The sequence below is a fragment of the Globicephala melas genome, chromosome 6 (genome assembly GCF_963455315.2).
Source record: "Globicephala melas chromosome 6, mGloMel1.2, whole genome shotgun sequence".
In the NCBI taxonomy this organism is placed as follows: Eukaryota; Metazoa; Chordata; class Mammalia; order Artiodactyla; family Delphinidae; genus Globicephala; species Globicephala melas.
This window is the reverse complement of record NC_083319.1, coordinates 113822885-113960037: the sequence shown is the minus strand read 5'-3', so window position 1 is coordinate 113960037 and position 137153 is coordinate 113822885. Positions and strand designations below refer to the sequence as shown.

General features: G+C 42.1%; 3 protein-coding genes across 3 annotated transcripts; all 3 read right to left on the bottom strand.

Moving 5' to 3' along the window:
* Window positions 1-19262: 19262 nt before the first annotated feature.
* Window positions 19263-71386, bottom strand: LOC115846471 (probable ATP-dependent RNA helicase DDX60). The gene is made up of 25 exons (XM_030845211.3): window positions 71154-71386; window positions 68929-69095; window positions 68224-68382; window positions 66464-66613; window positions 64077-64196; window positions 62630-62725; window positions 59474-59589; window positions 58495-58637; window positions 58286-58395; window positions 53249-53353; window positions 52573-52701; window positions 51394-51518; window positions 49301-49459; window positions 45178-45325; window positions 43677-43829; window positions 41538-41642; window positions 39774-39974; window positions 34952-35056; window positions 34021-34162; window positions 32249-32370; window positions 26751-26898; window positions 25302-25444; window positions 23034-23185; window positions 21812-21874; window positions 19263-19959 (listed from the first exon to the last, which is right to left on the bottom strand). Exons 1-25 carry the CDS (start codon window positions 71293-71295, stop codon window positions 19860-19862), a joined length of 3303 nt encoding a protein of 1100 aa, XP_030701071.2. The 5' UTR covers window positions 71296-71386; the 3' UTR covers window positions 19263-19859.
* Window positions 71387-73208: 1822 nt separating this feature from the next.
* LOC138842738 (probable ATP-dependent RNA helicase DDX60) lies at window positions 73209-92830 on the bottom strand. Its single transcript, XM_070045842.1, has 9 exons — window positions 92718-92830; window positions 91649-91810; window positions 90165-90323; window positions 81472-81613; window positions 80355-80510; window positions 77477-77582; window positions 76910-77025; window positions 75150-75310; window positions 73209-73271 (listed from the first exon to the last, which is right to left on the bottom strand). The coding sequence occupies exons 1-9, from the start codon at window positions 92727-92729 to the stop codon at window positions 73209-73211; spliced, it is 1077 nt and encodes a 358-aa protein (XP_069901943.1). The 5' UTR covers window positions 92730-92830.
* A 1797-nt stretch (window positions 92831-94627) lies between these two features.
* LOC138842737 (probable ATP-dependent RNA helicase DDX60) lies at window positions 94628-99133 on the bottom strand. Its single transcript, XM_070045841.1, has 4 exons — window positions 99130-99133; window positions 98885-98954; window positions 96873-97062; window positions 94628-94985 (listed from the first exon to the last, which is right to left on the bottom strand). Exons 1-4 carry the CDS (start codon window positions 99131-99133, stop codon window positions 94629-94631), a joined length of 621 nt encoding a protein of 206 aa, XP_069901942.1. The 3' UTR covers window position 94628.
* Window positions 99134-137153: the final 38020 nt, after the last annotated feature.

Here is a 137153-nt window from a genome sequence, read left to right as displayed (position 1 = left end):
CGGAACGGAACTCGTTCATACGTAGGGGACTTATTGTACCTCAATCGTTGTCTAAAACCAGTCAGTCTGGAATTTCCTGGTCAGCAGTGGTGAGGCAATCCATCTGATAGACCCCTTCCATCGCCCAAAGAAAGATAAGGTCATCTGCTCTTCTCTTATCTTGCCCCTTTACGTCTATAAAAACCTTCCATTTTGCACAGCTCCTTGGAGCTCCTTTCTACTTGCTGGATGGGATGGTACCTGACTCATGAGTCTTTGAATACAGCCAATTAGACCTTCAAATCTACTCAGTTGAATTTTGTTTTTTAACATCATCAAAATGCATCACTGTGATACTGCCAATGCAGTAAGTGGGCAATCATTTGCTCTCTCTGGGCTGCAGTTTCCTTTTCTTTAAAATAGCAGTAAAAATATATTTCCCCCACAAAGCATGAAAGCATAAATATACTGTGAGAAGAAGTAGAAGTGTTGACCACTCTGCTGCATTTCCAACCCTTCCTGTTTCTGGCTTTTTTCAGCAAATGCAATTGCCCATAAATATAATTTCACTCTGATGAATGTTCATTCATTCATTCATTCATCCACTCAATCATCTTTTATTGGGCATTTAATATAATATTAGATATTATTCTAGGCAATATTCTCAAGGCCGCTAGCGTCTAGAAGAACCCAGTCTAGAGAAAGTGAGAGACAAGTTCGCAGACTAAGAAATGACATGATGAGGGCTGCACTGCAGCTGGTAAATGAAGTATTTAGAGCAGAACACCAGAGGGTAGTGCCCGGGAGAAGTGAATAAGGCTTCTCAGGGGAGAGGATGCTTCAGCTTGAGCTCGAAGGGGTTTGTCAGATAAAGACCGGGTAGGAGCATTCTGGAGAAACAGGGCGGCAGCAGTTCTGAGGAATGTAGCCCCACCCTGGACTCGCCCCAGGTGTGCTGCTCAGAGAGCATCAGGGTCTTCCCTGGTCCCCAGACAGAATACGTGTCAACGTTATTTGATTAAGCCCACCGGCCAATTGTACCAAGAAACAGTTGCAAGCACATCCTCCTAGACAATCATGCTTGTCTTAATGATGAGCACAAATGACATTTTTTTTCTCACATGCTTCCCCTGAAATACCCAACAGCACAGGATCTGGGGAAACCTCTAACTTTACCTTTTTTAGTAAAAATACATATAAATGTTACATTCTACCATACAATAGATCAGTATTTTTAATATAAAAGGAGTTTCTTTGAAAAGTCTTTTCCAGACATTCTCCCATAGCCCTCTGAATAATTTCATATTGTTGGAGTTATTATCTCTCATTTTAGAGACGAGTCATCAGAGGATCGGAGAGGTTTTGTAAAAGCTTGCGAGTAAGCTGAAGCAGTGAGTCTGTCTGAAGCCACGCCCCGTCTTTCCCAGGAGGCTAACAGCGCTGCTGAGGTCACAGGCAGCTACGCAGCTGCTCCAGGGAACCGCACAGTTGGACTTGGAGAACAACTACAGACAAGAACTGACTTTGCCCTTGATTTCCAGTTTCACTGAAATGTTGCAAGTACACTTCGCTGTGCAGAGAACCCCAATTTAGCTGAGTCACAAGTCACCCCTACCCTAAAGTAAAAGGCAATTCTTAGCTATTAAACATAGAAATACAGTCAAGAAAACTATGCTGACAGTATTTTTAAATCCAAGTTTACAAACCACCATTTAAGGTAGACTTCTCACTTGTTAATGCCATTATTTCTCTATCAGTCCTGCCAAGCTCCTCATTGATACAAACACACACACGCACAGATACACACACATATACACACACGTACACACACACTCACACAAACACGTGTGTCTTTCCCATGTCTGTCAGTTACATTAAGCTATAAACTTAATGCAAAATTGTGTATCACGTTTTTTAAAATAATCAAGCTGGTACCAAGTCTTACTATGTTTAAAAAATATGAATTCAATCCAAAGGGGACATTTGGACTTAATTTATTTTCAAATAAGTGACTTAGTCTTGGGACCGAAAGCAGCACCATTCTGCCACCCCGAGTCTAACCTTCAAGTTTATCTCCGCTATTAGCAGTCACTTCTTTCCTTAAACAATCCCCAAACACATGCGCTCACTTTTCTCACCGCCTCATCTGTAAACGAGGCACCAAACCCCCTCCTACCTGTGATCTGTGGTTCCCTCCTCACACCCAACAGCCGGCAGCTGCTGCAGGATGGGGTCAGGTGTCCTGGGAGGCCCTGGGAAGACCTGGAACAGAGCGCACTGCTGCTCCGACCGAGGCCCTGGCAGTGCCCTCTCTACACCAGCCAAGGCTCCTGCCTTAGGAAGAGCAAGCAGGGTATCACAGCTTCTCTGCTTCTTCCCATTTCCTCGGCCACACCCTCTGTGAAAGTGCATTTATAGGACACCGAAGGCAAAGGTCAAGTGTGTGCACACACCTGCCTCGGGCCAGGTGCAGTCTGCACACGCCCCTACCAGCCTCTCCCAGGACTCTCCCAGCCACCCCGCACACTACACGTACCTTCCTCCACCTCCTTCTGCTCTCCACCTTGTAAAGTCTACAAGAATTACAGCAAGGACACCTGACATCTTGGGACAATTAACTGGAGCCTTGAGATCCACTGAGAATTCTTCATCAACTCAAAAGTCCTGATCAGTGTGGACTAGAACTGAAAACGTCGTATGTGCTCAAAAATAACCTGCCGGTCCGATGGAGCATAAAACCTCACAGTGGAGAGTTTCTGTTCAGTAACAAAATGCAGAGAACAAGTCCAACGAACCTCCCTCAAGGTTTTAATGGGACAGAGAAATACTACACCACTGACCTAAGCATATTTCCTCCTATTTTTCATGTTACAGGTATCAAGGAGGTCAGGGAAAATTTGAACAATGAGGATATTAATTGAAAACCTTTCTCTTACTCTATATAAAATAGATAACTAATATGGACCTGCTGTACAGCACAGGGAACTCTACTCAATACTCTGTAATGACCGATACGGGAAAAGAATCTAAAAAAGAGTGGATATACGTATATGTATAACTCATTCACTTTGCTGTACACCTGACACTAACACGACATTGTAAATCAACTATATTCCAATAAAAATTTTTAAAAAAGCCTTTCTCTGATTGCTATGACTCCTAATATAGAATACATTCTGCTCAAGTAAATAAGGAACATGTTGGAAATATCTTAAATAACAAAGTAAGTCTACAAAATTCAGAGTGTCTTAGACACTATGTTCCCTAACCACATAATCAATAATGGAAGATAAATAAGAAAAATAAAACAAAATGTCTTACATGTGCAAGTTAATAAGAGCACTTCTAATTAATTTTGCAGGGCAAAAAGAATTAATGGAAATTTTTTTAATACTTGAATTTAAATAACACCAAAAATATTCATAAAAATGTACTGAATGCCTCTAAAATTGTGAATAGACAGAAATTTATATCATTAAGTGCTTATATTAGAAAAGAAGTTAGAATAAAAGTTAGTGAGCTAAGCATGAAACTTAGCTAAAGAAGTTAAAAGGAGAACATTTTTAAAGAAAGTGATAGGGCTTCCCTGGTGGCGCTAGTGGTTGAGAGTCCGCCTGCCGATGCAGGGGACACGGGTTCGTGCCCTGGTCCGGGAAGATCCCACATGCCGCGGAGCGGCTGGGCCCGTGAGCCATGGCCGCTGGGCCTGCGCGTCCAGAGCCTGTGCTCCGCAGTGGGAGAGGCCACAACAGTGAGAGGCCCCGCGTACCACCAAAAAAAAAAAAGAAAGTGACAGAAAGAAATTATCAAGATTAACATTTTAGTGACATGTAAAAACGAAGGATTGATAAAGCCAAAACTAATTATTTGAAAATAATAAAATCAACACAGTTTGTCATCATTTCTCAGGAAAAAAAAGATAACAAAAATAAATAATTTTAGGAATAAAAGGGGGATCAGAACTACAAAAATGGCAGCAATTTTACAAATTAGAAAAAGTACTATCAACAGGTATATCATAAGAAATTTGAATATTTAGATAAAGTGGAAATTTTCGTATGATATGCCAAGCTAAATAAGAAATAGAAAACTTTAGGGTAATTTTACAAATTAGAAAAAGTACTATCAACAGGTATATCATAAGAAATTTGAACATTTAGATAAAGTGGAAATTTTCGTATGATATGCCAAGCTAAATAAGAAATAGAAAACTTTAGGGTTTCCCTGGTGGTGCAGTGGTTAAGAATCCACCTGCCAATGCAGGGGACACGGGTTCAAGCCCTGGTCCAGGAAGATCCCACACGCCATGGAGCAACAAAGCCTGTGAGCCAGAACTACTGAGCCTGCACTCTAGAGCCTGTGCGCCACAACTACTGAGCCCACGTGCCACAACTACTGAAGCCCGCGCATGTACAGCCCATGCTCCACAACAAGAGAAGCCACTGCAATGAGAAGCCCACGTACTGAAATGAAGAGTAGCCCCGACTCGCCACAGCTAGAGAAAGCCCACGCACAGCAACAAAGACCCAATGCAGCCAAAAATAAATAAAATAAATAAATTTATTAAGAAAAGAAAACTTTAACAGACCGATAAACGAACATTTAAAATTTACCCCAATACTCTTCTCCAATTAAAAAAATAAAAAGCATCATTCAAGGAACATATTATTCCAATCCCATCAAACAGTTCATAAATAGAAGATAAATAAAAAAGAAAGAATGTTCCCCAATTTATTTTGAGTCTAAAATAAACTTTTCAATCAAAAAAAATCAAACATAGGAAAGGAAAATTTCAGGTCTGTGTCATTAGTTTATACAGAAATAAAAATCCTAAACAAAATATCTGAAAGAAAAATCCTAAACAAAATCCTAAATAAAATAATAGCAAACCTTATCCAGCAAGGTATAAAGAAAAAAATAGTTTATAAAACCCTTCCAAAATAAGTTCACATCTTTTCTTGGCAATTTCCTAACTCTGTGAAGACCTCAAATGTCTCTAACTTGCTTCTTCAGCCCCCAAATTGGAAAAATGTCTTTCCCTTTGCAGGAATTCAATAACAAAATAATACCCTGTATGTGAGTCAGTGTTTTGTAATCAAAGAAAAAGGAGATTTGGAGCCAGACAGATCTATGTTCACACCACGGCTTGTGAGTTCTTCTCAGCCTCAGTTTTCTCATCTTAAAACAAAGCTGGTAAGAATAACTACTTTTCAGGGCTTCCCTGGTGGCGCAGTGGTTGAGAATCCGCCTGCCAATGCAGGGGTCACAGGTTCCATCCCTGCTCCGGGAAGATCCCACATGCCGCGGAGCAACTAAGCCTGTGCACCACAACTACTGAGCCTGTGCTCTACAGTCCTCAAGCCACAACTACTGAGCCTGCGCGCCTAGAGCCCGTGCTCTGCAACAAGAGAAGCCACCGCAATGAGAAGCCCGCGCACCGCAACGAAGAGTAGCCCCCGCTCGCTGCAACTAGAGAAAGCCTGCACACAGCAGCAAAGACCCAAAGCAGCCAAAAAGAAATAAATAAAATAAATTAAAAAAAAAAGAATAACTACTTTTCAAAGTTGTTTATAGAATTAAAAAATAACTTATTAGAGACTAGAGTCCAGATCAGGAGAGCAGAGTTGGAAGACCCTGAGCCCCACTCCCCCAACGGGCACACCAAAACCACAAGTACCCGTAGAACAACTCTCTGAGGACAACCTGAAAACCAGCAGGACAGGTTTTCTAAGACTGAGGATATGAAGAAGGGCCACACGGAGACGGGAAGGAGGGGCAGAGATGCAGTCCAGTCAGAACCCACAGCCCCAAGTAAGTGACCCACAAGCAGGAGGGTATCACAACCGCAACGTTCCCCTGAGGAGCAACGGGTCTGACCAGCTCCAGGAGGACAAGCCCCCAGAGCGTCTGGCTTGGAAAATCAGTGGGGCTTCTATCCGGGAAGGCTGGGGGGCTGTGGGGAACTGAGACTCCACTCTTGAAGTAGATTCATTGACTAATATTAGGGTGGATGCGAGGCAGGCAAGGACCTGGGGAAACTTTCTCCAAGGACAGAAGTACTGGCTGGAGACCTTTTTTTTACTCTCCTTCTAACTAGCAGGCCCGGTGCTGGTGGGGCCGTTTCTATCACTCTCAATCAACCTACCTAACACCATGCGCCCTGCCCTGGTGTTCCCCTGAGGACCCGCCCCACCCAACCCACCTCTCCAAAGCAGCTCCTACCCCACTCAACTGACAGGCAGCCCTGGCCAGCACCAATGCCCCCCAAAGCAGATCCCACCAGAGAGGGCTGGCCCCGCACACCGGCACACCCACAGCAGTCATGGTCGGGACAACCAGCCAGATGAGCTAGGGGCCAGCCCTGCCCACTGGTGCATCCACAACCACAATGGGAGGGCACACACAGCCCACAAAGAAGGTACCTCAGGAGCACCTGGCTTTGGGGACCAGGGGGCATTGAGCCAAAGGACCCCATAGGACACCTTCTATACAAGGCAACTCTCTCAGGAGTGAGAGATGTAGCTGATATGCCTAATCACTGAAATTAACACAGAGAGTTACGCAAAATGAGGAGACAAGGAATACCTTCCAAATGAGAGAACAAGACAAAACCCCAGGAAAATCACTAAATGAAATGGATATAAGCAATTTACCAGATGAAGAGTTCAAAGTAATAGTCACAAAAAATGCTCACTGAACTTGGGAGAATAATAAATAAAATCAGTAAGAAATTAAACAAAGAGATAGAAAATATAAAAGAGAAAACAAGGAACTGAAGAATACAGTTACTGGAATGAAAAATACACTAGAAGGAATCAACAGCAGATTAGAGGATGCAGAAGAATATATCAGCAATCTGGAAGATACGGTAGCAGACATCCAAGTCCAAGAAGCACAGAGTCCCAAACAAAAAGAACCCAAAGAGATCTACACCAAGACATACTGTAATTAAAATATCAAAAGTTAAAGCAAAGGAGAGAATATTAAAAGCAGAAAGAGAGAGACAACTTGTTACAAGGGAACCCCCATAAGATTATCAACAGATTTTTCAGCTGATAAAAATCAGAAACAAAAGAGAAGTTAGCAATACCACAGAAATACAAAGGATCACAAGCGATTACTGTGAACAATTATATGCCAATAAAATGGATAACCTAGACGAAAAGAATAAATTCCTAGAAACATACAATCTCCCAAGACTGAATCAGGAAGAAGTAGAAAACATGAACAGACTGATTATCAGTTATGAAATTGAATTGGTAATAAAAATACTCCCAACAAACAAAAGTTCAGGACCAGATAGCTTCACAGGTAAATGCTACCAAACACCCCAAAATGTATTAACACCTATCATTCTCAAACTTTTCCAAAACAACTGAAGAGGAAGGAATACCTGAACACATTCCACAAAGCCACCACCATCCAGTTACCAAAACCAGACAAAGAAACCACAAGAAAATTTCAGACCAATATCCTTGATGAACAGAGATAAAAAATCCTCAACAAAATGCTAGCAAACTAAATACAATTCAATAAAAGGACTGCACACCAAGATCAAGTGGAATTTATCCCACGGATGCAAGGATGGTTCAATATCCACACGTCAATCAATGTGATAAACCACATTAACAGAACAAGGACAGAAACCATATGATCATCTCAAGCGAAAGTAACTACATAACGTTCTGACTGAACAAATCACACTGCCTATTTTCAAAGTGCATTTTACTTTCAAATTAAAGGTAAAGAGTTCCTGGCTAACTCAGTCTTCAGAAGAGCACCAATATGATGAAAGATGCCCATTTTTAGCCAAGCTGTCAGCTGTGGTCAATGCTTTATATTAGTGAATTTTAACGGCAGTTGTGAGAGCTTGAAGAATGCAAAGGATTAAATATCACTCTAGATTGGGTTGGGGGAGGTGGAGAAATCATACAAATGTTAAAAAATGTTTGAAGCTGCAATGATTAAATCAAGGAACACATCAATTTGGAGCCACTGGGGAAAAAATCATATGATCAGCTCAATAGATGCAGAAAAAGCATCTGGCAAAATTCAAAATCCATTGTGACATAAACTCCCACAAAGTGGGTAAAGAGGGGATATACCACAACATAATAAAGGCCACATATGACAAACCTACAGCTAACATCGTAAGAGTGACAAGCTAAAAGCTTTTCCTCTGAGATCAGGAACAAGACAAAGAGGCTCACGCTTGTCACTTTTATTTAACACAGTCTAGGAGATAAAAGTCATTCAAATTGGAAAGTAACAAGTACAACTCACTAATTGCAGATGACATAATACTATATAGAAAACCCTAAAGACCCCACCAAAAACCATTACAACTAGTAAATGAATTCAGTAAAGTTGCAGGGTACAAAATTAATATACAGAACCAAACCAAAGTCATTAGAACTAGTAAATGAATTCCTTGAAGTTGCACAGTACAAAGTTAATATACAGAAATCTGTTGATTTTTATATACCAATAATGAATTTCCAGAAAACGAAATGAAGAAAACAATCCCATTTATAATTGCAAAAAGAATAAAATACCTAGGAGTAAACTGAACCAAGGGGGTGAATGACTTGTATCCTGAAAACTATGACACTAATGAAAGAAACTGAAGACTACACAAATAAATAGAAAGATATACCATGCTCAAAGATTGGAAGAATTAATATTGTTAAAATGTCCATGCTATTGAAAGTAATCTAGAGATTCAATCTACAAAACAAAACAAAAAAACGTCAAAGGCATTTTTCACAGAACTACAAAAGACAATTCTAAAATTTGTATGGAACCACAGAAGACCCCAAATAGCCAAAACAATCTAAATAAAGGAAAATTAAGCTTCGCTTGGTCATGATCCCTGATTTCAAACTATACTACAAAGTTATAGTAACCAAAACTGTATGCTACAGGTGCAAAAGTATACACATAGATCAATGGCACAGAATGGAGAGCCCAGAAATAAACCCGTACTCATATGGTCAGTCTTTGACAAACAAACCAAGAATATGCAATGGGGCAAAGTCAATCTCTCCAATAAATGGCGTTGGGAAAACTGGACAGCTACATGCAAAAGAATGAAAATGGACTACTTTCTCACACCAAATACAAAAATACATTCAAAATGGATTAAAGACTTAAATGTAAGACTTGAAACCAGAAAACTCCTAGAAGAAAATACAGGCAGTACACTCTCTGACATCAGTCTTAGCAATATTTTCTTTGGGTCTCTCTCCTCAGGCAAGGGAAACAAAGGCAAAAGTAAACAAACGGGACTTCATCAAACTACAAGCTTTTGCACAGTGAAGGAAACCATCAACAAGACAGAAAACCCAGCCTACTGAATAGGAGAAGATACAGGTAGACCCTGTTTTATTGCACTTTGCTTTGTTGCACTTTGAAGATCTCGCATTTTTTACAAATTTGTGGCAACCAGCAAGTCTATAGCCATTTTTCCTGCATTTGCTCATTTTATGACTCTGTGTCACATTTTCTTAATTCTCAAAATATTTTAACTCTTCTACCAGCAGAAAGAGTGTGACTCACTGAAGGCTCAGATCATGGCTAGAATTTTTTTAGCAATAAAGTATTTTTAACTGAGGTATTTACATTGTTATTTTAGACATAATGTTATTTCAAACTTAAGAGACTACAGCATAGTGTAAACATAACTTTTTACTCATTATGAAATCAAAAAAATATGTGACTTGCTTTACTTTGATATTCACTTTATTGCATTGGTCTGGAACTGAACCTTCAATAGCTCAGAGGTATGCCTGTATTTGCAAATGATATATCCCATAAGGGATACGTAAAATACATACATCCCAAAACACATAAAAAAAAAAAACCTCACACAACACAAAATTAAAAGAACAAACAATCTGATTTAAAAAGGGGACAGAGGATCTGAATAGACATTTTTCCAAAGAAGACATACAGATGGCCAACAGACACATGAAAAGATGCTCAACATCACTAATCATCAGGGAAATGCAAATCAAAACCACAATGAGATATCACCTCACACCTGTCAGAATGGCTATCATAAAAAGACAAGAAATAACTTGGCAAAGATGTGGAGAAGAGGGAGGCGTTACACACTGTCTGTGGGGAAGTAAATCAGTGCAGACACTATGGAAAACAGTATTGCAAGACGTACTTTTGTGTTTTCCCCTTCCTAATAGGTCCATAAAGGGAAAAGATCATCTGGTGGGATGCTACACAGAAAAGTGCTATTTGACGTGGGCTTTAAAGCATGGCTAAGATATAGATAAAGAGGAGGGAAACTAAGAGCTAAATAATTGGTCTTAAAAAGAGGAAAATACAAACCGTATACTGGAGGACCTTTTGTGAACTCGTTTAGTTCGGCCAGATCATGAAAGATATAACATGTTGACAAAGCGTAGACAATATGGCTCCAAAGATAGTTTGATGCCAGACTGTAGAGGAAGGAGATAAAAGCAGAGCTCTGATTCGCTCCACCTCAGACTGCCTTGTTCATGCCCACTGATGCCAGGTTGGGGGAGGCTGGATGCCCTGATGACACAGTGGGGAAGCACAGCGGCGATGAGGCCCCCCTCACGCTGCTTGGACGTATGGGAGGCATGAGGAAACCCAGAGAATCCACTGCCGTGTCATCCCTCACGTCTCAACGTCCCTATTCTTGCTTTTGAGATACGGCCAGGGCTTGCTGTTGCCAAGAAGAAAGACCTAGGAGACACGGGGCTGCTCTGTCTTGAATTTTTATTAAAAGAATGAAATGTTTGGACGTGTTGGGAAAAGTTAGATTTTGTATTTTTCACGTGAATCCATAACTGGGAAAAGAGAAAGCTTCACTTCTTCAACTGACTGCTATGATTTCATAATTTCTGCCCTGTTTAGGAAGTCTCCTGGCAGGTGGGCAAGGCTTCCATAGCCCGGGAGTTTTCTGAAAGCCAGCTTTTGCTTCTCTCAATAGCCTTCCTTGATCCTGTTTTATGTCTTCCTGTCGAATGAAGGCTCACTCTATCATCTTTATGGATATCACACATGGTAAAAGTCCCTAGTAGGTTGAGTGCTTATTAGGAAAAGTGCTGTCTAATCAACATAGTTGATGTAAAACCAAATTAGTTCTTTTTACTTACATGGGTATGCCAAGATGAACCCTACTCTAACTTCGTACTTGATAGATCGATCGATCGTGCTTGCACCACACATCCCTGTGAGGCTGAGTTGATAACAAGCCTTTATCGTAGCTTAGAAACCTGGAAACCAAAGAATGCAGACCTGCCCTCTTGATACAGCTCTACATAGCTGCTTCGTACCCTAGGAAGGAATGCACGCTCACTCCCTGGCCCTGGCTGGTTTTGTGCAAGTCGGATGTGCATTTAGTGAACACTGACGTTGAAATAAAAGTCAGTTTAACAAACGATATATTTAGCTGGCATCGTTCTGTATTTTGCTAGATTCCTATAATAAATACTTCATACGTTTTCTCCTCGTAGCTTCTGAGTCACAAGTTGCCACAGTCTTCAAGTCTGGCTTCTCTCCTTAGTCTTCACCACTTCCAATATTTTTCCATCAAAGAAAATGCCACGCTACTTTTAGGGCTTGTTGTGGAATGAAATGGAGAATATAAAGCTTAAGGAAAATAGAAGACTTGTGGGAGCTGCAAGGTACACTGCAAGGGAGTGTGTGTGTGTGTGTGTGTGTGTGTGTGTGTGTGTGAACCTGAGGACAGGTCAATAGCCTTCACCAATCTGAATAAGAGAAAGTGGACTGAAAAGAAAATGAAGAGTGTCAGGGACCTGTGAGACTACACAGAAAAGCTAACACTCACACCATTGGAGTCTCAGAAGGAGAGGGAAAAAGAGTGGGGCTGAAAAGATATTTAAAGAAATAACGGTGACATATGATCCAGCAATCCCACTCCTGGGCCTATATCCAGACAAAATTCTAATTCAAAAAGATACATACACCCTTATGTTTACAGCAGCACTATTCACAACAGCCAAGACATGGAAAAAACCTAAATGTTCATCAACAGATAAATGCATAAAGATGTGGTACATATATACAATGGAATATTACTCAGCCATGAAAAAGAATGAAATAACGCCATTCGCAGCAACAGGGATGGACCTAGAGATTATCATACTAAGTGAAATAAGTCAGAAAGAGAAAGACGAATGATATCACATATGTGGAATCTAAAATACAACACAAATGAACTTCTCTATGAAACAGAAACGGACTCACAGACATAGAGAACAGACTTGTGGTTGCCAAGGGGGAGAGGGTGGGGGAGGGATGGAGTGGGAGTGTGGGATTAGCAGATGCAAATTATTACACATAGGATGGATAAGCAACAAGGTCCTACTGTAGAGCACAGGGAACGATATTCAGTATCCTGTGATAAAGCATAATAGAAAAGAATATGAAAAAGAATGTATGTACATGTATAACTGAATCACTTTGCTGTACAGCAGAAATTAACACAACATTGTAAATCAACTATGCTTCAATTAAAAAATTTTTTAAAGAAATAATGGCTGAAAACTTCCCAAATTTAGGAAAAGACATGAACCTACAGAGTAAAAAAGCTAAATAAACCCCAAATAAAGACCATACAACGAAAACATCTTAACTAAATTTGTGAAAACTAAAGACAAAGAAAAAATCCTGAAAGCAGACAGAGAAACACCACATAACCCACAGCGCACACCAACTCAAGTGCCCGTGGATTTCTCATCTGAAGCCGTGCTGGCCAGAAGTGGCCCAATGTTTTTCAAGAACTGAAAATTTTTAAAACCTGTCAAATAAATTTTATAACCAGTGAAAATATTCTTTAGGATTGAAGAGGAAGTAAAAACTGTCCATTCAAGGAAAATGACCAGAATTCATCACTAGCAAACCTACCCTCCAAGAATGGGTAAAGGAAGTTCTCTAACAGAAAGGAAAGGATTACAAAAGGAAGCTTGAGCCTTCAGAAAAGAAAAAAAATCAAAATGGGTAAAAGAGAGAAAAATATCATAGAATATTCTTCTCATGGGCTGCTTAACTCATATTTGATGGCTGAAGTAAAAATGTTAATGTCATCTGATGTGATGCTCAATGTACGTCGAAAGAATACTTATATACAATTATATTTTAAAAGCGGGAAGGGTAAAGGGAACTACGTAGCAGTAAGGTGGTAAGATCTCCGTACCAGCAGACTGTGACCAGTTACAGATGCACGTTGCCACCACTAAGAAAACTGTACAAAGTGACATACTCAAAAACACTGTAAATAAATCAACAGGGAATCCAAAAATTTTCAGGGAATTCACGGGAAGGCAAGAAAAGAGAAACAGAAGAACAAGAAACAGAGGAAGCATAAACATTAATAGCAGCTTTATTTCCAAGAGCCCAGACCTGGAACCAAGCCAGTGTCCTTTAATGGGTTGAAAGGGGTTAACCAACTGTGGTACATCCAGACTGTAGAACCATACTCGGCAATAAGAAATAGCACAATATGGATAACATGCAGCAACTTGGATCTGTCTCAAGCGAATTACGCTGCATGAAAAAAGGCCAATCTCAAAGGTTCCATACTGTATGATTCTATTTATATGAGGCTTGAAATGACAACAGGACAGAAATAGAGAGTAATTAGTGGTTGGCAGAGGTTAGGGACGGGAAGGTGGGTAGCAGTGGGAGGGATGTGATGTCGGGTGGGAAGGGGAGAGGGGGAGGGGGGTTACAGTGGGGAGCTGGCTGTAGTTATAAAGGGGCAGGAGGAGGGTTCTTTGTGGGGATGGACTGTTCTGTATCCTGCCTGTGGTAGTGGATGCACAAACCTACACATGCAGTAACACTGCACAGAACCAGATGCTCACACACAAATGCATGCACGTAAAACTGATGAAATAAGAATAATGGATTATATTTGTATCAATTTCCTGGTTCTGATACTGTACCAATCAGAACTGTACCTGGTTCTGATACTATACCGATGCAAGCATCTACCATTTAGGAAACTGGGTCAAGTCTATATGGGATCACCCTGTATTATTTTGTTTCATTATCATTTGTATTTGATACATAATTTACATATAACATTATGTTAGCTTCAGGTACACAACATAATGATTCAATACTTGTATATATTGTGAAATGATCACCGCATTGTCTAGGTAACATCCATCACCAAACATCATTACACATTGTTTTGGTGATAGAAACTTTTCAGATTAACTCTCAGCAACTTTCAAATACAGTTGATCCTTGAACAACACGGGTTTGAAATGCACAGGTCCACTTATACTTAGATTTTTTTTCAATAAATACAGAGTCGGCCCTCTGAATTCTCATCGCTGTGTCCACAGGTTCAACCAACCATGGATCGTGCGCCATGATTACTATCCACACGTGGCTGAATCTGCTGACGCAGAGTCTGTGGATACAAAGGACCCACTATGGGACTTGAGCATCGAGGATTTTGGTATCTGCAGAGGGTCCTGGAACCAGTCCTCCACAGATGCCATGGGACAACGGTAGACAATACAGTATTATTACCTAGATTCACCATGCCATACATTACACCACATAACTTATTTTATAACTGCAAGTTTGTTCTTTGGACCCCCTTCACCTGTTTTGCTCACTCCTCACCTCCCACCTCTGACAACTACCAATCTCTTCTCTACATCTATGAGTTCAGTTTTTTTGTTTTATTAGATTCCACATAAGAGATCATACAGTCTTTGTCTTTCTCTGTCTGATTTAGGTCACTTAGCATAATGCCCTCAAGGTCCATCTATGTTGTCATAGATGGCAAGGTTTCACTCTTTTTTTTGGCTTTTATATATATACATATTTATACATATATATAATGTATATATATATATATAAAATTTTTAGTCTATTCGGCCATCAATGTACACTAGTTGTTTTATGTCTTGGCTATCATCAATAATGCTTCATTGAAGATGGGGGTGCATACATCTTTGAGTTAGCATTTTCATGTCTTTCAGATAAACACTCACAAGTGGGATTGCTGGATCATATGGTAGCTGTAATTTTAATTTTTTGAGGAATCTTCGTACTGTTTTCCACAGTGGCAGCACCAATTTCCAATCCCACTAACAACAGTGCATAAGGGTTCCCTTTTCTCCACATTCTCACCAATACTTCTTATCTCTTGTCTTTTTGATGATGGCCATTCTGACAGGTGTGAGATGATATCTCATTGAGGTTTTGATTCAGATTTCCCTAATGATTAGGGATGTTAAGCATGCTTTCATGTGTTTTTTGGCTGTTTGTCTGTCTTCTTTGTGAAAATGTCTATTCAGACCCTCTGCCCATTTTTCAATCAAGTACTTGGGGGTTTTTGTGTGAGTTCTTTACATATTTTTGATATTAACCTCTTATCAGATATATGATCTGCAAATATTTACTCCCATTCAGTAAGTTGCCTTTTAATTCTGTTGATGGCTGCCTTTGCTGTGCAGAAGCTTTTTAGTTTGACATAATCCCACTTGTTGATTTTCCTTTTGTTGCTTTTGCTTTTAATGTCAGATTCAACATATCATTACCAAAACCTGTGTCACGGAGCTTACCCCAATGTTTTCTTCAAGGGGTTTTATGGTTTCAGGATTTATGTTCAAGTCTTTAATCCATTTTAATTTTTATGTGTAGTGCAGGATAGTGGTCCAGTTTTCCAAGCACCATTTATTGAAGAGACTGTCCTTCCATGTTGCATATTCTTGCCTCCTCTGTTGTAAATTAGTTGACCATACATGCATAGGTTTATTATTTCTTATAATACCATAAACATCTACAATTTTCTCAAAATAAAAATTTTTGATAAATGGCTCTTCCAGAAAACCCTTTATAGGCCCATTGCAAATATGATTTTCCCTCTCTTGGGAAGAAGATGGGAATAAATTATGGTGGGAATGATGATTTTCCAGTAATCTCACCAAGGTCTTTATACACGTTTCTCAGAAAAATTTCACATCAGTACAACAAATGGAACATAAAGCATTTTGTTTTCAGAGTTCCTATGTAAATTCATTCTTCATAAGTTGTTCCAAGTTACTCTTTAAGGTTGTTGCTAAAAATCAAAAAGGAAGCTGCCCATTAGACCCACCTGGAAGAGGTTAGGTGTAACTCCTTCTTGCAAGAGAATACCACGTTACAAGAAATAATTTTATTCTCCTCCTAAAAATTAGGAAGTCAGATTGGCTCAGTCATATGGAAAAAATCTTCATGTCTCCATCAGACTTTCGAAACTACAAATAAGGGGTGGAAACCCATGTAACAATATATTAATACAGTGTACGATTGTTTTAGTTTTGTTTTGCTTTTTTATTGGAATATAATTGCTTTACAATGTTGTGTTACTTTCTGCTGTACAATGAAGTGAATCAGCTATATGTATACCTATATCCCCTCCCTCCTGGACTTCCCTCCCATCCTCACCTATGTCATCAGAGAACCGAGCTGAGCTCCCTGTGCTATACTGCAGGTTCCTACTGGCTACCTATTTTACACATGGTAGTGTATTTATGTCAAACCTAATCTCCCAATTCATCCCATCCTCCCCTTACCTCCGTGTCCACATGTCCATTCTCTACATATACGTCTCTATTCCTGCCCTACAAATAGGTTCATCTGTACCATTTTTCTAGGTTCCACATATATGCATTAATATACAATATTTGTTTTTCTCTTTCTGGCTTACTTCACTCTGCATGACAGACTGTAGGGTCCATCCACATCTCTACAAATAACCCTATTTCATTCCTTTTTATGGCTGAGTAATATTCCATTGTATCTTCTTTACCCATTCATCTATTGATGGACATTTAGGTTGTTTCCATATGCTGGCTATTGTAAATAGTGCTGCAATGAACATTTACAATGTGCATGTGTCTTTTAGAATTATGATTTTCTCATGATATATGCCCAGTATGGGATTGCTGGGTCATATGGTAGTTCTATTTTTAGTTTTTTAAGGAACCTCCATACTGTTCTCCATAGTGGCTGCATCAATTTACATTCCCACCAACAGTATAAAAGGGTTCCCTTTTCTCCAGACCTTCTGTAGTATTTATTGTTTGTAGATTTTTTTGATGATGGCCATTCTGACGAATGTGAGGTGATACCTCCTTGTAGTTTTGATTTGCATTTCTCTAATTAGTGATGTTGAGCATCTTTTCATGTGCCTCTTGGCCATCTGTATGTCTTCTCTGGAGAAATGTCTACTTAGGTCTTTTGCCTATTTTTTAATTGGGTTGTATTTTTGATATTGAGCTCCATGAGCTGTTTGTATATTTTGCAGATTAACCCTTTGTCCGACGCTTCATTTGCAAATATTTTCTCCCATTCTGAGGATAGTCTTTTTGTCTTGTTTATGGTTTCCTTTGCTGTGTGAAAGCTTTTAAGTTTAACTTGGTCCCATTTGTTTATTTTTGTTTTTATTTTCATTATTCTAGGAGGTGGGTCAAAAAAGATCTTGCTGTGGTTTATGTCAAAGTGTGTTTTCCTCTAAGAGTTTTAGAGTGTCCAGTCTTAGGTTTTTAATCCATTTTGAGTTTAGTTTTGTGTATGGTATTAGGTAGTGTTATAATTTCATTCTTTTACATGTAGCTGTCCAATTTTCGCAGCACCACTTATTGAAGAGGCTGTCTTTTCTCCATTGTATGTTTTTGCCTTTGTTGTCATAAATTAGGTGACCACAGGTGTGTGGGTTTATCTCTGGGCTTTCTACCTTGTACCATTGATCTATATTTGCTTTTGCGTTGGTACCATACTGTCTTCATTACTGTAGCTTTGTAGTACAGTTTGAAGGTGGGGAGTCTGATTCCTCCAGCTCCATTTTTCTTTCTCAAGATTGCTTTGGGTATTCAGGGTCTTTCGTGTTTCCATACAAATTGTAAAATTTTTTGCTCTCATTCTGTGAAGAATGCCATTGGTAGTTTGATAGGGATTGCACTGAATCTGTAGATTTGCTTTGGGTAGTACAGTCATTTTCACAATATTGATTCTTCCAAACCAAGAACATGGTACATTTCTCCATTTGTTTATGTCATCTTTGATTTCTTTCATCAGTGTTTTATAGTTTCCTGAGTCTTTTGCCTCCTTAGGTAGGTTTATTCCTAGGTATTTTATTCTTTTTGTTGTGGTGGTAAATGGGATTGTTTCCTTAATTTCTCATTCTGAATTTTCATTGTTAGTGTATAGGAATGCCAAAGATTTCTGTGCATCAATTTTGTATCCTACAAGATTATCAAATTCATTGATTAGTTCTAGTAGTTTTCTGGTGGCATCTTTACGATTTTCATGTCATCTGCAAACAGTGGTAGTTTTACTTCTTCTTTTCCAATTTGTATTCCTTTTATTCCTTTTTTTTCTCTGATTGCCGTGGTTAGAACTTGCAAAACTATATTGAATTAAGAGTGGCGAGAGTGGACATCCGTGTCTTGTTCCTGATCTTAGTGGAAATGCTTTCAGTTTTTCTCCATTGAGAATGATGTTTGCTGTGGGTTTGTCATATCTGGTCTTTATTATGTTGACGTAGGTTCCCTCTATGCCCATTTTCTGGAGAGTTTTCATAATAAATGGGTGTTGTATTTTGTCAAAAGTTTTTTTTTGCATCTATTGAGATGATCATATGGCTTTTATTCCTTAATTTGTTTATATGGTGTATCACACTGATTGATTTGCATATATTGAAGAACCCTTATATTCCTGGGATAAATCCCACTCAATCATGGTGTGTGATCCTTTCACTGTTGTTGGGTTCTGTTTGGTAGAGATTAAGGGGCAGTAAAAACACTGCTTTGGTTTCTAAATGTCTGGGTGTTCAGAAATTGTTGTATTGCATGTTTTAAAATAATGAAAATCGGTTTCACCAAAGAAAGGAGGGACCCTTAACACGGCACATGCAAGGATGGGTCAGTTCCAGGGAAAAGAGTATTCTTCTATCTCCAGACAAAATGAACCACAGGGGTTTTCTAAGCCGATGTAATCTGTGTATAAATAATGTCATACAATGGATCATCTTTCAGTAAGACGTCTTGATAGTAGGAGACAGCAGACCTTGCCCTGAGGAAAAAATGCTCTGTTCAAGTTTAGGGTCTAAAATAGGTTCTAGAATGATAATCTGAGGTTAGGCTGGGGCAGGAAAGTGACTATATATGAACTATGTTCTATAAAATGCAAGAGGATGGAAAGACGTGTGAATTTAACACAAAGAGACCAACGACAAATAGATTAAACCCATTTTATTTGTTCGTGGTTTTTCAGTTACTTATGTAGAATTAAAATCAAGCCAAATCATCAGGTATGTTTTATTTAAAGCACCATGGAATTTATACCAAACTCCCATCATGTTTTATAAAAAGTGGTTTAAGTTCACTAAAAGGTACTCTTCCAACAGCCATATCTAAGTCATGGAATCACATTTAAATTAAATAGAGAGAATATATTTCAATGTCAGGATACTGTAATCATTTATTCTAGCCTTAATAGACTTTTTACAAATTATAACATTGAGGAGAAAATTGTTGAGAATGTAATATTTGTTTAGGCCTCACAGAGCAAACATCGTACTTCAATCTCATATAAAATCCTTGCATTTCTCAATCAATCTACAGACTAGCTGAGACATAACCATTGTTACTAAACGATACAAAGAAGCCAAGGTTTAGAGATACTAAGTGATTCATCCAAGGATGCTTACAGGAGAGCAGGGCAAGTTTGATCAGAACCCTGACTCCAAACTGCTTCCCTTTCTACTTCATCATATATGTATTCCCAACAAAAAGCATGAGAATCATAAAATATGACTTTTAAAATGCCCAAGGCAATCTTTTAATTAGTTTGGATAGACTTCATTTTCAAATATTCTTAAATTTTTCATTAAAGGTTTCACTCAGTTGTTCAAATGCTAAGACCACGTTGTCCTCTTCATTTCCACATAGTTCACGCAAAGAAACACTGTAAATGGAAATATAGATACACATAAAACTCACCCATTCTACTGAGAGTCAGTATCATAAGAAGGGCTTTCCCCAGGGAGGTAGAACTAAGTAAATCCCACTAGATGATGAAATGTGAGCAAACTGAGGAAAAGAATCATAAGGAACATATTTATCTAAAAAACAAAAAAAATCTTGTCAACGAATCAATCAATCAACACAATCACCATGCAGCTCCCCTCCCTGTATTTTACCAAGAGGATTTTTGTTGTTTTTTTTTTTTTTGCGGTACACGGGCCTCTCACCACTGTGGCCTCTCCCGTCGCGGAGCACAGGCTCCGGACGCGCAGGCTCAGCGGTCATGGCTCATGGGCCCAGCCGCTCCATGGCATGTGGGAGCTTCCCAGACCAGGGTGCGAACCCGTGTCCCCTGCATCGGCAGGCGGACTCTCAACCACTGCGCCACCAGGGAAGCCCCCAAGAGGATTTTAATGGCCACCAAGTCCCATGTAACCAGATCCCTCCTCCCTTCAATAATAGCAACACAAATCTCCTTCTTTTTTCCCACATTTTTTTTTTACGGAGTCATTTTGTGGGTTTTTTTTTTTTCAGTATATACTTAAACCCACAGGCAACTACCTCTACAAAAAGCAAAACAATCCTCCCTTTACCTAGATGTATGAGAAAATTAAGAAAACAGGGTGTGATAAACAAAATAATGGCCCACAAAGATATCCATGTCCTAATCCCTAGAAATTTATAAATCCTTAGGTTACATGGCAAAGGAGAATTAAGGCTGTAAATGGAATTGAAGTTGCTAATTGGCTGACCTTGAGGTGGGGAAATTAACCTGGATTATCTGGGTGGCCCACTGTTGTCACAAAGGTCATTCTAAGTGGAAGACAGGGGGCAGGAGAGAGTGAATGTCAGAGTGACCTGATGTAAGAATCTGCCTTCCAATGCTGGCTTTGAAGACAGAAGGGGCCAAAATCAAAGCATCTATTAGCTGGAAAGGACAATCAAATAGATTGTCCCAGAGGCTCCAGAAAGGAATGCAGCCTTGACAACACCTTGATTTCAGCCCAGTGAGACCCATTTTGAACCTCTGACCTCCAGAACTGTAAGACACTAAAGATGTGTTGGTTTAAACATTATGTTTGTGGTCATTTGTTACAGCAGCAATAAGGAACTGATACACAGGTGACGAGAATGGAGAGAGGAAATCCAAGAATGGACAGTGCAGCTGGGCTCATCAAGGAATGGGAACAGTCAGGACCTGACCTTTCATCAGCCTTTTGTAATCTGTACCTGCCTTGATTCCACTAGAGATCCAGTTTTCCCCTGGTGTTTTCATTGACCTACCGCAAAGAATGACCAGCTCTGTACCCACAATACTGAATTTCCTCCTAGTTACAGACTCACAATTGTGACTCCTGGACATTTCTCCTGAACAATATTCAAGAGATATAATGAGACGCATACCATCTAACTCACTGGTTTTTGTTCTCAGTCCCCAGATCTCATCCTCCCGCTTATGTTTTTACGTATCATTAACTAAAATGGAAACCTTGGTTGTGGAAACTGAGAACATGAGTGTCTAGGGATTCTTGAAGCTTTGGGATACTGCTGCCTGTTCGTCTAAAGTGCCTGGGCTGAGGCTCTGGTCTAGGTGAAAGTTCATGGATTTTGGAATTAGTTCTATTATACAAACAATGCAACAGTTGAGGAGAAGGTCTGCAAAGTCTCTGGGGAGTTGAAATGCTTCGCACCTAAGAGGCTCAGGGGCACCTTTAAGTATGAGCTCAACATTTTTCAAATTACCATTAAATTATTAGAAAATCTGAAATCACTATTTAAAATGTATAACATACCTGATAGATTTAATGGTGAGGGAAAAATCTTTCAACAACTGATAAGCAGCTCCTTCATTTATCCTAAACAAAACAACATTTTGAAAATTAATGGTATAAAAACATTGAAGAATTTATTTCATATTGAAATGTTGGATTGGTCATTAATGGATTGCTTTTGTCTGTCAAGATGTATTTACTAAAATCATTTCTACCAAAGACTCCCAGATGATTTAATCTGTGAGAATGACAATTATGAACTCCAGTCACAAGTTCACAACCAGAGATAATCAGTGAACATGGGAGGCTGACCTTCTAGGAGAAACCCAAGTCACAAAGTCAAGATCAGGAGCGTGGATGGGGCCAGAGAGTCAAAGAGAAGAACTAAGTGAATTACTCACTGGTATCACAACTACTTTATTCACAATAATGAGTCCTACTGTCAAAAATGATCAGTGTTTCTCAAGAGGGTCAGAAGTTTTAAATACTTGAATTCACTAAATATTGTTCAAAATGTATTTAAAATGCACACTGAATTCCCGATGGTGTGACAGAATTCTCCTCCCCCAACACACCCACACACACGTCCATGTGCTCAGTGACTGGGCCAATTTCTCCATTCCCAGTAAATCTCTGCACACTGTTTTGGAAAATGGTTTCCCTGCCAAGGAGTTAAAACAACTGTCATAGTCTCAGTCCTCAGATGTGTGAATTATATTCTTTTCATATACTTCTGTCAGATGATGCAGAGCATGGCATTATTTGTTATTGTTATCCATTTTTAAATATATAATAATCAATAAATAGTACTAAATAAAAAACATCTGTGAACATGTGCAAATATTGGTAACTGTAGTGTAAATAAATCTTTATGTCAAGTGAGTCAGCCTAAGTCTCAAGATTTTGCTGGTCAAACACGAACAACAATACCACCAAATGTATTTTCTCTTGCCCTTAGTCTGTAAGAAAAAATTTCAGTATGTTTTGCATGATTAACCTATACTTGAAATTATAAGAAGTTGTTTGCCTAATATTCATTACATTCATTTATTAGATGTAAAGATGCAGATGAAGACGGATATAGAAATAGAACTAGAGGTAGAGGCAGAGGTGGAAATGACAGAGAGAGGTAGAGGTGAAAAGGATAGAGAAGAGGTAGAGGTAGAGATGGGGATGCTGGGGATGACAGGGATGCTGGGGATGGCTGGGGAGGGAGATGGAGACGGAGACAGATAAAACACACCTGTTGTCCTGGACCAATCCTGTCAAGGAACCGTGTTTATAGAAATCGAGCGCATAAGCATTGAGCTGCATTTTTCTTCCTTGGTGATCAAATTCCTGTGGCCACAGCACAGGAGCCCGAGTGCTATCAATGCCAATGGTGCGCAGAGTGACCTGAAGAAATAGAGCTCTCCTTAATTTACTATTTATGTGTAAAGAAAGTTTATGATTTCTTACATTGTGCTTCATAGTTCCTTCCTAGAATCAACATGTTGAAAGCACACTCTTCACAGTGAAGAAGAGGGTGTCTCTCATCCACACTGAGGTAGTGCTGTCCCAAGTAGGACAGTAGGATGGCCTGGCTCCACCGATGAACATCACTGCCTCACAACGTACAATAAAAACTTTAACTACCCGTCCACTAGAATATAGCAAGGCTCACTAGGAAAGAAAAGCTAACTTAAAATTTTATCAGTATCCTAATTGGTGCAGGAAATACCTTTGTACACAGTGTCAGGGAGCTGGTGCCTTGCATGTCTGGAAAGAAGGCTTAAACTGAGTAACTCTGACAATCTTTGGATCCCAATTACTGGAACAAAAGGGAAGGTGAGGAAGATGGAGGGGAAAGAAAAAGGAAAATAAGAAAAGGAAGAACGCACATCAGTAGTTTTTCATGTCTGCTGATTTTCTGAAAACTCTATGGGGTCAACAGGAACTCTAGTGCAGGGCCAGTGAGAGTGCACACTGGTACAGCTACTTTCTAAAATGACTGGGGAGTAGCTCAGAAAGTTATTATTATTCAAAGTCCTTAGAATATTCTTATTCCGTTATGATCCAGAAAATCGTTTTGACCCCGAAAGTCTGGAAGATTTGCAATCAAGGGGAATTGGTGGATAAGTAAGGTAAAATTATGTGGGGGGAGGCAGAGTCTAAACACAAGAGGAAAAGAACTGCATCAAAATTTAAAGCATTAAAAATGTTATTCTTGACTGTTTTTAACTTGACAGTTATGGGTGTTAAAACACTTTAGTATTTATATTCCATTTTATACATTTAAAAGGATGATGCAACGGTTCTATTTTAACATATCAACACTTATCTGAAAATGCAATCTATATCATTAGAAACTATTTAAATATATGATAAAAATATATGCGTCCATTTAAAATGCACAAGGGTCTATACAGTTTTTCAAAATTCTTTGAAAACAGGGTGGAGGTTTCTCAAAAAACTAAAAATAGAGGTACCATATGATCCAGTGATCCCACTCCTGGGCATATATCCAGAAAAGACAAAAACCATGATTCGAAAAGATACATGCACCCCAGCGTTCACAGCAGCACTATTTACAATAGCGAAGGCATGGAAGCAACTTCAATGTCCATCAACAGATGACTGGATAAAGCAAATGTGGTACATATATACAATGGAATACTACTCAGCCATAAAAAAAGAATAAAATAATGTAATTTGCAGCTACACAGATGGACCTAGAGATTATCATATTAAGCAAAGTCAGAAAGAGAAAGACAAATACCAGATGATATCACTTATATGTGGAATCTAAAATATGACACAAATGAATCTCTCTGTGAAACAGAAACAGACACACAGTCATAGAGAACAGACTTGTTGCCAAAGGGGAGGAGCGGGTAGAGGAGGGATGGTTTGGGAGTTTGGGATTAGCAGATGCAAACTATTATATAGAGAATGGATAAACAGCAAGGACCTACTGTATGGCACAGGGAACTATATTCAGTATTCTGTGAGGAACCATAATGGAAAAGAATATGAAAAAGCATATATGTGTGTGTGTGTGTACCTGAATCACTTTGCTATACACAAGAAATTAACACAACATTGTAAATCAACTACACTTAAATTGCCACAAGTTTATTCCAACATTCAAATGGGTTATCCAGCACATCTGAAATGTATCTAGTTCTCTATACTTCATTTTTGACACCACCGATCCAGAATATATGGGATTTACAGCGTCTACAGCAATACTGGGAAAGCCTGAAGAAGATAGTTTTATGTGCTCTTTTCACAGCAAACCTCTGCCAATCTCCAGAAAAGTGGTGGTCCTGGATTTCTGTATACTGGAACAGGGTTCCTCAGGCCAGGGTGACAAACTGGCCTCAAGAGCACCTTTCCCTGGGTATTTCTGTTGATGCACCTGAAACTCTTTTCAATCTGGGGAACCTGAAGCCCTTGCTAAGCTGCCCGGAAGCATAAATCCAATTCTTTCTTAATGACATTTTACTTACAAGCCTCCTTTTCCACTTACATGGTCTGAAGTTTCTAGATGAAGCAAACTGCCGTCAGAGTTCCCAGAGAGACAGGCAAACGGAGAAATGGCTATTCTTCCTTCCCTGCAGCTCATCAAGTGAGACACAAGTTGTGAGTCTTCACACTCTTGACCTGAGAAATCTGGCCATAAGAGGTGGGCACAAATCAGCTTTGAAGATTAAGTCAGACTGCCAAGCCTTACACACCTGCTCTAGACCAGGAGGCAAAGGGGAGCCATTCAACTTTCAAGGACCAACACTGTAATGAAGACTGAATAGGACCGATCACATACAGTAAGTAGCACATCCTGGCATAGAATACATTCAATAAATGTTAGTTATTAATACTATTATCAACGGTATAAAATTTTGTATTATATTTTAGTTGCTTTGATCAACAGGTCATAAAAACTAAATTTAAATGGTATCCTCTTTTAGCCCAGAATCGTTGTTATTACCTTGGTCCTTTTTCCCACCGAACTCAGACTTGCCTGCAGAATCCTTCTAGACAGGCTGATTCAAGCAGCCACCATCAGCAGGTTTGGAAATGGCGTATGAGAAGAAGTATGTTTTCCATTCCTCCCTTTGTAAAGCACCGGAGGGCGCGTTCACAGTCGGCTCTCGTTTGTGACTGAGGCCGAACCTTCCCGTTCCTTTTCTTCCTCCTCTGGTTGCTCGCCACACCCTCTGCCACTGTCTACTTCCTGCTTTCACGCTGTCCAGAAAGCTACACGGTCCTCCTCCCTGACTTCTTCCAGCTGAGGATGTTACCAAACCAGGAAATGGCTACCCAGAGCTCACCCCTTTCCCTGTATCCCTGTCACTGTTTCCAGTTTAGTTTCTCCCGGAAGATTTCCAGCCAATAGCTCATGAAAAGTAAGAGCAAAGATCAGGAGTGTTGACTACGTGCTACGTGCTGTTTGGAGATAAGTTACAGACATTGGCTTAACTATTTAAAGCTCACCCAAACTAGGTGGATAATGTTATCCTCCTTATTTATCTGTTGAGAAAATCGAGGCAGGAATATGGAGTCCCCTGCTCAAAGTCCCACTGCTAACAAGTAGCAGAGCCACAGCTTGGACTCAGGTCATAATGCAGAGAGTTTATGCTCATGACCACCATGCACAGCTCCTCTCAAGGAAAAAGTGACAGAATCGCTTCTTGTTTCTCCTCATCTCATAGGTGTCCTTACTCCATTTTCCAGGCTTGTCCCAAACCCAACCTTTAATCAAGATGGTTTATAAATGACTCTATTCAATGTCATTCTCCACTGTCCCTTACTTAATTCTAATAATCATACCGTCTTCCTTGAGAGAGCAGAAAGGATCCCCTTATTCTAAGGCAGACTGATCTTTCCCAGGCTCTACTCTTCTTATGGGATAAAATATACTTATGGCAAGATTATTTATTTTTTAAACTGTCCCACAATGGAGCTAAGATACACTTACCTATTTTTGACAATGGGAGCTGATGTTCTTGTTTCATATCAGCCAGTTTGGAAACAATCAGTAGGAAAGAGGCAAAGTCCTTTGTCACGTTTGTGTTATACTCATCTAGAGCGGCCTTGAAGTCCTCAGGGAGATCCTCCAGAAACACCTAAATCATCAAGGAGGTCATCAAAAAAAAAAACAAAAACAAAAAACTGGAGGCCAAATATTTTTCAGAGAGATCTACGTACCATCCTTGAAAACTGAAAGTTTAGAAGAACTGCAAAGAACAATGTGATGTAATTCTATAGTTATCTATCTATTCAGTAATGTAACTGTTCCATTCTTTCATCTATGAAATTCAGGTGAAATTCATTTTTTATTCCTATTTGTGTTATAAAAGCGAATACCTTTGCTCTTAAAAATTTGTTTTCATGCTACTTAATCAAAACTCTTTTAAATAGAAGTATGCCCTCAAATGACATTAGACTTGAGAATATTTCAAAGAATCTAGTGACATGTTTGGAAAGCAAGCAACAATATAAAGTCCCCTTTGTGCCTGGAATAAACCTCACTCAATTGTGAGGGTCTTTAAAGCCCCACTGGATTCATTCTCCTAATATTTTGTTAATTATTCTTCTATCTATATTTTCATAAGAGATACATCTCTAATTTTTTATAATGTCCTTGTCAAGTTTTGATATTAAGTTTAAGTTTTGCTCCCTCTTTTTATATTCTCTAGAAGAGTTTGTGAAAATTTGCTGTTATTCTTTAAATGTTTAAAAAAGTTCACCACTGAAGCCATCTGAACCTGGGTTTTTTTAAATGGGAAATTTAAAAAAAATAATTGGTTACATTTCTTTAATGGCTATCAGATATGAAATTATTCATATAGTCCTTGGTTAGTTTTAGAAAGTTGCATTTTCTAGGAATTTGCCCATTTTGTCCAAATAGTCACATGTTTTTTTCCATTTGATGTACTACATAAGATCTGTAATAATGTCTCATTTTCTTTCCTGATAATTTTAATTTGTGCTTTCTCTCCCTTCTTTGTCAATGAGTCTTGCTGTGTATTCATCACTTTTATTATAAATCTTAACAAAGAAGCAACTTAGGCCTTGCTGATTTCCCTTTTTTTACAATTGTTCTCAATTTACTTTATTTCTGTTCTCATTTTATTACTCTTTTTCTTGTATTTCCCTTAAGTTAGATATTCTGTTTTATTTATTTTGCTTTGTTTTGTTTTCTCCTAACTCCTTAAGCTGAAAAGTCAAATCACTGATTTTTTTCTCAGCCTGTCTTCTTTTCTAAGATGTGGTTATAAAGGCTATAAATGTCCCTCTAATCATTGCATAAATCACATCTTATATTTGTATGTACTCTTCATTATCATTTAACTAAAATATTTGATAATTTCCATTTTATTTATTTTTTGTCTTATGTGTATTTAGAAATGAAACGAGTTTGTTCAATTTTAAGGCAATTACGGTGTTTCTGGTCCAGAAACATATTTCACATATATATATTACCAGCATATATCTGACAAAGGTACCAATAACACACAATAGAGGAAGGATAGTCTTTTCAAAAATGGTATTGGCAAAATGATATATACATGTAAAAGATTGAAATTGGACCCCTACCATATGCTGTACATAAAAATAAACTCAAAACGGTTTAAAGACTTAAATGTAAGACCTAAAACTGTAAAATTAATAAAAGAAAATATAGCGACATTGGTTTTGGCCATGATTTTTTAATGTAACATCAAAAGTATAGGCAACACAAGTGAAAATAAACAAGTGGGACTACATCAAACTAAAAACCTTCCGCACAGCAAAAGAAATAATCAACAGAGTGAAAAGGCATTTCTGGAATGGGAGAAAATATTTCTAAACCAACCATCTGATAAGGGATAATATCCAAAATACGTAAGAATCTAGTACAACTCCATAGCAAAACAAACAAACAAAAACACAAAAACAAAAGAAAAACGGGCAAAGGACTTGAAAAGACATTTCTTCAAAGAAGGCATACAAACTGCTATCATGTATATTACAAGTTGCTCGGCATCACTAATCATCAGGGAAATGCAGATCAAAACCACAATGAGATAGCACCTCATACCTGTCAGAATGGCTATCATCAAAAAAAAACAAGATTATAAGGGTTGAAGAAAAATTTTAAACGTAGAAAAATTCGAACCTTGTACACTGTTGGTGGGAATGTAAATTGGTGCAGCCACTATGAAAAACATACAAAGTTTTCTTTAAAAAAATTAAGAATAGAACTATCATATGATCCAGCAATTCCACATCTGGGTATATATCCAAAAGGGTTGCAATCAGGATGTTGAAGAGATACCTGTACATCCACATTCACTGAAACATTATTCACAACAGGCAAGACATACAAACAACCCAAGTGTGTATCAGCAAGATGAATCAATAAGAAAGTGTGCTGCATACATACAGTGGGATATTATTCATTCTTAAAAAAGGAGATCAACATGGATGTACCTAGAGGACATTATGTTAAGTAAAAGAAGCCTCACAGAAGGACAAACACTGCATGATTCCACTTACATGGGGGACCTAAAACAGTCATACTCATAGAAGCAGAGAATATTGTCAGGGGCTGGGTGGAGGTGGAAATAGGGAATTGTTTTTCACTGAATATAAATTATTGTTATGCAGGCTAAATAATTTCTGTAGATCTTCTCTACAACATAGTACCTATGTTAACGATACAGTACTGTGTACTTTAAACTACATTAAGAGGATAAATCTCATGGTAAGTATTCCTAACTAAATAAATAAATAAAACCAGAAGAAATATTTTGGACATGGTGGATATGTTTAGTGCCTTTGTTGTGGCAATGATATCACAGGTGTATGCATACGTCCAAACGCATTAACATGTGTATATTAAACGTATGCCATTTTTATATATCACTTATACCTCAAAAAAACTTTTAAAATAAGGTATGCATATCCTCTTGATATGTCATGAAACCAATCACAATATATTTACCCTGTTTTAACTTATGTTTAAAACATACGCTCAGTATCTGTACACATTCATGCATAAAAATAAACAGAGTGGAGTGAAAATTATATTCCCATTTTCTTCTACCTTCCATTATTTTGGTCAGAAAGTCAGCTATCCATCTTATTATTGCTTTTTTCAAGGAAATGTCTATTTCGGCTCTAGCTGATTTGTGTTTTTCTCTTTGTTTTTGATTTTCAGTAGTTTTAGTTTAATGTTTCTTTATCCTTCTTGAAGTTGACTAATCTTTTGAAACTATGGAGTGCTGTCTTTCATCAGCTTGGGAAAATTCCCAGCTATTATTTTTGAATACCCTCCGGCCATTCTTCTCCCTCCTCTTCTTCTGGGATTGCCATTATATTACATTAAACCTTTTGAATGTGATCCACATTCTCATATGCTATTGTTTTTATTTTCATTTTTTTCTCCCTGTGCTACAATTCAGATACCTTTTATTGAGCTATCAGTCAACTCACTGATTTTGACTTCTGATATGTATATTCTGATCAGACAGTACATTTTTCAATTCTGGACGGTCCAATTAATTACCTGGTGAAATTCTCTATTCTCATCAATTTTGTAATTATCTAGTGAAAGTCTCCATCCTTTCATCAATTCTATCTCTTCCCCCATTTTCTTGAGCAGTCCTTATATTCTAACTTCAATATCTGAATCATCTTCGTGTTGATTATTATTGCCTGCTTTCATTCCTGCTAATTGGTCATATGTTCTCGCTTACTCACTTTTTTAGGTTTTATTTTTCTTTCACCAGAAGTGTTTGTAAAAGGACTTGATAGACTTCAAACAATGTTATCTTCCACTGGAGTGAGCTCCCCAATTTTGTGTTTGGCCAAGTGAGTGAAGATGTGATCACCTCAGTCTAAGTAGAGATTGAAGTGGATTGATACTGTTTTCCAGTTTTAGTAAGTCTCAGTCTACATCTGGTGCATCTCTGCTCTTAAGCCCTCTTGGGTTTTGAGTATGAGGCTGGTGGGTCTCAGTCTTCTCAGCCCTAAAAGATTCCCAAAGATCCACGTCATTCCTGTAGAGCTTCATAACCTACATTTATATCTTCCAGCCCTAGATGGCTTTAAAAATGCCTTGAGGGTAATATAAGCCTATGAATACATTCAAACTCTTCCCTCTAGTGGGTTTTTATTTAGTAAATGCTACAAGACTGCAAGAAATTTGGTGTAACACCCTGACATTTCATGCAGATATGACCCAGTGAATGTCCTGAGTTAACACTCTCTCAAGTGTCTAGTCTGTCACTCCAGCCCCATGGAATCACTAAAAGCTTTATTGCTGTGTTGTGTTTTTTATCTCATAGGAGAGGCTCTCTGGATATGCTAAGTACAACTTTCAACCTCGTCCAGAATCAACAAGTTCTTTGAGAGAAAAATCATGGTTGGAGAGTCCAATCACACCTTGGATAAGTTCTTGCCATTTTATAATTTTAGCCAATATAATCCTCATCCCTTCCACAGCTCTCTGTTGCAACAGGAGTGATGGCCACCTAGCATGTCCCACCTGGAAGTGCTCAAATTTCTAATAATCTTTAAAGGAAAAAAGAGAGAGAAATAGGAGGCCTCCACTCAAAATCTTTTTTTATTGTACTTTTTTCTATCATAACCATCTGTGTAAGAACAGAGATACTGACTTGTCTTTTGTAAGAAAAATAAGTTTAACCAAAACAAATAATAGTCCAAGAATGTACATGTGATGAAAAAGATATGAAGATGAAAAGTCAGTGACTAAAATTGTTTTCACTGGTCTAGAGAACACTCTGTGAGGGCTAAGAATGGTAACTTAACATTGTGATGTTAGACAATATAGATGAACTCTTCTCTTTTTGTTCTTCTTTGTCACCTTTACCAAGGTTATCTGGTATAATAACCAGCCCTTCCCACTTTCTCAGATTCTAGTGAAATACATTAGTAATAATATTTGATGCTGATTTAATGACAGGGAATCATGATCAAAGAAGTCATTGCAAATAAAATCGGACAACAGTCTGTGTGTCAAGGGATGATTTCTTAGATGACTATTCTAATATTTTTTCAGTGAGAACATTATAGTTTACAGCATACGCTTCCTGTCCATAGACCTACTGCAAGGTAAAAAGATGCTAAAAGAACTAGAGATTCAATGATGGGAACTATTAGTTCATTTAATGTATAATTACGTACATTTTTTTCTTTAGCCACTGATTGCTACACGTTTATACAATCCAACAGAAAACATGAGCAGAACTTTTTATCCCATTTTTCCTCAAGACATTTAATCTTTTGATAGATTTATAGAGGAGACATGTGAATTACAGATTAAATATAACACTGATTACAGAAGAAGAAATTATTTCTATAAAACAAATGAACTCTATATTAACAAAATTCTGCTGTGGAATCATTTACGGTAGGATCTGTTAAATTATCTTAATTATTTAATGTTATCAGAATCATAAATTTTACCTTGGATTGATAAAACTTGAGCGTAGCATCTTGGAACTTTGCTGGAAGATATTTTCTGCCAAACAGATTTGCCAATACTAACACTAGCTTTTCCATAACATCTTGAGAAAAATGTTTCGAGCCTATACAAAATAAAATATCTTGTCATAAACATAAAAAGTGCATTAATCCCATTTTTAATGTTTCAATTGAACAATACAAATTGAATGTTATATTGCATGTTATTTCATGGAGACTAGAAATTTGTAACAAGTGTAGCGACTAGAGAACGACTATCTCTGCTGGCAGTTTTACACCTGTGCCTCCTTTTTCCTTCTTGCCGCTCCCCCTCTACTTCAGACTCTTGTAACTCCAACCAAAGACCCTTGTCCCCTTACCTGGGACCTTCCTCTTTAGTCTATGATTGGTTTTCTTAAGCATTTAATGATCATGACCTCACCTCCTCAAAAGCCTCTGATCGCATCTCAATACCTCATAAACAAAATCCAATCTCCTCGGCCAAGCACGTAAGGGTTTCCAAAACTAACCCACAAATAACCCCCCAGCCCCCTCCCCTCCCCTCCCTGCCACCCATGTTAATATACTGTCAACCCCAACACAACATGGTAAAGCAACTATACTCCAACTATATATATATATATCCCATCAACCTGACTCACTCCCATCCTCCACAGCACATGACTGTTACATGGTCGTGTTAAAAAGTGCCACCTTTAATAACTTGCTCATATTCGAATCTTGGCTCAAGACTTACAATATTTAAGTTTTGTGACCATGGCAATTTGTCTAACTTCTCTGTTTCCTCATGTACAAAATAGCAACGTCCATATTATCTACCTCATAAAGCTTCTGTCTCCATGTTTATAACCGCACACACCTCCCTACACACACACACACACACATAGCAATAAACACAACTGCAGTTCTTGTTGCCTGAAATTATTTCTCCTCTTACAGAGCTTCTGGGAGACAGAACTTCCTGAGGATCCTTGTTTCACAGAACAATGCACATTCAAAGCCTAGTGACATTGTGTAAAACAGAGTGTTCCTGCCAGTTAACAATGGAAGATAAAGCGAAGTTATGCTGTGAAAGGCAAGAAAATCACCAGGCATCAGGAACTACAACGAACTTGAGCACAGAGACAGAAATATTTCTTTTAGGGACATAGTTTAAAGATCTATGGTTTAGTTATAAAAATCAAAGGCTTTTAAAAAAAACTGCATTAAATGAAACATTAGATGGGCTTTACAAATGGAATTCACAAAAAATGTACACAATTTGACAAAAGCAAATCTGGGGGAAAACAAGTTTCTAGATCATGCAACTAATATGATATCAGCTATTTAAATACACTATAGGATTATATTCAAAGAAAATATGATTGGAGGAAAATATTCACAAATATCAACAGTGAGTATTTTTTTAACATGATGGTTTCCTATACCCTTTTTCTATCATGAGCATATATTACATTTAATTAGAAAAATATTTACCAAAAAATCATATATTAATATTTCTGAATCCTGGAATCAAGGCATCTCTCAAGTTAATAAGTTGTTATTTTTAAATAGTTGCCACAAAATATGGCTTTCTCCTATGTAATCTATATTAGTAGGTATATAAAACTTTATTTTATCTAATTTGGTATCTCCAAATTATCTAAATATTAACTTGCATTTTCTTTGTAGAAAAAAAAAGATTTCCTGAAGTGTTAGCTTCACTATAGCATCTTTGCTGTTTTTAGACCATACGTATGAAACGTCAAGCTTACCTTTCCTGGTTGGCTGACAGAGATTATGGAAAAGGCCTCTTACAAGAAAACTGACGAAAACAAGATTGGAAGGCTCGTGATAATGCAAATGTGACACAAGTCCAGCAAAGCCTGTAGGATTACCTTCTTGATCTAAATAGCCCTAAAGAACAGACATAATTTATTAGTTTGACTCAACTCAACCACATACCTTAATTAATAGACAGCTTATTAAGTGCCAGTTTAAAACAGTACTTAATACTGAGAACTAAAACATGGCTGCCATAACAGTAAGCAAAAGATGTTGCAGCCACCAAGCCATCACATTCCAGCAGCCTGGATGGTGAGCCCTGAGGGAGCTCAGGATGGAGACAGGATGCCTGCCATCAAGCCCTCAGCCACTGCAGCCCCCGCAATGGTGCACCTGAGGACACTCAGGATGGGAAAGCACAGGACACTGGCCCCAGAGCGCTGAGGTGCACATCAAAGGAATGATTCCAGTGAGCCCAGACTCTTGCATCTTCCCATACACAGAAAAGCGCTAAATTCCTTAACTTGAGATGTCTGGCTTTCTTTAATGAAGTCATCTTCTGAAGTTCTGACTACCTGGTCTTTATTGCAAAAACCCCTATATATCCTAGCTCCTCCCTTGCCTCTTGGGAGCAGTCCCTCAAGTGTTATTTGAGATGCTATGTCCTGCTTGAAGTCCTAAGAATGTCCACCGAATAAAACATAATTCTCAACTTTCAGGTTGTGCTTTTTTTTTTTTTCAGTCCACAATACCAACATAAGAGAGATTAGTACTCATTACCTGGCCCACTTTGATAATTAAATCAACTGTAAGTAGTAGGAATCCTTGGCTATAACCTTGGAAAGACTGGAATTAGTTCAAGATGATGAGAAACAGAGATGGTACCGATCCTATCTCACAAAAAGGCAAACACGGTCCTACCTCCTTGACCAGGAATTGCACGGAGAACAGAAAGTACAGTTTCAGCACCTCCAGCGCCCGGGGCTGCTTGAAGGAGATCAGTGAGTGCTTGAGCACCGACAGCACCTGAGGAGAGGAGGATGTTAATTCACACTGTGCTCCTGCTGAGAAATACACTCCTGGATGACAAGAGAGGTGCACTGGAATTTAACATTTTTTCCTGCATATCACGATGCTTTGACATCTTAAAAACCTTGCTGGCTGGGGAGAGACTGATACTCCCAGGGCTACTTCCTAAAGGTAACAACAACTTGACAAAGCTTGCTTTCCTCTACAAACCAACCAATGCCGACTTTACGCCCCACCTGCTGCCTTACCTGAATCTCACACACCAAGCCAATATTCCCCTGTCCTAAAGCACCCCAGGTGCTAGGCAAATAGAGACCACCAAGCCCACCCGAATGATTCCAACTACCCAGTCCCAAACTATTTACTCTGAGATGCCTTGCCCTTCCCATGGGCCCTCTCCCTCCACTCGTGGCTCTTGCCTCCTGACCATCCTGGGGTCTCGTGAAGCCCTGCATGGTACACCCTGCCTGCATTTCTAGGACCTCTTGAGTTTCTACTTTGTTTCCCTGAGCCTCTCGTCTGTCTCCTCCTGTGGCCACATCCGACTGACCAGCTCATAAAAGAATATAAAACAATCAAATATATATTACTAATATCCATTTTACCCCACAGATACCAGAGCCACCTAAGATTCAGTGCGATTTCACATTTTACCATATTCTTACATGGCACGCCCTTCCCCTAACAAAACGGAACATATAAAACAGAATCACTGGAAATGAAACATGTTGCCAAATAATCTGGTAATATATGTGGATCCAGTTTAAGAGCTTACAATCTTGGGTTGTTCTGGAAGAAAATACGATATTATTGATACATTATCCCATGTCCTGCAGTATCGTTGCAAAAACGATGGAATCACGTTGATTAAGGTCAAGGTAATAAAAATATTGAGATAGTAAAACAGCATCGAGGTAACAGTTCAGATATCTTCCAACTGCCCACTACAACGTTTATGAGGTTCAAGTAAAAGGAGAATTTCCCAACATCACCGAAATTAAACGTGGCTGCCTTTAGGCCTGAGAGTTCATAGTACCTGGGAAGAATCTCTAGTCAATGTAAGGCCAGGGGACTAGGAGGGAGAAGGAAGGAAGGGAGAGGGGCAGTGGGGGAAGGAGGGAGAAGGAAGGAAGGGAGAGGGGCAGGGGGAAGGGGGGAGAAGGAAGGAAGGGAGAGGGGCAGGGAGGGAAGGAGAGAGAAGGAAGGAAGGGAGGGGGCAGTGGAGGAAGGAGGGAGAAGGAAGGAAGGGAGAGGGGCAGTGGAGGAAGGAGGGAGAAGGAAGGAAGGGAGAGGGGCAGGGAGGGAAGGAGGGAGAAGGAAGGAAGGGAGAGGGACAGGGAGGGAAGTGGGGAGAAGGAAGGAAGGGAGAGGGGCAGTGGGGGAAGGAAGGGAGAGGGGCAGTGGGGGAAGGAGGGAGAGGGGCAGTGGGGGAAGGAGGGAGGAAGGGAGAGGGGCAGGGAGGGAGGGAGGGAGGGAAGGAGGGAGGAAGGAAGGAAGGGAGAGGGGCAGGGAGGGAGGGAGGGAAGGAGGGAGAAGGAAGGAAGGGAGAGGGGCAGGGAGGGAGGGAGGGATAAGGAAGGAAGGGAGAGAGAGGGGCAGGGAGGGAAGCGGGGAGAAGGAAGGGAGAGGGGCAGGGAGGGAAGGGGGAGAAGGAAGGGAGAGGGGCAGGGAGGGAAGGGGGGAGAAGGAAGGAAGGAAGAGAGAGGTGCAGGGAGGGAGGGAGGGAGAAGGAAGGAAGGGAGAGGGAAAGGGAGGGAAGGAGGGAGAAGGAAGGAGGGGATGGGGTGTACCATCCATCACCTCTACTTTGGGGTGATACGTCTTCAGGGAGCCAAAAATGCCCTTTCCTACAACTTCTCCTCTCTCTGGCTCTACATTTAGAGCAACAGGCAGGAAACAGCAGAGTAGTAGAGGGTGAGTGACCTCTGGTGGTTCACTGTAACTCCGGAGATGCAGACCACGTCACTAAAGTCTTATTACGACAGGAAGAGTTCTGACTGCGGTGCCTACTGCAGTTCGTGGTGACGAATGGCCTCCACAGGACCAATCTGTGGACCAGTCTGTCAGTGACATTGGCAGAAGATGAACTTTCAGTCCAGAAAGCTACATAATTTGAAAATATGCTAAATGCTGAGGTTTGGACCAAAAGCTATGCATCTAGCTTCACATTTAAAAGAGTATTTAAACAGCACTGAAGTGAGCAGACAGTGAAACCAAAAGAAAAATCATGCACCCTCTTTCTTGGCAAACCACCAGATTTGAAGGGATGTACTTTCCTTCAAAAGTGAGAGAATAGACAAACCTACAAGAGATCAATTCTTTTAAGAAAATAGACCAACTTCCTAAAATTATTCAGTCATGCTACAACTATTTATTGGGTGTCTGTACCAAGAATTAAGACAAAAAAACAACTTTGGCCTAGGGTGCTTACATTCCAGTGGGAAATATAGAGAAAATAAACATGATAGAGATGGTAGATATAGACAGAAACAGAGATTTGCAGCTGTGTAAGGCGTGGTGTGTGCTATGTATAAATGAGCAGGGATCACAGTCGGCACGGCAGACGGGGGTCCATCGACAGCGCAGGAGGAGTGGTGGCAGCAGGCTAACAGCAGAGCAAGAAATTGAACAAGATGGAAGAGTGAGACTGTGCACACATCTGGGGGAAGGTTCTGGAAGCAGCAGAAACAGCAAAGCTGTGCCCCTCGGAGTGTTACGTGCCTACTGTCGGAGAAGCAGGTAGTGGGCTCGTGTAGGAGAGCAGGACGTGGTGAGTCCAACAAGGGATCATGGGACCAGGCTCTGTAGAAACTTACAGACCATCACAAGAACACTGGCTTCTACTCAAAAGTAATCTGACCTATGAAAATGGGTTTTTTTAGAAAAACGTATTTTGGAAAAATTCTTTGGCATCCTCAATGGAGGCCAAAAGATACGACCTCTTATGAAACAAGGCACAACCGCATAAGGTAAATGGACAATATAAATTGACATTTAAAAAATAATACATTATTATGATATGAAAGGGTGACATCGGAAGCAGTGCACAATCTCTGGGAAACAAGTCCAGCAGCAGAATGAACATCCACACGGTGTCCCTAAGGAGAAGATCTGAAACTTGAGAGAGTGCATCAGAGACGCAGGAGATAAACTCAAGTGTTCTCTCATAATGAAGAAAAACAACAGCGGAGAACAGGAAAACGACTTTTGATTTTAAAAGTTATAACTTTTTCTGGAAACTGAACAAATCAAAACGGAAGCAAATATCAAAGATCTAACTTAAGAAATCTTTTCTTAGTTCCAGAATGATCTGAGCCCTGCACAATGCAAAGGTTCTTAACACTACTGAATTGTACACTTAAAACCAGTTAAGATGGCAAATTTAATGTTACATGTATTTTACCGCGATAAAAACTTCTGAGCATGCAGACTGAAAGTTTTCATCATGTAATAACTAAAACATCAATAAAACATAAAAGGAAAGACACACAAGATAGAAAATCCTGGGGAAAAGAATTTAAATATACAGACTTTTTAAAATACTCATATAATTACATAGGCAGAAAGAAATAAACTATAAGGAAACAGGAATTAGCACAGTTCCTCTAGAGGAGATTTCAAGAGTCTGTTCCTCTATGACAGTAAATGCCAGAGGGCAGTGAAGTGATTCTAGCTTGATGTGATAAGTAAAAAGAATATTCCAAGAAATTTATGCCCACACTTGAGTCTTTTATGTGTGAAGGTTACCGAGAGAGCTCCTCACACAGGCCAAGGCAAAGAAGACCAGCGACTCAGAAAACCTTTTTGAAAAAAATTAAAAAGTTTGCAAGAAGACGTATGCTTCTCTCCTGTATAGAGGTAAAAGATAAGAACTCAAACGTGGGGAAGTTTTGGTCTAAAATGATAGGCACCTGGTCTGTAGGAGCGTCAACAACATGACAAGAGGCTGCTCATCACAAAAGTCCTGGAAGAATCCTCACCGTGGCAAACGGGATCCAATTTAGAGGGCAGGCGAATCAGTATACAAACCCAGGGAGGAGTGGGTCCCTTTCACAATGCATCTTCATAAGGATGAAACCAAATATTTAATTACGAATTTTAAATTTCTCATTGTGGGATTAGACTCAAAATATTTATCTCAGCAGAAAACTTCACGGTAAGTTTATAACCACAGTCTTAAGTCCAACTAAACATAAATATATCTTTGCAAGGAACCAAATACACACCTACACTTAGAAATATGACTGAAAAAAATAGCAAAATGAGAATGTGACTGTTTTTGGAGAGTCAAACTAGGTGTAGGTACTTTTTTTCTTCCTTCAACTTTCTGCATTGTCCAAATATTCTTTGATGAACTTGGGTTACTTTTTTTACGAAAAATAAACTCTTTTATTACAAAATCATAAACACAAATCTTTTTGTAACCCAGATCTTTTAAAATCCATAGCTAGCACCCTTCACTCCTATGGGGCAATGTTTATCATACGTGAAAATAGTAATCTGGGGGCAACTCCAAATGCCCATTGGCCATAAATTCTATGATTGACAGAGACAACAAAACTAATTATTACTCTCCCCACCCACCCCCAGTTCTCTACCAGCCAAGACACTAGCAAGCATTAAAGACTGGTGACTCCAAGAAGCTATCACTACAGATGTAAAAACGAGCCCGGCCAGTAATGGAGACTCAGCCCCAGAAACCATCCCACAGTACCTTTGCCTTAGCGTCCTCGGGGTCATCTGCCTTGGAAGCCAGAAGCATGAGTCTCAGGATCAGGGAGATGCTGAGAGGGAACTGCCCTCTCAGTTCAGGGACGTTGGATTTGATGAGCTTTTCGATTTTAGGGAGTGGAATACCAAAGAAATACACATCTCCCCCCAGGTCTTGACCTCGTCGTCCGGCCCGTCCAGACATCTGCAAACAGAATAGAAGCACAAAGTAAATCTTTCCTGAACAGTTTCTCCATCACAGTATAAGAACTGAGCCTTTTATACTGCATTAGAGCAAGTACACTGTGAAGATGTCCAACCGTTACAGAACTGAGACTAAAATCCAACTGGGTGCCAGGCAGGAAATTCACCGTGGCTGAGACAGAGGTGAAAATGAGACATTCGTCATCCTGATGTGCTTATTTCAGTCCCAAAACTGTGCTAGATATTTGTATAATGATATACAGCAAGAAGAAAAAAAGACGAGACCCTGGTTTCCAGTTCACTTACAGCTGAACTTACAAGTCTTCCTCTCTTCCTTCCCACCCCCCTCCTTTGTCCCTTTTCTCTCTCTCCCCTACACACATGTGTGCTGAGTGACAAATCACCATAAAAATTGTGCACAAACTGAGATGCAAGAGTGAGATAAAATTCAGAAACGCTACTTGTACAAAGGAAGTTAAGAACAAACTCTTTACAGAAGTTATATTAGTTCTCCTTTGGTAAGTGCTCAGAATGTGCTAAGTCCTTTACACCTTTTTTATAAAGACCCTACAACCACTACCCTATGAGGAGAGTGTAATCATTGTCTGCATTTTACAGTAGAGTAACTGGGGCTTGGGAAATAAGAAACTCACTGTAGGCAAACACCAAGAAGTGAAAGACCCAGGACTCCAACCTTGGCATTTCCACTGCCAAGTTCACCATCCATGACGCCGGCCCCAGACCCCTAAATGAGAGATTCCCAAAGATGATATGGGGGGAGGGTTCATGCCCAGAACAGCAGCAGCAGGAGAACTCCGAAGGACAGGGGTTGGTAAAATGGAGGAAAAACTAAGGATGTTGTATTGGGTAGGAACAAGGCCCATCAGGGGATAGAAAGGAAGTGTTCTGTGAGGAAGTGGGGTGGGGGGCACTTGGATAAAACCTGCAATGTTGGCTGACAGATGTAGCAGAAATATTCACCAAGTGATCCTGAGCAGGTAAACCGTCTGCGTTCAGGACACAGTGGAGTCAGGAGACCTGAAAATTAGGAAAACTGTTTAATGACTACCAGCTCAAAATGTATGATGAAAGACGGTGGAAATGGAAATTGCAAGGCCAAAATCAAAACCACTGGAGGAGAATAACAAAGTCGGCTTGGTAGTACAGTGCACAGCAGGGGCAAAGACAAGAGAAGCATGAAAGAGAACCCCAGGGCGTAAACTCAGGGGCAAAGGGGCTGGACGAGGAGGGAGTCCTCAAGCACCTTGCACCTGTGTCTTCCCTACAAATCACTTCATTGAATTCTTGCAAATGCCATGGGACCGTTCTTATCATCCCTATTCTGGAGATAGCAAAGAAGGACCAGGCAGGTTAGAGATCTCACCCAAGGTCACGTAACACCAAGCCCGTGACCGGCCCGCTATACCACAGCTAAATGTGAGTGTCAGGTTTGCAGGAAAGTCCCCGTGAATTGCAGCACGTTTGCAAACCAAAGCCTCGCCTTTCTTACTCTTTTATTGCCTATTTTAGCAATGCAGTAGGGAGTTTCTGCATATCACAATACCTGTCTGTAGTTTAAAGCATCCAGATAGACTGAGTTTTGAGCAAAAACCACAGATTTACAAGGCATGTTGATTCCTAAAGCAAGTGTCCCCGTAGCGGTCACCACCTAGAAGGAGAATAAACAGTTACTTCATAAAATAGCATTCCAGTGGAATGCCATGGAGTGACTGAAAGCCTTGAACTACAGGACCTAGAACGTTGGCATTCTTGCTATGTCATATTTCACTGCTCAGGGCCTTGCCCCTCACTCTGCTCTGCCCAGAATATTCTTCTCCCACGTATCCAGTTATCTGGTTTGTTCAGTCCTCCACTCAAATGTCAAATAGAAATTTCTGGACCACCACATCCAAAATGATGGCCCCGTCCTCATTATGCCTACTCATGGCATTAATGACCACCTCAAGTGTATCATCTGTGTGTTTACTGTCCTGCCTCAGACTCCAAGCCCCTTTCACTATCGTGTACCCCACCCCCCAAAAAGAGTACCAGGCACATGACAGGTGCTCAGGAAATACTCTGTAATAAATGACTAGAAAGAGAACTTCCCACAACAGGGAATAATACTGTTATAGACCCACTTATGGGCAGTGGCCAGCCTCACCCACTATAACTTATCTGTGAAGATTATTTCTATGGAAATAAATTATCTAAGTAATAGAACAAATTAAGTTTCACCTTTTTCCCTGAATTGCCATAATAACTGACCAGAAAAGGAGTAGGGAAAATTTTACAGTTTCTTAAATAATCTATTTTTACTCATTTTTTTTTCATATAATGCTGGGTATTTCTAATTGTTATTTCTATTTATATTGATTATCATAAAGTCATAGTTGAGGTTAATGGTGAAGTATATGGAATAATTTTCTTTAATTATTCTGAACCTGATATCGATACTCTGTCAAAATGAAACACACCATTTATTAACTATTTTTATAAAGTTCTTCAATAAGAACATGAATGGGAAAAGAAAGAACATTAAATTTATACTATAACTAGAATAAATACCTTTTGAAAAATGTGTTCTCAGTAACAAAGCTATCTCTGTCTCCACAGTACTCTGCCTAGCGGGATCTAGTTAGCCATTTACTAAGCTACTGGTAATTGAGCAACTACTATTTAAGATACTATTTTAGACCCAGGATATGCTGATCAAAATAGTTGTGCCTCCTTACCTCAATTCATAATCATGTAAAAAATTTTGTTTCTGGTTATTGACTTTTAAAATAAATAAATAACTTGTTATTAGTTAAGAAAAAAGCTAAACAACGTTGTTAATGATACATTTTGGGTTTTTTTCCAGATTACAGAATTACCCTTAAATTAGGATGTCAGATTTTCTTCAAGATTTATTTATTAAGATTAAACGATACTCCCTAGAGTAACAGAATCTATCTCTCCCCTCCCCACCACACACAAATATAATGTACATAATTCAAAAAATTAATGTGGCAAATCAGAAAAAGTCAGGGTCTATTTTAAAATATTACTCAACGTCTAAATTAACTACGAAATCATATAAACCCTCTTTGTGAATGTATCCAGAGGATCCCCTCACATCTTTATGGGACACACCAAATACGTAACAAGGGCTGGGTGTCAAGTGATTCAGGGAACCTTCCTCCTGTCCGCCACCAGGGACAGGACAGAGTATGAGGATGGTACCGCTAAAGTCTGCCGAGCCATGCAGCTGGCCCCCGGAAGAGTACATCCTTGTTCTTATTTCTCCTAGTACACCGGGAAAAGATCTGATCGAAATGCTACCCTGAATGTCCTCCACACCCATGAAAAGACATTTACAGCCAAAATCACACGAACAGCTGACAAAACGCCATGAACATTATAAATGAAAAGTGGGCGTTTATTCCTAGATCGCCACAGGTGTATTTCAAACATAGTTGGAAATAGTTGGAACAGTACTTGTTTAAGGGATACTTGAATCTCACGAAAAAGAGATAAACTGAATGAGAGATTTCACACCCCCTCCCTCAACTAAATGAGATGGAAAATGCAGTGGTATCGTGGGATGTTAAAAAAAAAAAAGACATAATTAGATTGGAAAAAATGGTTATTTTCCATTCGTTATGGTGCTCAGCTTCATATAGACAGAGTTTCAAGTTATAAAATGAAGAACTTTACTTACCCTAATAAATCCTTGCCTAAAAAGAATCTCAACTAACTGCTTTTCTTTGGCGCTCAAAGAGCTGTGATGATATCCAATCCCTCTTGCTGCCAAAGCCTTCAGTTCGGCGCCTTTCCTTGAGAATTTCACTCGGTCAAACACCCTCTGCAAAGTCTGAAAGAAGAGTTTTAGGGATTTTGATCGTCTCTTATCTAATTTGAATTTAAATCAGAATTTAAAATGGTGAAATGAAAATAACAGGCACACTATATAATAATTTAGCTAAATGAGGCCAATTATTTGAAATTAACTCTACATATAAAAAACATTTTATGGGAACAACAGTAACTATCAGACATGTTCCAAAGTCTTGGAGCAGAATGTCTCGCGCTGTTTCACCCCATTTCAGGGGTGAGAAGCACTGACCAAGCAGTAGACAATCCCCAGAGGAGGTGTGAGTGTAGCCGCTCCAGCCTGAGGGAGGTCAGATCAGCCCCAGGAGTTCTCCCTGGGGAGAGGGATTTCTCCAAGCAGAGCAGGTTCCTTACCTTACATGGTCTGGGAAGGCTTCCTTCTCACTGTAAATTGGTCACAGATAGCCTTAAAAATATCCCTGCCCTAAGGAGGAAATCCACTTGCATGCAGAGTTTTATGTGTTAAAATAAACACTGCTTATGAAAGAGAGAAGAAAAGAAAAAAACCCCAAACCCTAAATCCAAAAGCAAAATACCCTCCATGTACAGTCAACTACACAATGGGATATCAAGGACCCACGAAATGATGATGGTTCTTGAAAAGGAGGAAACCGTGAAATTTACAAAAGAATGTATACAATAGAATGCACATATACACACACAGACATATGCCTCTATGTGTGTATGTATGTATGTGTGTGTGCATGTATGTGTGCGTGTATGCGTGTGTGTGTGGTCACAAAGACATGAAAGGTTCATCCAGAAGGGCAGTGATTACTCCCCACGGTTGGCATGGCTTTTCTTGTTACTAATTTGTATTTTCAAATTCGTCTACCAAACGCATGCATTATTTGCACCGTAAAACATTTTGAAGAAGAAACGGCATACCACATTTAGATATTTCAATGTCTTTTTGGTGGCATGTTTTGACTATAACACAGAAATCCTGAGCTTTAGAGAAACTGTGTATATATCATTTCAAGTGTATTGGACCACATGTACCGAAATATTCGGTTGAGGCGTGTGAGACCGGAGCGTAGAATTCAGGCTGTGAAAAACAGTATTGCAGGAAGAAATAACGGAAGGGCGGTCACCCCCAGGGGTTAACTATTAACAAGCAAGAAATCTTCTACAAACCTAATCCTGTCTTCTTCAAACATGCTCTGCAGAGCCCTCAGGGTTAGGTACAGACAGAAGGCCACGCACAAGGGTTTCTATTCTGGAAGCGACGGCACTGAGGTATCACACCCAGCAGCGTCTGGAGCTGCGCAGTAGTAGCGGGAGTGTGAAATGATTTCCAGGAGCATTGCTCCATCCTAAGGGCTCACCTCAGCATCTATGGCCTTCTGATCAGCATATGTGCAGTCCTCAGGGATCTCCAAGTTCTTCTCAAGAAGCTTGAGGAGATTAGCATGTTCAGCTTCATGGATTAGGCTTTGATCCATTTTTCTGGGATTTTTCTGGCTTCTTTTATCTCTGTTTATAAAAACAAATTTTAAGTAATGAATGGCCACATTTGGCCACCATAGGAAGCCCGGGACATCCTTGATCCCCTCATCACCCAGACATGCACTACTACATACCCCCAGACCACCCTGAACCAACCTTCTCCCTCGGAAGCCTCTGGAACTGGTGGCCCCTCATCAGAAAAGTCCCCTATTGTGTCTGAATATTCCCCTCCCTTCCTCCTACTGTAAGCATCCTTCTTGCCAAATCCAGTTCTCCCAATATGACCCCCCCGTCCCGTGCTAAAGTGATGAGCATTTTCTCTTTCACAGGCTTGGAGGAAGGTGGGTGCCCCCGGCTCCACATGGCCGAGTGCAGGCCAGCTCCTTCTCTCCTCCTTCTCTCCTCCTGCTACAGCAGCTCTGAGTTTGGTTGCCAAGGGCTCTTGGCGACACCATCCCCTGCAGAATTGCCCTCTGCTGACAAGAGCTCCCAAGAAATGCCTGTAAGGTTACAACACCTCCTGGGACTGGGAACGTGGCCCCCAGCCAGTACCTGACTGATAAGAGGTACACGAAACAGCCCCCTCCACCCACGCTGGCACGATCCTGCAGTGCACCCAGGCCTCCCGGTTGGCCGGGGTCAGCAATATTCCAGCAACACCACACCCTTACGCCTCTTCTTCACTTTCCCTCTGTTGCTTCGTCGCTTTCTTGCAGGTCCCGCTCAAGTACACCCCTTCAACAGATCACTTCCATGAGGTCCCATCTCAGATCTCTGCGGGGAATCTGGCCTAAGACACTGCCCCACAAACACTGGCTTGGACTCAGTCACCAAAGCGCATTATCCATCACTCCATGGGAACCGCCTTTCACAGACACCCACATCTCTCGTCCTTTCTTGGTTTGTCTTTGGTGAATGAGAAAAGCTGCTGCCATATCAGTAAACAAAGGATGCTGCAGCCATCAAGCCACTACAGTCACCCCGACGGTGAGCCCTGAGGGGACTCAGGACGGAGACCCACGGGCTGCCCACCGCCAAGTCCGCAGCCTCTGCAGCCCGCCTCCGTGGTGCACCCCGAGGGGACTCAGGATGGGAAAACACAGGACACTGGCCCCAGCGCTGAGGTGCAGATCAAAGGAATGATTTCAGTGAGCCCAGACTCTTGCATCTTCCCATACATTGAAAAGTGCTAAACTCCTTGAGATGTCTGGTTTTCTTTAATTAAGAGTCATCTTTTGATGTTCCGACTACCTGGCCTTTGTTGCAAAAACTCCTCTACATCCTGGCTCCCCGCTTACCTCTTGGGAGCAGCCCCTCAGAGCTGTCTGAGAGGCTGCGTCCCGGGCTTAAGTCCTTAGAATGTCCAGCAAATAAAACCTAATTCTCAACTTTTAGATTGTGCTTTTTTTTTTCAGTCGACACTCTCGCCTTTGCACATAAGACAGCTCCTAATATGAGAATATGTGCTAACCAGTGTCCCGTCTAACTCCATTTCAGGGGTGAGAAATACAGACCAAGCAGCAGACGTGCCACCAACTCACTTCCTGGGACATTCCCTTCACCTCCAGGGGCAATGCCGGGACCAGCACAGGCAGAGGGCTAACGGAGGCCCCCATACTGTTGTCTAAGAATTTCTAAGTTTTAAATTGAGGTACCAAACTTTCAGATAAAATACAACCTCCTCCTACCCCGACAAATAAAGCTCCGTAACCACCCGAAATCTCAAGGGTGAGAGGGAGCTCCAGAGGGATGTCTCCTGAGCTGCACCAACTCCTCATTTTAAGGGAATGGCTGCAGATGGGGAGGCCGGCTTGGGGTTCTCTGAAGCACAGGGCCCAGGGCAAGGGTCCCAACACCCTCAGTGTAATCATGGTGCTGAACGAGGTAAGAAAATGCTGACGGAAAGAAAATGCACAACCTAGAAGTTGAGAATTACGTTCTATTCGGTGGACATTCTTAGGACTTCAAGCCCAGGAGACAGCAGCTCAGATAACTCTGAGAGACTGCTCCGAGGAGGTGATGGGAGGAGCCAGGACGCACAAGAGTTTCTGCAACAAAGACCAGGTGGTCCGAACATCAAAGGATCACTGCTAATTAAAGAAAACCAGACATCTCCAGTTTAAGGAATTTAGCGCTTTTCTGTGTATGGGAAGATGCAAAGTCTGGACTCACTGGAATCGTTCCTTTGATGTGCACCTCAGCTCTCTGGGGCCAGTGTCCTGTGCTTTCCCATCCTGAGTCCCCTCAGGGTGCGCTGCCGGGGAAAGTGGAGGCTTGCTGGCTGCAACATCCTTTGTTTACAGATATGACAGCAGCATTCTTAGTTCACGAAAACATTCGTCTTATTTTTAAAGCTTGGCTTGTTGGTCACTAATGCAACGTGACGTCGTGACTGCCAGCGTCCTGAAGAAAAGCTGTCTGAGTGTCTAAGCTGTCTAGTGATTGAAAAGGCTGACACCTACCATCACTTCCAGGGAAACAGCATGACAGGCAGAAGGAAGAGACACAGAAGTGTCAGCAGGAAATTCTGACCTGCTCCAGAATGTGAAAAATCTGAGCCCGAGAAGCTCTGAAAGCTGTTTCAACTTTCAGGGAAGTAACTACCAATCATTGCAAAATATTTATGGACCAGCTGTGACCTGCCAAGCAATGTGTTAAGACTGTGTAAGCAGCTCTTCACAGGAAACCGCCCTCAGCAGGAAGCCCCTTTCCCTGTCACTTTAGCAGAGCTGCATCGTGACTTTTCACCAGGCACCCCATGCTCTACTCATCTCCGGCCCAAGTACACCTTTCAAGTCTTTAGATCACGCAATACTTTGCCTAACGTATCGGTTCTTTCTGCAGATCAAAGAAGGAGGAGAGAAGAGTCAGTAATTAACAGGTGACCAGATCTCTTCCCAAGTTTCCCCTTCAGTAATCTCCCCAACAAACGGCGTGATCGAGAGAACACCTAGAGGAAGATGACGAGGATTCCACGAGCCTGCACACAGCGGGGGACGGCGATGACCCTGACCCCCCCATCTCAGTGATTAACTGAGATTACTCTCCTCCTTCCCTTTAAAACTTCCATGGCCGAACAGAATCTCAGAGGTGGTTTTGGGGGAACACTGAGTCCACCATCTCCCCACATTGCCGGCATCCTGATTAAAGGAACCTTTCCTTTCTGCCGACATCTGTGAGTACGTAATCGGGTCCAGCGAGAATCAGGACCCGAGTCATTTGATAACAACTGGACATATTAATAAAGAGAGGAAAATGCACGGTCCCTGCTGTGAGAGAGCTTAACGATTTAGGAATAAGACAGCAACACATCGTAATCGACCTACTAAATACTGCAGCGTAGCAAGAGCCCGGGAGAAAGGGCACTAAATCTAAGTGGGGCATGAGGGCAAGCTTCAGAGAGGCACAGCGAACTCATGAGCAGAAGCTCTGGGGGCGAGCGGGAAGGAGGGACCTCAAGGCAGAAGGGCCATGTCACGGCAAAGTGCAGGAGGACGTGGCACGCAGGGAGAAGAGTAAATATTGAGTATTGAAGGATGAGAGTAGTAGGACGTGATCTGAAAAAGTGAGGGCAAAACTCCAAACATGGTGGTCCACCAACAATGGCCCAGGAGAAGGAACAGTGAGTGTGGGTAAGTTAATCAATGAGAATGTCAGCAAGAGTGGTGTCAGCTACACCGCAGGGTGGTGAGCCTCGGAGCTCCCAAGTCCAAGAAGAAGACCTCTGTGATCGCCCGAGGAAGATGCGGGCCCGTCCAGACCAGGCTGCCACTGAGGATGGGAGGGTGGGAGGAAGGAAAGACGCATCTCAGGCGCAGAGTCATCAGAATTAGACACCGAGAACAAGGCAGGAGCCAGGAGCACACACAGTTCTCCGAAGCACAGAACCGGCCTGCAAATAAGGGACAGCTAGGATGTCTGCATAGCCCAGTGTACATTCCTGTTGGGACTTGTGACGTATTTCAGCCTTCCAACCACCAGTGCGTTGAGTCACATACTCACATTGTCTTCTGTGTCTCAAGGGATTTTCTAACTTTTCGAAGTTTGCTCTCCATGTCATAGGCCTCCTTATCAGCCTTGAGGGGCCTTCTGCTCTGTTGCTTTATCTCTAGGAACCTTTTCACACTTCTAGCGTTTCTCTCTACAGCCCCTAAATTAAATCTGGAAACAAAGGAAAAGAACGCTTGCCTTGAAAGTAATCTGATAAATACAATTCAGTCATATAGCCATCCACTGCTGTCATCCTGACACACAGCTGTTGAGTTTTTAATCTCCACTTTTATGAGCTTCATCCTGAACAGGCACATGAGGTGTTCTGGGTCGGCAGACCCATCATTAACCGCCTTACAGGAAACAAGAAGTCCCCCCCTGGGGCAATGGCAAGCAGAGCCCCCAGAGATTTCTCCTGGAAGAGGGGTCAGGCACGCCACAGGCAAGGAACAGATAACAATGGATTTTCTCTATTTACAGAAGAGAGATGTTCCTTCTTCCTCTCTTAAGAGGTGAGAAAAAATTGTTTTACTCCTTTTTATTTATTTTTATTGTTATTGTAGTTGTTCTTGTGTCTAATTCCACTGCTCTTTAGGTCTGTCTTGTAACAGCATCAAAGACCCTTAGTGTTAGATAAATATATGTAAGTCCAGATATTTTTTTTTTCCAAAGTATAGTTGATTTACAATATCATGTTAGTTTCAGTTGTACAACATAGTAACTCAGTATTTTTGAAAATTCTATTCCATTTAGGTTATTACAAGATCAGGGCTATCATTCCCTGTGCTATACAGTAGGTCCTTGTTGCCTATCTAATATATAGTAGTTTGCATCTGTTAATCCCAAACCCCTCATTTGTCCCTCCCCACTTTTCCTCTTCCCTTTGGTAACCGTAAGTTTGTTTTCTATGTCTGTGTGACCGTTTCTGTTTTACTTACACATTCATTTGTATTATTTTTTAGATTCCACATATAAGTGATAGCATACAGTATTCGTCTTTCTCTGTCTGACTTATTTCACTAGACAATATTATGGTTAGTGAAATAAGTCAGATTTCTTGACGGCCAAATCTTCTGTGAATTTTAGTGCCTCCTTTGCTTTTTCTCTGTGTTTTTGTTTTCAGTTTTATTGAGACATAATTGACATATAATGCTGCATACGTTTAAGTTATACAAAACATGACAAGTTGATAAAGGTAAACATAGCAAAACGATGACTGTAATAAGGTTAGTTCACAAAACCACCACCTCACAAAGTTACCTTTCTTTCCTTTTGTGGTGAGAACATTTCAAATCTACTCTTAGCCACTTTCAAGTATGCAATACAGTATTGTTACCTGTAGTCACCATGATGGAATTAGATCCTCAGGACTTATTCATTACATAACTGGAAGTCTGTACCTTAGACCAGCATCTCCTCCCTTTCTCTCACCCCCATGTCCCTGGAAACCACGAATCTACTCTGTTTCTATGAGTAAGGCTTTTTCAGATTCCACATACAAGTGAGATCGTACAGTAAAATTTTGCTCTTTTACGCAGGATGGAGAGAATTGGGGGTTTTCACCCTAACTTCTTGGATTGTGACTATTTCTTTCTAGGGACCAGGTAAACCCAGGGGTTACTGGCCTCAACAATCCAGAAAAGTCTCCAGAGTCTGGGCTTTATACCTTTTGAAATGGAAATACCTAGGGACATATGGTCCAGACTTCCTGGCACCTTGGGATTTAAACTAGCATATTGCAAGGCTACTTTAATTTTATGTGGGGTAATTGTGTGCATAAACATTCGATCTCTTTTGTAAAAAACCTAGGTATTGACTGAAAATTAACAAGACCTAATTAAAAATACACTAGTTTAGAGTAAAAGGAGAAAAAGAAATGGAGAAGGAAAACCAAATAAAGAAGGTGATATGTAACAGCACAAGTAAAATTACTTTTGTAAGAACTAACTAGAAAGGTGTAGGTTTAAATCGGCGCTCCAATAACAAAAGGGCACCAAAAATCGTATTGAACACTATTTTACAAGAGTCAAGTTTGCGTAACTTCCCTCTACTTAAAAGAATGCATCTAATACAAATTACAACAAAAAACAAATTAAATGACTTACAAAAAAAACAGTGCAGGTAACTTCTCCATTTGTCTTAGCTTTTCAACAAGACGTGGAAACATAAGTGCCATGTTTTCTGAACTAACCACCGGAGGAGGACGAAGATTCCTCAGGACCATTCTGGCCTGTAGCAGTGAAAAGAAAATTATTGTAAGTTCTGCGTAATGACGACATGAATTCCTGCCTCTGGCTAAAACATTTTCATAGTTATCTAATCTATATTTCTGTGGTTCTTTAATAGACTATGTAACAAAAACAAAAATAATGAAAGTATAAAATAAAACACTGCAAAAGAACCATCAAAGAAATATATAAATCAACATTTATATATCATATACGAGAGAACAAAAAGATAAACAGTAATACCCACGCACATGCGCGCGTGCAATTTAACATGCAATTTTTTAAGGCAACACAAATCAGTCGGGAAGAGGATCATTTGGTAAATGATGCTGGTTCCACTACATGGCAGGAGGTGGGGTAAATCAGTTTCTCTCTACATCATGTAACATATATATACATGATATAAGTTTCTCTCTACATCACGTATCACTTACAAATACATTTTAAAGGTTTTTCTTGACAAAATAAGTGGAATAAAATATAATTATATAGGAGCAGGAGGTTAGTTAAAATAGAATGGGAAAAACTCACCTGAGAAAACTCTAATATATGTCACACCCCCAAAATCAGAAACCTTAATATGTGACAACAGAGCAAACTCCAAAATAAAAAGACCAGCAACTTACTTAAAACAAATATTCGTAACTCATACGACCCCGGACTAAGGTTGTAATACAAAAATAGTTCCTACAAATTAAAATAAAAATCATAAAAGAAAAAAAAACTTTCCAGATGAAAAAGAGATAAAGGGATGAAAAGCTCTCCTCAGCTGCTGTCACTGTGATTCCCGAGCATCATGACCAGGAAAGGGCCCCTCTGTCCTCATCCGTCAGAACGTGGAGCACACGCCAGGGCAGGGACAGAGGACAAGACAAGGACACAGGTCCTTTCTCTCTCTCTAGTCTATCTCAGAATCACTGGACTTCGTGCTCAACTGAAAATCCTACAATGGAAGCTGAAGATTAAAGAAAGCCAGAAAATAGTAATGACTGCACAGCACAACTCAAGGGGACAAGAACACAGAGGTGCTTCACCCAAAACATGTGTGATAATTACCTCCTGGACGTGACCGCTCTTCACCCAGCCCGTCAGTTCTGCCTTTAAGCTCTCTTCATACTTTCTAGCATCCACCTTTCGAATGACTATTTTATTCTTAAAATGAACGAATTCCTCCGGACACAACTCCTTGAAAAGGAATACCACAAAATTCAATAAAATCATGCAAGAAAATCCAAAAGTGTTTCTCAGCAATATGTCTCACTAACAGAATTACAAGCGTCTTGAGAGTAGAGGATGAACTTCTATCTCCCCAACATTTCTGGTGTGTAAACCTAATAGGATGGTGAACTCTTAAGGCAGAATGTGCAGCAAAACCAAACAGGAGATGAACAAAGATGGACAGAGAGAAGGGAGGGGCGCGAGAAGAGAGAAAGGCAGGAACAGAAACCCAGGACCCAGCACATAGGAGGGGAGATGAAAGGATTGTCCTATCACAGAAAGTGAAAGAGGAAGCGTGCTCAGGAGTTCAGGGGCATTCCGCCCAGTTACAGGAAAACACAGACCGTCAGGAGGAAGGCTGTCTAGAGAAGGGGCGACCTTATTTTGGAAAGAGTCCACAGGTAACTTTCAAAGATCAGATGCAAGTGATTAGAAAGAGCGAGAGCTTGTCTTTGTGAGCAGCAGTTACCATCCACTTCAATCAATTCAAAATAATTGCAGAATTACTATTTACCTGAGCCCTGGGCCAACCTTCCCAGAATTCAAACATGGTATCATAAAGCTGGATCATTTCTCGAGGCGAAAGGGTAAGATCAGAAGGGAATCCAAACTTTTCAATCTATGTTTAAAATAAAATTGAAAAATTTAATATTCCTTCTATTCCATCTGACATTCCATCCTCTGCCTCAGCATCACTCATTATCATGAACCCAAAGACACTGAAAACAGCACTGATCTAACATGCTCAGTAATGGCTCAGCGCAAACAAAATACTAACCGAGAGTGTCCCTGATTTACCAAGAGAGAAAAAAACTCAAAAGCCCACCGAAAGGTTTTTATATTTCCTAAGAGGTTTCAGCTGAGCCAATTCTCTTATGAGGGCTGGGAGGCTCAAAGATCTGTGGACTCAGTTTAGACAAGAACACACAGCCTCCACCCTGTAACTGGAAGTGGAACTGATTTAATTATGAATATGATTCCTGGCTTTTGAGCACCAAGCCAGGCTAAAAGGGGCAAATCTGATTTTCTCAAGTCCTATGATAACTTGAAGGTCACCTTCACGACACTCAAGGAAACTTCTCCCCAGGTTACTGACTTGGTTCTGCTAAGCCTTCTGGATATCCACGTCATTATTTTTCCACAAATATTTTAAAATATAAATTAAAAATTCCTGTTCTCCAAAACCCTTTACTGCAGTAAATGCTACTGGATTCAACCACTGTTGCTACGAATCCACTGCCTGTGAAACTATGATCCCTGAGACGCTGGCAGGTTTTCTTCAAAAGAAAAGTTGAGGACAGGGGGTTTTATTCTAGGAATAGGCTTCCTCAAGGGTTCTCACTGGAAATGTTAAATCTCCAAGAAGGGGCTACAGTATCCAGATTTCTCCAAAATTATTTGACAATAAGAAACTTGTTTTCGTAAAAAGCTACTAAGTTATGAAACTCAGGTTTGGAAGTTCTGGGCTAAAAAAAGCCATCCCAAACAATACAGCTGAAAAAAATTGTTTAGTAGGATGGAAAGTACAATCAAGTTTGAATCAGAAGGTCTAGTTCTAATTCCACCTCTAAATGCCAGTTCCTCATCTACAATATAGGATCAAAATATCTGTCCTGCCACCTTACAGACTGTGCTAAAAGCAAACAAGATAAATACATCAGTACAGGTTTTTTAAAACTTTTTAAACTAGTAGATAAGTAAGTCTTGAAGAGCTAATGCCCAGTATGGCGATTACAGAAAACAAAGCTGTATTATGAACACCAAACATGCTAAGAGACTAGATCTTAATTGTCCCACCACAAAAAAGGGATGCAGGGCTTCCCTGGTGGCTCAGTGGTTAAGAATACGCCTGACAATGCAGGGGCCATGGGTTCTATCCCTGGTCCGAGAAGGTGACACATACCGTGGAGCAATTAAGCCCGTGCGCCACAACTACTGAGCTTGCGCCCTAGAGCCCACGAGCCACAACTACTGAGCCCGTGCACCACAATTACTGAGCCCGCACGCCTAGAGCCCGTGTTCCGCGACAAGAGAAGCCACTGCAATGAAGAGCCCGCGCACCACAACAAACAGTAGCCCACGCTTGCCACAACTAGAGAAAGCCTGCGCGCAGCAACGAAGACTTGACACAGCCAAAAATAAATAAATAAATTTTAAAAAATAATGAAAAGTAAAAGATGTTAAAGAAAAAAAAAGGGATGAGGACTCAGACTTGACACAGGTGGCAGACACACTGCAAAATAAATGTATCAAATCAACATGCTGCACCCCTTAAACTTATACAAGGTTTTATGTCAAACGTATTTCAATTAAAATAATCAACCAGGCTTTGAAGGAGGCTTGTAAAAATCTATAGGATGCAGGTGATTTCCTGGAATCACTGTTCAGCATCTGAGTCTGAGCACTGAACTGACTGAACAGAAAAAACTACATTTTGCCAAATAGTACATGAATATGTTATTTTGGAATGTTAGCATTTTCTTCTCTTATTATTACTACTTAAAAGTGGCAAATTATTTTGCCTAAATAAAATAAATCCAAGAACTATCATAATTTTTAAGACACAAATCTTCTGTTTTGGTCACGAGAATGCTTATGATTTCTTAGGGCTTTTAAGCTTTTAAAAAGCCTGCGTGTCCTTATTTCTACCATGGAGGGCAATTCTGCCTTTGCCACGGATTTGCTGTCAGAATTAAGTTACGTAATACGTGGCACAGGCCTAGTAAACCGCCTGGCACGTGATCGATGCCTCAACTCTCGCTGTGACTGATGAATGACCAACCTACAGGTCTTAATGTTTTTAATCAATTTCAGGACTCGGTGGCTAAAAGCTGGGCATTCCCTTCAGCTGGTCTTCACGATACGATAACTTACGAGCTGGTAAAAAACTGAGCCAGCCCACGTGTAAAAGGAAGAGACATAAAAGGTCACAGATTCACACCCTCCTTCATTTATGAACACACAGCATTACTCACGATGTTGTTTGGGCAAATCACATCGTCCCCAACCTCGCAGGTGACGGAAGCACTGCTCCACGTGCAGGCGAAAAAGACCAGTGGCTCGGCTCCTCCCACACGTGCTGGGGCTGACACCGTCAGCCCACCCCACCCCCGGCAGCCTGCAGCTGTCCCTGGGGGGCCGGATAACTCTCCACTCTGCCAGAAACGAGCCTCATGTGAAGGTGGGCACTCCCTCACCTCACTCATCCTGCCCCCCTCCCTTCTGGGACCACCCTTGTGACAGAGCTACAGAGCGGAAGCCCAAGGGGGACGGCACTACTCTTTATGTTGCCACAGTTCATTACACTTTTCCACGCCACCCACTCTCGCACATCAATCTGAGGTCTACTACACAAGATCAGGAAGCATCTCCTTGTTCAGGAAGGCCGACTTGCTTTTCTACCACTGATGCTTTAGGAAACATCCCATACACACAGCTGCCAAAATACATATTTAACACTGTCCAAGCCCCGTTCCTATTGCCAATGTCCAGGAGCCTGAAGGAAACTCAGGCAGCAAGCGTGACGTTTGCAGAGGTCACGTGGGGTTACAGAAGCTGGAGCAGCTTCCCAGTTGATTCATTAATAGGTTCTGAGATAGAGGAAAGGCACTTGGACCAAAATGCCCACCTCGCCAAGTTCTCCCAACCACCGTGCTCACTGCTGTTTAAAGACAACCTTCCCTGAACCATCTAAACACAACAAGTGACTGTGAAAATACTACGCTACTTAAAAACACGAGGAAATAACGTGGAAAGAGAAGAGAAAAGGAGAGGAAGACACAGAAAGGAGTCTTGTTATCAATTTTTGGGTTATCATCACTATTCTAGTTTGGGGATGTGAGTTAGGTCACAGGAATTTTGTCCACATTTTAGTTTTCTTTAGAGTGTAAATAGAGCCACTGCCACACAAAAGAGAAAGTTCCAGAATAAAATCCTGTTGGAAAATTACCATCGCTAGGATTCATTCCGTTGCTTTTAGAAGCTACTGCATCACAGCCCAAAGGCTATAAAGTGATTCTCACTCACTCCCTCACCCAGGCATTTGTCCACCAGATTGTCCAGAATACAGTGATACGACTGCAGGCTCTGGAATCGGTCTATCTGAGACTGCATCCCAGCCCCACCCCTTCCTCAGTGGTACAAGTTCTCTCTGCCCCACCTTCCTCACTTGCCAAATGGGAATATCAATACAGCATGTATCCTAAAATGGTGATGGTTAAAAGAGACAAAATACGTAAAATTCTTAGAACCCAAAGTAAGTGCTCCATTTGGGTTGGCTATATTTGTGTAATATACATTTTAATTTTATATACATAGCAGTTAGTTACAAACTACAAGGACACAAACTCTGTCTTCAAGGACTTAGTCTAGTAAGAAGACAAGCATGTAAAGAACTTCAGCAGCAAGCTGGCCATAACTGTTGTCATACAAGAAAAATATAGACAAGGTGCTACGGAGAGAAGATTCCATCCAGCTAAGGAAGTCACAGAGGATTCTGGAGAGGTTTCCCATTAGAAGAATCATCAAAGATGAACAGAGTCTGGACAACGGGCACTTTGCATCTGTGCTGAAACACTCCAGTTTATATATAAATCATGAGGGCTTCCAGGTAAAATCCATCAAGTGCATGAACAGGAAGGACTTGGGGCCAGTTCCCAGAAGACCTGGGAAGCCTAGCTAAGGAGCTGTGCCTTTTGCCGGTTCCAAAGAAAAGCCACTAGAGGCTCGGCAGGATCAGAATTACCCTTACTAATTATTCATCTAAATTAGCTTTCTGATCCAGATGACTATTTAGGCAGAACATGGAACTACTCCCTGGGACATCAAATATCTTAAATAAAGAAACCTCCATGTGCCTGAAAAATGGTCCATTTAGAAGGCTCATCTGACAACAGAATTTAGAGTATATTTAACTTATCCAGTCTTGGAAGGAAGGCAAACTATTGCTTAATTATCACTTTGAGAGGCAACCAGAGCTTTAATGGGCCATTCCTGAGAATAGAAGGAAAGAGGAAAAATAATATGCAAGAAAAATTAAGAAATCTTCCCCCACTCAAACCCCAGTGCGCCACATGAGGTCCCCTTAAGACCTCCACCTTACTGATTCACTACCAAAAAGTCATGTGATTGCTATGTTAGTGAAAAGTGTCTTTTCCTTGTTTGACCTAATTCACAGCAATCAGATTCTCACACGTACAAGGTACTGTCCACACACAGTTGTAGCTGCATTAAGAGAAGAGTTAGTGTCCTTGAAGGTGGACAGATGGGACACAGGTGCTGAGAAGAAGGAAAATGGGCAAAGAATAAAGAAAATCGACTCCAAAAAACTTCAGGTTAAGACGTTCAGTCATTCTTAAGGTTTGCAGATGTAGACACCACTGAGGAGCAGATGAAAACTATGAAGTTATTCTTGTTACTCTTAAAACTCAGGTTCAATATCTGTTACAGAGCATCGATTCTGTAATTCTGATGAGTGTCGCCCAGGCAGCTTTGCAATATGATACAAACCACCAATGTGGCTCAGAACAAACATGGCAGAACCATCACTCACATGGTCCATGGTCAGCGCAGCGCACGGGTGAAAATGGTCAAAGGAGATGTCATGATTGTTTACTGAACATATGTGCTTCTCTAAATCATTGTATCTCTCTGCATAGAGCACTGGAAATGAAGAGCAAGGATTTCCAAATGAATGAACACACAATGGCTGGAATAACTTGAAAGGAAAAGATAAAATTCCTATGAATATGTCAAACATACCAAGTCTCACTTTATACGACTGCTTCCTCAGTAAGTAGTCTTGGTGAGAACTGGCGCGGCAGCCGGCATTTCTTGAAGAAGCAGTATTTTTTTCTATCATACTGTCCGTTTGTTTCCAGTACTGTTTTATGGATCGTAGCCACCTTAAAATTTTAAATTACATATTATTTAGGCAGAACATGGAACCACTTCCTGTGAAAGGATTTTAAAGTACTTTAAATAAAGAAAATTTTATGTGCCTTAAAAATTACTTAAGGGAATAGGCCCTGGAGCCAGATGACCTAAGATCGAATCCCAGCCTCCTTACCATGGGCTGAAGCTCTTGGTTGGATCACAAAATCTCTCTGGGCCTCATTTTCCACATTTAAAATGGAAATAATAATAGCAGTATGGAAAAGACTATCTAACAGTAGTAATGAAAATAATAAATCATAAGGGTTGTTGGCCATTTAAAATAAATTAACATATGCAAAGCACTTAGAACAGCACCTGGCAAATAGGAGTCTTTGCTATAATTGTTGTTGTTAGTGGGCAAAAATCTAGCCCCGTGGATAAATAATATGGGGTTTTCAACTAATAAGGCTTCACTATCTTTCTAAACATCTACAAAGTGGGACAACGTAAGAAATCTCAAGGTCCATGGCAGAGCATGTCATTATACCATTTTAATTTTATTTCTTGGTAAAGGACAAAGAAAAAGAAACATAAATCGATAACTTCCGGTGAACCTTTTCTGAGATATGGGGGAAATTTCCTAGTCAGCTGCAGATCCAGCTGGGAGAACCCTTGATTTTCCTTTATAGAGTGTGGGCTTGCTCAGCACCTGCCAGGAGGGGTGACTCTGTTCCTTGAATATCCAGAGATAAGGTAATAAATTCACCAGAAAGTTATGAAACTCTCCAGAACCCAGATAGAAAGCATGACATTCAAACATTCAAAATAGATAAGCATTGTATCCGGACTAGAAGCTAATGCCTACTCGGTGAGATGCTCCGGGTTGCTAATGGTAGCAGAAAGGGCCAGGAAGGGACAGCGGATCATGACAAGGAGATGCTCCCAGACTTCTGCTCCAATTTCTCCACCAAGACAGTGGACCTATTAAAGACAAAAATTCTCCATTAAAAATGAGCAGAAGGTCTGAAGAGATATTTTTCCAAAGAAAACAAACAGATGGCCAACAGGCACATGAAAAGATGCTCAACATCACCAGTCATCGAGAAATGAAAATCAAAACCACATGAGATATCACTCGCCTCTGTCAGAACGGCCACCATCAAAAAGAACACAAATAACAAGTGTTGGCAAGAATGTGGAGAAAAGAGAACGCTTGTGCACTGTTGGTGGGAATGTAAACTGGTGCAGCCACTGCGGAAAACAGTATGGAGGTTCCTCAAAAACCTAAAAATAGAGTTACCATATGATCCAGCAATTCCACTTCGGGGTATTTATCCAAAGAATACCAAAAGATATACCAAAAGATATAAGCATTCCCCATGTTAATTGCAGCACTATGTATAACAGCCAAGACATGAAGCAATCTAAGTGTCCACTGAAGGATGAGTGGATAAAGAAATTGTGGTATGTATATGCAGAATGGAATATTATTCAGCCATAAAAAAGAATGAAATCTTCCCATTTGTGACAACATGGAAGGACCTCAAGGGCATTATGCTAAGTGAAATAAATCAACAAATCAGACATAAAAAGACAAATAATGATCTCACACGTGAAATCTTAAAAAAAAAAAACCCACACACAAAAAAACAAGCTCAAAGACATAGAGAACAAATAGGTATTTGTAACAGGTGGGCATGGGAGAAACGGGTGAACTGCTTTTGTTTGTTTTAGTTTACTTTAAATAAATTAAATAATTTTTCAGTTGATTTAAAATCAGCGAATGAAAATAAGACAGGGAAACCTGAATCATCATACATGGTCTCCAATTACCTTTAATCAACCATGCCAAGTTTACGTAAATATTGGCAAATTCAGGCAAGAGAAAATCTTGACACAAATTCTTTTAATTCCCATAACCAATCCATCAATAATTCCTCTTTATCTTACTTTCCAAAATGTCTTTCAGATCTAAGTATTTTCTCCATGTCCACGGCCCCCAAGTCAATCACGATACCCTCCTGGCCACCCTCCTAGCTTCCCAGGCCATCCCCTGAACACTTCACATCACAGCCAACAGATACGTCTCAAGGATGAATTCCATCAGGCCATGCCCACAATTAAATTTCTTCAATATCTTCCCATTGCATGAGGAACAAACTATAAACTCCTGAACAGGGCGTATATGTTGTGCTGGGAGTAACCACCCCCCACCTGCCTCTCCAGCTTCATTCAAGCCTCTCTCCCATCCTGCCCTGACTTTCCTCCAGACACACTGAACTTTGCTTTGTTCCCTGACCACATCTTTCCTACCCCAGAGCTTCCACATATATTGTTCCTTCTGCTCTTACCTCCTTTTGAACTTGCAGAGTTCGGTTCAATGTCGCCCCATGGGAAGACTTTCTGACCAGCCACCGCAGAGCCGTCCCCCTGCTGTCTCCCTCCCATCACCCCAGTGGGGTCACGCTGATCCATCTCGTCACCATACACACCGATGCGGGCTGCCACCGTCATGGGTAGGCGTAGCTGTCTATCCCCTTTTTTCCAATGATTCTGTGACTTACCCTGGGCATTCCCAGCACCAACAGTGCCTGGCACTGTGGAGATACTCCTTATATATTTGCTGAATTAACGAATGTCCTTTGACCAAATAAAGCAAATGGAACTAGATTTAGGGAAGATTCTCAAATATGGTCTCCTTTAAACAGATTAAACTATGACACCTGGCAATCAACTGGAAAGAACGTACCATCAGAGCCAGACAATTAAAAAAAAGAAAAAACTTCCCCTGCCCATTTGGCTTTGCCCTAGTCAGATAATACACCAGCCCGTCAGCTTTACCCTGACATAAAATTGGGGAAACTGAGGTACCCCATGTCACAGCATTTCAAAGCTTTGAGACTAGAGTACAATTCAAGGTTCTAGATTGCCAAGACAAAGCTGTTGGATTTTTTTTTCAATATGAATATTCAAGGCCTTCAGGATGTAGCATATACAGAATGAGCGAAAAAAAAAACACATTCAAACCAACCAAAGCACAGCTCGCTTGGTAGCTTCAAGCTTTACAACAGGAAAAATTACGTGAAATACAGGCTTATCATCATTTTCCCCTTTAAACTGAAAACCCCTTGGAGCAAAAGAATTCTTTTATAATGTTTTAAGTCTCTTTGAATAAATATTCTTAATTCTGCTGTAAAAACTTTCTCAATATCCTTCATTTGCTCTATAAACGTCCATCATTTTCCATCCTGCTCTCTCTGCCCAGGGAAACTGACCCACAGAGGCTACTTCAAAAGAGCTCCAATGCTCTCTGGTTCCATTGGCTTTGGCCAAAGGAGAGCCTGGGCAAGAGACCTGAAGGAAATGAGGGTGAGGTCTTTGTGCCATTGGCCGCCTTCCTGGCAGGTTACCCTGAGCCAGGTGTGCTCCTCGGCTAAGGCAGCTGCCCCTTGCAAAGCGGCCAGCACACTCAATCTCCCTGTGGGTCTCATTGACTATATCTTTCCTTGTCCCTTTAGGCTGAGGGGTAACCTCCTCGCCCTGGGCTACTGCACTAACGGCACAGTTCCCCCCACCCACACACCTTTGCAAAAAAGCTGTTCTTGAATTCATCCATTTTGTGTGTGTCGTCTGTTTCCTTCTGGGACCACGACTGACAAGATACTGTACATAACTGACATCATTGTTATAGCCCCAAACTCTTTGCTTTGGAGATCAAAGATCAGATTTTTGGAATCTCTGTCCAGGAAAACTTATGCCCTGGTGGTGAGTTCTACTCCTCTGAAACAGTGGTCACCAAAGACAGCTCCTCTGCCATCCAGAGGTCCGCAGACACAGATACCCTGTCCTGAGCCAGAACAGGAAAACGGAGCCCAAAGACTGGCGTGATTCACAGGGGAAAGACAGTGTCCTCCGCAACCGAAACTCCACGCAGACGATGAATGCCCCGAAGCAGCAAATGTCTTCAGTGCAGCGCTTATGCAACCAGGAACTCAACCCAGAGAAATAATACCAAACCTACCTCATCAAATATAACATATCTGATCCTTTTCACCCATGCCTGGCGATGTGGAGCTAGCAGCAGAAGTTCAAAGCAGGCAGGCACTGTGATAAGTACCTAAAAACAAAAGCATTGTGCAAACAAACACTTTTGAGCACTTGCTACACCCAGATGTAGTTCTAAGAATATAAAAGAGAGAGTTAAAACTCCTGAAGGGACCTGCTGATTAAGTAAAATATGATATATTCGTTTGAATCTTGTGACACTGCAATTTGTATAGGTCAAAATGGTAAGATATCAAATTTGAAGTTTAAATTCTTATTTATAAGCATTCACGGTAATAATAGGAAGAGTTCATTGTCGCAGGTTTATTCCTTCAAAATCTGACCCCGAGGTTCAGTTTAGGTTGAAAACCGTTTATTAAAAATGAACAACTGGGCTTCCCTGGTGGCGCAATGGTTGAGAGTCCGCCTGCTGATGCAGGGGACGCGGGTTCGTGCCCCGGTCCGGGAAGATCCCACATGCCGCAGAGCGGCTGGGCCCGTGAGCCATGGCCGCTGAGCCTGCGCGTCCGGAGCCTGTGCTCCGCAACGGGAGAGGCCACAACAGTGAGAGGCCCGCATACCACAAATAAATAAATAAATTAAAAAAAAAAAAAAAGAGAAAAAAAAAAATGAACAACTATGGAAGTTGTGAAAGGATGGGGCAGAGGGAGAAGGTGAACTTCAGAACACACCTGGTGACGCGTTGGCCCACCTAGCTTGGACTCTGGAGCGCATGGCAGCCATCAGTGCTACTCCACACGCAGCCGAAATGGCCAGTGTCTCTGCCGCAGCCCCGCTCAGTCCCAGGGTGCCGAAAGTGGGCCAGCACAGGGGCCGACAGCCGGCCTCTGTCGGACCTCACGCCCTGCCCCTGGGCAGCGTTGCTCTTACAAATGGCGATGTGGGTGTCACATCTCACATCTACCATGCAATGTGCTAGAGTCACGTTTTCACTTTCTGTTTAGCTGTAACTGTTTTCAGTGAGTTTAATAAGGAGGGAAACTGTCTGATTTACTTAACACCATGAAGTCCATCCATAAATACAACAGTTTGAAATTATGATGAGTATCCTTCCCATCAAGAAAGGTCAAGAAACAGTTATTCTGAATGGAAATCAGTTTGTCAGTTTTTATAAAATGGGGTTCTTCAGATCATTTTCGATCCACTTATAAACCAAGATGATGCCATGAAATATAACTGAAATCTGCAATCAAAAGCTAAGTGCCCCTGAGAAAGATGAGCTCCATTTCTTACTCTCTGGAATATAACACTGTTAAATTTTCTCTAAAGCCACTTCATCTTTTATAAATTCAAGAAAATTACTTCTACAAGCCCTTGTCAAGATACTGCATTTCTACTGAAAGAGACTTCTAAGTACTATCATATAATTCAATAACAAATGCATTAATTAGTGTATGTCCTACCTGGGAGTTTAGAGCCTCATGACGATAGTCCCGTGTAAAAACACCGCACAGAGATACACCGTTTGGCAGATTTTTGCTAAAACGATTCTCAACAGTTGCTGCCACCTGATTGACAAGGGCCTGATTGACAGGGGAAAATATCCATTAATCACATAATAAAGTACAGGGGAAACCTCAGAGAGAGAACGACAGGCACTGTCTAAAATTACGTACTGCTGGGAGGGCAGGAAGCTTCATCACCCCTTTCTCCTACCATCTGCCTAACCCACGGGCTGTCTTTGAGCTCTGTGACTACACGTGAACTCACTTATAACCTCAACCCAATGTAAAATGGGAAAACCCGGCTTCATCAGAGGGAAAAAGCAGGAAATGCTGCCCACGCATGACAAACAAACAGCTGATACCCGGGCCACCAAGGCTTAGAAAGAAACCGTGAGTCTATGTAGAACGGCCAAGGAGGGCAGCCGGGATGGACGTGTGGTTCTCGTATTTGGGGGCATCCCCAGACCTCTACCTGCGAGTGTACAGGGGACCCATACCCCAGACTAGGCAGGTGGTGGCCAGCGAAATCTGAGCGTGTGCAAACCTATACACATCTCTGTATTTCACACTCTATGCCCAAAAAAGTCTCACCTAGATTAAAATGTAAACTTTAAAACATAAGCATAAAGATACTAGAAAGTGGACATTTTCATATGTTTGAGCACACTCGGAAACACTAAACGGAAATACTGATAGATCTGACTACACAAAGATATTAACAAAATATCATTGATATAACCGCAATATAGCAAAAAGATAAAATGACAAAAGTATATTGGTTATACTTTACAGAGAAAAAGTAATATACTTATTATACAGACTTCTGGCCAATCAATAAAAAGGCAATGCCCTTCCACTACAAGAAAAAGAAAATGGGCAGATGTCATGAACAAGTAGTTCATGATTAAAGAAATATCACTGCCCAGAAATCATACGGAAAGGCTCCCCAATCAGTGATCACAGAAATGCAGATTTATTATGAGATGGAAATTTTTACCTAGCAGTACGGCAAAAAATGTTTAAAGATCATAGGAATGTTGGAAAAAAATAAGAGGATATATATACTTCCATATACTGTCAGAGGGAATAAAAATGGATTTAAACTTTTAGAAGAGTAATTTGGCTTCTAAAACCTTTGGGTTCTAAAACTTTTAGAAGAGGAATATGTATTGTGTTGAATTACCAATTCCACCTCCAGTAAGCTTCATTTTTCTTGATATATTTTATTAATTTCCTGCTATGAACACTTACTGCTTTTGTAACCATGAAAAACGAAAAAGTTACAATCAAAACTAAAGTGCTAATTTCAACTAATCATGTTGATCAGTCTGGTTCTGAGCCCGATCCCACGTCACTCAACGCCACATTTTCCTAGGAACTAAAATGGAGTGAGATCTCATTTTAATCTGTAGAATCAAAGTTATCCCAAGTAAATCTGCCTTTCTTAACAGTAATCGCATTAAAAACAAGGGGTTGTAAATGAGGATATGCAAACTTATACTTCCTGTAAATCAGCCTTTCTCCTAAATGACAAAGATCATACTTTCTGTATTTAAGCTTGGCATTAGGTGGTTCCAGCCATAAAAGAAATATGGCAAAACCACCTGGCATGAGAAACACATCAGGCACTGACGCCCAAGAGCAGACAGGATGCATCCCGTCAAGAGCAGAGGCAACGCGGGGTTCCTAAAGACTCAATATTGCCCGACATAGTCGGGATGCTTCTCTCAGTTCGAGCAAAAAGCTGAATGACAAGATCACAGGACCAGACCTCTACCTCACAGTGCTCTAAGGGAAGTATTACTTTGGCCTCTCGGACTGGAAGGAGAAAATGCAGGTTAGAAAATAAAGTGAGACGCATGGAAACAGAACAGCCTGGTGGTTGGCTAGGGTGGGGCTAAGGGCGGGGAGAACAGGTGAAGGGGGTCAAAAGGTACAAAGTTCCAGTTATAAGATAAATAAGTCTGGGGATGTAACAGTGACTATCGTTAACAATACGGTATTGTGTACCTGACAGTTTCTAAGAGAGCAGATCTTAAAAGTTCTCATCACAAGGAAACAAAAAATGTATAACTATGTGAGGTGATTCATGATTCATGTTCACTAGAATTATGGGGGTGATCATTTAACAATACATACAAATATTGACCATTATGTTGTACACACGAAACTAACAGGTTACACGTCCATTTTATCTCAATAAAAGTGGAAAAAAATAAATGGCGAAAAAAAATAAAGAGAGCTAGATCTACCACATGACTACGTGCATTAAACTAAAACAGGAGGTTCGGGAGTGAAAGAGAAAATTTAAGTCACTTGAACAACCTCCCAGCCCCCAGACCTACCTTGGTGGGGGCCACGTACACGACCACCCCATCGTCGCCATCCCGTAGCACCTCCTCCATGCAGTAGTAGGAGGCGTAGGTCTTCCCTGAGGACGTGGGGGCCACTATGACTGCAGACTCATTCTTGTCCACGACATCCAAGAGCTCTCGCTGCAGGGTCAGAGCACCGTTGTGTCAGCGCCACGAGAAGCACGTTAGCAAAACAAATACCTTAAGACACTTCCAGCATAATTCTCTGAGCCGCAAAGGAGTGGCTGCGAGTTGAAAACACACCAAAAGATACACGGGAACTTGTGAAGAACTCACGGCCTCCCCCAGAAGAGAGAATTGCAGTGCTTTTAAGCGTCTGGAGGTGGGTTTGTGTGTGAAAAACAGAGAGAGGGTCTGAACAAAATATCTTGTCCTTGGGTAGATATTCTTTCTGATTACTTGTCATTGACTAAGTGCACAACGGCTCTGAGAAATGAAGATCTAAGAGTATGTATTTTTGTAAGGGTGAAAAAGTAGCTGAACAGAAAAAAAAATCAATGATGAATCATTTTACTACTTATCTTGTACTTTCTAAATAGAAGGATGCCAGCCTGTACTTTGGAGGGCATGTGGGACCTTCATTAAAACAGAGTCCCGGGACTTCCCTGGTGGCGCAGTGGTTGAGAGTCCGCCTGCCGACGCAGGGGACATGGGTTCGTGCCCCGGTCTGGGAAGATCCCACATGCCGCAGAGCGGCTGGGCCCGTGAGCCATGGCTGCTGAGCCTGCGCGTCCGGAGCCTGTGCTCCGCAACGGGAGAGGCCACAACAGTGAGAGGCCCGTGTACCGCCAAAAAAAAAAAACAAAAACAAACAGACTCTCATCCCTTTAGCCTATGCTTTTATTCATCAAAATGAGGACTAGTGAAAGGATCATTAGCCTGTGTGATGGGCAGAAGATGGAAAAGCCCCCCAAAGCCCCATCCTGCACACTCTCTGAATCCTGGTCCACTCTGGGCCGCACCTCAGAGCAAAGGCGACATCAGAAGAAGTGCAGCGGAGGCGGGCGTAGATACCTGGAGGGTCCTTATCTGCTTCGTGTTCTGCACTTCAGGAAGGAAGGACCTGGTCCCCCTGCCCCAGAACAGCAGGCAGGGAGTTTCTGAGGCACTCCAGCATCATCAACACAAGGACGATAAAGTCAGATTCTGATAAGACCATCTGTTAGACTGAACCTCTGAAATGGCATTTTCATAGCCAAACATGTTTAACTGATAAGGTTCGAGGCGATTTTATAAGGTTGAATCAATGCAGAAACGCACCCTTTTATTCCTAATTTTCTAGCCATCAATATTAATTTTACACTTATTTATAGAAAAGTAGCTACTATGGTCACGGGTACAGGCTGTAAATATCTAAACAACTGTCTCTACTGTTTAAACTCCTTGAATGTCTCTGTCACATCTCTATATTTACATAGGATATCCTGCAGACACAGGGAAGCCTCCATAATGATACAGTCGGACGACAAAGACAGAACTTCAAATATATACGTGTGAATCCATCAGAGTACCTCCAAGAAAATGGTCTATTTATGAAAAATGGATGATATGAGAAATTCACTTTCTTTAAATGGGAAAAAGTCTACATTTGACATTTCCCATGACAATTTTAAATAAGATGACTCAACATGAAGAACTTCATGCCAAATGTGCTGTGTGGAATCATGAGAAGCTCCTGAGATCAGATTTAATAATGAAATACAAAAGTGTTTCTTTCATCCAGTCATTACCTGCCAGGTGTCAGGAATAAAGTCCTGGACTCTGGGGTCTGGATCTTTCCTCTCATCTCGTACCAAATACTGGCCCATGTACTGCAGCTGAAACCGAGCCGGCCCAATGCCAACTGAGTATTTATTCTTCTTCTTCTCCTTCATGTCATTTTCTGTGACCTATAGGAGTTTACAAGCCCATTTTGAAAGTGACTGTAAATTATAACATCCTTTAAATGATTAAAAATATTTTTTAAAATAAAATAACTGAAAACTAATTTTTACAAGAAAAGCATTTTACCATCTTTCAAAGTTTGCAATATTCATTGAAGAAATCTCTTACCACCTAAATCATTATCTTAACTAAGAGTAAATAGCACACATCAAGATCTTCAGATTATCCATCACGGCACTTGAGCTACAATCTGATATCAAGACAACTGAACAGTCGCAATATAGTTTTTAAATGTTTTGCTAGAATTAAACACAGGATTAGTTTTAAGGGTCTGCAGAGACTATCTGGCATTTTTGTCCAGAGAAGCTTTTGTAAAATTTTCTAATTCTAGGTTACTTCAAGTTGGGGGAGCTGGATTACTAATAATGATTATGAACTTGGAGTAAATATTTTCAGTGAAAAAAAAAAAACCCAGGTAACTGTGCTTATAAGACACTTGAGGTGCACCTAATAATTACTCTACTAGAATGGAGCTATTCTGAAAACATTACCTGCGCTGGATGCAAAGTACTTGCCAACTCCTCAAATCCTAAGTACCTAAGGCATCTGGCTATGAGTTGCCGATCTGCCTCTTGCAAAAGTTCTGGGTATTTTTCCATCACGGAGTAGATCCTTTTCATCATTTGAACAGCTATACTTAAATCTTTTGTGGTTTCACCTTGGTAAAGAATAAACAGCAAAACTGTTATAAAGGCCATCAAAAATAGTAAATGTTTGATTGTCCAAGATTATTCACTCAGGCTATCAACCTGACCCAATTAAATTCATTGTCTTACTTAGCATTAATGGAGGTTTTGGAATACAGAAAACTCAATAAAATGAAAGTGCAACTAAACACATTCCGACATCTCTGTGGATAACTGAGATGTACCTCTGTAAGTGTTGGGGGAAAAAGGACAATCTTGTAGCTCATGATAGAAATAAGATCACTAAAGCCCAAGTTGGTCTAAGTTCTAAGGAATACAAATCTTTCCATGTCTTCTCTACTATGTTCAAAGAAAAATGTCCAGATGAGTCTAAATATCTGGTTAAAAACGTGGGCTTCCCTGGTGGCGCAGTGGTTGAGAGTCCGCCTGCCGATGCAGGGGACGCGGGTTCATGCCCCGGACCGGGAAGATCCCACATGCCGCGGAGCGGCTGGGCCCATGAGCCATGGCCGCTGAGCCTGTGTGTCCGGAGCCTGTGCTCCGCAACGGGAGAGGCCACAACAGTGAGAGGCCTGCGTACCGCAAAAAAAAAAAAAAAAAAAACTTGGCAACATTTATTGAACCCTAATGGTGACCAGAGATAAGTATCTGGTGTAATCACTGGAGCCTTTAAATTCAGTCTGTTACACCTACCAGATCCAAACCTTGCTAATCCCTGTCCATTTCTTTACAGTCACTTACATCCTTTCTAGTCTCCCTCACGGCTGGTCTTTTCATACTTCACATGTTAGGGCAGTTTTGATTCGCCCTTTCTTCCAATCAACCTACATTTTATCTATTTAACAAATATTACCAAACACATGCTGATGCTATAAAGGCTACAAAAGAAATTTAAGCCACTGTTAATCCTGATCTCTCTCAGGGCAACTGCAAATCCTGACACAACATCTTAGAGAGACCCACAGAGGCCAAGTCTTATGCTTCTCCCTGGGATGAAATCCTCAGCGAAGTCTGTCGTTGCAGGGGCAGATTGAAGTTTGTAGAATGACGGGGTAGGGGGGAGAAGAACCCCCAGTGACCCCGTGTTCAACGGATTCAAGTGTGGAGACGACCAAGACAGACCGGTCAATGAGGTGTACTCGGAAGTACTGTCAGTTTGGAGGCATACTGGCCCCTCATCATTTCACCTGCCATCAACTTACACGTCTCTATCCAGCCATGTTTCTCTCTTACCTGCCTCTTCCTGCCTCTTCTTTTCTTTTCTACTGTCTATTGTAGCAGTTGTAAAGTAGAGCACATGGAAACCACAGCAACTTCTGGGAGAACTCAGCATGCCAGGCGAACCTGATCCGAGTTTTGCCCAGAAAGAAAATGCTCGCGCTTCAGATCTCAGAGATGAATGACAGACTCTCCCTGGGACCTCGCCATCTGTGGGTCCCCTTAACGAGGCCCACAACTCTCTAAGTGGTTGTTTGTAAACTTTGACTGGGAATTGATTTCAATTTTTTTATTGGAGTGTAGTTGACTTACATTGTTGTGTTAATTTCTGCTATACAGCTAAGTGATTCAGTTATACATACACATTCTTTTTCATATTCTTTTCCAATAGTTCCCTGTGCTCTACAGTAGGACCTTGTTGTTTATCCATCCTATATGTACTAGTTTGCATCTGCTAATCCCAAACTCCCAATCCTTCCCTCCCCCTCTCCTTGGCAACCACAAGTCTGATCTCTATGTCTGCATGTCTGTTTCTGTTTCGTAGGTAAGTTCATTAGTGTCATTTTTTAGATCCCACATGTAAGTGATAAGGAATTGATTTGAATTTGCTTATGAATGTGCTGTATCTTTGCTACTGGGGCCCCCTTTGAGACTTCACTGCTCATTGATAAAATAGAGGTAGTAGTACTGAGAGGACTTCTCCAAGGACAAAATCAGATAATGCATCTAAGGCTTCCCTAAGCCTTCTAACACAGACTTCCAGTTAATAAATAACAGTTATCATCATTAGATTTTTATTCTTTTCCAATGTATTCAAACAAACAAATCAACAGGCACTCACAGCCACATACCTTCACCACGGCAATGCTCTTTCCACGCTCTCAAGCAGGCAGTAATCCCCACCATTTCAACTTGAAATTTCACTGAGCTACTTTTACATGATTTCAAAAAATCTTCTAGGTTCTTTATTCCAGAATTTAAATTCTCTTTCATTTCCTCCTCAATAGAAAAGGACAGAACATTCCATTTTTTCTCTTCTTTTTCTTCTTCCTTGGCAAACAGCCTCTCCTTATTCTCTCTAGTAATTTTTTCAGCCTTGGTCTCCTGCCCCAAAAAAGAAGGAAACATGTCATAAAACAAGTTGGAAATAGTCCAAGATGCCATTGCATGAATGAGACAATAGTTTTAAGTGTATATTGATTATTTTGAACGTCATCCCATTCTTGACAAGGCACAATCTTCACTTCAGTGTCTGTTTCTTAACACTGAAGCCTCTGTGAATTGAAATCTTTGGACAATCCAACTTAATGACTATAACGCCTCTGTGCAGATAATTTTTCTAGATTTCTAAGTGGTGTAGGTTATAAATTGAAGAGTAACTGTAATACAATCAGAAACACCAGGACCCTGGTTTTTCTGTCTCCTGATCTCTCGGGAATTGGTTTTCCTCTTTCCTTCCCCATGGTCACCTCTCTACCCCAACTTGTGCTTCTAGATATTTCTTCCACAAAGCCTTGCTCAACTCTCCCAGCCTGAGTACGTATTCCTCCCCTGCCCGGACGCCTCTCTATCAAATGCTCGTCACACGCAATGCAGTTGTGATTTTCCTTGTCATGAGACAGGAATGTGCAATAGTTGTCGGTGTGTCCCAAGCACAGCACAAGTTCATCCTCTTTTATGGGTGAATGAGGAAGGGGCAGGTAGGAAGGAACATCATAAATAAACCGGTTTGCTCTGTCTAGACAAGCATTTCCAACCAACTTACACACAATATAGACCCACTTCTACTACACTTTTACCTACTTGACTTATTAATGTGCAAAGAAAATTAGAGAACTGTCGTATCCATAAGAGAACACTGACAAACCTTCCATTATTCTGCTTAGTCATGAAACTCATATCTAAACTTTGCCTTTAATGAAGTCAATTTTCATTGTCATCACTTTCTCAGTATTTAATTCGAATCAGTGGAGCTTCTCCAATGTTTCAACTTCCCAAATGTACTGTCCTGTCCTGGGATAGCTCCGCATGGTTCTGTCTCAGTTAGGACAAGGACAAGCCCTGGCTCTTTGCCAGGTACAATGTGTTTGTTTTAGCTTGAAGTGTTGCTGGAAGAGCACATTTACACTGTGCTGAGGTTGTTTAATCTCCACGAGATAATTTACTTAATTTCCAATAATGTAGAAGATAAAAAAAACATGAAACTTTTTTCAGTCTTTATACCTTACACTAGGTAATTAGAATTTTTGCCAACTTTCTATTTTATAACCTCTCTCTCGAAAAAAAAAATAACTATATAAAAGAAGCTTTTCAGTAAATAAAAAAGGAATAGTTGTAATTGGATGGTCTCACTAAAGATCAAATTGGCTGTGAAAATAAAAAGGAGGTTGTCGCCACGAGGAGAAAAACAAAGACCACCAAGCTGGGCCTGAGGTGGCTTGTTGACTATTAAAGCAAAAGTCCTCATGTCTGCTCAAATATTTTTTTAACTTTAGGTATAACTGAAAAATTGTAGGATATTGAAAGTATACATCACGGTGGCTTGATATACATGTACATTGTGGAAGGGTTCTCCCCACTGAGTTAATTAACCCACTCATCAACTCACATATTTATCTTTTGGGGGAGGAGGGTGGGGAGAATATTTAATATCTACTCTCTTAGCAAATTCAATGATATGATGTAGGGTTATCCACTCTAGTCACCATGTTTCTCCTCTCTGTTTCTATGACTTTGACCTTTTTTTTCTTTTGGATTCCACATGTAAGTTACACCACGCAGTATCTGCCTTGTCTGTCTGACCTACATCACTTAGCACCTCTAGGTTCAACCACGCTGTCACAAATGGCAGAATTTCCTCCTTGTAACTGAATAATATTCCAATATATATATAGACCACATCTTCTTTATCCATTCATCCCTTGCTGGATGCTTACGTTGTTTCCGTATCTTGGCTGCTGTGAATAATACTGTAACGAACATGGGACTGCAGAGATCTCTTCTACATCCTGTTTTCTTTTCTTGGATAAATACCAGAAATGGGAATGCAGGACTATATAGTAGTTTTATTTTTAATATTTGGAGGAAATATACCATTTTCCATAGTGGCTGCACCAATTTACATTTCCACCAACAGTGCCCAAGGGCTCCCTTTTCTCCACATCCTGGCCAACACTTGTTGTTTCTTGCCCTTTTAATGATGGCCATTCTGACAGGTGTGAGTCGATATCTCATTGTGGTTTTGATTTGATTTCCCCTATGACTAGTGACGTTGAGCATCTTCTCATGTGCCTGTTAGCCATCTGCATGTCTTCTTTGGAAAAATAACCATTTAGTTACTCTGCCTACTTTTTAATCAGATTGTTCTATTTTTTGCTATTGAGTTGTATGAGTTTTTTGTATATTTTAGATAGTAACCCCTTATCAAATGTATGATTTGCAAATATTTTCTCCCATTTTGTAGTTAGTTGCCTATTCATTTCTTTGATGGTTTCCTCTGCTATGAAGAATCTTCTTAGTTTGATACAATCTCACTTGTCAATTTTTGCTTTTGTTACCTTTGCCATTGGTGTCAAATCCAAAAAATCATCACCAAGACCAATGTTAAGGAGCTTACGGCTTATGCTTTCTTCTAGGACTTTTACAGTTTCAGGTCTTGAAGTCTTTGATCCATTTTGAGTTAATTCTTGTGTATAATATAAGATAGGGTTCCAAGCCTCGTTCTTTGGCATGTAGCTGTCCAGGTTTCCCAACACCATTTATTGAAGAGGCTGTCTTTTCTCCATTGTATATTCTTACCTCCTTTGTCATAAATTAATTGACCATACACGCTTGAGTTTATTTCTGGGCTCTCTATTCTGTTCCATTGACCCATGTACCTGTTTTTATGCCAATACCATACTGTTTTGATTACTATAACTTTGTAATATAGCTTGAAATCAGGGAGTGTGATGCCTGTAGATTTGTTCTTTTTCCTGAAGATTGTTTTGGCTATTCAGGGTGTTTTATGGCTCCATACAAATTTTAGGATTGTTTGTTCTATTTCTGTGGAAAATGCCATTGGAATTTTGATAGGGATTGCATTAAATCTATAGATTGCACTGGGCAGTGAGGACATTTTAACAATATTCTTTCTTCCAATCCATGAGCGCAGAATATCTTTCCATTCATTTGTATCCTCTTCAATTTCTTTCATCACTGTCTTGTAGTTTTCAATGTACTGTAACCTCCTTGGTTAAATTTATTCCTAGGTATTTTATTCTCTTTGATGCAATTGTAATTGGGATTGTTTTCTTAATTTCTGCTCCTGATAGTTCATCATTAGTGTATAGAAACACAACAGATTTTTGTATATTGATTTTGTATCCTGTGACTTTACTGAATTCATTTATTAGTTCTGACAGTTTTTTGGTGGGGTTTTTATATAATATAATGTCATCTGCAAACAGGCAGTGTTACTTCTTCCTTTCCAATGTAGATGCCTTTTATTTCTTTTACTTGCCTAACTGCTCTGGCTAAAACTTCTAGTCCTATGTTGAATACAAGTGGTGAGACTGGGCATCCTTGTCTTGTTCCTGATCTTAGAGAAAAAGCTTTCAGGTTTTCAGCTTTATCATTATATAATGACCTTCTATCTCCCTTACTACAGTCTTTGTATTAAAGTCTATTTTCTATGGTATAAGTATAGCTACCCCTGCTTTCTTTTGGTTTCCATTTGCATGGAGTATCTTTCCCATCCCTTTACTTTTCTAAAAACGTAGCATGGAAAGCAACTATCAAAGGGATTGAACAAATAATAAAGGACAATGAAAAGTAAAAAAAAATTTGATAGAATGAATATAACCTACCTGTATCTTTTTGCTCTTGGGTTCACAGAAATTCTTCCTTGGCTTGATAGCTTGAGGTACAACAAATTTTGAACAGACCGATTCTAATGACTTCCCATAAAATTGTTGAAAACGATGATACATTTGCACAGATCTAAGATGACGAGGATCTCTAGATTTTTCTGGAAAAGAAAAGGCTTAAAATGCAATACTACTACATATTTTCAACAGCGTTCTCACTAATCCTTCACACCATCCCACACACACGTGCACTTTTCTTTTTAGTTTGGAACAGTAACTTAGGCTGATGACTTTTGTTAAAGAAGGAATCTTAAATCACACCATCTCTTGTCCACAGAATGATTCCTTACTTTAAAGGATGCAAGGGACAAAACACCCTTTTATTGTACACCTCTCAAAGCAAATATCAAGATGCTACAAAGAATGACAGATTCTGGGCATTACTTCTGTTTTGTGCCCTGTGAATGAAGTTAAGAAGGGGGAAGGTAGGGCTTCCCTGGTGGCGCAGTGGTTGAGGATCCACTGCCAATGCTGGGAACACGGGTTCAAGCCCTGGTCTGGGAAGATCCCACACGCTGCGGAGCAACTAAGCCCGTGCACCACAACTACTGAGCCTGCGCTCTAGAGCCTGTGAGCCACAACTACTGAGCCCACGTGCCACAGCTACTGAAGCCCACACTCTGCAACAAGAGAAGCCACCATAGTGAGAATCCCGTGCACCACAACGAAGAGCAGCCCCCGCTCGCCGCAACTAGAGAAAGCCCGCACGCAGCAACTAAGACCCAATGCAGCCAAAAATATAAATAAATTAATTAATTAAAAAAAAAAAGAAGGGGGAAGGTTAAGGCCAAATCAGGAAGATGTCCATCTAGGGTATCACGGCTTCTTGTATCACTCGACAGAAAAATCCTTACTCCAGACCATGGCCACAGAGCCAAGAACTTGGCAGCTCAGAAAGACTCACTGTGGAAAACTCCAATGACATAGGAAATCCCAACACTCAAGGTATGACTTACGCCCGTCCCCAGAGAAAACTACAGCACTCACTTCAAGGGATTGTTAAGCAGGCTGATTTTTCTATATCTGTATCTACATATGTAAATCAAACGGCTCCGAAGGATGTTAATGATTGATCTAAAAACTCCCTTGTATTTTTCAGGATATTAGTAGTTGTTTCTAACAGCAGGCTGGGAAGTGTTCCGTGGGAACATGCTTACTAGGTCCACTCTGAGATTCTTCTGAAGGTAAGTTCTGTCCACTGGAAGCAGGGTGGGGGTGAGCATGGGGTAGACAAAAGAAGACAAGGGATGAGCCGGGGAAAAGGGTTCCTAAGTCAGTCTCGGCTAACTTGCTCTCAGTGGTGCCACAGCCTCCATCCCGAGCGTGAAGGTGGGTAAACTGCTGCCCTTGTTATGGGTGACGTGAAAGCAGCTGCTACTGCTTGCAAGCCTATAGCCTCAGTATTTCTGCCATCAGGGAGCACACAGGTGTCTTAAACTATCAACTGTCTTGGCTTAAAACAGCTGCTAACTTTTGTGGGACAAATGCCACCTCTGTGCACTTGCTCCTAAGACAGCTGTGTGCCCCTGTACACATGATGGTCAGCAAAGTGGGGCTCTTTCCTCACCCTCTTTACTGACATATATCTACGTACCTTGTACATTATTGTTATTCAAGAAATAGAAAAATTTTTCATTGTAACATAAAAGGCAGAAAGTGAAATAGATGTTAAGGTATTTCACCAGAATCGCAGAACTCACCATCAAACTGACCCTTTGTCCTGTCATAATCATCACTAAGGGGTCTGTGGGAATGCCAGTGCACAAGCTCATCAAATTCTTTCTGCTTGACCAGTGAAGTTACAATAGGATCATCGCTATGAGATGAAAAGAAATATAGGCACATTTTAAACTGCGTGCCTCCCAATACAGCACAGCATAGATCTCATTTAAAAAAAAATTTTTTTTAAAATCATAGCCACTTTTCCTCTTTCCGAGATATAATATGGGTGATAGAATCCAAAGAGCAGTTTAATGGGGCTTCAGAACCCAGAATCCACCCCATATCTCGTGCCATGGACATCAACAAATACTCATCCACTCATTCATTAATTACAAACACACAGCTGGAATGATTTTACTCTAAGGTTAAAACTATGTTGATTTTTAAGCTAGTTAGGATCACAAGACATTGGTAAATTTGAAACTAAACTCATTATGTGTTACAAACACAGGTTACATCTAATATAACCTCTTTATAAATAATCTGTCCAACTTCGTAAAAGCTCTAATGAGTCATTCATCCATTCCACCCAGGGGCTCCCATACCTCGTTAGGAAAGGCAAATCTTTCAAAATGTCCCCAGCAAACTTATCAACCACCTGACATGACACTGGAATAAAACCCAAATTAGCCATCTTTTCCTTGGAGGTATCTGTAAAAAAGTAGGAAGACAAGGTCAAATGTGAAACTTTCATACAGCAATGTTACATATCATTTTCTAAAATTTCACATTTAAAAAAACATCATGTTTCATTGATCTTATTTATTTACGTTAATCAATTCTAGCCCTTCCCATAAAGCTATTTTCCACATTAAAACATTCTGGAACACGGCAGAATATAAAGAAATAGGCAGCAATTAGGCATGTAGGTAGGTAGATAGAAGGATAGATAGACGGATGGATGGATGGATGGATGAAGAGATACACTGACAGACAGAAAAACGCCTATGTTTCCTATTTCAAATGTTTGTTCCTTTTCTTATTTCCTATTATGAGACAAGGAATTTAAATATGGAAGTCTCACTCAGAAATCTCATATATGCTTTTATAAAAATAAAAAAGAAGTAGGGGGAAAATACAGATGTCAATGAAATTATGTTATATCATTAGTCTTCTCTTACATCCTCCTTGATGTTATGCCCATGTACACCTACATATGATAGATGGATATCACACGTCACATATTGATCGTATATACAACAGCTGGCTAACAAATGCCCCTTTATCCAGTGTCTGGTTCATAATTCTAGGTGAGCTGCAATTGCCCTGCTCGGTATTTCCTTGACGTCCACCGTTCCTGCGTTTGCCTGAAACCTTCCTACGAGTCCCTACAACTCTCCCTGAGCACTTTCTTCTTGCAGCCTTGGGCGCAGCCAGAGTCCTAAGGATTTCATGCCCCCCGAGACTTGACGAAACTCACAAGGTAAATACCCCAGCTACCTTGCTCTTTGGGTAAGACATCTCCAAAGTGGTTTGCACACAGTTCTAGGATTCCCACCCAGTAAAACTTACCTGTAGTTGCCCACGTGGAAACCTACGCAATAACACAGCCTGCACCGACTGTGTTTTCTTCCTGGTATTACCTAAGCACTCCCTTATTGGATCTTCCTGGGAACAATAAACTCCTTGCTCTCAAGCGTCTTTGTCTGGTGGAACTCATTCTGACATAATGAAAGGGGATATATATCCTTCCCCTGTACTCTGAAAACTACACTTGTATCAATACATCCCCAACCCCCCTTAGCATTCTTTTTTTTTTTTTAATTTTAACATCTTATTGAGGTATAATTGCTTTACAATGGTGTGTTAGTTTGCTTTATAACAAAGTGAATCAGTTATACATATACATCCCTTAGCTTTCTTTGTCACTTTCCATCTGGGGTCATTTTATTCTTCCTGAAATTCATGATATAGAAATGTCTCCAGTGACGACAGGATGATGGATAAATCAGCGTTTGTATTTTGAAAAATGTCCAAGCTACTCATTTGTTAAAACTGTATTTTAAGAATAACATATGATTTCATTATGTTCTGACTTCTATAATGATATTTGGGGAAGTCTATTATTAGAGACTAATTTTTATTCCTTTGTAGGTAACTCTGGTCCTTTTAAGATATTTATTTTTTACATTCTCTAATCCCACTGCATCGTGCCTAGTGTGTATATTTGTGCGTGTGCGTGTGCATGTGCATACGTTTGCTTTGTCCCGCTCGGGACTCATCATATGCCCTGAGTGCGCAAATCCCTGTCTTTCATCGTCCAGGCAAACGCCAGCCACAGTCTCGTCAAATATGGCCCAATCTACACTGGCTTGGCCTCTCCTTCCAAATCTCCAAATGAACGAAAGATTAGACAGCTTCATTCTGTCTTCCATGTCTTTTAACATGTATTTTATCATTTTTTATCTCTATTTCTTTTGTTTGTTTTCCGGTTCTTTTAAAATTTCTCCAGCTTGAGATATAACTGACATATAACCCTGTGTAAATTTTAAGGTATGTAATGTGTTCATCACTATTGTACCTGTAGTTCTTTTGATCTATTTCTAGCTCACAAATTCTCTCTTTAGCCAAATCCAATCAGCTTTTGAACCTATCCATTGACAGTCTTTTCATTTCTACAACTTTGAATATTTTAAAATGTGAAGATGTTTTCTATCATTTTGTTTCTCACATTTCAAATTTCATATTTTATTTCTTCAAGCATTTTTAAACATACATATAGTATATTCTACTTGTGATAATTACAAAATCTGAAATACTTAAGAGTTCTCGTTTTGCAGCTTACTGTTTGCCTGGGGGCTTATTTCTCTGCTGTTTATAAATTTGCATGTGCACTCGTATGTGGCAGAGAAGCCCTGTAAAATCAGGGTATATGAGGATGTTCCTCTACAGAGAACATGCCAGATTCCTTTGATCGCTTGAAGGTTATTTTCCAGCTTAGAGTTGTCTTGACTCTGCTGACTGAGTACACTGAAACCCAGATTCTTAGGAGGGCAGACCTACAATTAGAAATTCTCAGAGTGACCCAGAGATCAGTCTCTCCCTTCATGTTTGGCTCCTGGAATTTCCCTCCTATTGTTTTGAGCTTACTTACGATTTTGTAAAAAGGTGTTTGGTGTCTCTTATCTAACTTTTCCATCATTACGCACAAGAGATTTTTCACTTGATCTACACTTCAGATTGATAGAAATGGAAGTCACTGGCTTTCTTAAAAATTGGCAACAACGTTAGTTACAAGGAAAACATATCCCTGTTCAAAATTATACTCAAAGGATTATCTCCCCAAGGATATGACAGTATAGGTCATTTTAAATGCATAGTACCCGAACATTATTTATACTTGCAACATTTAGTTACTGGTGCTTTCAAAACATTTTCAGAGGAACGATGCTTTTATTTCAAATTAATTTAGAGATTTATTACCTTTGATTGGTGATGGATCCTTTTTAAGAAAAGGAAATTGTTCTGTTCTCAGAGGAAATGGCTTTCCAACATCAAACTTTGTGACCAACTTTGATACAGTATCCCAGAGATGTGCATAATCTTTCATAATGCCATTTCCCAAATTCAAATGTAGCCCTACATGAGTTCAAAGTAGCAAACACTGAAAGTCATTCACACATACACAGAAGCACACATTTTAACTAAATTCACAGAGCTCTGAAATGCTTATCAAACAGTGAAATTTTCTGTGAGTGCCACACGGAACCTAGAGCCAAACGGTCCCTAGTGTTGACTGTGGGGCTGGAGACTTTAAAGTTTATCCTGTTTCCCTATTTGATAACTATTAACATTATAACTGCCTTAACTAACAATAACAGATGGTGAATATCTAACTATTCTTCAAGGTAACAAAAAATGTTATGTCACACATAATTTTATAATCAATAAAACAGAATAAAACTATGATTTTTCAAAAATGAGAAAGTTTGTAGAGGATTGCTAAATTTATTTGTAGCTAACTCATTCTAACACTTGCAATATGTAGGAACCAAATCTTAGAGGTCAAAGAAGCTTCAATAATGCTCAATCAGTTTTAGTTCTCTTAAAATGTCTTTTATTTTTCTTTGACTACGAATAAACAGCAGAAGATTTCTTCTAATAAAATTATTCAAAGAAAGAAAAATTAATTATATACAACAAATATATAAATCAGCTTTATCTTTGGAAAAACTTAAAATTCCCTAAATATCTAATAGTAGTACATGATTACATTAATTAGAGTAAATATTCTGAAAAATGTTCTGCGTATATTTAACTGAAAAATTCACCTGTTACAATTATCTAGAAATGCCAAGTTCCCAAAGATGTATTTTTTCCAAAAATACTTGTGGAGTAATATTAAGTTAAAAATATTTTTAAATACAACATTCACTCTGATTGCAACTAAGTAAAACTTATATACACGCATAAATAAATATCTGAAAGAAAATGACTGCTATATGTTGCAAGTATAGGAAAATAATTTTGAAGCTTTAAATCCTTTATAATGTTTATCTCTGGGTAAAGGCATAATTATTATAAGATACTAGGGTGGTACCTTGAACACTTTCATTTTCATAGTAAAATGCTATATTCTTCAATAAAAGCTCATCACTTAAGTCGGAAAGGTGAGTTAAATCCAGATTCCAAAATTCAAAAACGTCTATATTACTTAGAATGAAGTATTCACACCACTTTTTCTGAAATTGCAAATAAAAACCAAGTTAGTGACAATTTTTACATTAGCAAGAACCTAGAAGACTTCAAACATCTCAATAATCCAACTGAAAGGCAAGTGGGCTGGGCTCTTCCATTCTTACGGACGTGAGCCCTTCCAGGCTGGGTCATAATGAATGTGTCACACCTTGAAAGATTTAAAGTTAAAATAAAATCAGGCTGACCAAGAATGATTCAGCATAGTCCTTATTCCCAGTCACAGAAATCCGTACTTGACTCTTACAACTTTTCTCCCACAGATACGGGACTAGCGAAATACTTCTGCTTTCAAATGTGCCTCTGTTCTTTCCTCAGGGTTTAATGCTTCCAATGTTACTTTTAGGTCAAAACAGCATTTAAAAAAAGAGCATTTGATTGTTTAGGGGATCCTTCACAAAGATCCCCATCCACCTACATCCCTGGGCAGCTGTGTTCCCGCCTGTCACGGGCAGAACGTCTTCAGCGGCAGCACTGAGCTCAGAACAGGGCAGCCGCGACTCAAGCAACCGCAGTGCACAAACCTGGTCATCCCTTGAGTCAGCGTTCGAGTTTGGGGAGCTGGGTTGAGAGGGAAAAACGGAGGCTTCTCTGCTCCACACACGATAACACACCCAGGCTCTCCAAACGTGAATAACCTCTTTATCTATATGGATGTGGAACTTTCACAGCGTTATCCAATAGAAGTGGAACGCAGGCAAGCTGCATACGTTACCTTAAACTTCCATATGTTTCTTAAACTTTTTTCACATTAAAAAAAAAAAAAGCTGAAATTCATTTTATTTTATTCAACCCAACATACCCAAAATATTGTCATTTCAATGTGTAATCAATATAAAAATATTCACAGAATAGTTTACATGCTTTTCACACGAAGGTTATGAAATCTCATGTCTCTTTTAGACTTAGGCACGTTTCAAGTGCCTAATACCCAAGTGTGGCGATCGGCTCCTACCCTGGATGGCCCAGCTCTAACCAGGTGACTGAGGATGGCTGTATAGGGTTCCTGATGAGGTCACAGGTATCAAAGAATCAGGAACCCGGTACCTAGGGTGGAGTTTTACCTACAAATAAAACACGAACGAGCTCTCTTCAGGGCCATAAAGCTGTGGTCCTCAAACTGCTGCAAAACCTCCCCTGGAAAGATTATTAAAGAGAAGACAGGGCTTCCCTCGTGGCGCAGTGGTTGAGAGTCCGCCTGCCGATGCAGGGGACACGGGTTCATGCCCCGGTCCGGGAAGAGCCCACATGCTGCGGAGCGGCTGGGCCCGTGAGCTATGGCCGCTGGGCCTGTGCATCCGGGGCCTGTGCTCCGCAACAAGAGAGGCCACAGCAGTGAGAGGCCCGTGTATAGCAAAAAAAAAAAAAAAAAAAAAAAAAAGAGAAGACAGCTTGCTAGGCAGCATCCCCAGAGGCTGATCCAGTAGGTCTGGGGGGAGCCCAAGAAACTGCATTTCTAACCTGTTCTTAGGATGCTATTGGTCAGGGGGCTGTACTTTGGGTACCACTGCCATGTAAGGGCTGTCCCCACCCCCGGGCCACAGAGCCTTTCCCATAACACCACTGAGTAAACAGAAATATGCGAAAACAGGACACCAAAGCTTCCTCACTGGAGCCACTTCATCTGAGAGGTACCTCCATGTCATCCCCAAGTGTCAAGATTTGAGCCAACATGAAACTCTCTCTTCCACGTCCCAAGCTACCTTCCCCAGAAGCCTGAGGATATGCCCTTCACTGTGAACATTTCAGAGGCTGAAATTACGTTACGAACTTAGGCTTCTAGCTCCCAGGTGCTACCAAAGTGAAGCATGGAGAATGGTGAAGACAGATCAAGGGGGGGCTCACCCAGGTGACAGTCAGCCCTCCCAACGTCGGGAGAGGAGAAGATGAGGAAGGGCACAGACTGGGAAGCTGGGCAGAGATGAAGGTGGACCTCGGCTTGGTCACTTATTAGCTGTGCTAATGGGCCCCGCAGCCCTTCTGAGCCCAAGTTTTCGTTAGTAAAATGAGGACAGAGGAGGAGTGATGTGTCTGAGTGAGGCAACAGAGGTCAAGGACATGCACAGAATAAACGGTAGGCCCTCCCACCACATCCAGCAGTCCACGCCATCCTAATTAAAGGTGATGTCTTCTACCAGCCAAAGCCACAAGGAATGTCCTGCAGGGCCATCTTAGAACATTCCGTAAGGCAGAAAGATTTTGTAATGTTCTTTTCAACTCGTGCTCACTGTACATAAGAAATTGTTTATAAAACTCTCTATAAATGAAAAGTATACATTCAGAGCATTCCTTTAAATCTGTAAATCAACACCACAGTTAACACATTCATACTATTCAATAGTTGAGCACATGTAATTCAACCTCAATAAAGTTGACCAAAAATTAAGTATTTCTCAGAAATAAAATTACAGCAGAGCACAATATTATCGATGCTATAATGTGTTATTTCAGGATCTGACATGCTGTATCAATAGGCTCAGTGTATTAAACTGGCATGACTTATATTAAAATGTCTAAAGTGAATTAAATGGGAACTAGGAATAGAGTCTTCATAAACCTTTTAATTAGCCACAGTCTGCCTCTGCCTGACAGAACCAAAAACGCCTAGAGCAAAGCTCCCCAGTGGGACCTGGGACACAGGAGAATGCTTTCACTCGAGCGTCAGCAACCCCCATGATACTGTGTCCACCACCTCACAAAACCGTTGAAAACTTCTGTCAGAGCAGTTGTGAATGTTCACAAGTATGACCCAGGTACGCATCGACGGACTTGTCTGCACCTGAGCTGCAGCTGCTGACCCGACACCTCTGTCAGCTGTTACAGTAAATACAGTCTATGCACCACCAGCAGAACTAGTCCAACCCATCACTTCTAAGTCACCCTCAGGTCAATCCCCTCCAGGGTCTGCACTGCATCCCCCCAGCCAGACCCCAACAGGGGCGTTTACACAGGGGTCGCCTCGTCTCAGTTGGAAGAGGGTGCCCTCCGCTCAAGATGCGGCCCCAGATGGACAGGGCTCTCCTGTGTTCTGCTCAGGCCACAGACCCAGCCCCTTGGACGGAGACTGGCTGCTCGCTGGCTTCCACTGGGTCCCCTGGAGCTCATGTCTACCAAAGACAGCCCTGAGACGCTGAGGGACTTGCCAAGACATTTCCCACTCATCTCGCCTGCCTTCTGAGGACCCTCAAGCCCAGAGGCCCACCTCCGCACCCTCATCAGCCAGCGGGACTCACCCGGGGCCTGAGGACCTCAGATGCCCTCCCACCCCTGGCAGCACAGGGGCCACATCTCCATCCTTCGTGCCCGGACCCCAACTGCATTTTCTAGACCAGTCCTCTGGCACACGCGGCCCCAGGTCTCTCGGTGAGGCCACCGTCTCCCAGTCTCCATGCTGCCGACACGTCCTCTCTGTCACAGAGCCCGAAACCTCAGGGCGGACTCCATCACGCTGCCCACCCCACGCAGGGGACCCTTCACTTATTCTCCAACGGGGTCCCCTCCTCACTCATGGACACTCTATGGGAAGGGGGTGGGAGGCGCAGTGGGGGCAGAAGAAGACAGTTGTCTTTTCAATAATATTTGTTATACATGGATCAATGTACAGCAAATCCCCTACATACGAACGAGTTCTATTCCAAGAGCTTGTTCGTCAGTCCAATTTGTTCGTAAGTCCAACAAAGTTAGCCTAGGTACCCAATTAACACAGTCAGCTATATAGTATGTACTGTCATAGATTTATAATACTTTTCACACAAAGAATACATAAAAAACAAACACAGGATAGTAAAGTGCACAAAAGCACAACCACTTGTAGAGGAACCATGCCCAGGACAATGCATGCCAGACACATGAACTAACTTACGCGACTGGACGTGCGAACACACGTTCACATCTTTGAAAGTTCGAAACGTGAAGGGAACTTACTGTATTATTATTTTAAAAGCCAGGAATTTGGCTTTTGTTTTTCCAATCCCCAAAGTAAGGGCACCTGCCAGTCTAGCCAGAGGCCAGGCTTATGAGGGAGAGGTAGTGCAGAAAAGCGGTTTTCACAGACTTTCTTCACCTGATAGAATTCGGGGAGTCCATGAACTTGGGTCAGAAAATTACATTTTTATTTTTGCTAACCTGTGGCAAACTTTGTATTTTCTTCCATTGCAAACCCAGACAAAATACCGTCCCTCCCAGGCAGTAGCTGGGATTGGGCACCAGTAGGGATCACAGATGTTTTCATTATAAGCACTGCAAACATATCGAGATATTGCTGACACTCACCATCCATTGAAAGTACGGTATTTATCTGATTATCTAATGTAGTAACAAAGAAGCACATGTGTTACTATATCATAAACGATACGGTTATAATATTTTGATAACAGTATTTCATCATAACTGATTTCCCTCAGAACCTTATTTGAGGCATTTATATTATTCTGGGCCACAGCATTCGTCAGATAGCCACAGGGGCCCCAGAACAAAAAGGCTAAGAAGCCCTGAAGAATTCCTTTTTGTGTGGTTCTGACACACCTGTCTGCTGAGGACGGAAAAGTGAGGAAGACGGGACCACAGTGCAGACTGCGGCCTTTCCCGATGAACAAGCACCTCCCCTGCCACCTGGCTCCATGCATGGCTTGACCACAGGATGGAGAAGACGGGGTGTCCTCGTCACTTCCGATCTATCCTCCTCCCCCGGCCCAAAAGCCTGCCGCCATCCGTCTGCTCCGTCTGGAAGCCCCTCCTGACCACGCTCCTAGGTCCCCCACGTACCCAAATAGCGATGACTTTCCTGCCTGGCGCAGCTTCACCAGCACCACAGATAACTTCAGCCTCCAAGAAGACGATACCATCGACACTTCTCGAATGTCTTGTATCCAGTGATCCCCCTCACCCCTCTGACCCAGGTCACATTCTCCCCAACATACCCATGCCTGCCATCACCAGGACCTGCTCTCCGTCCTTGCCTTGCTTTGGGCTCCCCCATGAAGCAGACCCCGAGCCTCAACTTTATGGAAAAGCACTAATTTGTGACTGCTCTCAAGAGGCGCCCGTGAGGGGATGCAGAAGTGAGACGGGAAAGAAAAGAAAACCAGGAAGGACCATGTTTTCCAACCCACGACCCCTGTGGACAACCAGAGCTTAATTCCACTGGGGAATTCTGAGAGCGTAGAGCACGTTTCAGGGCTACCTGCCCCGACGTGTAAGGAAGCTGGGGTCTCCTGCACCCAGCCCTCACCTGCCGTCGGTGGGGCATTACACCCCAGCATTTCAGACCCAGAAGATCAAACCTTCAGGCAGAGAATGGCAGGCATTTACAGTAAGATGGGAAGTAAGGGAGAGGGAGAGACGGGCCAGGGAACGACAGTCTGTCTGCCTGCCAAGCCCCGAAGAGGGGCTCCTCACGCCCACCGCCGGCCCATCCTTCCAGCCCTGTGTAATGGCCATCACACTCCTTAACTGATCACACCAGGTCCCCCAGGTCAGCAGCCCCTCTGCTCTCCCCCTGCACGATAGGGTCCTTGTAGCTTGTCTCTGGTGCTTTGTTTCCTAGCTCAGCATTTGCACCACCCCCTTGCAAAGATACGGAAACCTCTTTCCTGTCTTCTTTTCCATAAAATGGTACAAATCCACCAAGGGCGTCCACCCCGCCTAAACTCTCTTGTTCCTTTCTGTACATATTATGCCATCAGCTGGCTTCCTTGTGCCTGCGGCCATGTGGTTAGGACCCACCGGACACGGAAAAGTATATGATAACACATACGGGTGCCACTATAATTCTTCTGTCAAATATGTCAAGGGAAGCCTCCAAAGTACCAGGCAGGACAGGGTGGTATGTCCCTCTCAGTAGAGCTTACTCTTCCCCGCCTCCAGTAAATATCTCCCACATATTTCACTGTTCTTAAACTTCCGGGCCTGCTTCCTCGCCATGACTTTGAGCACATGACTTTGTCTCTACTTCACAGAGGAAATTCACACCAGCAAGCAGGAAATTCACACCAGCAAGCAGGAACTGTAAACAGACCCCACAACCTCCGTCACGGCCAATCTGTACCATTCTTTCTTCACTCTCTCCTGTAAGAACGGCCATACCCCTCCCTCCATAAAAGGGCATCCTCCGCATGCCCCCCCTCACCTGACTCTCCCTGTATTTTCATCCTATCCTCTCTTAGTTTCCATGATCAGCATTTAGACATGCTCCATCTGTCATATTAAAAGCACTCTTTATTTTTTATTTTATATTGGAGTACAGTTGATTTACTCTGTTGTGTTAGTTTCAGGTGTACAGCAAAGTGATTCACTTATACATATAAGTGTATACATATAAAAGAGTATCCACTCTTTTTTAGATTCTTTTCCTGTATACATCATTACAGAATATCAGGTAGAGTTCTCTGTGCTACACAGAGGTCCTTATTAGTTATCTATTTTATATAGAGTAGTGTGTATATGTCAATCCCAATCTCCCAATTTATCTCTCCCCCCTTACACACCCTGGTAACCACAGGATTGTATTCTATGTCTGTGAGTCTGTTTCTGTTTTGTAAATAAGTTTATTTGTACCATCTTTTTAGATTCCACATATAAGTGATATCATATGGTGTTTGTCTCTGTCTGACTTACTTCACTCAGTATGACAATCTCTAGGTCCATCCACGTTGCTGCAAATAACATCATTTCATTCATTTTTAGGGCCGAGTAATATTCCATTGTACATATGTGCCACATCTTCTTTATCCATTCCTCTGTTGATGGATATTTACGTTGATTCTACGTCTTGGCTGTTGTGAATAGTGCTGCAAAGCACTCTCCATTGACCCAGGTGCCAGCTCTGCCCTTTGCCGTTCCCTTATTCTCAGCCTTTTACACAGAAAGTTCTCTCCACCGTTTTGTTTTCCCTCCCACTCACCTCTGAATCACTGACACTGACTTTCCTCCCCACCACTCTGCTCACCTGCCTCTTGATTCCCAGCAGCAGTGAGCCCTGTGCCCTCAAACCCAGCGGACTGTGCTCAGTCCTTAACCCCCTACAGCTCTCGACACACCTGATCCTATTAGCCACGCCCACATTTGGAGACACGGTTCCCGTCTCTCAGAGCCATCCGTTCCCCTCTCTCCTCTCCATCCATTTCAGCAGTTCCTTCCCAGCACCTCAGCCTATGTGGGACCACTGCACGATGGACTTTCTCGGGTCTCTGCCCCGGGCCCTCTTATCATCTCTCTCCCAACATAATTTCATCCACTACATGAACATCCGTGGGCTGATGACTCCCAATCTTTACGTCCAACGCAGCCCACTCTGCGGAGCTCCAAACCAGTATTAACACAGCTCACCTGGTACCTCCATCTGGGTATGTCCTTGGACCCTCAAACGCACTCTTTCCAAAACTGAACACACAGCGGCCTCCACCAGCGTCCCGTGGACAATGTCACCCTCCCCTCCCCCTGGAGGCTCAAGAGGAGACTGTCCCCCCGACTCTTCCCTGCCCCCGCCGCTCACTCACTAAACCTGTCAACTCCACACCTCAAATCATGATCGACTGCCCACTGCTGTCCAGCCCTCTGCCCATGCCCTTGTCCCCAACATCAGCACCACTTACAGGCACGGAGGTGACAGTCACCTAACTGGCTTCCCAAGTCCACGTGTCACCTCTCTGATGCACCCTCTGCGCTGCACCTGAGACACCTGTTTTGAAATGAAAGCGCCACTGACCTAGAGACCATCCAGCTGCCTCTCGCTGTGCTTGGCATCAGGTTACGTCTCCACCCTCCTAACAGCACCTGAAGGGGCCACAGGGTCTGCCTCCGACCCGTCCCTTCCACTTTGTCCCTTTCCTGTGTTCTTTCTAGTCCAGGGACACTCTCGGTCACGCCATCCTCGGCACGATCACACAGGCTGCTTTACCTCCTAGAATCTGGTGTGCAGCCTCCCTCCAACCTGCTAACTCCTACACACAGACTTGGGTTACTTAACTTCTCTTCATTTCTTAAGAGAAGTCATCCTTTTCAGACTGAGTTCAGTCTTTTTAGTATCAGATTCTAAAGCGTCCTGCAGTTTCTATCCTGCAGGAGTAGTTTTAAAAATTCCTTATCTGTCTCTCCCTGCAAAATGTAGCTCTATGAAAGTGCTGGGCGGGGTGGGTGAACACCTTCTTTTCCTGTGCTCCACACGATGCACGTGCATTAAATAAATATTTGTGGACCGGCTTCCTAACTGATTGGTTCTAAAACGCTTTCCTTGGACATTCTGACTATAAGTATCAAGATCCTTAAAAAATGTCCATTCAAATTGATCCACTAGGGCTTCCCTGGTGGCGCAGTGGTTGAGAGTCCAACTGCTGATGTGGGGGGGACGGGTTCGTGCCCCGGTCTGGGAAGATGCCACATGCCGCGGAGCGGCTGGGCCCGTGAGCCATGGCTGCTGGGCCTGCGCGTCTGGAGCCTGTGCTCCACAACGGGAGAGGCCACAACAGTGAGAGGCCCGCGTACCACAAAAAAATAATAATAATAAAAAAATAAAAATAAACTAATCAAGAGTATACTTACCATTGTTAAGAAAGTCTGAATGTCCTTAATCCAGCGGGAAGTGATGAATCTGGTACATGCTCTTTGGGAAAGAGGTAAGTGGAGAAGAAATGCCACGCTGAGACAGTGCAGTCTACACCAATCTGTCACCCCCTCCAGGGTGGGGCAGTTCGTCTCCACCTGCATCAAATAAAGAAGGTGGGTCAGAGGACCGTGGCCAGGACACCACCTGATGCCTGGGCACCTCAGAGAAGGTGCAGCTGCACCACGTGGGCAGGAACCACACGCTCTTACGCTGTTCACTCTGCATTTTTGCAAAAGTTCTTTTCTTCACATAACACACACGTTGGGTAAGAGAGACAGGGAACCGCCAGCTTAGTAGCAGTTTACATAAAGCAACTTCCTGTGTTCTTAGTTGCGCGCAACTTCACATGAGCTGACCCAGCAGCGCATGACGTCAGGAGCTCACAGAATTCTGCACGGCGGGGCCACACATGAAATGCTCCATCTCTTTTCTCCCAGGCGTCCTATTTTAAAGGTTATATTGAAAACTACCAGGGTGAGGAAACCGGTACAATCTGAAAATGTACCCAAGTGGAAAAAGGGTAAAGAAGTGGGCATATTTAACCTGATGAGACAATGTTTGCAGGGCTGTCACTGGAACCAGACTGAGGCTCATTCAGTGTGCCTCCACAGGGCCAGACGGGGTCCAACGATGAGAAGCCCCAGAGAGACAAGTGGTTTAGTATCACTTTTGTGATCATTTAAAATGGCACGCCTAGCCACCTACGTTATTTTGCAAAGACACTATTCAAGCAGACCTAAAGGACACAGGAGAAAGATGACGAGCCCTGTTCGTTTCTGAAACTATGGAAGAAAGAGACCAAACTGTTTCTCTTTCATAAGAATCTTCAACCAGGAGTTCCCCAGCACTCAGGTTGTAAACAACACAGTACGAGTACACGTGTGTGTCTGAGTGCATGCGTGCACATGTGCAGACACACAGGGATGGCTAGTTGGTTGGCAAACAAACCCACACCAGTCTACAGAGTCTCAATGGCCTCTGTCAGCCCTACAGAAGTTGTGGCTTTAGCATCTGTCCAGCCAGGACAGCAGGAAGCTCCTTGCACAAGGCAGTGGACAGAGTGGAGCTTGGATAAGACAGACAGACCTGGTTTCAATCCACACTGTATTTCATCCTTGGGTTTGACGAATGTTCCCTGGACTCTCTGAACCTCAGTAAGAATCACAGCACCTCCCTTAAACTGTTGTCGTGAAGACTTAATGGCACAAGGCATGTAAGAGCCCAGAACATCATAAGGGGGTAAACTCTCACCAAGGGCCACTTTCTTATCTTCCGCTGGAGGGCTGGACACATTTGACTAAAAATGTACTAAGGGAAACATCTGTGAGTAGAACACCAACCCATCTAACAGCACAACAGATGTTTCAGTAAAATCAAATAAATAAAATTTCACTGGTGTTTCACGGTAAACTTATCATACCTGTTGGATGTTAGCTTTCTGAGCATCAGTGGTCTTCGATCTGTTTTCTAAAAAGTGATGGTATAAACTCAAAGACAAGGAGCACGAAGTAACACAAAGAACTTGCCGAATGTCAGATCCTTCCGGCCACAGTTGCTTAAGCAGAGAAATAGTTTCACATGCCTGTCACAGAAGGAAATTGTAAAATGTCGTGGTATTTACAAAAATGTTTACAATCATAAATGATCTTACTAGAAGAACTCATACCGAAGAGAAAAATAGATATGACTACACAAAAACATTTCTGTTTAAAGCAAGAAACAAAATTCAAAATGGGAACATAATAAGTATTTCAATGAAATTATTACAAGTTTAAATATGTAGAGAGCTCCTATAAATCAATAAAACATCTAAGCCTTTAATAAGAGATGAAAAGATAATTCACAAAATACAAATATTAATAAAAGTGTTCAACCATTTTAGTAACAAAAAGGACAATTAGATAGCATATTTTTACTTTCAAATTAGCAAAGTATATTTTAAGGATAATAGCACTGGAAATCATGTGACGTGTCATTTCTCTTATATTTGCAAATCAGAGTATACATAGGCACAGAGTTACTGCAAAGCTATTTGGCAATACATATGATTATCATTATGTATGTTGATACTTTCTGATTGACTATGCAAGTTCTAGGTAGGTAGGTTAGGTAAGTTATACAAAATGTGTACCAAGATTTATGCTCCAAGATGTTCATCACAAAGTTATCTGTTAAAGCCAATTTTCAAACAATTTAAATGTTCAGCATTAGAGAAATATTAGGCATCCAGTAAAAATAAAATTTGTGAATAATTTTTCTGATAATCGGAAAAAGTGGTGTATTAAAGTCTGTTATTGATATGTTTGTCTGTTAATATTATTATAGTGATATTAATTTCCTGGTTTGACAAACGTACCTTGGTTACATCAGATCTTAACACTGGGGGCGGAAGCTGGGTGAGAGGTATATGAGAACTCTGAACTATGTTTGCATTTTTTTAGTAATTAAACAATTCATTCAAATCAAAAGATTTTTAAAAGTTTCAGTACCTCTTCCATCATATCTTTCCATTTTAAATTTCCAAAAAGACGTCCTAATGCTAAAACTCTACATTCCTTCAATTGCTTAATCAGGGTTTTATAAGCATTCTCAAAGTGCTTTTCATGCTGCAAAAGGAAGGCAAGTCACATAAATCATCATAAATAATATATCACATTACTTTCCAACTAAAGAAAATCATATATTGAAGATAATATTGTTACAATATATTTCTAAGTTAAAAAAAAATACACTAATGTAATTACAGATCATCAACAATGCTTTTAAAGCCTGCCTGTCTTCGCCAAATTAATTTTTGTCGAGGTCCATTTTATTTTTTAACAACTTCATCAAGGTATAATTAACATGACACAAAATCCCCTCACTTTAAGGGTACAATTCAATGGCTTTGGGTAAATTTACAGAGTTGCGCAACCATCGCCATAATCTAATTTTAGAACATTTTCAATATCTCAAAAAGAAACAATTTACCCATTTAATGCACTAGATTTTATTAGAAAAAAATTCAAAGAGACACAGAGAGAATAGCATAACCGCCTTCCCCAGGTAATGAACATCCAGCAACAGCCATTATCAACATGCATGGCATTTTTATACACATTTCACACAGTCCTCAAATTGATCAATGAAATCACCTCTTTAAGGTGAGTGTTCAATAAACTAGGAAATAAATTATTTTACCAGAAATAAAATCCTCCATTAAAAAATGTCTTTCTTGAGAAAAGACTAGTAAGGAAGTTTGTAGGGACTCTTCAAACACAGATTCAGAAATTGCTCTAACAGAATAAAAAATGAAATGAACGGATTTCAGGACCTCCTGTCACTACAAAAAATAATTTTTTAATTAAAAAAAAAATACACACGCAAGGCTGTTCCTACTCACAGCAGGCAACCAGAGTTGGAAATAGTTTAATGACTGAAGTTCTAACGAAAGCAAAGTAAACTATCTTATTGGATTTTGTGATAGCCATCCAGATGTGGCCAGTGCCACGAGGGGTGTGACCCTCAACTCAAAAAAGTGAAAATGTTAACTGACACAAAAATCATTTTGATGATATATAGAATTGTCTTCACATTCTAAATTCCCTATAAGTAGTGAAAATTAGACAGAAACCAAATTTATTTCTAAAATTGGTGAGCGTTTTTGAACTCCCAAACATTCAATACAGTCATTACCAATTATACCAATACAGCAAAATAATAAGATCACAGGATTAAAATTCTAAATACTTTGAAAATTCTATTAATGATTTAATGTTAAGAAATAATTTTATTTCAGGGACCTCCCTGGCGGTGCAGTGATTAAGACTCCATGCTTCCGATGCAGGGGGCACAGGCTGGATCCCTGGTCGGGGAACCAAGATCCTATGCGCCATGCAGTACGGCCAAAATATTTTTTTAATTTTTTTTTTAAATTGTATTTCATCAACTTTCACCATTGTTTTCTCATGAAAAGCTACCATATTCACCATCATTTCACTAGTATGTGGACGCATGTCTGGCCTTCCTAAGTAGAGATGGAAGCGCATGCCACACTTAAGCACCGAAGTGCCGGGGTCAGGCTGCCTCTTTTAAAATCCAGGCTGTATTACTGGATTTGGAATTGACAATGGGCAGATTATTTGTTCAAGTATCTACTTCATCATCTGCAAAACACAGACAACACTAACACCTCCCTCACAGGGTCACTGTGAAGGTTAAATAAAGTGACTCATGGGAAGCACCAAGCACTACTGTTATGACAACAACTGCCCGATAAATGACTGCATTTTGTTTTATTATTATCATTTCTATTTTTCTACACCTCTCTGTTAAACCTATGATAATTTCCATAAAAGAGGGAGAAATCAAACTGAGTCAAGTAATGCAGAAAATTTCGTGAAATTCTAAAAGTTTGTCTTTTAGGTGCAAACTACCTTCTGGAAAATCAACTGGTGTTCGTAGTTGCTCGGCATAAAGTACGCGTAAAGTCGAAGGACATCGGATGCTTGGCCCGAGAAGAGCACGGCATTGACATTCATCGCCCAGGACTGCATGATTAAAAAGTTGAAAAGGTGTACTTGTAGATGGCTCAGGCTTTCATCGGCAACGATCAGAAAATATGGGTAACTGTCTTCCAAGAAACTTTTCCACTCTTGTGAGAAGCACCCAGAAAAGCCTGTTCGGACATCAATGTTGGTATTATGCTGAAGGTGGAGAATTAACGCCATTCTCAGAGGAAGCAATTCAGGGATGCTGTTGTATGCATGTTCAGCATCCTGTGGGGTAGACAATTTTGAAATCATCATTTAGCCGTCTACTAGTTTTGCTGGTTAACACATACCATGAAACTCATTAAAGGAATAGGTTCCAACACAGTCGTATTCTGTTTTATAGTCAGAACATAGACCCTCGATCCTTGACTGTCATTTTGCAGATACATGCCACAAATCACAATTTGGGTTTAAATACCTGTGTCCCCTTTAACTCACACTTTCCCTTCCCATTCTAATTCTTCTCCTCTCCAATCTCACTTCAAAAAGAAAAAGGAAAGAAAAATATGTAAAAGCAAATGGTAGCTATAAAGCGACCATAGGGAAAGCTGGGGTGGATCACGCTGCAGGGACAGTCCCAGGTCACCCGGAAGTGGCACCGGTTTTTATCAAAAGCCCACAATTCATGCATTGCTCGCAGGCAGTCAGCAAGGCTCAAATATCTAACAATAATATGGATCACAAAAGAACTGAACAGACATGCACTAAAACCTCCAAGAATAACACACTGGTTACCTTTAGGGATAGAATGAGGAGGTGGTGGTGGTATGATACATACATGTATTTGAAACTGTTAAAATTTCATTAGTTATATGCACATTCAAATCAAGGAAGACCAGGTATCTTCCCTTGGATGTATTTACTTCAGAGCAAATAAGAACGAAGCAACATTGGTGAGTTTGATCCACGTCTGGGCTCAAATAAACTGGTTTTTTTTTGGTTTTTTTGTTTTTTTTAGTTGCTGGGAATAGGAGTTTATTAATTTATTTTTGCTGTGTGGGGTCTTCGTTTCTGTGCGAGGGCTTTCTCTAGTTGTGGCAAGCAGGGGCCTCTCACTATCGCGGCCTCTCCCGTTGCGGAGCACAGGCTCCAGACACGCAGGCTCAGTAGCTGTGGCTCACAGGCCTAGTTGCTCCGCGGCATGTGGGATCCTCCCAGACCAGGGCTCGAACCCACGTCCCCCGCATTAGCAGGCAGACTCTCAACCACTGCGCCACCAGGGAAGCCCCCACAAACTGTTGAGTTTTGAAGACAGAGGTGGACCTACTTGGAGTTGGGAGATTAGAACCCGGAGATCAGCTCAGTCGCTTCCGAGGACACCCCTCCCCCTCCTCCAGGGTCCTGTGTGTCCTCACAGGAAAGCTCCATGAGGGCAAATAAAAAATAATCCTCTACAAATGACCCAATTTCATTCCTTTTTATGACTGAGTAATATTCCATTGTGTATATGTACCACATCTTCTTTCTCCATTCGTCTGTGATGGACATTTACGTTGACCTGGCTATTGTAAATAGTGCTGCAATGAACACTGGGGTGCATGTTTCTTTTTGAATTGGGTCATCTGTAGAGATGTGGATGGACCTAGAGACTGTCATACAGAGTGAAGTAAGTCAGAAAGAGAAAAACAAATATCGTATATTAACGCATATATGTGGAACCTAGAAAAATGGTACAGATGAACCGGTTTGCAGGGCAGAAATAGAGACAAAGAAATAGAAACAAACGTATGGACACCAAGGGGGGAAAGGGGGGAGTGGGAAGAACTGGGTAATTGGGATTGATATATATACACCAGTATGTATAAAATAGATAACTAATGAGAACCTACTATATAGCAGAGAGAACTCTACTTCACTTTGCTGCACAGCAGAAACTAACACACCATTGTAAAACAACTATACCCCAATAAAAATAATAATCATCATCCTCAATGTAGCAATTTCTGAATACTGGGATCCTGGGTCACTTTTTTTTTCTGTTCTTCCCTTTAAATTTGCTGAATTTTTATAGATCTACTTCACTTTGAAATAAGAAAAAAAATCTACTTATAAAACAATGTCATTGTAGTCTCAGTTCTCAAATCATAGAAAAGAACCCAACTGTCACGTTACCTTGAAGAAGACGACGGCAAACTGTCCTCCTTTATTAATTAGATCCACAAGGTAGCATTCCACCAGGTAAAAGAAGTGCAGGCCCTGTTCAGGCCGCAAGGATTTCTCACAGATGTATGTCATCAGCAGTGAGTCTCCATCAATCAGAAAAAACTCAGACTCAACAAAATCATTCAACAGGCTGTCATAACTAAAATACAAACAGTGAAAATGAAAAATTACACGAAGATGAAATCAGGCCCCAAAGGCAGCAGCTTTATTATCATTATTATCTTCATCATCATTATCATCAATAGCTTGATTTACTGAGTAATTCTTTCACGCTGGTCTCTACACTGACTTGCCAAAGACACCCGAACGCATGAGTGTTCTTCACAGGAGGAATCAGCATCACCTCCGCTCAACAGGGAAGGAAACTGAGGCTCGAAAACAGAGCACGTTATCTAAGGCCAAAATGTGGGCCGGACTCAGGGACTGAACACCTATATCTGAATATAGACCTTCCTGCTTCATCAATCTCATCCTTTCTAAAGAAGATGTGGCACACACATACAATGGAATATTACGCAGCCATAAAAAGAAACGAAATTGAGTTATTTGTAGTGAGGTGGATGGACCTAGAGTCTGTCATACAGAGTGAAGTAAGTCAGAGGAAAACAAATACCGTATGCTAACACATATATATGGAATCTAAAATTAAAAAAAAAAAGGCATGAAGAACCTAGGGACGAGACGGAATAAAGAATAAAGACACAGACCTACTAGAGAATGGACTTGAGGATATGGGGAGGGGGAAGGGTAAGCTGGGACAAAGTGAGAGAGTGGCATGGACATATATACACTACCAAATGTAAAACAGAGAGCTAGTGGGAAGCAGCTGCATAGCACAGGGCGATCAGCTCGGTGCTTTGTGACCACCTAGAGGGGTGGGATAGGGAGGGTGGGAGGGAGGGAGACGCAAGAGGGAAGAGATATGGGAACATATGTATATGTATACCTGATTCACTTTGTTATAAAGCAGAAACTAACACACCATTGTAAAGCAATTATACCCCAATAAGATGTTAAAAACAAAAAAAAGAGAATTACTGTAGAGGGAGGAGACATGGGAACATATGTATATGTATAGCTGATTCACTTTGTTATAAAGCAGAAACTAACACACCACTGTAAAGCAGTTATACTCCAATAAAGATGTTAAAAAAAAAAAAGAGAATTACTGTAGAGGGAGGAGACATGGGAACATATGTATATGTATAGCTGATTCACTTTGTTATAAAGCAGAAACTAACACACCAGTGTAAAGCAATTATACGCCAATAAAGATGTTAAAAAAAAAAGAGATTACTGTAGAGGGAGGAGGCATGGGAACATGTGTAAATGTATAACTGATTCACTTTGTTATAAAGCAGAAACTAACACACCACTGTAAAGCAATTATACTCCAATAAAGATGTTAAAAATAAAAAAGAGAATTACTGTAGAGGGAGGAGACATGCGAACATATGTATATGTATAGCTGATTCACTTTGTTATAAAGCAGAAATTAACACACCAGTGTAAAGCAATTATACTCCGATAAAGATGTTTAAAAAAAAAAAAACATGGAAATTGTAAGCATGATTTCGAGAAGATTGAATAAATGCTCTCAAATATGGGGAAAAAAAAATCTCATCCTTTCATAAAATGATGGGTTCATTGACAGCCATGGACAATAAAGCAAGAGAAGACTGTTTCCACTGACCATCAAACAGCTCTAAAAGTTCTGTGTTCAACAATCTCATATATATATATATATATATATATATAAAAAATACTATAATACATATACTAAGATAAGTGATAAATAGATTAGATATGTGGATAGATGGAAGGATGGATGGATAGATAGATATAGACAGATGGTAGACGATAGATAGATGAAAGGTAGATAATCGCTTTAAGGCCAATCCGATACACAGCAAATAAGATGTAGAACTTTATATCTCTTGATTTATTACTACAACACTCACTCAGCTTTTGCCATTTGATCCAAAATCAACTGTGACATTTTCTCCAAAAGCTTCAGGTACTTTTCTAAACCTAAAAAAAGAGAGAGAGAAAGAGAATGAATTATTTTCAATCAATTCTTTTTAAAAGAGCTATCATTTACAAATTATTTGAGAAAGAAAAAAGTCATAAAGTTAATTCTATTAAATCTGTGTAGCTTGCAAAATCATTATTTTACAATTTATAAATATTTTAAATTGAAAATTACCCATTCTTGCCACGTGCCTCCAACCTGATGGAAAATATTAAATATAGCAAATATCCTTTACTGTGGTACCTCTAAGTGGCAGATGCTAATGAAAACGGCAGACCTACAAAGAAAGGAAAATTAGAAATGAATTATTCCATCAACAAACGGTACTGAATGACTATTGTGTGTTAAACAAAACTTTAGGCACTGGGAATACAAGAATGAACAAAAGTCAAAATGCTGTCAGTTCCCATGAAACTTAAAATTTACCAGGAAAGATAAATATCAATCAGATAATCATACGAACAATGGAACATTGCAAATGTGACAAAGTCAAAAGGTCAGTGGACACTTCCCTAAAGAAGCAATGCTTGAGCTGAGTTCTGAAGGATAAGACGAGATATAATTAAACAAAGGGGTGGGGTGGGTAGCACTGCAGGCAGAGAGAACCCAGAACACCTGGCGCAAAAGCCTTGTGGCAGGGAAGTGTGTGGATGGTTCTAGGTCCTGAGAACAAGCCAGCCGCGCTGGAGTGCAGAAACACAAAGTCATGCAGAGCCTCTGATCGCATGTTTGTCATCCTAAAATCCACTGATGGATTTTAAGCAGGTAGCAATGTGATTGACTGTGCATCTTGGAAGATTACACTGGCTCCAGTACAGAGAATAGATGGGGTGAAGCAAAGACCCCGCTAGTGAGGCGGAGAGAAAGCCACTGTTCTAGAGCAACGGTAGTAGCTGCATGTAGTGCAGCTGGACAGTAGTTTGAGGCACATGTTCATCTCAGATACTCAGAAGGTGAGTTTGACATGATGAGGTAATGGATCAGCTACGGATACAGAAGAGGAGCCCCTTAGGATTCTACCAGATGCAATCGCATGCAAGGCGAGGCTGCTCCCTGGGCTGGAAACCTTGGGATGCGGCCAACGTCAGGGAAAGATCCTAAGTTCATTTGTGGTCAGCCTGGGTTCGACTTACTATGGGATATGTCCTGTAAGTAATTAAATGTACAAGTCTAGAGATCAAACACGAGGTCTGGGCTAGACCTCAGTGTGAGAGCAGTTTCAGTATTATGGTTAAGTGAGGCCACCGGTGTGGATGAAGGCGCTTGGACAGAGAGACACAGCATCAGGAAAGACAGTATCAGATACACGAGATGAGATGGGTTAAGTCACAGCATCCCAGAGGTTCACGGGTGCCCTTAACGTCTCAGGACTTTTTTTTTTAAATCGTACTCCTAAGACAAAATGAATACCTAATAGTTCATGTATTAAGCAGTGAGCGCCAAACAAATTAAGTCCTAACACCTTCATTTGAAAATATAATGCACATAAACTGAAAGAGATAATACAGGTTTTGAAATTAAGTAACAATGACTAATGGGACAGGAGTGCATGCTGGGCACTGGGCAGATTTTTAACCACAGCTATGTTGGCAGAATAAAGCCTCCTTCATCTGACAGGTAAGGGACTCCCGGCCTGTTCCCCAACCCTCACAAGAAGCTTTCCATATGAAACTTTACCCCAAACTGGTTCTCACCTAAACATCACACAGAATCCACAATCATTACACTCAGTTCTCTCTCATGTAAGGGAGAAACATGCTAAGTAAAATAAAACCAGCTACCTATCATAATAACCACGAGTGAATATGTATAAAACATTAGAATCGCTCGACATTTAAGGGGGAAGAAAAAAAAATACGAAGCCAGACGAACAAACATGATTCAAGGAGAGAACAGTCCTTAAAAAAAAAAACTCCAGTTAGAGTTCTCAATAATGACAGTGACATTAACTAATAAAATAGTAACAGGTTGCTACAGTAAAACAAAAAAAGTAAATGCTCATAAAAATTTTAAATACAATTTCAGAAAAATAATTTATGCACAGAACAATGGAATGGGCATGCTGAAATTTCAAGTTAGCGGATCTAGGGGTTAAAATCCAGGAAATTTCTTAGAGGAGAGAAGAGAAAATCAAAGAGATGGAAAATAGAAAAATTACTAACATATGGAGGAGAGATCAACAAGTTCTAAGTCCATGTCACAGTAATTCCAGTCACAGAGAAGTACGATTGCAAAGTGGGGTGGGGATAAATTAAAAGTAATCAAAGATATAATAGTTAGCATAACATAACAATATTAGGCCAGAGTTAAAGAAAAATATACTTTTTTAGATTGAAAAGTTTTTCCATGCACTGAGCAGAAATAATGGCAAAAGAGAAAACCATGCTTACACACAGCTTGTGAAAACCGAAGAGCTCCAGGAATACAGAGAAAGACGGAAGCACCACAAAGAGGTGTAAGGCAGATGTGAGCAGAGAGAACACGGGCGCTGCCAGCAGGACGCCGGGCTTCTCACCCCAGTTGTGAACATACTACAGTTGAGGTAAGTTACGTTCTCTGTCTCACTTCACTCATCCACTCATCGGACAATCATATTACTCCCCCTGGCTGTGTTTGCAAGCCATTTAAAAGTATGAGCTGATGCATACAAATGGATTAAAATAGTACCTGGCACACAGATACAACACATCAAAATGAGAGCATTACTGGATGTCTTGATAAAAGAAAAGAATACTTTCAAAGTTCTGAGAGGAAAATGTTTTGAACTAAGAATTCTGTATCCAAACAGTCATTCAATTCATCAGGAGGGGGAAAAGACAGTACTACTAGACATTTAAGAAGTCAGGGGCTTCCCTGGTGGCGCAGTGGTTGAGAGTCCGCCTGCTGATGCAGGGGACGCGGGTTTGTGCCCTGGTCCGGGAGGATCCCACATGCCGCGGAGCGGCTGGGCCCGTGAGCCATGGCTGCTCAGCCTGCGCGTCCGGAGCCTGTGCTCCGCAACGGGAGAGGCCACAACACTGAGAGGCCCGTGTACCACAAAAATAAATAAATAAAATAAAATAAATAAAAATAAAAACAACCCGGCTTCCCTGGTGGCACAGTGGTTAAGAATCTGCCTGCCAATGCAGGGTACACGGGTTCGTGCCCTGGTCCGGGGGTATCCCACATGCCGTGGAGCAACTAAGCCCGTGCACCACAACTACTGAGCTTGCGCTCTAGAGCCCATGAGCCACAACTACTGAGCCCACGTGCCACAACTACTGAAGCCCACCTGCCTAGAGCCCGTGCTCCGCAACAAGAAGCCACTGCAAAGAGAAGCCTGCGCACCGCAAGGAAGAGTAGCCCCCGCTCGCAGCAACTAGAGAATGCCCTTGAGCAGCAACGAAGACGCAACGCAGACAAAAATAAATTAATTAATTAAAAAAAAAACAAAAGAAAAACCACCACCAATATAAACTTTCAAACAAAACCCCCCAGCTTATTAAGAAATAAATTGCAAGAGGATGAAAGAGATGGTAACAAACTTCCAAACACAGTAGTGTCAGAACCTTGTTTGGGTTCTGATTTTAAAATCTTAAATTGAAAGAAGGGGAAAAAAAAGAGGAATCGTGGACTACACGTTGAAGGAGAGACAGCCAGAGCCAGAGAACACGGTCCAGGTGATGGTGGAGCACGCAAGGGGACCGCTCCTGAAACAAGGCCTGCAGAGGAGCTGACCCACAGTGGGCAGGACTTGAGGGTGGCCTCTGAGACCCCAGCCTCCCCGGTGTGCCCCGCCCCCCATAACCTGTCCCCTGGGCGTGGGCAGGACCTGTGACTTTAGTGGGACAGCGTCTCCCCTCATGGGGGTACATCTGCGAGACTATCATACACAGGAGAAAGGAGATTCTCCTGCTGGCTCTGCAGACCTAAAGCTGAGGCTAAGCCCCTCAGCGGGGTCTCTACAGGCCAGGAGGAGCCTCCGGCCAACAAGAAACAGGGAACTCCAGCCCCACAGCTGCAAGGAACTGGATCCTTCCAGCCAGCGGACGCCTTCATTCCAGCCGGGAGACGCAGGTCCGGGGCTCAGCCCCCTGCCTGGACTTCCCATCCACTGAAACTCTTAACACGGTGAATTTCGACGGACTTCAGCCACTGAAGTGGTGATCATTTGTTGCACAGCAATAGAAAACGAATGCGTACCCCTTGACCGTGAATACTTCGTTAAAAAAATAAATAAATTCTTACAGCGCTAAGCCACTGAAATGTAGGAATCACCTGGGAGACCTTATGAAAATGCAGACTCTGATTCTGCAAGTTTGGTTTGGGTCCGAGGCTCCGCAGGGATGAGGAAGCTGCTCGGCGCTGCCCCGTCCAGGGCTCACTGGCCCTGTCCGCCTCTGACGCGCTTTGGTCTCCCCAGTAGCCCCATGCCCACCCTTTCTCCGAAGAGGACCCTTAGTGCCTGAGCACTCGTCTCCCTCCTCAGACCTCAGCGCTCCACGCGCCCGCCCCCGCCAGCGCGCACTTCCCCCTTGCAACTCCGGAGCTCTAAGACGCGCCGGCCCCCGGAGCATCGCGCATCCTTCGCCCCCGCCCTGCATCCCCTGCGCCCAGCGCCCGCGCCGGGCACCTCCTCGCCCATCAGGTCAAAGACCTCGAGCCCCTGCGAGACCGCAGCGCCCCGGGACCCGCGAGACGCCCTCACACCCTTTACCCCGGACCGAACCTGGAGCCGGACCCGCAGCGTCTGAAGGGCAGCTGAGCGCACCGCAGAAAGGCAGGAGGGCGTGGAGCGTAGAACCGGTGTAGGGGTCGGACGGGGCGGGGCGGGGCGGGGCCCCCGGAAGGCCAGAGGTTTCGGTTTCCTTCATCGTTTGCAGGACTTCAGTTTCAAGTTTCGTTTCACCGCGCTTCAGTTGTGTGAGCTGGTAGGTGGTTTGAGCATCCTTCCGTCACAACATCCAGCAAGAGGCAGCAGAGGACTTTGGGATTTGGGCATGAAATAGAGGGAAATGAGGCAGAGAAATCCGGGACATCTATCTAAACAAGATAAAATCAAGAAGAGGCGGAATTAGAAATAGGTGAAATGTGTCCACCTAAAAAATGTTCACAACCTAGAAGTTGAGAGTTACGTTTTACTCGATAGGAATTTTTAGGACTTCAAGCCCAGGAAGCAGCATCTCAAGAAACCCTGAGAAACTGCTCTGAGGAGGTGAGGGGGGCGGAGCCAGATTGCATAGTTTTTGCAAGAAAGGGCAGGGAGTCTGAACGTCAGAAGATTATTGTTAATTAAGGAAAACCAGATATCCCAAGTTAAGGAAATTAGTGCTTTTCTATATATGGGAAGATGCAAGAGTCTGGGCTCACTGAAATCATTCCTTTGATCTGCACCTCAGCTCTCTGGGGCCAATGTTTTCTCATCCTGAGTTTCCGCATGGCTCATGGCAGGGAGTGGCTGCAGTCTGATGGCTGCTAGATGGCAGGTATTCTTTTCCTTCCTGAGTTCCCTCAGGGCTCACCGGCTCACTTTGGAGGGCTGCAATCGCTGATGACTGTGACGTTCTTTGTTTAATGATGTGTCAGGAAATATTCCATTTCTCAAATGTAAGGTACTGTGGAATCTGAAATTCCACCTTTATGCAAAAAGAAAAAAACCAGTTAAGAACGCGTGAACTTGGAGTTTCTGTGATGAGAAGCTGAGAATTACCGTTCTGTGTCAACTATATTTGGAGCTTTCATGGACCGAGAAACATCTTTCTGTGAAATCGAAAGCACAACATTCTCACTGTTGTTTTTTTTTTGCCGCACCAGGTAGCCTGTGGGATCTTAGTTCCCCTGCCAGGGGACTGAAACCCAGGCAGTGAAAAGGCAGAGTCCTGACGGCTGGACGGCCAGGGAATTCCCTATTTCTCACTTTAATTGATGTTATTTTTACATAATTTCTGCCTGTTGAGGTTTGCAGTTGCTTACTGTGCTCACGTGCTTAATTTCATGAACTTCATGAACGCCATAAATGTGCAAATACGCTGGAATTCCAGGAAGTGGTGGGTGGGGGAATCTTAGCAACAGTGGGAAGCCAGGAGCTGCTCTGTCCGCAAGAAAAGAAGAGAGGTCCAGGCTCTCACTGATCCACAGGGGAAAACAGACAGATGGCCATCGACTGGAGAAAAGGGCAGGGGCTGAGAAGGTGGACACTTCTCACAGCCATCAGGCTTTTATTTATTGATTATTTATTTGCAAGTTTGTGATGTGTTTCTTGTGATGATAGTGAGAAAGAAAACAAGAGAACCTGGAACTTGACACCTGACTGGTCTAAAGTGACACTCCGTTTGTGTCCCTCCTTCGCCAAGCTCTCTAAGGCGCTTGCCTGGGGCCAGCTGGGCAATGCCCCTCCCTCCTCCTGCCCAAAGGTCAGTGTCCTGACTCCTGACACCCATGAGCTCAGAGCAAAGGTATCAATACTTTGCAGGATGGACTGAAGTAAGGCTCTGGAGCTCAGGAAATGATTGGTACTTACCCAGGGGGCTCGGAGGGTCCTTACCAGAGGGAGGTGGAAGCCACCTGCTTTTTGGCATGGTGGCCTCTCGTGGTCTACATGCACTGTCTACACCTCTTCCCCTCCGCCGAGTCCTTGAGCCCCTTTATTCCAGATCTGCCTTGAAACTGCTCTGTCAGACACCAGTGATGAGTCATTGATTGAGAAATCAGGATAATGGTCCTCTGGTCCACGATTCACTGACTTCTCTCTCTGAAATTTTTGAAAGATTTCAGCCAATCTCTCTTTTCCTAAGAGCCTCTTCTCCCTCGGTTTCAGTTACAGTATTCTTTAGCTCTATTTCTTTCCCTCCCATCTCTTGGGATTAATGGAGTGATCACGTAACAGTTGCTCAAATTAGAGCCTGGGGACTGCTGTTGAATCTTCACTCAAATCCCAGTGAACTTGAGCTCCTAACATGGATGGAATCTGGCACCTCTGTGCTGCCATTTTCCACAGGCCAGTGAGGGCATCACCACTTCTCACCTGGATGGCTGAAACAGCTCTTCCCTGCCGGACTGCAGTCGGTCCCTCCATCCCATTTCCACCTGCTGCCAGGGTCACCAGTGAGCATGGAAAACGGAGCCTGTCCGGTCCCTGTTGAACACACGCCAATGCTTCCTCATTGCTTCTGGATTAAAGCAACCTACTAGTCCTTCCTCTTTGGGGGCCTCCAACCATTTGATAGGTCTCCTTCCACCCGCCCTCGAGTCAGGGGCCACAGCCAAGCGCAGGACCCCTGTCCTGGACAGACGTGATTACAGGTGGCTTGTCCCATGTACTCACAGCCCCGGAAGGAGCCAGCCCCCCAGGCAGGGCACACAGGCCAGGACCGGGGAGCAAAGTCACCAGGTGGGACTGTAGAAGGCAGACTTGGTCATAACCAGAGGGTGGGGTGACCCTGGTTCCCTTGGGAAGTCGTGATTGCTTGCTGAAATAATCGTGCTGGTGGTCAGGGAGTGACAGCTCCTGGGTAAATGCAGCTGATCCGGAGGACAGAGGAACTGGCCGGGGTTGGGGGGGTTGGGCATGGGGGTATATCTGCTCTCACCTGACAAGCCCCCCCAGAGAGCAGGTGTGCCCCTGGAGGAACTCAGGGATCCCTGGGAGGCTCAAAGATGTCGAGGATGTCAAGGCAGTGACGCTCCCCCAAAATATGGCACGTCAGCACGTGGAGCATCTCAGCTGGACGGCAAGAAGCAGAAAGGTCACTCCAACCACCACCTTTACATTCTTCCCTGAAATCAGGGGATACCCCTCACCCCGCATCCCCCGGGACCAGAGGACAGAGGGCATCCTCATCACCAGAGATGGGGAACACAGGGCCAAGGAGGCAGAAGGCTGTGTGAACTCACCTGGTCACTTCTCACCTTCTACTACCCCAGCCCAAAGCCCTCTGTCTTGCCGATTCTTCACATACTTATTGTTTCTTTGTCTAAAAGGTATAAAATCTTCCTGCTCTGCATGCACCCCTATGTTCATAGCAATAGCCAAGACAAGGAAGCAACCTAAATGTCCAGCAACAGAGGAATGGATAAAGAAGGTGTGGTCCATATACACAATGGAATATTACTCAGCCATAAAAAAGAATGAAATATTGCCATCCGCAGCAACGTGGATGGACCTAGAGATTATCCTACTAAGTGACCTAGAGATTATCCTACTAAGTGACGTAAGTCAGACAGAGAAAGACAAATATCATATGATATTACTTATGTGTGGAGTTCTAAAATATGACACAAATGAAGTAATTACAAAACAGAAATAGACTCACAGACATAGAAAACAAACTTATAGTTACTGGGGGAAAAGGGGAGGGATAAACTGGGAGATTGGGATTGACATATACACACTACTGTAAAATATAAAATAGGTAACTAATAAGGACCTACTGTACAGCACAGGGAACTCTACTCAATACTCTGTAATGGGCTGTATGGGAAAATAATCTAAAAAAGAGCAGGTATATGCATATGTATAACTGATTCACTTTGCTTTACGTCTGAAACTAACCCAACATTGTAAATCAACTATATTCCAATAAAATTTTTTTAAAATCTTTCTGCTCTAGTCACTTCTTTTGGACTTCATTCTCTTGTGAAGGGTCCCAAGTACAGGGAAAAATTCAACAAACTGTGTATGCTTTTCTCCTGTTCATCTGTTTTATGTCACTTTAACACTTAGGCTCAGCCAGAGACCCTAAGAGGGCAGAGGACATTTGTCCGCCTCTACAGCAACATATGGAATTTTAGGCCTTACGATACCTTGACATCCATTTAAACCTTGGTGATGACCCAGACTTTTGTGAGCAGGACAAATACCTCTCCAGGAAGCAAAGTGGAGCCCTGGCCAGGCGGGAGAGAGTCAGGGGGAGAGGCGGCCCATGGAAATGTGAACTTCAGAGGTGCCCGTCCTTGTGGGCACTAAAGGGAGTTGAGGGGTCTAAGTGGCAGGAGTGGGGGAAATGCAACCCCCAGGGGCAGAAAGTTCACTTAATCAATGCCTGTGGCAATGGTGACACCCACGGAGACAGCGGGGGGGGGGGGCATGTGCTACCTTGTAACTTAAATCAGAGCTCTTTGAAGAGTCCCTTGGTCCTCTTAACAAATGAAACCAGCTGCCAGGGACCTATAGGGAAGGTGGCAATGGCACTGAACTTCCTTCAAGGCCCAGCACTGTCTTCTGAGACAGGAAATGAGTCCTCACTGTGGGTGACATCTGGGTAACATCTGGAACTCCTAAGGGGACAAGACATGCCCCAGTGAGGTTGTCTGGGGTTGAGCATGTGTAGAGATGTCTGTTGCCTTGCTTTATATGTGAGTATCTGCAAAGCAAAGATCCCCACCGTTCTTCACCCCAAAAGGAAGGATTCGCAGGCCACCAGCCAGGTATACGTGAAAATGCACAGATGGGGACCATCCTCGGCCAGGCATCGGAGCTGGGACGGCTGCCTAAAGGGTGGCCGGCTGTGCAGACCTCGGCCCCCCCCTCGGCCAGGACACCTGGTTTAAGAGACAGGAAATCAGCCACACGTCTCTGAGTTCCTCCATACATGGTGACGGCGACTCCATCTATAAACTCTGCAAACTCCCAATTCTGTTCACTCAGTTGATCCCAAGGGGTTCCCCAGGCAGCCGAGGGGTCTGGGAGCGGGAGGCCTCCTCCAGCTCTGGCCTGAGGGCAGGGGCCACAGAGGACGTGCCCTGCTCCACACTGGGACCTGCCGGAGGGTCCAGGCTCGGCTCCATCCTTTAGGGAGAGGTCTCGTCACAGTTCCATGCTGTGGGGCATTGCTTTTACGACTCAAAGCAATGAGTCCAGAGAACAGAGGGTCATGGGCTCAGGGTCTGTGAGAGCATCTGCTGCTGGGAAATCCCGGCATGTACAGTGCAGAGCTGAGGAAGGGCAGCGTTTTATATCAGAAGCCCGTGGGTACCATGGCCATTGTAGGTGGTCCAGACACTTCAGGAGTCTTGAAAGGAGACTGTTAATGCCTCAAGAGCGAAGGAGTCTCGGAGGGCACTTTCGGAGTGCATGCTGATCTCAATGTGGACTGACTTTACATCCTTCTGTGCAGGGGGCCCCACTGTGCCCAGAGCCTGTGGAATTTATTCAAGTCAGCTAATCCTAAACTGCTTACCCTGCCTCACCAATTCCTTTGCATGGAAAGCCCAGTAAAGGCACTGCCCACAATTCTCCCTCTCCTCTGCCCCCTGACTGACCCTGATGCTTCCTCTGAGTGGCCCAGCATGGTGTACTCCCCCCTCCCGAGAATTTGAATAACAAAGGTGTCAGACTCTTTCTGGTGTCTGCTCTTGGTCCGCTTCTGGCCTTGCCATGCGTCACCCGAGGTGATGTGGTGAAAGCGAGTCCCACGCACTTTCCCATTTACCACCAGAGCCCATTTCCATGTGCATCTGAGGTTGGGAGGTGGGGTCAGTGGCCTTTCCTTGGGTCCCAGTTCAGCTTCCAAACAATTGCTTCTTCTTATAAAAAGTCCTGGTCTTTCAAGCGTTGGTCCTTTGAGTGGACGGTCCTTCACCCACCTTGTTTAATCAAGACTTTGGATCCAGTTGGGCTCTTGACTTTCTTCTTCACCCGAAGTCCTGCCATAATCCCGGGGGATGCCAGCACACTTGTCTATCAATTCCATGCCCTGGCATCTTGCTTCCTATTTGTGGTTTTACCTGCTTGTACCTGCTGATCGTTGCCTCTATGCATCTTCCACCCCTTGATTCTGCAGCAACACTTTCATGCTCCACTTCCAAAATCCTAAGTCAAAATATCTATCAGTATGTAGTGCTGTGTAACAAACTACTGCCAAATTTAGAGGCTTAGAGCAATACCCTCAAACCTCGTATGTGTTTATCCAGAGCATTAAAGTGACCCTCACTGATTTTAAATCCTTGAAACAAAGTGTCCTCTACTCCAGGCCACACAGTGAGAATTCAACAAACAGTACTGTTACTGAACTGGAAAACACACCAGAGAGGTTCCACAGCAGGTAGAAGACAAATCAGCGAGCTGGAAGACGAAGCAGAGGTATGCAGCCAAACAGAGCAGCAAAGTGAAAAAAGAAAAGTTGTATAAAGTGAAGATACCTTAGGGGCCCTTTGGACACCATCGATCAGAATAACGTTTGCATGATGGGGGGCCCAGAAGGAGAACAGAGAGAGAGCACGAACCAGAAAAATTAACAGAAGAAATAGTGTCTGAAAACTTCCCTAATCTGAGGAAGGAAACACACATCCAGGTCCAGGAATCCCAGAGAGTTCTGTATAAGATGAACCCCTAGAGGGGTGGGATAGGGAGGATGGGAGGGAGGGAGAAGCAAGAGGGAGGAGATATGGGGACATATGTATATGTAATAACTGATTCACTTTGTTACACAGCAGAAACTAGCACACCATTGTAAAGCAATTATACTCCAATAAAGATGTAAAAAAAACCAAAAAGAGGAACCCAAAGAGACCACATCAAGACACATGAAAATTAAAATGGTAAAAGGTAAGGATAAAGAGAGCATCCTGAATGCAGCGAGAATAAAACAACTTATTACACACAAGAGAACTCCCATAAGGCTATCAGCAGATTTTTCAGCAGAAAGCTTACAGGCAAGAAGGAATGGCATAACATATTCAAAGTGCTGAGAGAAGAAAACCTCCAAAGCAAGAATTCACTACCAGCAAGGTTATCACTTGGAATTAAAGGAGGGATCAAGATTTTCCCAGATGAGCAAAAGCTAAAGGAGTTCACCACCACTAAACCAGCCCTACAAGAAATATTAAATGGACTTATTTAAGCTGAAAACGAATGACACTAATTAATAATAAGAAAACAAATGAATATAAAATCTCACTGAAGGGGCTTCCCTGGTGGCGCAGTGGTTGAGAGTCCGCCTGCCGATGCAGGGAACACGGGTTCGTGCCCCGGAAGGTCCCACATCCCGCGGAGCGGCTGGTCCTGTAAGCCATGGCCGCTGAGCCTGCGCGTCCAGAGCCTGTGCTTCGCAACGGGAGAGGCCACAACGGTGAGAGGCCCGCGTACCGCCAAAAAAAAAAAAAGAAAAGAAAAAACTCACTGGAAACTGTAAATATAGAAAAAGGTAGTGTTTCAATCACTTATAAAGAAAACACAAAGGTTAAAAAACAAAAGTAGGAAAATTAAAATTACAATGATTTTTTTTTTTTTTTTTGCAGTACGCGGGCCTCTCACTGTTGTGGCCTCTCCCCTTGCGGAGCACAGGCTCCGGACGCGCAGGCTCAGCGGCCATGGCTCACAGACCCAGCCGCTCCGCGGCATGTGGGATCTTCCCGGACCGGGGCACGAACCCGTGTCCCTTGCATCGGCAGGCGGACTCTCAACCACTGCGCCACCAGGGAAGCCCTACAATGATTTTTAAGGGATACATAAAATAAAAAGATGGAAAACATGTCATCAAAATATAAAACTTGGTGGGGTAGTAAAACGATAAAGCTTTGGAATGTGTTCAGATTTAACTTGCTACCAACTTAAAACAGGCTACTGTTTACATAGGATATTACATGTAAACTCCATGGTAACCACAAAGGAAAAAAACAAAGTAAATAAACCAAAGAAAATGAGAAAGGCATCTAAACATGACACTAAGAAACCACCAAACACAAGGGAAGAGAGAAAGAGAAGTTCAAAGGAACAGAGTGAAACTACAAAAACAGACAGAAAACAATTAACAAAATGGCCATAAGTACATATCTATCAATAATTACTTTTGATGTAAATAGACTAAATTTGCTAATCAAAAGACATAGAGTGGCTTAAAAAAAAACACTCTATAGGACGAGGGGAAAATGGCGGAAGCGTAAGACGCGGAGATCACCTTCCTCCCCACAGATACACCAGAAATACATCTACACGTGGAACAACCCCTAAAGAACACCTACTGAACACTGGCAGAAGACCTCAGACCTCCCAAAAGGCAAGAAACTCCCCACGTACCTGGGTAGGGCAAAAGAAGAAAAGAAAAAACAGAGACAAAAGAATAGGGACGGTACCTGCACCAGTGTGAGGGAGCTGTGAGGGAGGAAACGTTTCCACACACTAGGAGCCCCTTCGCGGGCGGAGACTGCGGGTGACAGAGGGGGAAGCTTCGGGGCCGCAGAGGAGAGCACAGCTACAGGGGTGCGGGGGGCAAAGCGGAGAGATTCCCGCACGGAGGATCGGTGCCAACCGGCACTCACCAGCCCGAGAGGCTTGTCTGCTCCCCCGCCGGGGCGGGCGGGAGCTGGGAGCTGAGGCTCAGGCTTCGGTCGGAGGCAGGGAGAGGACTGGGGTTGGCGGCCTGAACACAGCCTGCAGCGGTTAGTGCGCCACAGTTAGCCGGGAGGGAGTCCGGGAAAACGTCTGCACCTGCCGAAGAGGCAAGAGACTTCTTCTTCCCTCTTTGTTTCCTGGTGCGTGAGGAGAGGGGATTCAGAGCGCCGCTTAAAGGAGCTCCAGAGACGGGCGCGAGCCGCGGCTAACAGCGCGGACCCCAGAGACGTGCCTGAGACGCTAAGCCTGGTGCTGCCGCCACCAAGGGGCCTGTGTGCGAGCACAGGTCACTCTCCACACCCCACTTCCGGGGGGCCTGTGCAGCCCGCCACTGCCAGACAACTCACCCGGAAGAACTCACGGCGCGCCTCAGGCTGGTGCAACGTGACGCCGGCCTGTGCCGCCGAAGGCCCGCCCCGCACTCCGTGCCCCGCCCTCCCCCGCCCCGGCCTGAGTGAGCCAGAGCCCCCGAATCAGCGGCTCCTTTAACCTCGTACCGTCTGAACAAAGAACAGACGCCCTCCGGCGACCTACACGCAGAGGCGGGGCCAAATCCAAAGCTGAGCCCCGGGAGCTGTGCGAACAAAAAAGAGAAAGGGAAACTTCTCCCAGCAGCCTCAGGAGCAGCGGATGAGAGCTGCACAATCAACTTGATGTACCTGCATCTGTGGAATAACTGAATAGACAACAAATCACCTCCCAAATTGAGGAGGTGGACTTTGAGAGCAAGATTTATGTGTATGCTTCTGTGTGAAATTTTGTCTGTATAGCTTTGCTTCCAACCATTTGTCTTAGGGTTCTATCCGTCCGGTTTTTTTTTTTTTTCTTTTTCTTTTAAAATTTTTTTTTCTTAATAATTATTTTTTATTTTAATTATTTAATTTTATCTTACTTTATTTTATTTTACCTTCTTTCTTTCTTTCCTTCCTTCTTTCTTTCCTTCCTTCCCTCCTTCCTCCATCCCTCCCTCCCTCCCTCCTTTCTTCCCTCCTTCCTTCCTTCCTTCCTTTCTTTCTTTCTTTCCTTCTTTCTTTCTTTCTTTCTTTCTTTCTACTTTTTCTCCCTTTTATTCTGAGCCACGTGGATGAAAGGCTCTTGGTGCTGTAGCCAGGAGTCAGTGCTGTACCTCTGAGGTGGGAGAGCCAACTTCAGGACACTGGTCCACAAGAGACCTCCCAGCTCCACATAATATCAAATGGCAAAAATCTCCCAGAGATCTCCATCTCAACACCAGCACCCAGCTTCACTCAACGACCAGCAAGCTACAGTGCTGGACACCCTATGCCAAACAACTAGCAAAACAGGAACACAACCCCACCCATTAGCAGAGAGGCTGCCTAAAATCATAATAAGGCCACAGACACTCCAAAACACACCACCAGACGTGGACCTGCCCACCAGAAAGAAAAGATCCAGCCTCATCCACCAGAACACAGGTACTGGTCGCCTCCACCAGGAAGCCTACACAACCCACTGAACCAATTTTAGCCACTGGAGACAGACACCAAAAACAAGGGGAACTATGAACCTGCAGCCTGCAAAAAGGAGACCCCAAACACAGTAAGATAAGCAAAATGAGAAGACAGAGAAACACACTGCAGATGAAGGAGCAAGATAAAAACCCACCAGACCTAACAAATGAAGAGGAAATAGGCAGTCTACCTGAAAAAGAATTCAGAGTAATGAGACTAAAGATGATTCAAAATCTTGGAAATAGAATGGAAAAAATGCAAGAAACATTTAACAAGGACCTAGAAGAACTAAAGATGAAACAAGCAACGAGGAACAACACAATAAATGAAATTAAAAATACTCTAGATGGGATGAATAGCAGAATAACTGAGGCAGAAGAACGGATAAGTGACCTGGAAGATAAAATAGTGGAAATAACTACTGCAGAGCAGAATAAAGAAAAAAGAATGAAAAGAACTGAGGACAGTCTCAGAGACCTCTGGGACAACATTAAACGCACCAACATTCGAATTATAGGGGTTCCAGAGAAGAGAAAAAGAAAGGGACTGAGAAAATATTTGAAGAGATTATAGTTGAAAACTTCCCTAATATGGGAAAGGAAATAGTTAATCAAGTCCAGGAAGCACAGAGAGTCCCATACAGGATAAATCAAAGGAGAAACATGCCAAGACACATATTAATCTAACTGTCAAAAATTAAATACAAAGAAAACATATTAAAAGCAGCAAGGGAAAAACAACAAATAACACACAAGGGAATCCCCATAAGGTTAACAGCTGATCTTTCAGCAGAAATTCTGCAAGCCAGAAGGGACTGGCAGGACATATTTAAAGTGATGAAGGAGAAAAAACTACAACCAAGATTACTCTACCCAGCAAGGATCTCATTCAGATTTGATGGAGAAATTAAAACCTTTACAAACAAGCAAAAGCTGAGAGAGTTCAGCACCACCAAACCAGCTTTACAACAAATGCTAAAGGAACTTCTCTAGGCAAGAAACACAAGAGAAGGAAAAGACCTACAGTAATGAACCCAAAACAATTAAGAAAATGGGAATAGGAACATACATATCAATAATTACCTTAAATGTAAATGGACTAAATGCTCCCACCAAAAGACACAGATTGGCTGAATGGATACAAAAACAAGACCCATATATATTCTGTCTACAAGATACACACTTCAGACCTAGAGACACATACAGACTGAAAGTAAGGGGATGGAAGAAGATATTCCATGCAAATGGAAACCAAAAGAAACCTGGAGTAGCTATTCTCATATCAGACAAAATAGACTTTAAAATAAAGACTATTAGAAGAGACAAAGGACACTACATAATGATCAAGGGATCGATCCAAGAAGAAGATATAACAATTGTAAATATTTATGCACCCAACATAGGAGCACCTCAGTACATAAGACAAATACTAACAGCCATAAAAGGGGAAATCGACAGTAACACATTCATAGTAGGGGACTTTAACACCCCACTTTCACCAATGGACAGATCATCCAAAATGAAAATAAATAAGGAAACACAAGCTTTAAATGATACATTAAACAAGATGGACTTAATTGATATTTATAGGACATTCCATCCAAAAACAACAGAATACACATTTTTCTCAAGTGCTCATGGAACATTCTCCAGGATAGATCACATCTTGGGTCACAAATCAAGTCACAGTAAATTTAAGAAAATTGAAATCATATGAAGCATCTTTTCTGACCACAACGCTATGGGATTAGAAATCAATTACAGGGGGGGAAACATAAAAAACACAAACACAAGGAGGCTGAACAATACATTACTAAATAACCAAGAGATCACTGAAGAAATCAAAGAGGAAGTCAAAAAATATCTAGACACAAATGACTACGAAAACTCTATGATCCAAAACCTATGGAATGCAGCAAAAGCAGTTCTAAGAGGGAACTTTATAGCAATACAATCCTACCTCAAGAAACAAGAAAAATCTCAGATAAACAATCTAACCTTACACTGAAAGGAACTAGAGCAAGGAGAACAAACAAAACCCAAAGTTAGTAAAATGAAAGAAATCATAATGATCAGAGCAGAAATAAATGAAATAGAAACAAAGAAAACAATAGCAAAGATCAATTAAAGTACACAGACCTCCTAGAGAACGGACTTGAGGTTATGGGGAGGGGGAAGGGTGAGCTGTGACAGGGCGAGAGAGAGTCATGGACATATACACACTAACAAAAGTAGTAAGGTAGATAGCTAGTGGGAAGCAGCCGCATGGCACAGGGATATTGGCTCGGTGCTTTGTGACAGCCTGGAGGGGTGGGATAGGGAGGGTGGGAGGGAGGGAGACGCAAGAGGGAAGACATATGGGAACATATGTTTATGTATGACTGATTCACTTTGTTGTAAAGCAGAAACTAACACACCATTGTAAAGCAATTATACCCCAATAAAGATGTTAAAAAAAAAAAGATCAATAAAAGTAAAAGCTAGTTCTTTGAGAAGATAAACAAAATTGATTAAACCATTAGCCAGACTCATCAAGAAAAAGAGGGAGAGGACTCAAATCAATAAAATTAGAACTGAAAAAGGAGAAGTTACAACAGACACTGCAGAAATATAAAGCATCCTAAGAGACTACTACAAGCAACTCTATGCCAATAAAAAGGTATACCTTTCCAAGACTGAACCAGGAAGAAATAGAAAATATGAACAGACCAATCACAAGTAAGGAAATAGAAACTGTGATTAAAAATCTTCCAACAGGGCTTCTCTGGTGGCGCAGTGGTTGAGAGTCCGCCTGCCGATGCAGGGGACACGGGTTTGTGCCCTGGTCTGGAAAGATCCCACATGCCATGGAGCGGCTGGGCCCATGAGCCATGGCCGCTGAGCCTGTGCGTCCGGAGCCTGTGCTCCACAATGGGAGAGGCCACAACAGTGAGAGGCCCACATACCACAAAAAAAAAAAAAAAAAAGAAAAGAAAAAAAAATCTTCCAACAAACAGAAGTCCAGGACCAGATGGCTTCACAGGTGAATTCCATCAAAAATTTAGAGAAGAGCTAACACCCATCCTTCTCAAACTCTTCCAAAAAAATTGCAGGGAAAGGAACACTCCCACACTCATTTTACGAGGCCACCATTACCCTGATACCAAAACCATACAAAGATACTACAAAAACAGAAAATTACAGACCAGTATCACTCATGAATATAGATGCAAAAATCCTCAACAAAATACTAGCAAACAGAATCCAACAAAACATTAAAAGGATCATACACCATGATCAACTGGGATTTATTCCAGGGATGCAAGGATTCTTCAATATATGCAAATCAATCAATGTCATACACCATATTAACAAATTGAAGAAGAAAAACCATATGATCATCTCAATAGATGCAGAAAAAGCTTTTGACAAAATCCAACACCCATTTATGACAAAAACTCTCCAGAAAGTGGGCATAGAGGGAACCTACCTCAACATAATAACGGCCATATATGACAAAGCCACAGCAAACATCATTCTCTATGGTGAAAAACTGAAAGCATTTCCTCTAAGATCAGGAGCAAGACAAGGGTCTCCACTCTCACCAGTATAATTCAACACAGTTTTGGACGTCCTAGCCATGGCAATCAGAGAAGAAAAAGAAATAAAAGGAATACAAATTGGAAAAGAAGAAGTAAAACTGTCACTGTTTGCAGATGACATGATACTATACACAGAGAATCGTAAAGATGCCACCAGAAAACTACTAGAGCTAATCAATGAATTTGGTAAAGTAACAGGATACAAAATTAATGCACAGAAGTCTCTTGCATTCCTATATACTACTGATGAAAAATCTGAAAGAGAAATTAAGGAAACACTCCCACTTATCATTGCAACAAAAAGAATAAATACCTAGGAATAAACCCACCTAGGGAGACAAAAGACCTCTATGCAGAAAACTATAAGGCACTGATGAAAGAAATTAAAGATCATACAAACAGATGGAGAGATATACCACGTTTGTGGATTGGAAGAATCAATATTGTGAAAATGACTATACTACTCAAAGCAATCTACAGATTCAATGGAATCCCTATCAAATTACCAATGGCATTTTTTACAGAACTAGAACAAAAAATCTTAAAATTTGTACGGAGACACAAAAGGCCCTGAATAGCCAATGCGGTCTTGAGGGAAAAAAATGGAGCTGGAGGAATCAGACTCCCTGACTTCAGACTATTGTACAAAGCTACAGTAATCAAGACAATATGGTACTGGCACAAAAACAGAAACATAGATCAATGGAACAAGATAGAAAGTCCAGAGATAAACCCACGCACCTATCGTCAACTTATCTATGACAAAGGAGCCAAAGATATATAATGGAGAAAAGACAGCCTTTTCAATAAGTGGTGCTGGGAAAACTAGACAGCTACATGTAAAAGAATGAAATTAGAACACTCCCTAACACCATACACAAAAATAAACTCAAAATGGATTCTAGACCTAAATGTAAGACCGGACACTATAAAACTCTTAGAGGAAAGCATAGGAAGAAGACTCTTTGACATAAATCACAGCAAGATCTTTTTTGATCCACCTCCTAGAGTAATGGAAATAAAAACAAAAATAAACAAATGGGACCTAATGAAACTCAAAAGCTTTTGCACAGCAAATGAAACCATAAACAAGACGAAAAGACAACCCTCAGAATGGGAGAAAATATTTGCAAACGAATCAACGGACACAGGATTAATCTCCAAAATATATAAACAGATCATGCAACTCAGTATTAAGAAAACAAACAACCCAATCCAAAAATGGACGGAAGACCTAAATAGACATTTCTCCAAAAAAGACATACAGATGGCCAAGAAGCACATGAAAAGCTGCTCAACATCACTATTAGAGATGAAAATCAAAACTACAATCAGATATCACCTCACACCAGTTAGAATGGGCATCATCAGAAAATGTACAAACAACAAATGCTGGAGAAGGTGTGCAGAAAAGGAACCCTCTTGCGCTGCTGGTGGGAATGTAAATTGATACAGCCACTATGGAGAACAGTATGGAGGTTCCTTAAAAATATAACAGTAGAAAAAAATATATATATATATCTAACAGTAGAATTACCATATGACCCAGCAATCCCAGTACTGGGCATATTTGCAGAGAAAACCATAATTCAAAAAGACACATGCACCCCAATGTTCATTGCAGTGCTATTTACAATAGCCAGGACATGGAAGCAACCTAAATGCCCATTGACAGAAGAATGGATAAAGAAGATGTGGTACATATATACAATGGAATATTGCTCAGCCATAAAAAGGAATGAAATTGGGTCATTTGTAGAGACATGGATGAATCTGGAGACTATCATACGGAGTGAAGCATGTCAGAAAGAGAAAAACAAATATTGTATATTAACGCATATATGTGGAACCTAGAAAAATGGTACAGATGAACCGGTTTGCAGGGCAGAAACTGAGACACAGATGTAGAGAACAAATGTATGGACACCAAGGGGGGAAAGTGGCGGGGGTGGTGGTGGTGTGATGAACTGGGAGCCTGGGATTGACATATATACACTAATATGTATAAAATGGATAACTAAGAACCTGCTGTATAAAAAATAAATAAAATAAAATCCAAAAAAAAAGAAGGGCATAATATGAATGACCAAGGGATCAATCCAAGAAGAAGATATAACAATTGTAAGTATATATGCACCCAACATAGGAGCACCTAAATACATAACTCCATATTCATGGATTTAAAGCGAGAAACTGAGAGCAAACCAATCATAGTAGGGGACTTTAACACCCCACCTACTTCAGTGGACAGATAATCCAGATAGGAAATCATTATGAAAACAGTGGGCTTAAACAACACATTAGACCAAATGGACTTGATAGACACATGTAGAACATGCCATCCAAAAGCAGCAGAACACACATTCTTTTTGAACGCACATGCAACATTCACCAGCATTGATAGACCACATATTAGGTCACAAAACGAGTCTCAGTAAATTCAGGAAGATTGTAATTATATCAAATCTCTTCAACCTTAACGGCCAGAATTATTTTATTCTTACCCTAAGGTAGAATTAGTCACCAAACATTCCTGAGCACAAAAATCCTATGAAGTAGAACAACTACACCGCCTGTCATTTGCAGGACAGAATGGAGTGGGAGGAGAGGAGACCCGTGGACAGGGTTACAGTCATCCAGGGAAAGGGTGCAGGGTGCAGGGTGGATGCACACTGGCTGCAGGGACTCTGAGACAGACCTCTGAGAGGCCCCCCGGATGGTCTTTGTACAGGGAAAATCAAGGGCAAAGGAAAGAGAGCATGGAAGGGAACTCCAGAGCAGGAGAGCGTGCCAGGGAATGCATGTGCACCCTCCAGGTATCTCTTTCCAGCTTCATCTAATCCTTACAAATGCTGTGGGTGGTGATTATCACCCCATTGAATTATCACCTAAACCCAGCAGTTTGGGTCCCTCACCATGGGTCACATATCTGGTTAGCAATAGTCACACAACTCCAAGGTCACGTGCATTCCATGATAACGGTTCTGTGATAACCACAGCTGCAGATGGCAGGCTGGCAGGGACAGATGTAGAGTGTGCCCACTGCAGAGAAGACAAAACAGCTCCACAGCTCTGGAGCATCCTGTGTCATCCTAATGACACAGGCTGCTGACGATACAAATCCCTGCACAGAATTCATCAGAATAAGTAACAGAAAGAGTGAAAGAACCAGGGCAAACCCAGTTCCCTAAAGGAGGGATTATCAAGGAAGATTTTTTTCTAAAAAAAGGAGAGTTGATTGTTGAAGAGGGGCTAGGATTCCAACAAGGGGAGAGAAGGAAGATTCCCCAAGAAGAAGAAGACGGACACAAGTGCAGATCAACAGGCCCAGCAGAGACTGGAGGTTGATGACCAAAAGTGTGTGCCAGAGGCTCCACACTAGGGAAGAACCTGAGAAAAATCTAAAACACACACGGTGGTCAGGATGCAAAGGTCCCTGCTAGTGACAGCTGGCATTTATGGAGCACGGATCGTGTGCGGGGCACAGTCTGAGTGCTGGACAGTTTCTGTTAGTTCTCAAAACAACCTCATTGTTGTTTGACAATTGACAATCAAATTACTATTGTCATTGTGAAAGAAAACTGCAACGAAGGATGTTGCAGCCATCAAGCCATCATATTACAGCCGCCCAGACGATGGAGACAAATGGGCTGCCCACTGCCCAGTCCACCTAGCAGTCAACTGCTGCAGGACCCACAACTATGCACCTGAGGGACTCAGGATGGGAAAGCACAGGACGCTGGCCCCAGAGAGCTGAGGTTCACTTCAAAGGAATGATTCCAGTGAGCCCAGACTTTGCATCTTCCCATACACAGAAAAGCGCTAAGTTCCTTAACTGGAGATGTCTGGTTTTCTTTAATTCACAGTAATCTTTCAATTCCGACTACCTGGTCTTTGTTGCAAAACCTCCTGTAGATCCTCGCTCCTCCCTGACCTCTTGGGGCCAGACCCTCAGAGCTGTCTGAGATGCTGCGTCCCGGGCTGAAGTCCTCAGTTTTGTCCACTGGATAAAACATAACTCCCAACTTTTAGGTTGTTCATTTTTTTTCCAGTCAACATCACCGTTTCACAGATGAAGAAACCGTCACCCCAAGAGATGAACTTTCCCAGGATTGCACAGCTAGTAAATAGTAAAGCAAGGATTTAAGCTGAGGGACTCCAGGGCCAGACTACACACACCACCTCAGATTGGCAGTGAGGACCCAGGGCAGAGCAACCCGAGGCAAAGCTTGAACCAGGTCACCTGTGCGACGGCACAACAGTCCAGCCACAGGCCCGGGGCAACAGGCGGGTCTGGGTACAGGCAGGACCAAGGCAGCACTGACTGGTGGGATGCCAGACAAGGAAATCAAGGGAGTGTAACTGCAATAAGGACATCCTGGTAACTAAAGCAGCCCCAGGTTTAAGTGAGGACTAAAACAGCTCCAATAAATAAATAAATAAACGAATAAAAATAAAACAACTCCATACTTACAAGATTTTCTTTTTGATGTGGACCATTTTTAGAGTCTTTATTGAATTTGTTACAATATTGCTTCTTTTTTATATATATTTTTCTTTGTCTTTTGGCCAAGAGGCACGTGGAATCTTAACTCCCCGACCAGGGATCGAACCCGCACCCCCTGCATTGGAAGGCGAAGTCTTCACCACTGGATCACCAGGGAGGCCCAAACAGCCACAGACTTAAGTGATAACTAAAACAACCCCAAATTTGTGCCAAAAAATGAGACTTTGGGGAACATGGGAGGTGGTGAGTGCGTTTTTGTTTGAGGAAAGTGAACTGGGGAAGGGTATTCACAACTTTTTATCACCCCCTCCCCTGGAATGTTGGGGAAGAGTCGTTTCTTACAGAGAAAGCGAAGGTAATGGGGACCCCCTTTGTTCTACAAGCAAAAATGCCTGTATTATGTAACAACCTAGATGGGAAAAGTTGAAGAAGGATAGATACATGTATATGTATTCATGTATAACTGAATCACTTTGCTGTACAACTGAAACTAACACTTTGTTAATCACCTACACTCCAATATAAAATAGAAAATTTTTGAAAGAAAAAAACGCCTACAGGACTTGAGGGAGGTGAGAAGATGCCTAGGAGCCAATCGTGACCACGTGAGACGCACGATAAACGTCACTTGTATACATGAGTCCATGATTTTTTTAAAGACAGAAAATAAAAAAGACCGAAAGGAGAAAGTGGCATGCTAATCAGAGAATCTACGAACCTTTTTTCAATAAATACAGTAAAATAGGAGGGTGTGGCCAGGATGGCCAGGTCGGAAGACCCCAGCTCATCTCCTCCCAGGGCCCCCAAATCACCACTGTTTGCAGAGCAACTATGGATGAGACAGAGTGGACTCTAGCAGAAAAGACCTTCTAAAACTCAAGAGAGAAAAAAGGAGCCACAATTACAGGGGAAGAGGGGCGGGTGGAGATGTAGTCAAGGCCCCCAGCCTGGGACGACCCACAAACACGAGAATGATCACAACTGCGAAGGGTCTCCCACAGCAGGGAGAGGTTCGGGCTCCACCTGGGGCTCCCCAGCCCCGGGGGCCCTGCCCAGGGAAGACCAGCCCCCACAGCACGCGGCTCTGAAGGCGGCAGGGCTGACTTTCAGGGCGCAGAGACGCCGCTCCCACCGGGCACAGACCCTCCCCCACTGGGGACCCGGGACCCCAGGCAGAAGCGGTGACTTGAGAGGAGCCTGGGTCAGACCCAGCTGCTGGTCTTCCCGCCTCCAGAGGGACAGGACAGGCCCTGGGCCCCGCGGGACATGGAAATTCCAGTGGCCACTCTGGGAGCTCACGGTAGCGCGTGCCCACAGCGCCAGGGCACATGCTCGCACCCTCCTTCTAGATGGTTCCCCGCACACACCCGCCAGGGGCCTCAGGCCGAGCAGCCCGGCTGGAGACCAGCTCTGCGATGCCACAAGATGCCTGCGGACCAGGTTCCGGAGATGCGGTTAAGCAGGCACGAGAGCCTGGGAAACTCCCGGGAGCACGCGGGATGCTCAGGCCCGCCCACTGCTGCCCAGCCTCTCCCGGCCGGCCAGTCTGGAAGCGCCCGGTCCACTCTGGCCCCGAGCCACAGCTCCCGGCCGGAAATCCTTCTTCTCCTGTCCCGTCCAGAGTGACCGAGGGGCTGAGATGGTCCGCGTTAGCGAGCTAAGCACTAACTCTGCCGTCGTTGCAGGGGCACTGGCCAAGGCAGGACACTCCTGGGACAGACGAAGGGCTTTGTCACCCGGCTCGGCCAGCGGCAGTAGCATCGCGGGGTCGCTCCCCTGGTCCCAGGGAGGAGCAGTACGCACAGTGCACTGTGTCCCCACTAAGAATCCTGAACTTGGAAAACCCAAATATTCTGTTAATGGGCTCAGGCAAACCTGCCCCTTTGCCCCGAGAGAGACGTTTTCTTTCTTATCCTGCAGAGCAAAAAAAAAAAAAAAAAAAACCTGGCCTTTTCTCTAGAAGGAGACACCATCTGGTAACTAAAGCAGCCCCAGGTTTAAGTGATAATTAAAACAGCTCCAAAAAATAAATAAATAAAAATAAAACAGCTCCATACTTAAAAGATTTTTTTTTTTGATGTGGACCATTTTTAGAGCACCCACAAGGCTGCTCACTTTGCAAACATCCATGAAAACAGTCTGGGAAAAAAGCAAGGCCCCTGGCAAATCCCTCCAGCGGCAAGGTCCAGGCCCCCGTGGGGTGGCTTCCCTTCTCTGAGGGCCCTTCCCGCTGCGGGGCCTCAGCCTGCCTGCTGGGCCTCTTAATTCCGTCCCCCTGTTTGGAAGAGTCTTTTTTGTTTTGTTTTGTTTTGTTGTTTTGCGGTACGCAGGCTCTCACTGTTGTGGCCTCTCCCGTTGCGGAGCACAGGCTCCGGACGCGCAGGCTCAGCGGCCATGGCTCACGGACTCAGCCGTTCCGCGACATGGGGGATATTCCCGGACCGGGGCACGAACCCGCGTCCCCTGCATCGGCAAGCGAAATCTCAACCACTGCGCCAACAGGGAAGCTCTGGAAGAATCATTTATTACTCTACCTTATACTAGAAAGTCACATACCTTCACGAGGGCAATGTTCTTCCCATGCTTTTAAGCCGGCAATTAACCCGATCATTTCTATTTGAAATTTCACTGCGTTAGGATTTTTAAAAGCCTTCCAGGCTTTTTATTCCAGAGTTTAAATCTGTTTCATTTCCTTTTCAGTAGAAAATAACGTTACCTCTTTCAAATGTTTTTTGAATTCCGGGGGTCTATGTATGTGCCCAAGTATAGCCCAGGGCCGAGGGCAGAAGATCATTTCCCCCGAGGAAAGAAATAGGTTTGCAGGAGCCCCGCCCTCTCAGCACGAAAGCTGCTCTCACCTTCAGCCCACACAGAAGTCCCCAAGAGATGAACCGCATGAATGATTTATAAACGTTTAGACAGTTTTCAAAATTCAGACAAAATAACAAAGCAGATGAGTATGTTAGACCTGTTTTGAGCAACTACCCGTAAAAAGATTTTCTTTCTAATAAACTAATAAATAAATGTTTCTTTTAACTTAAAGTCGGCAATTCTAAATCCAGGCTTTGAATGCTTTCATGCCTTAGATTCTTTATCAGATAAGTCTATCTTGTATAACAGAAAGAGGATAAGATGTAATCTTATTGGAATTTATAACAGCAAATAAGTAAACTAATAACTCATTTGTAAGCAAACATAAGAAAGAAAAGCATGGGGGAAAAAAATCTCCAGAGACAAACATCGGTTTAAGGAAAGGAAACAATGTAAAAAAAAAAAAAAAGAGTTAAAATATATGGAATCTACCTGTGATATTTCACAATCGTCCTTTCACTGGGTAGCTCAGTTACAATGACTTTTGAAGAGATTGATTCTAATCATTTCCCATAAAATTGCTCATTAGTCTGATTCTTTTCCCTGACATCAAGAACCCTTGGATGTCTAGATTTTTCTGAAATAAAAAGACTTAAAATGTAAAAATGTATTTAAAAGCACAGCTACGTAGTGATACAATGTCCTCACTACTTCTCTGCACCTTCTCACCCACACATTATTTTTTTTAACTCCAAAACAGTCATTTAGTCTGATACCCTTTGCTAATGAGGTCAGATTAGAACATGAAACAAAAATAATTCCTTATCTGAGCAAAGAGCTCTGCTAAGGCCCACTCCAGGGGTACTTGGACGCTGCCCGGGACAGGGCAGCAGAGGAGAGGCAGGTAGGGGCTCATTCAGAACAGAGGTCAGCAAAGTAAGACCCACGAGGGCAAGTCTGACCAGCACCTGTTTGGGGGGGATTTTGTTTGTGTGTTTGTTTTGGTTTTCAAGCTAAGCATGTTCTTTACATTTAAATGGCTATACAAGTACCTACGTCAGAGCCTCAATTTTGTCTCCTGGCTTCCAAAGCCTAAAATATCAACTACCTGGCCCTTTAAGAAAGTTTGTGGATCCCTGATCTAGAATATTCCTGGAAAGGAAAACCACTAGTCTGGCCACAGCCCAAGGGTCAGGAGCTTACAGCTGAGCAAAACTCCTACCCATTATCTTTCACCTTGAGAAACTCAAATGACACAGAAAATTCCAGCAAACAAGGTTAGACTCACTCTCAATCTGATGAACACTGTTTACAAACATAAAAGCCATAGATGAGCTGGTGTTCTGCTGGATTTTTGTTTTCTGTGTCTCTATTTATACGTGACCACAAATCAAACCATTCTAGAGGTACCTCGTGCAGAATCTTGGTAACTAGTTATACAAATAGTCTTCTTTATAGATGCAATTCTGAGCTTACTTTATGTATTTCTAGATTCTTCTGAAAAGAAGTCTCGTCAGTCCTAAGAAAGGTGGAAAGGAACACGGGGCAGGAGGAAGATGCACTAAAGGTAGAGAACGAACCAAGAAGAAAAGATCCCCCAAGGACCCAGTTTTCATGGTTTCACAGGCTCGCTTCACTGCAGGCTCAGCCCCTCCTCAGTACCGACTTGCTGTGGGCACATGATGCTGGTATTTACAGCACATAAACACTGGAAAATGTGTGCGTGCAGAGAGCGGAAATTTCTAGGAAGGCTAGGGTGATATCAGCATAGTTACTTCTAGGCACAGACAGATTCCTAAGAGCATAAATTATCTTTCCCACTTGTAACAGCATCCGATATTTTTAGTGACAATGCCGTGTACGTGTACTTCAAATAAGCCTCTATTTGAAATGACAGCTACATCTGCCTGCATCTACACATGCACACCAGGCAACAGAATGTTTTTTTCTTTTTTTCCATTGAGTTTACCTCCTAAAGTGCTTCCCCAGTTATGTATGTACTAATCTCATCCAAAATATAATTTTTCTTTCTAATATAATACTTCTTCACTGTTCAGTGAGGAGCAGAGAAGGCCTTTGTATATAAGCTCCATTTTATTATAGTCGTAGAGCTCACCATCAAAGTGAAACTGAAAAAAAAAAAAAGACAAAGTGAAACTGACACCTGGTCTTGTCAGGGCCACTGCCGAAGGGTCTGAGAGCCGAGCGGGCCAGTGCCAAAGTTCATCCCATCCCTTTTGTTTACCTAGTGACGTAACGGCTGGATCATCACAGTAAAATATATTTGAGGTACATTTATATTTTATCATAGGTATAAATAAATTTAGGCCCTTCTCATGCAGCTTAACAAATTCAGCCTATAACAATATAGAAGATAAATGTCAGCCCATGACAACGTAGAGATCCTACAACCCCTTTTTCTATTTCTATCCTATGACGTCAGTTGTGAAATCTCAGTGGTTTTTAAGGGACACAGAACTGTGAATCTCTACCATTCCTTCAACAGCATCATTGTCATCAACCACTATTTATTAAGCCTTAAAAAAGCTGCAGTAATCTTACTGTAAGTTCAAAACTATATAGATTTTTATCTAGTAATGCTCAAATCACACTGATGATATATTAGATATTATATTCACGCCAATATATTTATGTTACAGTCACAGTAGTACATCTGATTTACTGGATTCAATGGATCTGACACCTGGACACTCATTCCACAGTGATTTAGAGTCTATAGCAGGCAGTCTGTTAACTCTGTACCTCTTCAGAATATGGCAAATCCTTCATCATACCTCTGACAAACGTGTCAAATACAGCAGATGTCACTGGAATAAAACCCCAGTGAGGCATCTTTTCCAAGGAGATTTTTGAAAACAAATGTAAAATTAAATTGGGAAGAAATGCACAACTACTCTATAAGAATTTTGACTGTTATTTTCAAAATTCCACAAACATAATATTTTGCATGAATTTCATTAACGTTTTCCAAGTTTGTTCTTCCCAATGTGATATGCCTCACACCAAATGTTTTGTAGCAAGGTAGAATATAAAGAAATAGTATGTAGCCATATACATAGATAGGTGTATAGATGGTTGCAGATAGATCAATAGATAGATAAACATACAGGATTTTTATTTCTGAATGCACTTTCTTTTATTATCTCCTATGTCACAGTACAGGAATAACAGCACTTGAACAAAGATTAACTCAGAGTTCACCTACACATAGGCCCCCATGAAAATAAAAAGACAAAAGAAATAGGAAAAAATTAATAATGAGATTGTTTTATCTATCACTGAATACTCTTCAGGGTCTCCTTGGATTTTTATTTTCACAGTTTCTATATATGGCTCACATGCTGAATATGATAATGGACCGATGGATTTTTTTATTCAGTGTTTTCCATAATGATCGATGAATAAAAATTATTATACTCTTTCTCCTCCCCAAGCCCTAAATTCTGGAAAATATTCTTCTGTTGATGTATCCAAAATTCCCATCTGCACTCCTCTTGCCCCTTTGACATCATTCCTTCTCCCTGAATTATATCTTGTACAAATATCCTTAATGAGGGTGTAAGGCTACTTAACTTACTTATTGTGTATCCGAAAGCACCTGTGTTGTGTCCTCTTCTTAAATTGTGCTTTTTCTGGGTGCACGATCCTCCAGTGACTGTTACTTTGTCTCATTACTCCATTATTTTCTTGCTTCTATTGCTGTTGTTGGGAAGTCTGCTAACAGTCTAATTTCTGCTCTTTTATAGGTTACTGTTTCTCTCTGATTCTTTGGAGAACTTTGGTTTTGGTGTGCTGAGGGGCACTGTGATGTGTCTCTGTGTGTGTGTGTGTGTGTGTGTGTGTGTGCGGCAGCAGGGTGGGGTGTCCTATGTGAGATTCACTGTGCATCCTGAATCCAAGATTCGTGTCTTTCATCAATTCAGGAAATTTTTCAGTCATCATCACCCAACCTTGTTTCTGTCTTCTGCTTCTGAAACTCCCACTGGACATGTGATTGGCCTCAAGTCTCCAAAGGCTTAGAGAGACAGGGATGTTAGCATGGATTCATCACGTGAGATCTGCCCACTCACCCCATGACAGTGCAGGAGACACACTTTTGACAACAACTGTGAGAGATAAATTGTGACAGGAGCCCCAGCATCTCTGCAGAGCTGTGGTTACTCTTCTCTGTAGGTCAGAAATTCCAGTGGAAACTGCTGACCCTCAAGCTGGGATCCCTAACTGCAGTGGGGACAACTGCATCCAGGGGTGTCTGGGGTCAAAGACGGTCATGGGTACCATGAAGGACAGTGGAATCAGAGCAGTAATCTGAATGACCTGAGTCACAGAGACCTGCAGCATGGCCATTTGGTCATGGTGGGTACAACCAACTGAAACAGGTGGGCAGTCTACTAATTCCAAGTTGATCTGTATGAGGGGAAGACTTTGAGGTTGAGTGAACAGAAGTCTAACCTGAATCAACAAAACAGTCACGCATCCTCCGTGAGTTCCCAGACTTGAGCCACCTTAGAGACCCAGAACCGCTTGATTGAAGAAGAGGCTGAACCCTCTTGAGGAAAAACGCTGCGAAACGTACAGTCTTCATCTTTCTCTCTGTCTTCCCCAAGCGAACCCACAGCCATTAACCAAGGTAACTGTGTCCTGGAGAAAGGGAACTAATCAGACTTTTCAGGGCATTGTTGGGCACTGGTTCTGAACTGATGTCAATTCCAGGAGATTCAAGCTGTCACTGTGACCATCAGTCAGAGTAGGGGCTGATGGCAGCCAGGTCACTGATGGTGTTTTCGCTCATGTCAATCTCACAGGGGGTCCCTGAACCCGTCTCATGCTTGTTTCATCAGTTCCAGGATGCAAAATTAGAACAGCCCTCCTCAGCCACTGACAGCATCCCCCCACCCCACTGGCTCCTTGACCCCTGGACTGAGGGCTGTCATGGAAGCCACTGTAACTGTACTTGGAAAAGTAGTTCAGCAGAAGCAACCCCACAGTCCTACAGGGAGAGCAGAGATTAGTGCCACCAGGAGGACTTGAAAGATACAGGGGTGGTGATTCTCATCACCTTCCCACTCAACTCGACTCTTTGGCCTGCACGGAAGACAGCTGGGTCTTGGAGATTGATAGTGGCCTATTGTAAGTTTCTCCAGATGGTGATTTCAACTGCAGCTGCTGCTCTAGCCGTGACTTTGTTGTGTGAACAAACTAATGCATCCCCGGTACCTGATATGCACCTACTGATTTGGAAAATGCTTTGTTCCCAATCCCTGTTAGTAAGGACCACCAGCAGCCGCTTGCTTTCACCTGGCACGGTCAGCAGCACACTGTCCTACCTCAGGGCTACATCAACTCTGCAGCCCTTGGTCACAATTCAGTACCCAGGGACCTCGATCACCTTTCTCTTCCTTAAGACACTGCACTGGTCCATTACGTCGATGATGTTATGCTGACTGGAGCTTGTGAGGAAGAAGTAGAAATTAGTCGACATATTGATAAGGCGTGTGTATGTTGACAGTGGGAAATAGATCCAATGAAAGTTCAGGGAGCTTATACCTCAGTGAAATGTCTTGGGCCCAGTGGCGTGGGGCATGACAAGATATCCTTTCTAAGGTGAAGAACATGTTGTTGCACCTGACCTCTCCTTCAGCAAAAAAAGAGGTACAGTGCATACTGGGACTCTTTGGATATTGGAGGCAACATATTCCTTATTTATGTGTCCTACTCTGGCCCCTTTACTGAGTGACCTGAGAAGCTGCTGGTGTTGGTTGGGGCCCTGCAGCAGGTCCAGGATGCAGTGCGAGCTGCTCAACCACGAGGACCACGTGATCCAGCAGAAGCTCGAAGTGTCGGCGGAAGATACAGGTGTTGTCCGAAGCCTTTGGCAGGTCCCTATAGATTTATCACAGCACAGAACCTTAGGATTTTGAAGCAAGGTCCTGGCATCTGCAGAAAATCACTCTCCTTTTGAGAAGTAGCTTCTGCTTTGCTACTGGGTCTGAGAAGAGACCAAATGCTTTACCACCAATGGTCATGTGACCTGAGTTTCCCATCATGAACTCGCTGACCCAGCAGCCACAGAGCAGAGCCCGCAGAGCAGCACTTCTCCATCAGACGGAAGTGACGTGGCCACGATCAGGCAGACAGGACCTGAAGGCGTGAGCGAGACACGTGAAGAAGCGGCTGCAGTGCCTCTAGCCCCTTCTCCTATCGCATTACCTTCTCCCTCCCAGGCCACATCCGCGGCCTCTTAGCTCCCTGCAACCAGTGAACTGCGGAAGGAACTCAGGCTGGGCTCGGAGAAGGTTCTGCACCGTATACAGGCACCACCTGAAAGGGAGCAGCTTCAGCACTACAGCCCCTCAGGAGGAGGGCCCGGCAGAGGGAAGTTCTCCAGTGGACAGACCTCTGAGCAGGGCACCTGGCCGTTCATTGTGCTTGGGAAGAGAAATGGCCAGAGGTAATCTCTACTGGCTCGTGTTTATGACTGATGGTTTGGCTCGATGGTCAGGGACTTGGAAGGAATATGACTGGAAAAAACTGGAGGTCTGTGAAGAGGTCTGTGACAGTCCTCTCTGAAAGGGCAAAGACATGAACATATTAGTGCCCTGTGGAAATGCTCACCAAAGGGTAATCTCAGCTAAGAGGGAGTTTAAAAGTCAAGGGGATGGAATGATCCATCCTATGGACCCCAGGCAACTTCTTTCCCAGCCACTCCCATCATTAGCCAATGGGCTTGTTCACAGAGCGGCCGTGGTGCCCGAGATGGAGGCTATGAATGAACTGGGCAACATGGACTTCCAGTCACCAAGGGCACTTGGCCACAGCCATTGCTGGGTGTCCTACATGCCAACAGCGGAGACCAACACTGGGTCCGTGATAGGGCACCATTCCCCAGGTGGCCGGCGAACTGCCTGATGGCCGGTAGCTGATGACATTGCAGTGTTTCCGCCATGGGAGGGGAATTCTCTGTTCGTACTGGAACAGACACTTACTCCGGGTAGAGACTTACCTTCCCTGCACACAATGCTTCAACCAAAACCACCATCCTGGGTTGCCCTGGTGGCGCAGTGGTTGAGAGTCTGCCTGCCGATGCAGGGGACACGGGTTCGTGCCCCGGTCCGGAAGATCCCACGTGCCGCGGAGCGGCTGGGCCCGTGAGCCATGGCCGCTGAGCCTGCGCGTCCGGAGCCTGTGCTCCGCAACGGGAGAGGCCACAACAGTGAGAGGTCCCCGTACCGCAAAAAAAACACAAAAAAAAACCCCACCATCCTTGGGCTTGTAGAATGCCTTTACCACCATTATGGTAATAGACACAGCGTTACTTCCAATCAAGAAACTCACTTCACAGCAAGTAAAGTACGAGATGGGCCCCTGCTCATGGGACTCACTGGTCTTACTGTGGCCCCATCATCCTGAAACAGAATGGCCGAATGCCCTTTGGAAGACTCAGTTCAGCAGCAGCTAGGTTGCCATGCCTTGCAGGGCTGGGGCAAACTTCCCCAGGAGGCTGTGTTTGTCCGGAATCAGCATCCAATACATGGTCCTGCTTCTCTCATAGCCAGGATTCACCAAATCAAGATTCACGGGGTGGGAAGGGAGATGGTCCACACACCGTTGCCACCAGGGATGCACTAGGAAAATTTCTGCTTCCTGTTCTGGCAACCCTGTGTTCTGCTTGTCTAGAGGTCTTAGTTCCCAGGGAGGAATGTTGCCACCGGGAAACACAACAGTGATTCCGTTGACCGGGAAGTTGAGACGACCATCCCACCACTTAGAGCCCCTCATGCCTCTGAATCGACAACAAAGAAGGGAGTCACTCTGCTGGATGCCGTGACTGGTCCTGACCATGGGGGAACTGGACAGTTAAAGTCAACAGAAGACTACAGCAACTCCATTCAGACAGGGCTCTAATGGTCCAGATCTTTCAGGAAAAAAGGTTTGGGTCACCCCCTGTTGTAGGTTGAACTGCCTTCCTCCAAAAGACATGATCAAGTCCTAAGCCCCAGCACCTGTGAACATGACTGTTTTGAAGTAAAGTCTCTGCCGGTGTCATCAAGTGAGATGAGGTCAGTCTGGATATGAGTGGACCCTAGCCCAGCGACTCTTGTCTCCAGAAGAAATCTGGACACGGGCACAGACACAGAGGAAAGAATAGCACTGGAACTGGAGACAGAGACGGGAAGGATGCACCCACCAGCCCAGCGAACACAAGGATTGCCAGCAGCCAGCAGCAGATGATACGGAGGCATGGGTGGCTGTGAACTGGCCCCGTAGGTGCCTTGATTTCAGGGCTGTGAGGGAATAAACTTCCGTTGTTTTGAGCCACCAAGCCTGTGGTATTCTGTTATCGTGGCGGTAGGAGACGAATACACCCCACCTGGTAAAGAACCGTGACCGGCTGAGGTGCTTGCTGAGAGCAAAGTGTGTACGGAACAGGCAGAGGGGAAGACAGTTAAACACCAGGAACAGGCAGAGGGGAAGACAGTTAAACACCAGCTGTTACACGTGACTGTTACAGAAATGGGGTTTGGAATAGTTACAGGTATCTCCTCCTTATTTGGCTATGACAATACTTTAAGTAAATATTTTCATCACTTTCTTCCCTTATCAGTTTACGTAAGACATGTTAACAGTAGTAAACTTTGCATCAGGGTCATTAAGTTGCAGGATATCAAAGTACAAGGGTGAAAACCAGCTACGAACGCTGCGTCCTCATCTGAGAAGAGTTAACATGTTTTTGGTTGTATGCGGGATGCTTGTACCCTGTGGGCGAAGTGTGGCTTTCTTACCGCCTTTACTTGGAGATTAAGAACCATTTAAGAAACTGTGTATGGCTGCCCCCCAGACCCAGTTTTTCCATCAGACTTAAGCTGGGTGTTGCGGAGGCATTTTGCAGATGCAATTAAAGTCAGTAATCCATTAGTTTAAGGAATACTACCCTGGATAAGCTGGTGGACCTCATCCAATCAGTTCCAGGTCCTTAAGAGCAGGACTGAAGTTTCCCTGAAGAAGAACTAATTTCATGAACTTCAATTGCAGCTCTTGCCTGAAAGTTCCAGCTCACCCTTCCTCAAGGCCTGCCCTATGGATTTTGGACTTGCCTAGCAAGACCGTAAGATCTTGTAAGCCAATTCCCTGCCATAAGTAAATTATTCCCTAAAACAGTGAAGGACTGTATGCCACACATAAGCTCACAATTTTTAAAAATTAAATAGCATATTTCATTTAACCCAGGTATGTCCAAAATATTCTCATTTCCATGTAATCAATATAAAGTAACTAATGGTATTTTTTACATTCTTTTTTTGTACTAACTCTTCAAATTCTGGTGTGTATTTTATACTTAAAGCACATCTCGATTCAAACCAGCCACATTTCAGGTGCCCAAGAGCCAGGCTTCCAGTGGCTGCAGTATTGGACAGCACAGGTCTAGACTTAAGAAATCGATGGAGAAAATATTAATGATGCCGATTAAATTTTAAAGTAATACTGAGGCTGAAATATTTCGATCCCATTAACAATTTGTTCATCAATGAGTAATCAGTAGGTCATGTATCAAATTTAATGACAAACTTATTGGGAAGAGAGCAGTGTAGCAGGCTGAACAGTGGCCCCCAAAGGTATCAGGCCTTAATCCCTGGAATGTAAATTTTTTTAACATTTTTAAACTTTGCCGATGTGATTAAAGATCTTTACATGGGGAGATTATTTTGGGATATCCAGGGCGGCTGTAATGAGGGAGAGGCAGAGGAGATCTGGGACACGGAAGAGGGGGCCAAGACGAGAGTTATGGGGCCGTAAGTCAAGGAATGTCAACGTCCCCCGGGAGCCGTCAGACGCGAGCAGGGGCCTGCCACACTGATTCCAGCCCAGTGGTGGTGATTTTGGATTTCTGACCTCCAAACTGTGAGAAAATACACGTCTGTGGTTTTAAGCCCCTGGACGTGTAGCGATCTGTTTCAGCAGCCACAGGAAACTAATACAGGCAGATGGGACGCAGCTCCATTTGCCATATCGTGGCGGAATTACCACCACAGGTGAAGCTTACAATTTCTTATACTAAATAATTAAAACACAGCTTTCTGGAGACTTTACAGAATATATAGAGGCATCAAACTCAATTTTTGGAATAATACTAAGTGAAGAAAAGGCAGAAAATGTGATAAGTATGTACACATGCAGAGTTTTGCAAGAAGCAAAAATGTTGCTGTGGTATGTATTGGAATGTTCAGAAGGGTTTAAATAATTTCTGTTCATTTCTTATTGGATGATATCATTTTAATACATATTAAGCTGTTACCTTGAGTATCTTCAATTTCATAGTAAAAGGCAGTATTCTTTAACGAATGCTCATCACATAAGTCAGAAAGATGATTTAAATTCAGAGCCTGCGCTCTAGAGCCCATGAGCCACAACTACTGAGCCCATGTGCCACAACCACTGAGCCACCAGGGAAGTCCTCAGTGTTGTCAGTTTTTAAAATCTATCAGCATGTTTTCATGAGGCATTTCCTTTGCTCTTGGTGACATGATACACAGTTTGGGGACAGAGAAGACATAGACACAATGTCCACCCAATTGACAGCACACACCTCAGGAGGCAGTGTTCGTGTCTCTGAAATTAGTAGGAGAACTCCAGACACATATCCGATTGCCTACCAATATTTCCACTTGGATGTGTAGTGGGCATCTCAAATTTAAGACGCCTGGAACTAAAGGCCTCTAACTTGGGGCTTCCTGGCTCTCCCCAGTCCCAGGAAACGGCAGCAGCATCCTTCTAACTGCTCAAGGAAGCAAGCAAGGACGCAAACACACACAAAAGCTGGGGCACTGTGGACAGTGGAGAAGAAGAGAAACACAGCAAGTTCTTTGTGCTTCTTCCTTCTTGATTCTTTCCTTTGCTTAGATTTGACTGAGTTGCAGTTTCATCGTTTTGCTGACTGAAAATGAATATTTATTCATCGAATCAGCTAATTATTGAATGTCTAGCATGTGCTCACAAACAGCTTTCAATACACAGAGCTGGGATAGTATGAAGAAATAGTTCATAACAGGTCACACTTATCAAGGACTTACGATATGCTGAGCAGAGTCTAGCTACATTAGAGCGATGATCACATTTAGTTTTTACAAAAACCCTGTGAGGAAGCACACGGTTACTCTCCCGGTGTTTACACGTAAGAGAATTGACTCTTCAAATGTCTTAGCTGAAGTTACGCAGTAACAAAGGGAAACCTAGATTTGCAGCCAGTCCTATTTCCAGAGCCCAGATTCTGAATTATCAATATTATGCCACAGGCTTTTTAAATGAGGAAACAGAGCCCTGCAATATTTTTAATTAGTGTGTAATATCTAGGAGAGATCTTAGCTATGTAGAGTTCTCTAAAATTATGGTTTTGAATAGTTCAGTTTTCCAACTACAAAAAAATGAGATATTTAAATTCTGTATGTGTTACAATGTATACTAAGTAAAGTCACCTCCCTGTGTCTTTGGGACAATATTGTTTAAGCTCCGACAAAGATGCATATTTCCTCTTTGCCAAATTAATCTTTATTTAAAAATACAGTGGGTTGTTTTGATTATGAAGTTTTCAAAAGTATAGAAAATAGCATGACCTCCATCCGTATACCCATCATTCAGCCTCAATTATCAACATATAACACAATTATAATGTTCATTCATAGACTAACAGTCCAAAGGGGGATGAATAAAATAACTTCTTTTAGGGAAGTGGCTATAGTCAATGGATTGGATATAATTTTATAGAAAATAAAACCCTCAATGAAAAAAAACAGTCATTCTTAAAGAGAGACCAAACAGGGTAATAATACTGCATTTTTAAGAGTCCGAGTCTGGTATTTCTCAGACAAAATAAAGATTTACTGATGGCTGTACCTTCTCCCAATACGAAAATAAGTTCTAAAGTTTTTTAAAAACCTGAGAAATTTTTTAATGACAGAGATAACACTAAAGCAAATAATGAATCTAAAAGCAGGACATTATGCATGTCACCAATTGTCATGAAGGATGTCTCGCAAAACACAGTGAATTTTAATTGATTTTTTTTACCGTATTGTACATGTAGAAGGGGCTTTCAAACTGAAACAAAAAACAGTGTGGGGCTGGGAATGTAAATTGGTGCAGCTACTATGGAAAACAGTATGAGGTTCCTCAAAAAAGTAAAAATAGAGTTACCAGCAATCCCACTCCTGGGTATATATCCAGACAAAACTATGATTCAAAAAGACACACACACCCCAATGTCCACTGCAGCCCTATTTACAATAGCCAAGACATGGAAGCAAACTAAATGTCTATTGACAGATGATGGGTAAGGAAGATGTGATACATATATACAATGGAGTACTATGCAGCCATAAAAAAGAAATAGTGCCATTTTCAGCAGCACTGATGGACCTAGAGATTATCATACTATGCAAAGTAAATCAGAAAGAAAGACAAATACCATATGGTATCACTTGTAGGTGGAATCTAAAATATGAT

What these genes read in the sequence shown, in the direction of transcription:
- LOC138842738 (XM_070045842.1), bottom strand. An exon ending in GATTTGCCTTTCCTAACGAG is followed by an intron (nt 77,026 to 77,476) that starts GTATGGGAGCCC and finishes TTCATCTCATAG; the next exon opens with CGATGATCCTATTGTAACTT. An exon ending in CCAAGAGCAAAAAGATACAG is followed by an intron (nt 73,272 to 75,149) that starts GTAGGTTATATT and finishes TGTTCGTTACAG; the next exon opens with TATTATTCACAGCAGCCAAG.
- LOC138842737 (XM_070045841.1), bottom strand. An exon ending in GATCAAATGGCAAAAGCTGA is followed by an intron (nt 97,063 to 98,884) that starts GTGAGTGTTGTA and finishes TTTGTATTTTAG; the next exon opens with TTATGACAGCCTGTTGAATG. An exon ending in TTGCCGTCGTCTTCTTCAAG is followed by an intron (nt 94,986 to 96,872) that starts GTAACGTGACAG and finishes TCTACCCCACAG; the next exon opens with GATGCTGAACATGCATACAA.
- LOC115846471 (XM_030845211.3), bottom strand. Translation starts at nt 71,295, where the DNA reads ATGAAAGAGAATTTAAATTCTGGAATAAAGAACCTAGAAGATTTTTTG. An exon ending in GTCGTATAAAGTGAGACTTG is followed by an intron (nt 58,396 to 58,494) that starts GTATGTTTGACA and finishes CTTCATTTCCAG; the next exon opens with TGCTCTATGCAGAGAGATAC. An exon ending in ATGCTTTAAACTACAGACAG is followed by an intron (nt 39,975 to 41,537) that starts GTATTGTGATAT and finishes TTCTGTTTGCAG; the next exon opens with ATGTCTGGACGGGCCGGACG.